This window comes from Dromiciops gliroides, chromosome 1 (genome assembly GCF_019393635.1).
Source record: "Dromiciops gliroides isolate mDroGli1 chromosome 1, mDroGli1.pri, whole genome shotgun sequence".
In the NCBI taxonomy this organism is placed as follows: Eukaryota; Metazoa; Chordata; class Mammalia; order Microbiotheria; family Microbiotheriidae; genus Dromiciops; species Dromiciops gliroides.
This window is the reverse complement of record NC_057861.1, coordinates 422,585,604-422,729,782: the sequence shown is the minus strand read 5'-3', so window position 1 is coordinate 422,729,782 and position 144,179 is coordinate 422,585,604. Positions and strand designations below refer to the sequence as shown.

The 144,179-nt window shown below is 39.4% G+C and overlaps 1 protein-coding gene across 2 annotated transcripts; it reads right to left on the bottom strand.

Annotated features, from left to right (window-relative positions):
* Nucleotides 1–33,664: 33,664 nt before the first annotated feature.
* Nucleotides 33,665–132,893, bottom strand: MTMR12 (myotubularin related protein 12). 2 transcript variants are annotated; one of them, XM_043973579.1, is made up of 17 exons: nucleotides 132,646–132,893; nucleotides 85,851–85,911; nucleotides 76,608–76,747; nucleotides 75,182–75,254; nucleotides 73,161–73,291; nucleotides 71,130–71,223; nucleotides 66,561–66,690; nucleotides 58,907–58,982; nucleotides 57,838–57,944; nucleotides 57,330–57,454; nucleotides 54,875–54,940; nucleotides 54,655–54,733; nucleotides 51,219–51,289; nucleotides 45,619–45,791; nucleotides 44,245–44,412; nucleotides 43,158–43,319; nucleotides 33,665–36,730 (listed from the first exon to the last, which is right to left on the bottom strand). In XM_043973579.1, the coding sequence occupies exons 1-17, from the start codon at nucleotides 132,721–132,723 to the stop codon at nucleotides 36,164–36,166; spliced, it is 2,301 nt and encodes a 766-aa protein (XP_043829514.1). In that variant the 5' UTR covers nucleotides 132,724–132,893; the 3' UTR covers nucleotides 33,665–36,163. The 2 variants fall into 2 exon arrangements, with proteins under 2 accessions (XP_043829514.1, XP_043829508.1); XM_043973573.1 differs by lacking the exon at nucleotides 54,875–54,940 and having other exon boundaries at nucleotides 132,646–132,742.
* Nucleotides 132,894–144,179: the final 11,286 nt, after the last annotated feature.

The window sequence follows — 144,179 nt, the reverse complement described above, 5'->3', positions numbered from 1 at the left end:
GTTCAGATTTGAACTCAGGTCCTCCTGAATCCAGGGCTGTTGCCACCTATGCAGCTATATTTTAAGAGCTTTATCATTTTTCTTTTTCTATTTTTTTTGCTTAATTGGGAGGGTAGCAGTAGGGCCAGATTAATTTTTTAAATGTTTGTTCACTGAAAAAATGAAAATAATAAACTATTTTAAAAGAGATTCTAAAAAAAAAAAAAAAAAGAGATTCTACTATCATCTAATTACCTGACTCTTTTCCTAAGGAAGACTAAGGCTGCAGGTGATGCCGGAGAAGTCCCCGTTGTTAACAAAGGCAAGAACCTCTCTTCCACCTGCCTGCTCCCTCCCTCAGTAGCCTCCAGCTACAAACTGGGCTAAAGTCAGCTATCTCTCTCTTTCTCTCTCTCTTTTTTACAAGGCAATTGGGGTTAAGTGACTTGCCAAGGGTCACACACCTAATAAGTACTAAGTGTCTCAGGCCGAATTTGAACTCAGGTCCTCCTGAATCCAGGGCAGGTGCTCTATGCACTGCACCAGCTAGCTGCCCCAAGTCAGCTATCTCTTGATTTGCTCTCTCATAAGATTACTGTGAAGACCTGAATAACAACTTTTTTTTTTTTTTTTTACTGAGATTAGAAGATGGATGTGGGACTCCACCTGCTTGCTGTTTACCTGTGAGAACTTTCTCTGGACCAGGTCTATGGTCCAGATATGGGCTCCTATCACCAAATTCTTTCCTGACCTTGCAGAGTTGCCTGTTCTTTCCTTTGACTATGACCAGGGTAGTCTCCTAAATCAAATTTTTTTTTTGCCATCTCTGGAATCTCTTCATGAGGGAGTCTGGTCCACCAGGATTTTGCCCCTGGCCCCTGTACTTGGCCTTTAGTTTTGTTTCCTCAGAACCCAAGGACAATGCCTTCTTTCTCCTGCCTGTCCTGCTTCTCCTCCCTAAGGGGTCTCAGTTGCTTATTTCTGGGACTGGGCAAGGCCTGGGCAGCAGGAATCTGAGGAACGGAGGCAGGAGTGGACAAAGAGACAGGAGGTGGAAGGGGAAATTGGGAGAACTACAGCTGCCTGCCCCTCTCCCTCCTGTCACTCAATCTAAATGCCCCACCCCAGTCATGATCTGCTGAGATTCTTTGGTTGTTGCCTATAATAAAGTTTAAAAAATAAAATGAAATAAAGGGCATAGTTTCCAAACCTAAGAGAATAAAATAAGTAACAACTAACAGTTGCAACATAAAAGCATTACCTCTGAAATCCTTGTAACATCGTCATACTGAAGTACTGACTCCACTTGTGCATGTTAGGAAGCTTCTCACACCCTAGATCATGCCTTCTCCACCCTACCTCTTCCTGGCTTCTCCTCTCTAGTGGCTGACCCCCTGCTCTGCAAACCTGTACCATCTCAGCCTCCTCCTTTACTACCTTATCAGACTAGAACTTGAACTTTCTTCTTGTTCATACCCCTCTTTCCCCTTCTGATGCTCTATTGCATTTGCATAGATCACAGCTGTCTTGTTGAGTCATTTTCAGTTGTTTCTGACTCTTCATGACCCCATTTGGGGTTTTCTTGGCAAGATACTGGAGTGGTTTAGCATTTCCTCCTCCAGCTCACTTTACAGATGAGGAAACTGAAAGCAAACAGGGTTAAGTGACTTGCTAGGAAGTGTCTGAGGCCAGATTTTAATTCATGTCCTTCTGAAGTGCTCTATCCACTGTGCCACCTAGCTGCCCTGAGGTCATGGCTATTAAAATAGAAATAAATCTTTCACAATTAATGTAACTGAATTTTAACTGAGCTGAATTGAATAAAAATGCTATGAATCAATTTTCCTGTATCTTTATGAGTTTATTTATCCCACCTCTAAGCACAAATGTTCTCCCAGTGATGCTTTACTGGTTAATTACAAATTATAGAAACCATAATATCTGAAGAATAAATGTTGAAGTCCAAAAATCAATGGAGAAGTGCTTGGTGGATATGAATAAATATATATGTATATATACATACACACATACATACATATATTTAAAGCTTACATATAATAGAAATAAAAATATGTAAATATACATATACACATGCGCACGCGCACACACACACACACACACACACACACATATAAACAACGCCCTATCCTAAACTCTCTGAAATGGGTCTAGGTGCCTCTCATCACTGAGCTACTGCCCTTCCCTTCATCTCACTCTTCACTTGGGGCAACAGAAGCAATGGTTGCTGGGAGTGGAAGGTAGAGGTCCAGTGTGACAGTCTAGCCTCTTCTCCCACTCACCCTGGGAATTCTTCTATCTGTCTTCTAGGTCACCTTTGCTGGGTACATCATCTTCCAGACACCCCCAGCAAAGAGGCATTAGCAGGTGCTTGTAGGTAGACCCTTTGCTTTCCTACATCATTGCAACAGTGATTTCTCCTTTTGTCATGGCAACCACATACTCCTGAGTCTTCTTGTGACCACCTCAAGTTTCTCTGAAGTCTTCATACTTTTTCTCACCATCCCACGGCTTGCCAAGGCACTTAACCAGTAAACACTGGTTAACCCCGCCCCCCAGTTACATATATGTCTGTCTGACATAAAAGACTATGGGATAGTTAAGCAACGATGAGTTCAAGTGGTAGAACATTACAAGAGAAGTCAATAAAGTGACAATAAGACAAAGAAAGTAGTTGAGCTGTGAGAACGGGAAAGGAGAAGCTTAATGTCCGTCTAAGAAGGGCACTGCCTTCCTCACACTCTGAAGTTGCCTTCTGAAAGGGGTGAGAGTGCAGGTTTCTGGGCTGGTATTTCTAATTTGATACTTACATTATCTGTGTAGAATTAACTATGTTAACTGGCAAGACAGTGATCAAAAGAACCTAGAAAAATTTCATTGTGACAGATCTGCTTAACTCTGGGGAGTGGTTTCCTGAATGGTTTTCCCCTTATGTCTGTGATTACTCTGTGTGTGTGTGTGTGTGTGTGTGTGTGTGTGTAACTGGGGGAATTTTGTGCATCCAGCTATGTGGTAATCTTCCGGAGACTAAATTACAAAGTACACTGAAGGATTAGGCCTAGATGTTTCTCTGACAAGATCAATGACAACTGTGTCATTAACAATATATTCTGAACCCTTCCTTGTTGCCTAGGGAATGTTTGTGTCAAAGGGAGTGGGACCTTGACAATCTACCAGAGTTCTTAGGAGTATGAATTACAAGAAATACTAATTTTACTTCTTCAATTAGCAAAAAACAGCACAAAAATAAATAGAAAAAAATTAATGTTGGTGGGAGTGAAAATTCTGGAAAGCAATATGACTGGTGAAACATGCTTCTTGTCTATAAGCAAAGAGTTGGTAGGCAATGGATGAGTGAGATATGTACTTTCAGACATGGCCTGTGTTTTGATTTATTTTCCTTGACTGCGTTTATTTGTTATAAGGCAGGGTCCTAGTGAGAGGAAAAGTCATTGTGAAAATATAATGATATAAAAGCAGCATTACTAAAACATTTTATTTTTAAAATGAAAGCAATCTGGCAATATAAAAGTAGAGTATGAGATTTATCAAACCTTTTGTCCCATTACTGATATGTTATCCTAAATATATAATTAAATTTTTTTTTAGTGGGCTAATGGGGGTTAAGTGACTTGCCCAGGGTCACACAGCTAGTAAGTGTCAAGTGTCTGAGGCTGGATTTGAACTCAGGTCCTCCTGAATCCAGGGCCGGTGCTTTATCCATTGCACCATCTAGATGCCCTAATTAATTTTTAAAAAGGAACTATCTGTACAAAATTTTTCATTGTTGTTTAGTCATGTGTGACTCTTTGGGTTTTCTTGGCAAAGATATTGGAGTGGTTTGCCATTTCCTTCTCCAGCTCACTTTACAGATAAAGAAACTGAGGCAAACAGGGTGAAGTGACTTGCCCAAGGTCACACAGCTAGTAAGGGTCAAGTGTCTGAGGCCAGATTTGAACACAGGTCCTCCTGAATCCAGGGCCCGTGCTTCATCCACTGTGCCACCTAGCTTCCCCTAGTGGCTTTATTTTTAATAGTGAAAAGCTGGATAGAACCTATATGTTCAACAATTATGGAATGACTGAATTATGGTATTTATATTAATGTAACCAAATAATTTAGCACCAGAAATAGCTCATATTTACATAAGGTTTTAATGTTTACCATGACCAAGTCATTCATTCTCTTTAAGCCTCAGGCCATTTTCTAATACTATAAAAATATATGATCATGATCTCCAGCAGTGGAGAGATCTTATGATCTGTACTCTGAAATTACAGATCCATGATGTATTAGTAGGTTAAGATTTACAAAGGCTTTTCCTCACAACAGACTTGGAGGGAAGGTAGTGCAAGCATTATTAGCTCCATTTTACAGAGGACCAGACTGAGACTAAGGAAGTTTCAGTGACTTCCTCTAGTCACCATGCTAGTGAGTGGGGATTCAAATCTAAGTCTCTTAATTCCAGTTCTAGTACACTACACCACATCAAATATGAATAAAAGGAACCATAGAAAGACATGTGAAGTCATACAAAGTGAGATTAGTCCTGCATACAAACAGTATATAGATTTACAATGACTTTTTAAAAAAAAGTTTTATAATTAGACAATCAAATTTGGAAAGGGCCATAAGCACATATTTTTTTTGGGGGGGGTGGGGGCAATAAGGGTTAAGTGACTTTCCCAGGGTCACACAGGTAGTAAATGGCAAGTGTCTGAGGCTGAATTTAAACTCCGGTTTTCCTGAATCCAGGGCTGGTGTTTTATCATAAGCAAAATTTTTGTTGTTGTCTTTAAAAACGTGTAATTTCTTTTTTCACCTAGATTTGGAATGAGAGGATTGGGATTTGAATCCCAGTGTTTTTACTTTCTAACTGTACAAGCAAAGTCAACTTACTTAACTCTTCTGTACCTTTGCTTACTCATCTGCAAAAAGATGGCTCCATTAGATGATGACCTTCAAGGTCCCTTCTAGCTTTGATCACATGAAAACATTATAAGCAAAATGTAAAAGTTCAAATTTTAGGATTTTAGCAGAGATTTGTCTCATTTGTTTTGATTATTTGTTATAGGCATTTTTGTGAGTGTTTAATAATAGTAATAGTAATAGTAATAAATAATAATAATAATACTTTTTAAAATTATTGAGTGACAGGAAAAAGATCCCCAAAATTATTCATGAAATTTAAAACAATTGTATCTAACTTGTATGAATGCATTCAAGAATTCAGTTTCATTTCAACCTACTCTATGAAATCTTCCAGTGATGTAATTAAGTATGAAAGGGAAAGTTAGTTGATAGTAAGTACTTTAAGGGATCAATAGCTGGATTCCTGGTAAAAAGGAAAAGGCATTCCAGTAAATATCCTGTGTATATTTCTTGGCAAAGTTGTCATTAGTAAAAAGTAAATGAAAAAAGTAAATATGCTCAATCTTTATCTGATGACCATCTCCTATTATTCATCTCAGGAACGTAACAATGCAGCAAGTACTTATTAATATCCTACTCTGTGTCTGTCTGTATATAAGATGTTATACTAAATGATAAGAATAGAACAATGAAAAGCAGCACAGACTCTATCCTCAAGGAACTTACACTGAGACACAAATAAGTAGGTAACAGAATAGGATGTGATGGGGGAAAGGAGAGATCTAGGTAGAATGCTATAAGAAAACTGGAAGATGGTGAAGTCACTTTCAGCTAGGGAGATCAAGAAAATTTTTGAGAGTGGGAAATGTAAGAGGTGGACCTTAAAAGCAAGGGATTTCAATAGATAGCAGCAGGGGAGGAGTGCCTTTCAGAAGTAGGACCCAAACTGCATAAGTACACTGAGGTGGGAGAAGTTAAGACCAGGAAACAATTAGTAGTTCAATTTGGCTAGAACCTAGGATACATAAAGGGCTTAGGAACAAAAGTAGAAGTTAGATCATGCTAGGCCTTGAATGCCAGGCTAGAAATTCTGCATTTTACCTTACAGACAACTGAAGGTTTTTTGGGGATTAGGTTAGAGGCAAACACTGGGAAGATTAATTTGACAGCTGTGTGAAGGACAAAGCGGGGTGGAAAATGAAGGTAGAGAAACAAGTTAGGCGTCTTGATTGGGTAAGATTGTTTTGGCACCAACAGAGCTATGATTGTCACAACACACTTCATAATGTCTAATTTGTAGACTTTTCCTAATGTATATTAGAATCACTTTGCTATTTAAAACTGTTGTACTGGTGCTGTTCTTTTCAATCATATAATTGAACTAACAAAGAGAAAGAATGTACACATGCATATAGACATCTATGTGTAACTATAATGGTAAGTGAGTTCATGTTTTCCCTAACATTAGGATGGCTGAGAAGCAGATGAGGGAGAATAGTCGCATGAGAGAGGGGATTTCAAAAACCTCTGAACCTTAGTGTGAAAGAAAAGACAACACTAGTGTTTTTTGCAATAGCAAGAGCAAAGAACATTCACATAAAAGTCATGCTAAATCATCATCTTCCTAATGTAGTCTAGGAGGATCTGCCTTCTCTTCTTATCTCCACAGATATCTTCTGGGCAAAGGAAGTAACTCACAAAAAGGCTGGTGGGGAAAAAAATTCTGAAGTTTTGGACAGGGGATAAAGCTTGCCTCCCCTCCCCCCCCCCATTAAGTGGGAACAGGAATTACTCAGTAGGTTAAAAGGGTCCTGGCTATTTTTTAAACATTTTTAGTCATTTCAGTCATGTCTTTTTGACCCTATTCGGGGTTTTCTTGGCTGAGATATCGAAGTAGTTTGCCATTTCCTTCTCTAGCTCATTTGGCAGATGTGGAAACTGAGGCAAATAGGGTTAAGTGACTTGTCCAGGCTCACATAACTACTAAATGTCTGAGGCCAGATTTGATCCCAGGAAGATGAGTCTTCCTGACTCCAGGCCCAGCATTCTATCTACTGTACTACTTTGCTGTCCTAGCTATACTAGCTATACTTTTCATCCTAAGTATACTTTTCATTTTTTCAAGTGACTTTCCTCTTCTCTTGAACTGCAGACATTCAGAGGGAACATGGCAGTGCTGAGAAGCAGAATGAATTATGAGCTAGATCAGGGACATAGGAGCAACCATGACCTAGAAGAGCAGAAGAAGCATGAAACAACTAATATCATTCCACATTAGCTGAGCATCTCTAGCAACTATGCATCTTGATCTGGTAGGGAATTTTTTTTCCTATTTTCCTTTAACCTGTTTTACTAAAACAACAATGTTAGAATGTACCTTACTTTTTTTTTCAAAGAGCTGCAGATGTGCCCATTCAGGAAATAAAGAGCAAATATGATGACAGGAATCTATAGTGATTTGGATTTTAATTTCATGCTGTTCAAACAACAGGAGCATAACATCCTAAATATCTGACTTGATGGGTGTGTGCTGGAACCAGCTCAGATTGGCTTCTGAGAGCCAATTATTAAATTTCAGCTTGAACATTTACACCTCATAAATCAGCAAACACTACAAATCAGGGCTTGATTTATTGTTTTGTTGATTATCTAGACTTAAGAAAGTCATGGAGAAAATCTTAATAATGCGCATTAAACTTAAAAGTGTGTCTGTGGACATTTTAAAAAATAAAAATACTAAATTTCATATCTTAATATCAGAATTTCATCTCCTAAACTAAAATGGAACCTGGGAGCCAGGGGAAAATTCCTCTATAGGCTTGTTCTGGCTGCTATTTCCATCACTGAGTTCCTCTTGAAGCTTCCTTTTATAGAGGGGTGAAGGCTGACCTTCGTTCTCCCCCTAGTACATACCTATACTTGTACATGCTTCTTTATATATGCAGTTCCCCCCAGTAGAACACAAGTTCCTTGAGGGTAGGAACTGTTTCATTTTTGTCTTTGGAACCTCTTGCAAAAATTGCTTTCTGATTTACAATATTTTCTTTTATTTCTCCATTTATTCACTGTATCAGGAGCCAAAATGACTGTAGAAAAATCTGCTGTAAAAGGAATCAGTTTTCCAGTTATTTTCTGGTCAGATTTTGGTAAGATTTAAAATTTAAAAACCCATATACTGCTTTGGGGCTCTTGCTTTATGACTTCTAGTATCAATCTGTTTCATATCAGGAAGACACTGAGAACAAGACTATTAGGTGCAGGGTATTGAACTTCGGAGCTCCCTCAAGGCCAGATTGCTGAGGTATTAAACTTCCAGGTTGGCTTGGCAGGCAGCTAAGAGCTGAGTTTCAGCCTCTTCAGTAACCATCATGCATTGGGTGTTGTTAATTGCCATGGGCTAGGAAAGGAGATGATGAGAGCTGCATTATATGATGAGCCGAGGTTCCATTCAGTACACAGTCCATGCATTCACCCCTTTCTGTGTGACTAAGAATGTTTGACAGCCCTTATGTATAAAAAGGGCTTTGCAAGTACTCAACAAGGAACAGCAACAGGGGAAGCTGGAATTGTGGTGTTCTGACACCAGAGTGGGGTTAAGAATCTAGTAAGGGGGCAGCTAGGTGGTGCAGTGGATAAAGCACCGGTCATGGATTCAGGAGTACCTGAGTTCAAATCCGGCCTCAGACACTTTGACACTTAATAGCAAGTCACTTAACCCCCATTGCCCTGCAAAAGAAAAAGAAAAAGAAAAAAAAAGAATCTATTGAGGACTGAGACTAGCTCGTGGCAAGGAGTACAGTTGAGGTGGAGACAGAACAGGAGCAAGCAAGTAGCAATGTTGCTCTGACCCTGGGGAGGCGGATTGGTGATCTAACATGAACTGAGGTGGGGGCCTGTACCCATGTAACAACATGGATCAGAGTCACAGAGCTGTAGTAGCTAAGGCTTAAAACTGTATACTGGTCAATAAGAAGAGTGATTCTACAGCTCTGTCACTATGAATCTGAAGAGCCTTTCAGCTAGTTGATAGGGGTAGGGGTTAGCAGCAATTTACTAGAAGCTCCAATTAGGAGTAAGACTTCAGTTGTCTAGGCCAGACCCAAACCTGGGTCTGGAGCTTGTAAAATTCAGGTCAAGAAGATAGTAAACAGACCTCCCCCTAGTTCAAATTACTTAGGCTACACTGAAAGCTTGTAGTACCTAGGCTCTGACCACCATGAATAACAGTAAGCAGTAGCTAGAAAAATAGCAACAGAACCTCAGGAATATGGATCAGGACAAAACGATGCCACAAGATTCCTTCCAGGAATGCATAAAACCTGGCTCTAACACACAGTAAAGCCAGAAGAATGAGTAAACAAAAAGACAATCACAAAAAATAACTCTTATAGAGCCACAGACAACCACGAAACAAACCCAGAAGAAAACAATTTCACAAAATTTATGAGAAAAAAACCAAACAAACAAACAAACCCAAAAAACACAGCTTGGACACCAGGTCCTCTAGAATTTTTAGAAGAAATTAAGCAAAAGGTTTTTTTAAATCATACATAAATGAAATATGATCTTTAGAAGGAAGAACTAAAAAACAAATGAGAACAACAGAGAAAAGACTTGGGAGAATTAGCAGCTTAGTACTGATTTTGCTATAGCCCTTTGGTTTAACTCTGTGTAAATCTGTGTTTTTTTCTTAATAGCATTTTTTTCCAATTACATGTAAAGATAGTTTTGGTTTTTTTTTTGCAGGGCAATGGGGGTTAAGTGACTTGCCCAAGGTCACACAGCTAGTAAGTGTCAAGTGTCTGAGACTGGATTTGAACTCAGGAACTCCTGAATCCAGGGCCGGTGCTTTATCCACTGCGCCACCTAGCCGCCCCGTAAAGATAGTTTTTAACATTCACTTTTGTAAGATTTTGAGTTCCAAATTTTTCTCCCTCCCTCCCCTTCCCTTCCCCCTCCCTAAGAGAGCAACAATCTAATATAGGTTTGTAACGATTGGAATGATGCCACCTGCTGGAGAGTTACTGTAGGAAAGCTCCGCCATGAGAAGAAGGCATCTGAGGGCAAATCATGCAGCTTTCCTTCGTGTCAGGAAGTGATATTTGCTCATGGGTACTGTCAATCAAGGCTACCAGCCAATTAGCTTGGAGATGTGTGTGCATGTGGATGGGATGTTACCAGTTTCACAGGAGGTTTATGGGATGAAGGAGGTGTGGCTCACTCTTTTTCATGAGGACTCTCTTGGAGAGTGGAGCTAAAATGCACTCTCCCTTTGATAGATAGATGAATCGAGGTCTTTCTCTCTCTCTTCACCAAATTCTTATTCTCCTTAATAAATTCTTAAAAATCTAAACTCTTGCTAAAGCTTATAATTTATTGGTGACCACTCATTATATATTTTAGACAGACTAACTAGAATTTTAGTCCCTTACAGGTTATATATATACAATCATGTTAAACATATTTCCACATTAGTCATGTTGTGAAAGAAGAATCAGAACAAAAGGCAAAAACCACAAGAAAGGAGAAACAAAAAAATAACAAAGTAAAAATAGTGTGCTTCGATCTGCATCTAGACTCTAAAGTTTTTGTTTTTTTTTTCTGGATGTGGAGAGCATTTTTCATCATGAATCCTTTGGAGTTGTCTTGGATCATTGTATTGCTGAGAAGAGGTAAGTCTATCACAGTTCGTCATCACACAATGTTGCTATTACTGTGTACAATGTTCTTCTGGTTCTGCTCATTTTACTCAGCATTCGTTTGTGTAAATCTTTCCAAGATTTTCTGAAATTTGTCTGCTCATCGTTTCTTATAGCACAGTAGTATTCCATTACATTCATATACCACACCTTGTTCAGCCATTACCAATCTACATGTTTCTAATAGCATGTTGTTGGATTTGAATAATAGAGTCTAGTCTCTCATCTGTTCCATTCAATTCAATTAAATAAACATTTATTAAGTGTCTATTATGTGCCTGGCACTGTGCTAAACACCGTGAATACAAATAAGAAAAAGAAAGATAGTCCCTGCCTTCAAGGAGCTTACAATCTAATGGGGGAAAACTCTACACCAAAGGAAGATGGAAAGCAGGAGTTGGGGAACTTCAAGGAGAGGCTGGTACAGGGGCATATTGTTCCATGGAGTTCAAACTAACCACAGCTACAGATGGAAAGAGGAGAGAGAACTGAAAGTCCTGATCCTGCCCTCCATAAAGGAGAACTTTGAGAAGAGCTTAGTGTTCTAAGCTCTAGCCCTCCAATCAGAGAGAAGAGACTGGCAGAGTTGGGAAAGTATTGAGTACCCAAGGTTTAATTAATCAGAATGATGAGATTTCAGGTAATCAGCTTATCCTGGGAGGGACATCTTGTTCCATGGAGTTCAAACCAAGAAGAACTGTGGAGCAAAGTGGAGTGTGCTAACTTCTTCCATTTCATAGGTACATTATCCCATTTGTGTTAATGATGGAGGAAGCAAAAAGGGGTTAACAGATAAACTGAGGCTTGTGTCTTTATTAATAGTACCCAAAAGGGTTTGTGTTCTTACAGTAACCAAGAGGGTTTGTCCCTATCAACAATCACCATCAACAGAGACTGTAACTAAGAACCATTAACCATTAATAGCCATTAATATTCCTAGATGACAGGGCACCTAGAAACCAGCTCTTAAGTGAAGAGATATCATAAACACAGAGACCCTCTGGCTCTGACAAGTTTAAGCATGTCTTTAGGAACATGTGCAGAGAACATCAAATATTTCCTTTGGTTCACCTTATGATGTTTAAACCTCCAAAATACACCCCTAGTGAGAAAGGCACCCACCTTGGAGGATGTCTTAGGACCCAATGAAGAGATAACTTACATTTTTCACTATAAATATAACCATTTTCAACCTCCTATTCGAGAAACAGGGTGCTCTCTCTGCGGTCATCACAGTATTTTATTTTATTTTAATTTATTTATTTATTTTGCAGGGCAATGGGGGTTAAGTGACTTGCCCAGGGTCACACAACTAGTGAGTGTCAAGTGTCTGAGGCTGGATTTATACTCAGGTCCTCCTGAATCCAGGGCTGGTACTCTCTCCACTGCGCCACCTAGCTGCCCCCATCACAATATTTTAATAAAACTTGGGAAACTGAGTCACTGAGTCTTGTAATTCTTTGGGATGCCTCGCGATCAATTTGATCAATTAAATCCATCCCCCACTACATTTCCAGATATCATTGTTAATTTGGAAATTTTCCTACATTCTTTCCTTATATAATTTTCCTCTCTTTATTCCTGCTCCTATTTTCAAAAAGAGGAAGATAATAAAAGAGGATGTGTTTAATACTAGTAAGCCATGTTTCTGCTCTACTGCCCCTCTGTTTTTCCCCTTGTTCAGAACCATATCATGTTTTTACCCTGTATATATATGTATAAATCCCTTCTTCATGATTCCACCTCCAAATCTGGAATTTGTTTTGCTTATAACAACTCCCTACTTTTTAAATTTTTACTCTCAACAACCTCTGGTGTCTTCCTGTTTCCCTATGGAGTTTATATTTTATGTTTTCTATACCAAACTCTCTCTCTCTCTCTCTCTCTCTCTCTCTCTCTCTCTCTCTCTCTCTCTCCACTTTTCCCACCTTTTCTTCCATATTTGTACAGTCTTCTACTCAAGTACCCTGATTATGTAAAATAGTAAGTTCTACCCCTTTTCTCTTTGACAAAAATAGCATTCCTTCCATGGTTTTGCTCATGGTCTTCCCTGCCCCATTCTGATATCTATCAAGATATCCCTTCCCACACACAAACTTGACATGGGTTAGTCTAGCTTTTCCTTTGCCAGCACTTGATTGGTTTGTAGGTGGACAAGGATACAGATCCCTGTTAGCCTCTGATCACATTGACCTGGCTTCCTGGTCACCTAAGGACATAAAAGGCCCACTCATATAGAGTCGGAGTACCCCAGATTTGTCTCAAGACCACATAAGTCACCATACCACCCCTTTTCACCAAATGTGTTTCCATATAGTGAAGGGCAGGGAGGGGGAGAGGCCTGAGCTGAGTGCTACTGTAGCTTTGTTGAATGACTTTTCTATATCAGGGCTAAGTAAATCTACTTTTGTTGATTTTGGATGACCTATGAATGATTTATCTTATCCCAACATCAAACATTAACAGGGTGCTAGCCTGAGTCAGGCTTGCTCCTAACACCCCGTTTCCAGTCTTCTTTACCTACTCATGTCCTGTCATCCTTCAAGGTTCAAGTAATTTCCACTTATTCCACAAAGCTTTTTCCTAATTATTCTACCCCACAGAGATCTCTTCCTTTGCCGACTCCCTATATCATATATATATAATATCACTCATACAGCACTTTATCATACACTGCCTCACAGTGATAAATTTCTTGGAAAATAAGACTATTTTCTGCTTTTCTTCATCTAACAATCCCACAAAAGGCACCCCAGCATTTAACACAATTGAGAGGTTAACAAGTACTCTAGAAGTAATTGTTGAATTGAATTGCATGTAATAGCAGTGAAAGTTCTAAAGGGGAACTCAAACATTTAAAAACCACAGCTTTACTATGTTATCTCTCTTGAATAGCAAGACTTGCTTCTGTCTACCTTGTGAATACTCATGAAAGAAGGACACGAATATGGACAAATATGTTGCTTAACACTAACTTTGACCTCATTGTTTGCATAGCATCCACTACTAAAATTTTCAACTGATATTTGAAGTTTCCCAGGTCTCAAAAGAATTAGAAAATGACTCTTGGTATTATATTTGTGTTAATTGTCTAAATATTTTGGATTTTAGACTTTTATTGGTGATAATTAGTGAAATATTTTTTCCTGCTCTGTTATTTCTCTTTTAAGTCTATCTTCACTGATATTATTCATACAAAAGCCTCCTAATTTTATGGAATGAAATTTTTCCCACTTTCATGATTTCCTTTATCCCCTGTTGGTTTAATATAACTTGGATAAGGAGGAAAATGATTAGGGAGTATTTTAAAAAACTTTTTTTTAGTTTATCAAGAAATATTAAGAAATTCATATTTTTCTGGACTCAAGACCCTTTCTAGACCTCTTTCTGTTTGAAAGAGTGAGGAAGGCTAAGAACAAAATGCTTTTCTTAGGGAAATAAATTCAGAGTGGAAAGCAAACCTTGAACAAAAAGGTGTCTCTTGTTTTTTTCTAAAATGGAACTGCATACTTCCTCAGGTTAGCTCTCTGAGCAAGGCAAGTCCAGCCAGCTCTTCACACTCTAGGATTTTGCATTGTCCAATCAGATTTCAGGAAAAACAGAACTTTTTTTTTTTAATTGTAGCCAAGCAGAACTTATAGCAAAGCTTCTCAGATTGGCTCTCCAGAAAATGCAAACAAACCCAGCCAACTTTTCACTCCACCCTCTGCTGTGTTGTCAATCACCTCTTATATATATATATATATATATATATATATATATATATATATATATATATATATATATATATATATATATATATATATTTAAATTTTTTTTGGTGAGGCAATTGGGGTTAAATGACTTGCCCAGGGTCACACAGCCAGTAAGTGTTAAGTGTCTGAGGCCACATTTGAACTCAGGTCCTTCTGACTCCAGGGCCTGTGCTCTATACACTATGCCACCTAGTTGCCCCTCTTATATTTATAACAAAGCAGCTGCAAAGACTGAATTTTTACTTCTGTATTTTCTCTTTCAATCCAGAGAAGAGCCAGCAGAGAACAACCAGGTACCTCTGAGAGGCATTTTCCTAAACCAGTAGTGTCAAACTCAAATAGAAATGGGTGCCACTAAACCATACACATCACTTCAGGCCACATATTGACTTAGAAAACCACATGTTAACATCGTCTATATTCTATTACATTTTACATTTTAAAAAATATTTCTTTATTACTTATTCATCTGGCTTAGGCCAGATGGGAGTGTTTGACACCTCTTTCTTGAACTATGGATGGTTGCTGAAGGGCAATACCTGAAAATATGGCAGAGTTCCACTCTCCTTCAGTCCTAAATCACCCAACCTTTTCTTCAGCCAATCTGTTGTGGAAATGCAGTGGGACCCCAAGAAACCTAAAGATCCCAACCCTCAAGGCCAAGGAAAAAACAGCTCTGTTTCCTAACTCAGGAATAAGGTGTGGCCAAGCATGACCCTGGTAAGCTGATAAGCAATATTGGAGGTCTTCAAGGTGATATGCAGGATATGGATGGATGCTGCTTATCTTACTGACACCCCATTATTCAAAGATCCCTTCACAGCTATCTTGCCCTTCCCTTCCCTTTATTTTGTAAAGAGAGAAAAGACCAGGCCTTCTCTTACTCCAGGGGAGAACAGCTTTCCATAGTGATCTGTCCTCGGGCCATGTATTTCTCTCTCCTAATAAATCTCTTTTTATTTTACAAGATTCATGATGAGCCTCTGAGAGAAAATGGGTAGTTGTCTCCTCTCAATGAGGATATAACAGTCAATCATACTCCTCCTGACCCGTTTTTAGGACAAAGGTCTCAGATTCCCTCTTCCCTCTCTGGCTAACAAAATCACATGGTTCAAGGAGCCCTGGTCTCAATAAGGTCCGCTCCTGAGTTGTGTCCATATAAGGAAGAATAAGGTCCACTCCTGAATTATGCCCATATAAGGAAGAAGTGATTAGGGTTGGGAATACTGGGTTCTGATTAGCTAGTTTTTACAAATAGATTGTAACCCTTGAGTAATTGGACCAATGATGAAAAAGCGGAGGATCCATTCACATTAGGGACTAGGGTTTAAAAGGGGGCCTGCAAACACCCTTTCTTTGCACCTACTAGCTGCACACTAGGGTGCCTCCTCATGAGAAGGAAATAAAAGAGCCCGTGTCACATTGCTGCTGAGTTCCTGAGAATTATTGAGAATAGGATTGTTTTCCCTCACAGCCTCCAATTTTTTGGGTGAGCTAGTCCCCCAGAACCAGTTCTCAAGTTCCCCTCAACAAATCTGAAAAGCAATATTCCTCTTCCAAACAGCTTCTTCTTTGACGACTATTGCTGTTAGTGTCTTTTTTGGGGGGGGGGGCAATGAGGGTTAAGTGATTTGCCCAGGGTTACACCGCTAGTAAGTGCCAAGTGTCTAAACTCAAATTTGAACTCAGGTCCTCCTGAATCCAGGGCTGGTGCTTTATCTACTGCACCACCTTGCTGCCCTGCTAGTGTCTTCTAAAATCCTCTCCTGTTATCTTCATAACCCCTTGATTTTCTACTGTTTCTAAAGGCACAAATCATAGCCTCTTTATGTTCAGTGATTCATCCCTCTCTTAAGAGGTAAAACTCATGAAATTGAACTTTCTGTTAGTTACAAAATTAATGTTCCTTAATCTTCCCATAGTCTCCAGTCATATAATATAATTACATATAATTCATCACTTTGTGAGTTTTAACCTTTCAGGTTCTAAAAACAGTCACATGCAAATGAGCTAAAGGACCATAATGCCCTTCAGATGGAGTCATTTCTCTGCCTTAAGTCCTATATCTGGTCCTCTTGTATCTGTTTTCACATTTTAAAAAATAAATGTTTACTGATTTCTTTTTAATTGCTTAGATTTCCCCTTTACCCCTTCCCTTTTTCTTCCCAGAGAATCATTCTGATGCAGGGATGGATTTAATTGATGAAACTGATCATGAGGCATCCCAAAGAATTACAAGACTCTGTGACTCAGTTTCCCAAGTTTTATTAGAATACTGTGAGGCCACAAGGAGACACCAAGGAGAAAAGACTTGAATAGGGAGAGGAAAATAGTTATATTTATAGTGAAAAAAGTAAGTTATCTCTTCATTGGGTCCTAAGACATCCTCCAAGGTGGGTACCTTTCTAACTAGGGGTGTGGTTTGGGGGTTTAAACATCATAAGGTGAACCTAAGGGCATATTTGGTGTTCTCTGCACATGTTCCTAAAGACATGCTTAAACTTGTCAGAGCCAGAGGGTCTCTGTGTTTATGATATCTCTTTACTTAAGATCTGTTTTCTAGGTTTAGTTACTGTTTTCTGTCATCTAGGAATATTAATAGTTAATGGTCCCTGGTTACCTTCCCTAGGCTTCTGTTGATATTGTTGGTTGATAGTAACCCTCTGGTTACTCAGGTCTTAGTTTCTCTGTTAACCCTTCTAGCTACTATTTTTTGTTTTGTTTGTTTGTTTTTGTATTTGTTTTTGTTTTTTGCGGGGCAATGGGGGTTAAGTGACTTGCCCAGGGTCATAGCTAGTAAGTGTCAAGTATCTGAGGCTGGATTTAAACTCAGGTACTCCTGAATCTAGAGCTGGTGCTTTATCCACTCGCCACCTAGCCGCCCCTCTTCTAGCTACTATTGATCAAGTCTTAGTTTATCTGTTAACCCTTTTAGTCTCCTCCATCAATTCCATATAACAAGGAATATTTTTCAAAGCAAAAGTGGTTAAAAAATAATCAGCAAAACCAATAATTTGGAAAAATATGCAATGTTCTACAGCTGTGGGCCTCCTACTTCTTCAAAGGAGGGGATTAAAGCAAAAGAAGGCTGGAAAGATAGGAAAAAGCCAGATTGTGAAGGGCTTTGAAAGTCAGAATAAAATTTACATTTGTTCCTGGAAACAATAGGGACTCACTGGAGGTTATTGAATAGAGTGGTTGTGCTTTAGGAAGATTAATATGACTACTAAGTGGAAGATGGACTCAAGCGGGGAAATACAGAAACACCAGACAATCTCAATAGTGTGGTAAAATTATTAGGATTCGGCTGACTCATTTGGGAGGGGCCACACCTGGCCTGCCCTGAAGTTATGTATGCTACTGAGGTCAGAAGGAGAAGCCTCTCTTCATAGGCAGTTTTTGAAGGACTTCCCCTTTGGGGGGAGGAAAATTAGATGCTCGCTGAGGGGAGGCTGGGTCTCTTCTGGAGCTCTTGCTTTTTTTCCTTCTTCCTCCCTGGTGGTGGCAGGAGCAGGAGCAGCAGCAGCAGCAGCAGCAGCCGCTGAGTCACTCAAGCCTGGTTGTAAGTTGTGCTTTCCATGGAAGCTACAAGCTCCAGGTGGTAAGTTACTCTGTTCTTTTGAATAGACTTAGGTTAGAGCTAGGAGGATTAACCATTTTTCCTTTTCCCTATTTCCTTGTCTTTGATTTTATTAATTTCACTTTTGCTGTTTACTTTATTTTCCCTAATAAAACATCTGGGGAACAGAGGCTGTAAGGCTCCTTTCTTTCTTTTTTTTTTTTTTGGTGAGGCAATTGGGGTTAAGTGACTTGCCCAGGGTCACACAGCTAGTAAGTGTCAAGTGTCTGAGGCTGCATTTGAACTCAGGTCCTCCTGAATCCAGGGCCAGTGCTCTATCCACTGTGCCACCTAGCTGCCCCTAAGGATCCTTTCTTATTGGTCTGGGAGAAATATCTAAAAAGTCAGTTTCTGAGGGGAGGGAGGGACCTAGAGGTCCCTCATTATCTCTGGGACCCCAATATTTAGGTGAGCCACCCAATTAACTCTTCATATATTAAAATTGGCCCCCACAATAACCTAGGTGTGAGGCGATGGGGGCCTGCACCAGGGTCGTAGCTGTGTTAGAGGAGAGAATACAAAAAATGATTTAAAAAAAAAAGGTAGCATTGAAAGAACATGACCATTAGTAGAAATGGGGGAGTAAGGCAGAGTTAGGAATTCAGGATGACATCTAGGTTGCCAGCCTGGGTGATTGGGAGGATTGTGATAATTTTGACAGTAATTAGGGAAGCTGTGAAGAAGAGAGGGTTTTGGATAAAAGTTAATGAGCTCGCTTCTGGACATGCTGACTTTAAAATGTCTATGAAACATTTAGTTTGGGATTTCCAAAACATCATTCTTTCTGAAAAAGATGTCAGTTATGTGTTCAAAGATATTTTCCAGTAGTTAGTCTTAGTTGGACATAGGAGGCCGAAGGTCAGAAGAGAGATGAAGGCTAGACAAATAGATCTGAAAATCACCTACACAGAGATGACAATTCAACCCACACTGAGATCACCAGGTGAAATCATTAATAGGGAGAAGAGAAGAGGTCCTAGGACAGAGCTTTGGCGAATGCCTATTGGTAGCAAGCATGACCTCAGTGAAGATCAAGCAAAGGAGACTGAGGAGAAAAGGTCGGCTGCATAAGAGGAAACTGATGGTACCAAAAAGAAAAATAAAGATATTAGGAAAAAAGAGTGAAGATGGTGAATTCAATTTGGGACACGGCGTGAATGTGTGGTGGTGGTGGTAGGAAAGAAATGTATAGATTGTTAAGAGTAGTTAAAGCCTGTAGTGGCCTGGATCCAGGCCTATTAGGCTGCCACTACAAGACCTTAGAGATCATCTAGTCTAATTCCTTCATTTTACAGATTTTGTGTAATTGAAGCCCAGAGTGGGGAAGTGATTGACTTAAGTCACAGAATCTTTAAGTGGAAGACCGGGGACTCAAACACAGGTCTTCTGAGTCTAAATCTAGTGCTCTCTCTAATAATAATAATAATAATAATAATTTTTATTGATATAGTTTATCACATTGACTAAATTTCCCCTTGTATCCTTTTCAGAAAGTCATTCTATATAACAAAGACTTTTATTTTAAAAAGGGGAAGAAAAGGAAAAGAAAATCAGCAAAACTCATCAATATATTGATAAACATGCCAGTTAGGGAGCTCTGAGTTACATGCAGATTTTCAGTACTGTGCTCACAAAGGTTTAACAACTGGCTCCCCCCCCAAAAGGTATGTCTGCATATATGAATATACACATATTTATTATAAATTTTACTAATATATAGGATGAGAATTTACAAATAATAATGAAATGTGTAATACTCTTTATGGTAATGTTCAGAGTCATTTGATTTTCAAAGAATGCTTTTGTTGATTTGTATCCATAGCCAACCTACAGTTGTAATTCAACCATGATTTGACAAATAGATTTTCATCCCAATCTGCTAACTCTTTTCTCAATAAGTTTATAATCATTAAATCTGCTGTTATCTACTGGTTTATTTGTTTGTTTGTTTTGACAAGGAAATTGGGGTTGTGACTTGCTCAGGGTCACACAAGTAGTGTCAAGTGTTTGAGACTGGATTTGAACTCCGGCCCTCCTGACTCCAGGAGTAGTTCTCTATCCACTGCACCAACCTGTTATCTACTGTTAAACTATTTCTCACCCTAATACAAATTATATTTACTGAACTGAAGCTTCTTTCAGCTTCAGCACTACTGATTTTGATTATGCTATCTTTTTTAGCTTTTTGTATAGTTGCACAGATTGGAACAGTGTTTGATTCTACGTTATTATATACAAAATCCTGAAAATTGAGGAAATCAATTTCATGTTTTAAAATTTCATTTAAATGATACATTTTCACTAGGTATTTATATGAAGTTAATTCTTCATAAAGCCAAATAAATGGTTTTAATAAATAAAAATAATTAAAAATGCTTTCAGCATTGGTTTTTCTTTTTTATTTGCAGAACAATAAGGGTTAAGTGACTTGCCCAGGGTTACACAGCTAGTAAGTGTCAAGTGTCTGAGGTCAGATTTGAACACAGGTAGTCCTGAATCCAGGGCCAGTGCTTTATCTCCTGCACCACCTAGCTGCCCCCTAGCATTGTTTCTTTTTGACAAAAGATGTTATTTAATGTGTTTAATGATATTCTCTAACAACATTAAGAGGAAGAGAAATAAATTTATTACTTTTATTAAATGGAATGTTGTTGTTGTTTTTTTCTTTGCAGGGGGATGAAGGTTAAGTGACTTGCCCAGGGTCACACAGCTAGTGTCAAGTATCTGAGGCTGGATTTGATAGCAGGTCCTCCTGAATCCAGGGCCCGTGCTTTATCCACTGTGCCACCAGCTGCCCCTCAAATGGAATGTTTTTTTTAACTTAACTGACAATTAAATTTCAACTTCAGATTCATACTTTCCAGTACTAATTGCTAAATTTTCTAAAGCTCTTATGGCATATTTGATTAATTTTTAAACTTTATGAAGGTTAGTTGATCATGTCTGCAATGAAATTTAAAGTAATGAAAATTCTTCAAGAATGTCATTCTATATAACCTATATCAGATTCCTTGCTGTCTTGGAGAGGGGGGAGGGAGAAAAATTCGGAACTAGAAATCTTATAAAAACAAATGTTGAAAACTATCTCTACATGCAACTAGAAAATAATAAAATACTTTTATTATTTTAAAAAAGAATGTCAATCATTTAAGCAAGAACTTGGAATAAATTAATGTTACTTAATCTCTTTGCCAAACTACAATAAAAAGGATGAAAAAAGTGCACATAAAATACAGGATATGTGTAATAACAGCTTGCTACATGCTGGCCATCTCAGTCCCAAGACTCAACCAATTTTAATCATAAGTTCAGATTCTAGCACAGTTTGATTTTTTCTTTTTCTTTCTTTCTTTTTTTTTTTTTTAGTGAGGCAATTGGGGTTAAGTGACTTGCCCAGAGTCACACAGCTAGCAAGTGTTAAGTGTCTGAGGCTGCATTTGAACTCAGGTACTCCTGACTCCAGGGCCGGTGCTCTATCCACTGCACCACCTAGCTGCCCCACAGTTTGATTTTTTAAAATAATATTGGTGAAAAATAGAATAGATTTTGTAGAATATGTTCTAAGATGTTAGTTTGAGACTAATTTCTTCCACTTTTCTCAAAAGTCATTATCCAGATTTCTAGCATATTCTTCTTTATCTAGTCTGGTCCGTTGGTCTACTTTAGTATTTTTGTTTGTTTGTTTGTTTTTGTTTTGTTTTTTGTGGGGCAATAAGGGTTAAGTCACTTGCCCAGGGTCACACAGCTAGTAAGTGTCAAGTGTCTGAGGTCATATTTGAACTCAGGTCCTCCTGAATCCAGGACTGGTGCTTTATCCACTGCGTCACCTAGCTGTCCCATCTACTTCAGTTTTTAACCAATACCAGATGTTTTTGATTACGTCTGCTTTACAATATAGCTTCAGATGTGGAAGTATTATTTCCCCATCATTCCTATTCTAAAAAATTTCCATTTGTGTTATACACCTTTTGTTTCTCCACATCAATTTTGTTACTATTTTATTGAGTTCTGTAAAGTATCCTTTTGATACATTGATTGATACAGCATTATAACTGTAAATTAATTTTGGTAGGGTAGGAAAGCTCCACCATGAGGAGAAGGCCTCTGAAGGCAAGGCCATGTGGATTTTCTTTGGCGTCAGGAAGTGATGTTTGCTTGTGGGAGGAAGACAGGGCGATGCTGGCGCTCTCTCTTTCGCCAGGACTCTCGTGGAGAGTAGAGCAGAACTATAGCTCCCCAAGATAGATAGATGAATCTAGGTCTTTCTCTCTCTCTTTACCAAATTCTTATTCTCCTTAATATATGTTTAAAAGTCTAAACTCTTGCTAAAGCTTATAATTTATTGGCGACCACTCATTAGATTTTAGATAGTATAGCTAGAATTTTAGCCCCTTACAGTAGGATTGTCATTTTATTTCATTGGCATGGTCCAGCAGGTCATGAATACTAAATATTTCTCCAATTTAAGTTTTTCCTTATTTCTTTAAGGAGCCCTTTGTAATTTTTTTGTATGTTTGGTAGTTTGACACCAAAACATCTCATACAAGTTATTGCTTTAAATTGGATTTATTTTTTTTATTATTGTCTTAAATTTTATGATTACATACAAATAGTTTACTTTAATAAGTTTGCTTTGGAGCCTACAAATTTGTTAAAGCTATTATTATTTCAATTAGTTTCTTTGCTGATTCCCTACATAAACCATCATGTTATCAGCAAAATAAAGATATTTTTATTTACTCTGTCTTGCTCCTTTGTGCTTTATCAAAGCCTTTTTGAAAAATCTTCTAATTGTTTTGGGGTTGTTTTTTATTTTTAATATGTTTAATTATATTGATAATTTTCTTAATGCTGAACCAGTCTTAAATCATGGTAAAAATCTGACAGTCATAATTAATGATTTCTTAGGTGGATTGCTATAGTCTGATAAGATTTTATTTAAATTTCTAAAATTGGTATTCATTGATGATACTGATGAAAATTCTTTGCCTTATCTTTTGATTTAGTTATTAAAATTATATTTGTGTGTTTTCCCCTCAATTTTGAGAATAATTTGTATAGTATTGATATCAGTTGTTCTCTAAAAGTTTGGTGGAATTTACCAGGATCAAGAGTTTTTTTCATTTTTTTGTTTTTTCCCCTAGGTAGTTCTTTTCTATTTAGTTCTATTTTCTTTTCTGAGACTGGATTATTTAAGATCTTGATTTGTTCTTCTATTAGTTTAGGCATTTTATATTTTTGAAGGTATTCCTCTGTAGCAATTTTTTTGAGTTCTCAATGTTGTTAGAATGTAACTGTATATAGTAAGTTCTGATAATTCTTTATATTTCTTCTGCTTTTGTTGTGATTTCACCTTGTTTACTTGATATTTTGTTGATTTGATTTTTCTGCCTTCTTTTTTTTTTTTTTTTTTTTTTTTTGCAGGGCAATGGGGGTTAAGTGACTTGCCCAGGGTCACACAGCTAGTAAGTGTCAAGTGTCTGAGGCCGGATTTGAACTCAGGTACTCCTGAATCCAGGGCCTGTGCTTTATCCACTGAGCCACCTAGCCGCCCCCCTGCCTTCTTTTTAATAAGGTTGGCTAAAGGTTTACTAATTTTGTTAGCCTTTTCAAAGAACAATCTTTTTTTAAAAACAAATTTGGGGCAGCTAGGTGGCGCAGTGGATAAAGCACTGGCCCTGGAGTCAGGAGGACTTGAGTTCAGTTCCGGCCTCAGACACTTAACACTTACTATCTGTGTGACCCTAGGCAAGTCACTTAACCCCAATTGCTTCACAGAAAAACAAAAAAACAAACAAACAAAAAAACAGGGCAGCTAGGTGATGCAGTAGATAAAGCACGAGCCCTGGATTCAGGAGGACTTGATTCAAATCTGGCCTCAGACACTTGCCACTTTCTAGCTGTGTAACCCTGGGCAAGTCACTTAACCCTCATTGCCTTACCAAAAAACCCAAACCAAACCAAAACCAAAACCAAAACAAAAAACAAATTTAATGTTATTAGATTCTCTCTGTCTCTCTGTCTCCAGTTATGCCTCACTAAGAAGTATTAATTCCTGTAGGAGTTTGTGAAAAGAGAACTATTACTTCATTGATAGACATTTTCCTGTCTCCCTGATCATGTGTTCCAGTTCTATACCGTGTCCTCCTCCACAATAATTTTCTTTCCCATTTGCCGTGGAATCTGCTCTTTGAGTCCATTCCTTCCCATAGTTCTGGATGCTCCCAGGAGCTTTGACTTCCCTTTTCCTGAGACAGGATATTGGCCATAGAGGTACAGTACACTCTCAGGTATAGTGGTCTCTCTGGGCACCCCAAATTCTTGCAAATTATTTCTATTGGAATAACAATAACTAGCATTTATATAAGCTTTGTGAAGTATTTCACAAAGCTCATTTTATTCTTACAACAACTTTGAGTGGTAGGTGCTATTATTATCCCCCTTTTACAGGTGAGGAAGCTGAGGCAGAGAGAGGTTAATTTGCTTGCCCAGGATAACACAGCTAGTATGTATTTCAATCCAGATTTTCAAGTCAGGTCTGATTCTAAGTCCAGCACTCTTTTCCATTGCACCACTTAGTTGCCTAAGGTCCCCTATCTTCCTTCTCCTCTGTTATGGGTCCTCCAGTTTTATAGTTTAATCTGATTCAACTGTAAGCTATGGGGTGAGGTTGTAAGGTTTTAGTATGATGTTTCAGGCCTGATTCTCACCTTTCCTATTTCTTAAAGTTCCATGTTCATCTTTATCCCTTTCCGTACTTTTAGAAAGAAATCTTTTAATAGTTCCTTTGTTATTTCCTTAAAAACTCTTGTGATCAATAAATATTCGTTAAGCACCTACTATATGATCCAGGCATTGTGGTAAGCCCTGGGGATACCAAAAGAGGCAAACAATAGCCCCTGTCCTCAAGGAGTTTACAATCTCATGGGGCATATATCATGGAAACAAATCTCTACAAAGCAAGATATATACAAGATAAATTACAAATAATTAAAAGAGGGAAGGCACTGGAATTAAGAAGGGTTAGGGAAAGTTTCCTGTAGAAGTTGGGATTTAAGTTGGGGCTTAAAGGAAGCCAGGAAAAATGTCCACTGTCAAGAGACAATTTTATTCATGAAACAGCCAGGAGTCCAGTGCTGATTAGATTTCTTTCTTTCTTTCTTTCTTTCTTTCTTTCTTTCTTTCTTTCTTTCTTTCTTTCTTTCTTTCTTTCTTTCTTTCTTTCTTTCTTTCTTTCTTTCTTTCTTTCTTTCTTTCTTTCTTTCTTTCTTCCTTCCTTCCTTCCTTCCTTCCTTCCTTCCTTCCTTCCTTCCTTCCTTCCTTCCTTCCTTCCTTCCTAGCAATGAGGGTTAAGTAACTCGCTCAGTGTCACACAGCTAGTAAGTGTCAAGTGTCTGAGGCTGGATTTGAACTCAGGTCCTCCTGAATCCAGGACCAGTGCTTTATCCAATGTGCCACCTAGCTGCCCCAATTTCTTTCTTTTTCTAATTTGTTTTCCTTTTAATAGGCTCTAGAGAGGTGGTAATTTATTGTATTACATATGCTTTCTTTGGCAGTTGTATTTATTTACTTTTGTGTTTCTGTTGTTTGAGGTGTTTGAAAATCAAAAAATCTGACCATAACGGGGGGAGATTGTAGGAATGCTTCAAATGCCTCTCTTTGATCAAGTGTCCATCTTTTTTCAGTGATTATTGGGTTCAGGTATGTGGCAAAGTCTACAGTAGCAGCAGGGACATTCCTGATTGAATGCCAGAGCAAAACCAAAGGCTCAGGCTGCCCACCCTGAGTGCACACCTTAGTGATCACCTGAGTGCTCAGCTTGTCATGTCACCTGCTTCACACAATCCTATTTTGAGAAGTTTTGGAGAGTTAGTGAGGACTGGAGAAAAGGTCTAGTCCTCCATATTGTAGATCACGTGACCAGAAGTTCATGACTCAGAAATATGTGCTTAGTTACATTTTAATGGAAGAATATTATCTTCACCCATGGATTTTTATCACTTTGTTTGTTTGTTTTTTTAGTGAGGCAATTGGGGTTAAGTGACTTGCCCAGGGTCACACAGCTAGTAAGCATCAAGGGTCTGAGGCCAGATTTGAACTCAGGTCCTCCTGAATCCAGGGCCGGTGCTCTATCCACTGCACCACCTAACTGCCCCCTATCACTTTTTGTTACCCAAAAATTCTTTCCCCCTGCTCCTTTTGGCCACTATTCACTTATGAAATGGGCAGGATCTTCCTTTTTCTTTACATAAATTAATTTTCTACCCCTTTCAGCAGCCAAACCTTTCCCAAAGAAAAGGAACAGTCGATTTGACCAATGTATTTTTTCTGTTTTGTTATTTTTGGATTGAGTACCAGAGAGTTCTGATAATTACTACTTTGTAGTATGGTATCATGGTTAGAGGGCTGGCCGAGGAGTCAGGAAGACTTGGGTTCAGTTCAGATTTCTGACCCATACTAGCTGTGTGACCACGGGTGGAGTCGCTTATATGCTCAGTGACTGAAGGAATTCTCTGAGTTACAGGGGAGGTGACAGCCTGCATCAGTGGAAGTAGTTTTCATACCAGGAATTCCACACACTGATGAAATCACAAACCTCCTCTTTTCCTCCCCCATATGATTTGAGATCTAAAAGAGCAAAGCCCTATCCTCCTCCTTAGTATTTTTCATAATAACCTCTGATAGTCTTACTTTTCATGACCTCAAATGGATTTTATTACTTTTTCTAATTATCTTGGTAGGTTAATTCCCAGATATTCAATGCATTTGGCTGCTTTAAAAATGGAATTTCTTTACTTCTCTCCTCTTGGGCTTTTTTTTTTTTTTTTGGTGAGGCAATTGGGGTTAAGTGACTTGCCCAGGGTCACACAGCTAGTAAGTGTTAAGTGTCTGAGGCTGGATCTGAACTCAGGTACTCCTGACTCTAGGGCCGGTGCTTTATTCACTGCACCACCCAGCTGCCCCTTGGGTTTTGTTAATACAGAAAAGAGCTCTGATGATTTTTGTTGGTTTAGTTGGATTCTGTGGCCCTTTTTATGATGTGTATAAGGATATCTGCTCCTTAGAATTTCACAGCTGAAAATTAAAAATATTGCTTACTCCAAAGGGTGATAAAGCTGTGCATACCCTTTGACCCAGCAATACCTCTTTTGGGTCTTTTTCCCAAAGAAATCATGGAAAGGGGAAAGGGACCCACATGTACAAAAATATTTATAGCTGCTCTTTACGTGGTGGCAAGGAATTGGAAGTTGAGGGGGTGCCCATCAATTGGGAAATGGCTGGACAAGTTGTGGTATATGAATACAATGGAATACTATTGTGCTGTAAGAAATGATGAGCAGGAGGAGTTCAGAGAAACCTGGAGGGTCTTGCGTGGGCTGATGATGAGTGAGATGAGCAGAACCAGAAGAACATTGTACACAGTATCATCAACATTGAGTGTTGACCTACTGTGATGGACTATATTCTTCTCACCAATGCAATGGTATAGAAGAGTTCCAGGGAACTCGTGATAGAAGAGGATCTCCAAATCCAAGGAAAAAAAAAAAAAGAACTGTGGAGTATAGATGCTGAATGAACCATACTATTTCTTTTGTTTTGGGTGGTGTTGTTTTTTTTCTATTTTGAGGTTTTTCATCATTGCTCTGATTTTTTCTCTTATAACATGACTAATGCAGAAATAGGATTAATGTTATTATGTATATATATATATATATATATATAAAACCTATATCAGATTACCTGCTGTCTAGGGGAGGGGGGAGGGAGGGAGAAAAATCTGAAATTGGAAAGGTTGTATAAACAAAAGTTGAGAACTATCTTTACATGTAACGGAAAAAAAATACTTTATTAATTAAAAAAAAAAAAGAACTGTGGAGTATAGATGCTGAATGAACCATACTATTTCTTTTGTTTTGGGTGCTGTTGTTTTTTTTCTATTTTGAGGTTTTTCATCATTGCTCTGATTTTTTCTCTTATAACAGAACTAATGCAGAAATAGGATTAATGTTATTATGTGTGTATATATATGTATATATATATGTATGTGTATGTATGTATATATATATATATATATATATAACCTATATCAGATTACCTGCTGTCGAGGGGAGGGAGGGGAGGGAGGGAGAAAAATCTGAAATTGTAAAGCTTGTATAAACAAAAGTTGAGAACTATCTTTATATATAATGGAAAAAAATAAAATACTTTATTAATTTAAAAAATACTGCTTACTAGAAAGTAGATACATATACACATATACACATTTATAATATGTCTGCATAAAAATATATATATAAACAGATACACGTCCATATACATATCATATACATATACAGACATATCTGTATAAACTTATGTGTATTAAAGTCATAATTAAGGCCTTTTCCAAAGTGTAGATCAGGAAGCCAAGCCACCAGATAATACTTGGATCCTCACCAACTCCTGAAAAAAAAAAAGTGGAGGTAGCAATTATGATTTCACATAGAAAAGAGGCAAAAACCCCCAAAACAACAAAAAAGAGGGCACATCTCTAACATATACGAGATGGGGTTTGGATCTATTAGAGGAGCTATATCACCACACCAATCTGGATGCAGATTTGGAGGAGTACAGTGTCTCCTTTCATCTCTAGCCCATCTCTGGCCTTGGTCAGCTCTAGAATATTCATGGATAAATTTTGTTTGAACATTAAACTTTCATGTATGGGTATTCTCTTTTTCTCTTCTCCAGGGTGGATGTTGAGTTGTTAGCCACTCATTTGAAGAGATGTTTGTGACCTAATATAGGAACTGAAATAGGTGGGGGAAATTGATTAGGTCTTCCATTCTAAAAGTGCTTTGATTCACTTCAACAATCCTCATTAAAACTGCTGCAGTGAATGACCCTAATTCACCTGCCACTTATCAGAAGATGTCTCAAATTTTTTTTTTTTTTTAGTGAGGCAACTGGGGTTAAGTGACTTGCCCAGGGTCACACAGCTAGTAAGTGTTAAGTGTCTGAGGCCGGATTTGAACTCAGGTACTCCTGACTCCAGGGCTGGTGCTCTATCCTCTGCGCCACCTAGCTGCCCCGATGTCTCAATTTTTAAAGTTAGTTTTTCTTGGTCTTTATGTAAATCACCATATCATCTACAAAAGAGTTAATTTTATCTTCTCTTTACCTGTGCTTGGGTCCTCAGTTTCCTTTTTTGGCTGTATTAAAATAACTCCCATTTCTAGCATTTTGTTACATGACAATGGAGATGGTAGACATCTTTGCTTTATATCTGATTTAAACAGAAAAGCTTTCAGTGTTTCTCTCTTATAAATAAAGCTAGCTATTGGACTTGTGATCCTTTCAATGACATTAAAGTTTTTATTCCTATGCTTCTTGGTGTTTAACAAAACATTAACAAGTGTCGTATTTTGTTGAATGTTGTTTTTGCATTTCAATCTATTATCCTAAGATCAAACAGATCTAGAATTGGAAGGGACCTTAGAAGCCACGTATTCCAACACCTCTTATTTTACAGGTAAGGAACAGGAGGCGCACAGAGGTTAAATGACTTGCCTAGTCACACAGGCAGTATCAGTATTTAATGTCATTGAACTCCATTTTTCTGATTTCACTTTTCTTGTTGTTTAGTCATTTCAGTTGTGTTCTTGGCAAAGATACTGGAATGGTTTGACTTTTCCTTTTCCAGTTAATTTTAAAGATGAAGAAACTGAGGCAAAGAGGGTTAGGTGATTTGCCCAGGGTCACACAGCTAGTAAGTGTGTCTAATGTCAGATTCGAACTCATGAAGATAAGTCTTGCTGATTCTAAGCCCAGTGTTCTATTCACTGCATTATCTAGCTGCCTCCTGCCTCCAGAGTCAGTGCTATTATCTTTACTAATGTTAAACCATCCTTGCCTTTCTGGCCCAACGTAGTAAATAATTTAAGAAGTATATTGCTGTAGTCTTTTTTAGTAAACATCTGATAATTTTTGCACTGATATTTGGGGGTTATTCACAAAATAATATTTCACATCTAGACCAAAGACATTGAAATTGAATAGATATTGATCTATTGTTTTCTATTTCCCCAGTTTCCCTTGATTATCAAAATTATTTGTCTCAAAGTGACTATGGCAGTGTTCTCTCTATTAACTGTGAACGGTTTCTGTTTACGTGTTTGGTAAGAGTTGTAAAGGCATTTGGATTGAGACTTTTTTTTCCCTTTGGGAGTTAACATTGATGATTTTGTAAGACAGCATGACTGTCATGTAAGACTTAAATGATAAAATTAGCTTTTAGATTATACTCCCTATCATAATGTGGGGTTGTTCTCAACCCGATTATTCTTACAACCATTATAAATGTTTAATGTATTATAAAAATCTCACGATATGGATCTGGAAAAGGGAGTGGCTATAAAAATTATGGGAAAAGAGAAATCTGATTTATAACCATCATTGATGAATTGGTAGCTTTTTATCCTTCTATAGTGAACTCCATTAAAGGAAGGCTTGGATAACTGAAATGAACAGGGAATCAGAAACCAGTCAACAAACTTGAACATCACTATGCCTTGTTTAATAGCAGCCCTAATGGTCTAATGAGCCTCACAATGCTTTGAAGACTCCCAGGATACTTTATGTTTGATCCTGTAACCAGGTAGGGTCCCTGAAGTTCTCAACTGCCTAGAGGCCTTAAAGGAGATATTATATCATAACTCCATCCATCTAGGCTCAGGTAACAGGGTAAGAATGTCTTTTCTTTTTTTTCTTTTTGGCTGGGCAATGAGGGTTAAGTGACTTGCCCAGGATCACACAGCTAGTGAGTGTCAAGTGTCTGAGGCAAGAATGTCTTTTCTTCTGTACTTGTTAAGTAGCACAATCAGATGAGATTTTAGTTAGCAAAGGAAAAAACAAATCAGTGATATAGAGGTAGTAAATTAGCAGCACTACAGAGTAAAAATCTGTAATTCTTGCTCTAGGTGGAAACTGTTAGGCAGTAGCTTTTAATTTATCCACTCTCATCCCCAACCACACAGATAACAGAGATTAGGGCTTCTTGTATTTGAGTTGCTCATGTAGTACTAGGAACTTTAGCAACCACAACTACACATGATATTTCAAATTTCCTTCTTAATTACTTTGTAGCAATACCTGGGGCCAGCATGCTCAAGAGACATTTTCAAGATCAAAATTGAGGAGACCACTAAAAGTTCTATTTTGCCTCAGATTTTTTGGTAGATGGGGCAACATTAACTTTCCTCAAACCTTTTGTGAAGATAATAGGCAAGTCTCAAAAATTTCTGAATTGGTGGAGGGAGAAGGGAAGATTAACCCAATCTAACCCAAGCCTACATTTATAGAAGCTATTTTCTAAGTTAAGACAATTCATGTTTTGTTAAAGTGTTAGAAAGGTTGTCAAGAAGCATTAAACATCTAAAAATACTTTTTAGACATCTTATAGTACATGTATTTATGTGTTTACATGCTCCATAACTTTGTATCAAAAAGGATCAAGAATGAAATAATAGGATATAAAAAACCTGCCAAAGATCAGATCTACCCAACAGTGGTAAACCAAAGTAATCCACTCAAAAAATCTAAGACAATGTTTTTAAAAGCAGTTTTCTTTTAAAAACTTTTAAAGTTTAAGTGAATTTTCTTTCCCCCCTCAATTACAGGTTTTGTTTTATTTTTGTTTTATTTTTGGTGAGGCAATTGGGGTTAAGTGACTTTCCCAAGGTCACACAGCCAGTAAGTGTTAAGTGTCTGAGGCCGAATTTGAACTCAGGTCCTCCTGAATCCAGGGTCTGTGCTTTATCCACTGCGCCACCTAGATGCCCCTCAATTACATGTAAAAACAATTTTAAACATTCATTTAAAAAATCTGAGTTCCAATTTTCTCCCTACCTCTCCTCTGCTTCCCTGATACAGCAAGCAGGTTATACATGTATAATCATGCAAAACTTATTTCCATATTAGTCATGTTGTGACAGTAAACACAGACCAAAAATTTTAAAAAATTCCATGAAAAAAATAAAGTGAAAAATCTATATTCAGATTCCATCAGTTCTTTCTCTGGAGGGGGAATAGTATTTTTCATGATGAGTCTTTTGAAATTGTCCTGGATCATTGTATTACTGAAAATAAGTTAAAAACTTAAGTGAATTTCTAAAGATTTGCTTGGCGTTATCCATGACTGACTAGGTTGTCACCAGACAAAGGTCCTAATACTTCATTAAGAAAGGGTGATATGGGGGGCAGCTAGGTGGCGCAGTGGATACCAGTCCTGGGTTCAGGAGGACCTGAGTTCAAATCCAGCCTCAGACACTTGACACTTACTAGCTGTGTGACCCTGGGCAAGTCACTTAACCCCAGTTGCCTCACCAAAAAAAAAAAAAAAAAAAAAAAGAAAGGGTGACATGAAGTCTGTTTTAAATTATCAAGGCAAGGGGCAGCTAGGTGGCTCAGTGGATAAAGCACTGGCCCTGGATTCAGGAGTACCTGAGTCCAAATCCAGTCTCAGACACTTAACACTTACTAGCTATGTGACTCTGGGCAAGTCACTTAACCCCAGTTGCCTTACCAAAAAAAAAAAAAAGATCAAGGTAAGCCTTACAAGGGGAAGGGGGAAAAGAAAAAATAAATTACAAAAGGGCACAGCAAAAAGGGTGGGAACCCTAATGCTGCCTCCACTAATGGTTGTTCCCTCAATTATTATGCACTATATAAAATATTACTTATTACAGCCCCTGAAGAATAATAAGGAGTCTGAAGATACTCACTGAATTATCTTTACCCTAGGGATAGATCTATTTACTATTGTACTACAATTGTCAAGAAATGAAAATTGTGGGGGCAACCTCTCCTTCTGATTGGGAACATGACTAACTTCAGGAGGCAGTCACATATGCTTAGCAAGTAAGGTTCAGTGCTTGGTAACAGTCATAAAAAAATACTTATTCTGAATGAGAAAAACACACACAACCACTTTCCACTTAGCAATGGAAGAAAACTTCATTCTTTGTATGTGATTCCCTTCCATCAACATTTCCTCAAATGAAATAAACAGAATGGGAAAAGGAACATAAAAGCAAGAGGGAGAGAGACAGGTGGAGAGCTAATTCCTAGTAAGTAAACCCTTAGCAAGATTTCGTTTTTCAAGCAATAGAGGACCTAAGAGATCATTGAATTCAGCCCCTTTATCTTCAGAGATGAGTAAAATGGGAATGTGGTGGTCAGGGGACTTATCCAAAGTCATATTTGTATATGGGGAGCAGTGTACTAGTAAATGTTAAACAACTATCTCTCTAGGGGAAAAATGTACCCATGATATACTATTAAGTTTAATTTGCATTAACAACATTTTTCTATCACTTTAAGTCTAGATAGTAACAAAATAATAAATCAAGTCCTAATTTGTAGCATTTGACAATTTTTGAGGTGTAAATGTTGTCAACGAAAATTTAACAATTGGCTCTGATAAGAATTGGCTCTAGCATACCTCTGATAGAAGTATTATAATAGAACTCAAATTTGAACCCATATATTTTTTACTCCAACATCAACGGTCTGCCTTTTCTGGTCAAGAAAAGAAGGGAAAAGACAAAGGGTATGACAACATTATTTCAGTGGGGATGAAGGGGTTGGTGTATGTGTACGATTTTCTTTGTTTTTTCTAAGCACCTCATGCTGCAATAAACACAGTACACAATGTATTACACAAAATACAGTGTTATTTTTAAACTGTGCTTTAATTCCTGCAACCAGATTTGATGCAGTGTGATACAAGTATAAACTCTAATTATACATACAATAAAATAAAAAGCAAATTTATACAGATTTTGCCCAACAGCTTATTCCTCAAAAAACCAAAAACCAAAAACCACCACAAGACAGGAATGTTTTAAATTCAATTAAAGCTAGGATGTATTCAGTGTAAAAACTTGGAGGTATAAAGAGAAACTCAGGATATTATATACAGTAAATTAATGTACATTTCTAAACTTGCAGTGCAGCATTTTCAACAAAATTTTAAATGGTTTCACTTTAGCTTTTACAATTAAGCACTTCCCATATTTCAATCTTTAATAAAAAATTGCACAATATATAAATCCATTTGAGACTTCTGTATACAAACACAAGTGATAGAAATATGATTTCAAATATAAATACATAACTGTCATGACCTTACAAGTTACAACAGTTTTAATCTCCTTTTCCTGGACTGCAGTTTTCAAAAGTATATAAAAATATTCCAATGCACATTCAACTACTATTATAATGGTAACAGATATGACTTTAACCCAAGATTTCTGGAGCATAAAGCATCACGAAAAGCATTTTTGGAATGCATGTTTACTAAAAATCCAAGGACTTTATAGGCTACTGTATAAATATTCACTTTATGATATGGTAACAAAAATAGTTAGCTCCATAGTGTATTGGGGGTGAGGAAGGGGATGAGAAAGTGGAGCAGCGTAGAGAGGTTAGTGCTAGTTGAAGAAGGCCCATGTAACTGAAGGGAGCTACAGAACTAGTGTCCTTGTAACAATTGCTATTGAAAGCTTAACACTGTCCTCACTATTAAGACTCATAAGGCAACTGAGACTCAAACTTTTTCATCCTCACTCCCGTTAATCCTATTCTTCCTCTGTCTCAACATCTCTCATCCAAATAGATTCAACCTGGCTCATAAGTTAACATCGAGATGGGAGAACAGACTACAATTTACTGTATGTATATAGATGATTCAGTGCAAACTTAGAAACTCCTCAACATTCTTTGTCATTGTCCTTGAGCAATTAAAAGCTTTTCCGACATCTAACAATTACAAGAGGGTCTATTATTAGATATCAAACATGTACAAATACAAAAGAGAAACGTTAATTAGAAATCTCTTAACAAATGAGATTTTTTTTCTTTCTCATGTAGAATTTGACAGGTCACATTAAGGAGCAAAATAACTGGTCCTTACAAAGTGTATTTTTTGCATAAAAATATATTACTCACACAGCAAATCTAAAAGAGGTGTCAGGCATAAAATCACGTTTCTTCTATGGCTTTTAAAATCACTGAGGTACTATAAGATATTCAGCAACTCTTGATTCCAATGTTCAGATGCTTTCCTAAGTGAAAGCCACATTCAAAAAGGATCATATTACATCAGTCTGCACATGGGACAGACACTAAAGGCTACGGTTTTTTTAATGCTCCAGTAACAGAGGTCTAGAGTCTCAGTGTACACTAAGAGAAACATTAAGCAGTTAGCTTCAAATACTGGGAGGCTCAGATGAAAAACCCAGTCTCTCTAGAAGGAATTGGAGGTTCCTCTAGCGAACTGAAGAAAACCTCAGTCTGACTAGTCGGATTAGCAGCAAGCAACTAGAAATAAGCATATGAAGGCATTGAGAAAGTGGAGGAATGCTAATAAGTGCAGCTTAGATAGCATCTTGAACATAGAAGGTGCTTAATACATTTTGCTAAATGAATAAATGAATGAGGGAATGAGGTCTAGAGAATGACGTACAGCAACTAGCATATGAAAATGGGTTACTAAATCTGCTCTTTTCATCATCTACAAAGCTAAACAATGGAAGGGTGAAAGGAATGGCCAGAAAGTCAATGATCTGGAATTTTCTGTTTTTCAATAGCTGAGACGTAGAGAACAATGAGGTGTTTTGTTTAAACATATACTATAACATCTTCAAATCCCTCCCATTCCCTAAATAAATCTTTTGATCCTTTATACAAATGTATTTTTAGAGGTATCTTAAAATGACACGAAAAAGAAAATTGACTATTCTTACTGACTGGGTAACAGCAATTTTGGCACAGAAAGAATTTTAGCTAAGTGTTAAGACCAAGAATAATTGATCAAGTCCTTTAGCTGTATTCTAGATATGAAAACATTTTCCTTATAGTTACTTTATAAAAATTATACAAAAGGACATGATCCTATTCAAGTGGCAAGTTATAACACCTTGCAGTTAATTAACACTCCTAGAGATAGTTTCAGTTGCATAGTCTTTCAATAACCATGTTAAACAAAATACAAAACAAGGACCGTCCATTTTCCTAACCACTGGGCTAGTGATGACATAGCTGAAATCACAAAAATTCTCTCCATATTAGGCCATACCATGATACATTTCAGTGCCTAGAGACAGAACATCTGACATCCATTACAATCTTCATGGTTCCTCCTTTTCCACAGTTTCTGAGCAACTGAAAAGAAAATTAAGTCACACATCACCTAGATCAACAAACTCATCTTCTTGTTTGGCCAAGTCTTCCTCATCTCCCAAAACCTTCCAACTATTGGTGGGCAAAACTGGCTTGGAAGAATGTCTCTGGAGCAAAGCAAAAGGAAATAAAGAGGACAAGCGAGCAGGCTTCCTTAGTAGTGAAAGGGTATCCAGAGGAGAGGCCATCTGGCTGTTGTGCTTTTCATCAATTTTCTTTTGCAAGCTCTGAACCTCTTCCATCATTTCCAAGACTCTGTTCATAGTGGCCACTGGGCCACCTCCCAGGATCTGGGCTTCTGGAATCCAACGCAGGCAGCGCTGGGCCCAGACTTTAATTTCCGGACCCTCTATGTGAGGGAGCAACAGTCCGTGATAGTCAACAGTTTTGCTGTGCCAGCTATCATAGAATTCTCGAAAACTGTCATGAAGTTCATCAGAAGAATTGATTAGTTTGCTAATTCTCTTGCCCAGGTTTTTGATTAAGTGGTCTGTTTCTTCCCTGAAAAATCCTCTTTTGGGAGATGATTTAGTTTGGGTAAGTGGTAGAGAAAGCTGTCGCTGGTGCTTTAAGAGAGACACAAATACTTTTGTTTAATAAACAGATAATTGATGCCATAGGGTATAAAAAGTAATACTGCAGAAACCTGCTTTAAGAAACATCAAAATTGCCACTTATAGCTAAAAATTATTACGATATAATAGCAGAGAGAAGTTACGCTATATTGTTTAACTTTTATTTGTTATATAAAACAGGATTAGATGCACAGTGGGCTTGTAGATACAATCATTGGGGAAAGGCGGGAGAAAAAATGGTACAGGGGGCCTGCACAGAAACGGGGGGGGGGGGGGAGGAGTGTTGACTTTTCATTCATTCATTCATTCATTCATTCATTCATTCATTCATTCATTCATTCATTCATTCGCAGGGCAATGAGGGTTAAGTGACTTGCTCAGGGTCACACAGCTAGTAAGTGTCAAGTGTCTGAGGTCACATTTGAACTCGGGTCCTCCTGAATCCAGGCCCATGCTTTACCCACTTCAACACCTAGCTGCCCCCAAGGAGGGTTTGACTTGATGAGGTAAATAACTTCATCCTCTTGAACTCAAGTAAAACCAAACAATACTCTTGGCAAGTCAACTGGGAAAGAGGAAAGCCAGAGTGTTGAGCCAGGTGTCTGTGATGGCAGGAAAGAGGGAATCAGGGATTCCCAACACCTGGTTCCCTTTTACTTCTCCCCTACTTACAGAGCTAGTAGTTCTTTAATGAGTGGAATTCTCATGGGGATAAGGTAAAAGGAGCCAGGTCCTGGTTTTAAATTGCAATTAAGATTAAGCACCTATGCAATGCCCTAAATGAATGTATTTTGTGAACTTTTACTATTAAATTAACTGCTCAGTGAATCTTGTTTAAAAAAAGGGGGGATATATATGTGGGGGAAGAGGGGAGAAAGAATGATCTTAGGACCACATCTACAGTACTATGTTTAGTTCTAGTCATGATATTTGAGAAAACATATAATACAGATAAAGTTCACACAAAAGTGACTAGTGTGGAAAACAGTGTTGTCATGTCAGTGTTGAATTTGGAATCTTGAGACCTCCCAGCTGTGCAGTTGTGCAACCTTATGCAAGTGTCTTAACTGATCTGGCCTGAGTTTCCTTATCTGTAAAATGGGATGGTTGGTACAGACAGTCTGAAGTCCCTTCCATCTCTAAGTCTTATCATCATACAGTCCAATGATTAAGTAAGGAAGTGGGGACGTTCACTCTGAAGAGAGGAATTTGGTGGGGGCAATAAGGGAGATATAGTTATCATTTAAAAGGCCATCAATGTAAGAGGGATCATCCTTGTTTCACTTAACTCCAGAGGAAAGAACCAAGATCAATGGGCTGACATTATGAAGAGGTCACTTCGGGTTCCATGTAAAGAAAGAAGAACTAGCACTACCCAGAAGCAGAATGGGCCGCCGCAAGGGGCGGGAGCTTCCCCTCACTGCCTATCTTGAAGCAAAAGCTGAATGACACACTGGTCAGTTACACTGAAGAGGGCCTTCCTATCAAGGGACAGTTTAGACCAGATCTTCTCTGAGGTCCCTTCCAATTTGAAGAGGGGGAGTTTATCTCTGGGCATGTGGTGTAATGGGACCCCTATGGTGTGACAGAAGGAATGACAGGATAGGCCTGAGACCACCCAGAATCTAGTCTTGGTCCTACCACAACTAACTATATCTAGGCCTCAGTCCTGTCATCTGTAAAATGAGGGACTTGGACAAAATGATCTCTAAAATCCCTTCCCCCTCCGGAGTGCCACACTTCTGTTTTTATCTAAATGCCTTAGAATCCTGCTGCCCAATCCCTTTGCCCTATACAACTTGAAAACTCTTATATTTGCTCAAACCTTCCCTCTGGCAAACTTCTAAGTGCCTCAGACACTTGACAGTCACAAGGGTGGTAAAGAGAGCAGTTAGAAAAACCGTATCTGGGTGGAACTGTGAACTAAAATCTGGTTGCAGCCTCATCTGTAATGAGGGGGTCAGATGAGATCATTTCTGAGGACTGGCCTAGCTCCCACATTCAAGGCAACCATGACAAGATGTGTCTCTGCGTGGCCACCAGGGGGTGTAACACACTAAGGAACAGCTGATTTCTGGCAAAATACCAAAGTGACTCAGTGAACAGCATTTTTGTGTGTTTCACTTCCATAGATGGACTGCCTTTAGATCCAATTCTGGGGGTAAGAGTCTAAAACCATGGAAGTACAAGGAGTGCCATGTCCGGTCTATAATATTCTTTGAAAGGCCTGGCAAATAAGATGTTTATAGATGCTTGCTGATTGAATGTGGGTGAAATACTGTACTTGGGGAGTCAGACCTGGGGTTGAATTGTACCTCACACATGTCCCAGCTGTGTGATCCTGGGCTGATCACAATCCCTGAGCCTTGATTTCCTCATTTGTAAAAGATAGCAGTAGCTACAGAACAGACACCCTTCCTCCCCATTCCCCTCAGAATTATTGGAAGGCTCTGTTAAAGGCTAAAATTCTAGCTAGTCTGTCTAAAATATCTAATGAATGGTCGCCAATAAATTATAAGCTTTAGCAAGAGTTAGGCTTTTAAGCATTTATTAAGGAGAATAAGAATTTGGCGAAGAGAGAGAGAAAGGCCTACATTCATCTATCTATTAAAGGGAGAGCACATTTCTAGCTCCGCTCTCCACCAGAGTCCAAAGGAAAGAGCCCTAGTCAGAGCGCCAGGCTCTTCCTCCTTCCCCCCACCAGCAAATGTCACTTCCTGACGCCAAAGAAAAGACTCCTGGTCTTGCCCTTGAAGACCTTCACTTCATGGCGCAACTTTCCTATAGTAAGTCTCCAGTAGGTGGCGTCATTCCAATCATTACAGCTCAAATGAGATAACACATGGAGAGCATTCTGCACATTTTAAAGCATGTGTCAATTATTATGACTAAAAAGGCACTGGAGCCATTTGCATTTTTAGATCTTCAAGTCTAAGCCCAGCCTGGTCCCAACCCTTAGTCCTTATTAAAATAAATCCATATTTTCAGACAGGCCATTGAATGACCTCCTTTCATCAAAGCAAGGACAAGCATGAGAGCCAAGCTCAGCTCCCAGGTTCCCCCCATCTTGGGCTCTACCAGAATTATATTTACAAGAGAAATAACAACAGTGGCACAAATTTTACTAAGGTATTTGTGACCACTGAATTCCATTTCTGAGGCACTCTAGGGAACAATTTCCTGAGATGAAGAAATAGCTATGAATTATTATTTAAATTACTTTTTAACTATAAATCTATGATTCTACTTACTCTTTTGGTGAAGTGTTTCAGTGACTAATATACTAGGACAAAGACACAGTCAAACTGAAATGATTTGGGGAGAAAGACAGAGGAAGGGTACACTCTGTTTAAAGACTTAAATTAGAAAACAGACTTTTGAATGGCTACAAAATTTTGGTACCTGAATATAATGGAATATTATTGTGCTGTAAGAAATAATATAATGAGGGGCAGCTAGGTGGTACAGTAGATAGAGCACTGGCCCTGGAGTCAGGAGGACCTGAGTTCAGATCCGACCTCAGACACTTGATACTTACTAGCTGTGTGACCCTGGGCAAGTCACTTAACCCCAATTGCATCACCCCCCCCCAAAAAAAAAGAAAGAAAGAAAGAGATAATATAATGAATACAGAAAAGCCTGGTAAGACTGTATGAACTAATACAAAATAAACAGAATTAGTAAAACAATATAAATAAAAAGATTATGACAATGAAAAAAAAACAACAAAAACTGTTCCGAGCATCAAAGAACAAAAGAAAGTTCAGTGAAATTATAATGAATAAGTTTGGCCCCCCAAAAGATATGAGAAAGCACTTGCTTCTTTGGATTAAATTAGAGCTAATGTCTGACTTTTTCAATGTTGGGTTTTTTCTTCTTTGTTATAAGGCATGGCCCCCCGGAAGAGGGATACATTTTGGGAATGTAAGTGATATAAAAGCAGCAGAAGTTAAAAGCATATCAGTAAAAATATGTTTAAAGAAAAAGAAAACAGCTTTTTAACATTTATTACTGATTCTAATCTATTGCCTTTCTATCTTTCCATCTGCCTCCCCTTATCAAACCCTACTCTTCATCCATACCATGACCTCTACCCCTCAATTCTTTCTTAGGCCACCTCCCTTTCACGAGCTAATTTCTCTTCTTTTCCCAATCCTGACCCTTGGTAAACCAATTCAAGTCTACACTGTCTTCTTCTTGAGTCCCTAGCCCCCCGTCATTTCACTGATTGCAAAGCCTCAGTCTTGGATCACAACCACTATTACTGCCTTTTCACCTGCATACAGCCTGAACAAAAGTGGAGAAAAATCACAGGAACCATTCTGATTGGATCCACTACAAATCTGTTACACAATGTCAACTGGTCCCTCACTGCTGCTAGGCAATCTTATATACTCACTTTAACAATACATTCATTATTCCATTCTCCACAGCAGCTCTTCTAATGTGCCCATGTCTTCCCTATCCTGAAAAAATCCCTCTAACTATTGTTCTACATCTCTCCTTCCCACTGTGGCTAAACTCCTTGGAAAAAAGGCCACGTACAATAACCAACGCCACTTTCTCTTACTCCTTTCTTGACCTCATCATCCACTGAAAGTGCTCTCTCCAAAGTTGCTAATGCTTCCTTAATTGCCAAATCATCAATGGCCTTTTTCTCAATCTTCACGCTCGACTTCTTTGCAGCCTTTGACATTACTGATAACTCTCCCCACCTTGACCCTCTCTTCTCTAGGTTGGAGGCACATCTATCTCCTGCTTTTCCTCTTAATTATCTGGGCACTCCTTTTTAGGCTTCTTGGCTGGATCCCCATCCAGGTTACATCCTCTAACCATAAGTTTCCTATAAAGGCTTCTGTGCAGGGCCCACTTTCTCCTCTCCCTCTAAACTACTTCATCCGTCCATCTCATTGGCTTCCATGGATGTAATTACTATCTCTATGCTGACAAAGATCAAATTCACCTATCCTGCTCCAAACTCTCTGCTGTCCTCTAATCTCAAATCTCCAGCTGCCTTTCAGACATCTCAAACTAGATACCCAGTAGATGTCTTAAACTCAATTAGTTCAAAACAGAACTTGTCTTTCCCCCTAGATCCTTCTTCCCCAAGCCTAACTTCCCTATTACTGCTGATACCATCTTCCCAGTCCCTCAGGAATACAACCTAATTGTCATCTTGACTCCTTCACTCCCTCTCCACCCCACCCCTGAACCCCCATAATCAAGCTGTTGCCAAGACCTGCTGATTTCACCTTTATATCTCTCTCCTCTGATACTGCCACTGTGCTAGAATAGACCCTCATCACCCCAGGTGTCAACTGCTACAACCGCTTACCTGTGTTTCTGCCAGCCTCAATTCTCTCCTCACTCCAATCCATCCTCTTTTCTTTCTTTCTTTTTTTAAGTGAGGCAATTGGGGTTAAGTGACTTGCCCAGGGTCACACAGCTAGTAATGTTAAGTGTCTGAGGCCAGATTTGAACTCAGGTACTCCTGACTCCAGGGCCGGTGCTCTATCCACTGCACCATCTAGCTGCCCCCCAATCCATCCTCTTTTAACCACTAAAGTGATTTTTCTAAGGAGCAGGTACAACCAGATGTCCCCTAACTCAATAAACTCTAGTGGTTTCCTATTACCTCCAGATCAAATACAAGATCTTCTGTTTGGCATTCAAAGCCCTTCATAACTTCACCTTCTCTTATCTTTCCAGTCTTCTTGCACCTTACTCCCCCCAACACATATTTTTTGATCCAGTGACACTGGCCTCCTGGCTATTCCACAAACAAGACACTCTCTCTCTGCTTTGTCCTCCATGTGTGGAGTGCTCCAATCTCCTCTACTCTAAACTAGTGACCTCCCTGGCTCCTCTGAGTCCCAACTAAAGTCCCACTTTTTATAGGAAGCCTTTCCCAATCTCTCTTAATTCTAGTGCCCTCCATCTGTTACTTGTCTCCTATTCATCCTGTATACAGCTTGTTTGCACACATTTGCTTCATGTTGTTTCTCCCATTAGATTATGAGCTCCTTGAGGGCAGGGACTTAGGGACTTAGTAAAATAGCATCAATTTCATTTTTGTTGCCAAAATAATGCACATACACAATAGATAAGCTTCATCTTAGGAATTATACTTTTAAAATTATAATGACTTCTTGTTGAATATGGGTTTACTTGGCATTGCCTGTCAGGATCCCATCTTTAGTGCCAAAAGACTATGTTTCAAAGTCATTTTGAAACACAGTACAAAGCCTGATCTGCAAAATGCAAATAGTCCTAAAGTTGTCCTTTATAATTAGCTAATCGAAAATGCCTCTGGATGTAAAGTGGTAATGCATATATTAATTATATATAACATAAAAATATGTTATGACATTATACATGGCTGGACAGACAAGAAAGATCAGAAATATAAGTATCTTACTTTAAAATGTGGTGCTCTCCGCTGACTTCTGTCTGGTTTTGGCTTTTCTACATAAAGAGGATTGTTGAGCAAAATCTGAGCCTTAGGTTCAAACTGAACAGACCAATCCCAAACGGTGAGGAGACTCAAAGGATTGCTTTGTGAGTCCTGGCTTTCCTTACCCTGCCAAGACAAGCACATATTATAGTGGTTCCAAGGGTGGGACAGAACATGGCAAAACTCTGAGAAGAAAGAGAATGTTGTAAGAATCACAAGGTTCCCTTTCCAGAAATGATGACTGCCCTGATATTTATTATTCATCTGTCACTTTCATATGTAAGAGAGTTTGTTTTCATTAAGTTATTCACTAAAAACATTTGCTAAAACAGGACAAGTCCTGGATTTCAAGAACTCTGGAGTTTTAACTAAAACGAGTAGGCATGACAGTATTTATACAAGACCACAGTAACCTTGGGGATGAGAAGTAGCTTTCTTACAGTTTATAGAAAAAGAACAGATGGTAGTGGGGGAAAAACCAGGACTTAGAGCCAAGTCAGATTTGGGTTCAAATCCCAGCTCTGATACTTGCTGTGTGACTCTAAAGCAACTCACTTCATTTCTAAGCCTGTTTTCTTGTCTATAAGTTGGGGATAGTATTTTAATTACTTACTTTCACAGGATAGCAAAAAAAAAAGCCTTTTATAAAAATTCTAAAAGTATTATATGAATGTGAGTTGTTATGGGAAAAGTTGACTTTGGCACAAAAAGAGTAACATGCCCAGATTTATGGTCTAAGATTCTAATAGGTAGGCTTTAAAGATACATTTAAGTCTTATGGAATTTATTGTTAAGTGAGATAAAAACCATAAAAAGGGAAAATTAAAGGATAGTTTGAAATTTGTTCCTACTTTCTTAATTTCCACTCAGCTGTTCCAAGCATGGATGTGCTATGCCTTATGATTGATTTCAGAGCAGAACAAGGATAATGACAAAGCTTACCCACACCCCTTTAATACCACCAAGAAGAATAAAGGTCTTTAATGGTACCAAAAAATGGCATGATAAGAACCAGCAAAAAAGACAATAAAATTCTAATAGAGATTCTTACCATGTTAATATCTTTCTGATATGGTGAATTGAAGAAGAAGGTACTAAAAATAGGTATGTACAGGCTATCTGACAAAACAGTCAAGTAAGTCTCTGTGAACTCAAAAGCTGGAGGATGCTGTTGTACCAACTGCCAAACACAGTCTAAGAAAAGCAGGAAAACAGGAACCTAAATGAAAAGAAGACCAAGTTACGTGTAGTACATGCAGACAAATGAGAACTGTCATGAGTCCCCCCAAAATGAGGGCCACTTTTAACATAAGAGGGGTTTAGTATCTTTAAAATTTCAATCAACTAATGCATAATGTATGTAGAGACTTAGGGCCAAAAAGAAACTGAGCCAGGTCTACAAACAGAGATGTAGGCTCTCCAGGAAGACAGCGGACCTTAAAGGCAAGAGGTTTTGTCTCACACTTCTCTAGTAGCTGTGTACAGCACAATGCTACAGGTACTCATAAATATTTTCTGAACTGAATAAGAAAAATCAAAGGCTACAAGCCACACAATTATTGCAAAGTGAAAAAAAGGGTGGGGAGAGGTGAGACTGGTTCACACAATTTTCACCATTCCTTTTCACAGGACTGAATCAGTTGACTACACTGAACGTCAATATTACAGAAAAGTATGATTTCTAGGAGACATATTTTCCAATTTTATTAAGATTCTTAGGTCGCCCAAGGCCTTTCTTCACTGAAGCCTTATTTTGAACTGTGTTCAATGTTATTCCACTGAAATGAGATGGTGATCTGAAGTTAATATTCTGCTTTTTATGTGTAAGACAAACTTTTCTTCATTACTGTTAGATTTTTTTCTGTTTAGACATTATGAATTCTAAATATTTCTTTTTCTTTTTTTGCAGGCAATGGGGGTTAAGTGACTTGCCCAGGGTCACACAGCTAGTAAGTGTCAAGTATCTGAGGCCGGATTTGAACTCAGGTCCTCCTGAATCCAGGGCCAGTGCTTTAACCACTGCGCCATCTAGCTGCCCCCTAAATATTTCTTTTCTGCAAGGAGCAAATAAAAGACTAAAATCAGCAGCTATTTTAAGGTAGGTGTCACCCAATAAAATGAAATTCATTTTGAAAATTCCAAACATGAAGACCATTTCATTGCAAAGCTTGCCTGATGAATACAAAAGACAGGTGCTTCTAGAGGATCTCTTTAATGTTTCTTTCACCAACAAATCACTTTATTAGAATTGTTCAAATTTTTACTGTAACCAGGAAATGAATCAATTCTTTCCTAACATAGGCCAACTCAAAACACTTTTGCCAGTAATGACGTTACATCAGAATTGATGTGCTAAGTAAGTCATACTTTCATCAAGATCCATCCACCTCAACTAAAACCCTGAAATAGTCAGCAAGAAACTTACCTCCTCTTTATCATTCTGGCGTAGATGGTTGCATCGATCCAAGAAACAGTGCCCGCCCATTACCCATTCTTTTTGGATGAGGCTCTGAAAACCAAACCTGGTTCTACAGTATGGGTCCATCATCACTTGTACCAGAGAGGAGATTATGCAGCACAGGTCAGACGCATTCTCCTCTAGGAAAAATCATGACAATGGTACAGAGAGTATAGTACAAAATATTTTAAAATTGCAAAGGATATCTTCATTTGGGGTCACTGAGAGACGCTGGTAGAAAAAACTATTTAGAAGCAGTAGGTGGGAGCAACAAGTAGGCCTAACCTTTCTCCTGACCTTGCAAGTCAGCTTTTTGGCAAATTCATCCTATTCCTATTTTTACAGTGCTTTTCAGAAGCCTTCATAAGCCTGCAATGCCCTTATTTATGAAACCAAGCGATTTATTCCTGATCTACAGCAAAATCTGGCTGTGTTCAAGTAATTCCTAGGCTGTGGACATTCATTTAACCCCACAGTGCTCAAGGCAACTCTCTAAGACTCTAAGTTGGAGAGAAGATGCAAATATGCCTTGGCAGAAGCAGTTTCCTCAATGGGGAGTTTCCTACAGCAATGAAATGACAGGTGTAGACCCTATCCTTGATTTCTGATCTAGCCTACCCTTGTTCCATAGGCTCTTCTAATGACTGCTTTCCTCTCCATCCCTACACTAGACAGCAAGCATCTCCCAGACCTCCATCTTAATCATGTACTTCCCCTTGCTTCCCACTCACATCTACTAAAAGGTTCCTTTTCCCTCTTAACCAAAGGACCAGATGACCAACTCCTGCCCATCAAAGGGAACCAACAGCAGTGTAGCTGGGGATGAAGCTTCCCAAAGAAACACCAAAATATAAACATTTCAAATTCTAGTTTGATATTAGGGTAGGTTAACTTTTCTTGTTAAACTCTGTCCAGTGACTATTATTTCTCTTCTGTTGTACTGACTACCTAATCCAGGTTGACTAATCTCTCTGCCTCAGACTCAAGCAGCATATCCACAACCTTTTCCAAAGCTGTCATCCACAGCCCAATTAACTTCAGTCCTCCCTAGTTCTCAATCAAGTACCTGTTAATAATAAATTTAAGGCTGAAGAGTCTGCAATGTGCTAGGAACTATGCTGGGCACTGGGGATACGAGGAGAAAAATGAAACATGATAAGCTTTCAAGGAGATTGCATTCTATTGAACCTGACCTTCATCTTAATTATGTTTTCCCCTTTGTCTTGACCCATAAATGACTTTACCCTCCCACTGGGACAACAAGACTGAAATCCTGACACCAAAGGGAGCTAAATGGAGCTCATCTACTTCAGAGCCCATTTCATGGTGTCCTTTGGAAGACTTACTCTACTGCAAAAGTCCCCTATGTTCCTAAGCTTTTTAACTAACAGTTCTTCCACTTCTCCTTTAATCAAGACTTGGTTCTTCTCTGGGGGCAGCTAGAAGATAGAGGTCTGGATTTGGAGTCAGGAAGATATGAGTTCAAATTCTATCTCAGGAGTTCATTAGCTAGGTGACCCAAAGAAAAATCACTTAACCTTTCTCAGCCTCAGTTTCTTCATCTGTAAAATGAAGATAATAATAGCAGCTACCTAAAAGGCTTACTTACCATGAGCGTTAAATGAGACAACATGTGTGAAGTATTGTATTAAAAACCTTAAAGCACTAAATGTTAGCCACTATCATCATCATCATCATTAAGCCAACCAGCTACCACCCTCTTGTCTCTGCTAAGTTTCTTTTAAAAACTGTCTAGACTTCACATGTATAATCAATATTAAATTGCTTGCCTTCTCAAAGAGGGGACAGGGATGGGAGGAAGAAAGAGAATTTGGAGCTCACATTTAAAAACAATGAATGTTAAAAAATTCTTACATGTAATTGGTTTGTATACCTATTTTTTGTTTTGTTTTGTTTTAGTGAGGCAATTGGGGTTAAGTGACTTGCCCAGGGTCACACAGATAGTAAGTGTTAAGTGTCTGAGGCTGGATTTGAACTCAGGTACTTCTTTCTGACTCCAGGGCCAGTGCTCTATCCACGGCGCCACCTAGCTGTCCCTCTTATATATAATTGGGAAATATCTAACAAAATAAATGGAATAATATTTTTTAAAAGTTGTTGATGTCAAATTATTCTATTTGGCTTAAACAATGGTTCCCTTACTCTTTTTGCTTCAATATCATGAGATCTGGTTTCCATTTCCACCACTCTACTGAAATTGCTATTTAATCACCAAATCCAATGGCTTCTTTTCAAACTTCCTCCACCTTGACTTTTCCATAGTTTTTACATATTTGAGTGCCCTTCTCCTGGCTTCAGAAATGCCACATTATCTGTTCTTTTCCTACCTTCCATACTTCTGTCTGCTTGTCTTCTTCATGACCCCTTAAATGTGGACAGGGCATTCCTTAAAGGCATGTTCTTGGTGGCCTTCTCTTCCTTAGCATTTTAAGTCACTTGTGTGGCTTCAATCAGCACCTCTATGAAACAACCTTCTCAATCCATTCATCATCTTTGCAGAGCTCTGAGATCACAAGTTCTACTTTTCAAAAATCTAAACCTGGATATCTTACCAGCACCGCAGCACTCATCTGTCCAAAACGGGACTATTTTTACTCCCTAAACTTTGTTCCTCTTTCTGGTTGTCCAGTCCTCTGGGGTGGCAATCTTGGGGTTATTTTTAACTCTTCCTTCTCCTAAACTTTTCAAATCCAATCAGTTATGAAATCCCATTACAGAGATGGAATCACTCTCTTTTGTTAATTTAGCTCCTTCTATCCTATTCCCACAGGCATCAAAACCAATTATAGACCCTCAATTCAACTTCAGGATGGTGGAGTGGATGTACTGCTACTACTTTAGACACTACCTATATCTCTTCATAATTAATTTAACTTCCATCAGTCCTCAGTTTCCTGATATATAAAATAGGGATCATACTTAAAGCACCCTTTCCATGGGGTTGTTGTGAAGACCAACGTATGCAAATTGCTTTGTAAACCTTAAGGTGATATATCAATATTATCTATTATAATTGTTATTGAAATATAGGTCTTCCTGCCCCAACTCTTCTCCAACCAATAAAATTCCTACATATACCTCAGGTTGTGCTACTACTTTACTCAAAAAACTTCAGCTCCCTAATGTCCCTTGAGTAAAGTCTGAGATCCTTTGCTTAGTATAAAGGGCTGTCCAAAGTCTAGCACCATTCTGCTCTTCTAGCTATATCTCATCTCTGGTTTCTAGACACTCTATGCTACAGCCAAACAGGACTACTGTCTATCACCTAATCTTGTCATACCTCCATTCAGCTTATATTGCTCAATGTTGTTCTCTATGTTTGGACTACTTTTTTCCTGTCCCTCTTTTCTTGGTGAACTAGGCTTTGAAGGATGGGTAGGAATTCGAGTGGACCCTTACTTGACTTCCCTCCCAATTTTGATCTCTCTTACTTTGCTTTTCAAGCCTCTAGTATATGCTTTTCACAAAATTGTGTTGTAGAATTGTCGTCTTCTCAGACACAACATCCTACGAAGGCAAGGGCAGACAATGTCTTACCCCAAATGTGTATGTCCTTTAGCATCCATCATAGTATGCTACACAAAACAGGTGCTAATTATGTCTCTACCGAATGGATGCTCCATGAGTGTAAATACCATATTGTCCATTTGTGCATTTGTTTAATGTAGGTGACACAGAACAAAAGAAAGATAAACTATTTCTGAGAAGAAAGAGTTAAAAATGATCCCAACGTGTCCTTCCCAGGAGACTGGGTGAATATATGTACTGTAAACAGAAAGTGATAAATAAAAAAACAGGCATGTTTCTTAGACTTTAAGCACCTAGAGAGCAGGAACTGTGTCAAGAGTCTATACTATTTACTTTGTACAGCAACAATAAGTGGTACTTCAAAAGTTCTTAAAATGTTTAAGAAGATGACTGTGTTGTTATAACTGGAAGTAGTAAGCTCAAGGTAAGATGCCCAAGTCACAGACATTTTTAGCCTGAAAGTAATTACATCTGATCTAAACGATCACATTAAGATTTGAGTCAGTGGGGCAGCTAGGTGGCGCAGGGGATAAAGCACCAGCCCTGGATTCAGGAGGACCTGAGTTCAAATTAGGCCTCAGACACTTGACACTTAACTGGTATGACCCTGGGCAAGTCATTTAACCCTCACTGCCCTGCGCGCACGCGCACACACACACACACACACACACACACACACACACAGAGACACACACACACACCAACAAAAACAAAACAAGACAACAACAATAAAAAAAGATTTGAGTCAAACCTCCTACCGCTTTCCCCCTTCAGGACAAAAGGAAAACAAAAAGAACTGGTAGATTTTATAGGTAAATGGGTTTTGTTGTCTTTCATATTCTGGCAGTGGCCAAACAAGTTGTACTTTTTCAAGTACATGTAAGTCCAGATAGCAAAGCTAAAATTCCTACTCCACTACTTAGCCTAAGCTAATATTCCTTTTAAGTAATATAAAGAAAAGGGGATAGAAGCTAAGATTTCAGTTCAAACAGTGATATCTATTCAAGTGAACTCTTCTTACCAGTGACTTAACATTCCGCATTTGCTAGAGAGTAAATTAAAAGTCCCCATAGAACCCATCCTGATCAAGTCTGACCTGAGGTGCTTTTTGATTTTCCAAGGGCTCTTCGTTACTTAACCTTCTCCCCTGACAAAATTACTATATATATATATATATATATATATATATATATATATATATATATATATATATATATGCAAAATACCTGTCCCTCTTTATGTATGTAGTGATGTTTTCAGTAAGCTATTCTGTTTTTTCCCATTAATTTTTAAGGTCCCTGAAGGGTGAGACCACAAAGATTTTCCATGTAACTTCCTAATGAAGTTGGATACAGCTCTCTGAACACAGCAGAAAAGCTTTGTTAATTTTAGAGAATGAACTGAGTAATTTCAATCCTGTTTATATGAAATACTTAAAGAGAGTATATCCAACTACATTTAGTTGTGTCAGAGATTACTGTAAAGTATGCTTTTTAGAGATGAAACACTACCCACCCCTTTTGCTTTTATTTTATTTGAATTTCCAAGTCCCTCTCCTCAAATATGGCATCTTCAGTCCACTAAGGCAAAGAAGATCACTTATCATCAGAAGCTGCTTAGGGTAACTTTACAAAGGCATGTACGTTTGGGGCTGTACAACTGTATATAGAATGACTAACACAGCTATACATTTTTTCATTTCAACTAAGTTGAAGTAATACTAGGAAATGTAAGGATGTTAATACTTCAAGTTTTGGTATCTAGTTGATAGAAGAAAATATACCTCCTACATTTCAAATACTTCTTTTTCAGGCTGAGAATAAGTCTGTTGCCAAGGGATCGGGAGTAAGACTTTCTTTTTAAAGAGCCACATGAAAATTCCAGGCAGAGAATTTTAGGGCTCCAAGAAAACGGGCAAGAAACACATTCCCACAACTGTCACATAAAATTGGATGACTATCAGACATATCCAAGTAAGGGGGGAAAAGAATGCTTTTTTTCTTCAAACAGAATCTTACCTATGAGAAGAACATTTGCATTTTGTACTTCCAAACATTCAACAACTTCTATTGCTTTTTTCAGACAGCGTCTAAAGAGGGAGACAGGAAAAAGGGATCTTAATACTTATGTGTGGTACTTTCAACAAATGTGCAACAGATATTTTATAAAGGGCACAATATATCATGTTAGCACTAGGAATATGAAGACATAAATGAAGCAATCCCTATCCTGAACCTTCATTCTCCTGGAGAGATAGAAAAGGAACACAGAAACAAAAGAGCCTTGAAAGAGAATTCTAGGAATATTTGGGAGGAGAGAAAATGCTGATCTACTGGGAACAGAAAGGCATGGTCTGAATCATTTTTCAGATTCTTAGATTAACATATCAAGTCCACCTCATAGAACAAAAGAACCAATAAGATATTCGAATTTATGACAAGGAGAGGGATAGAGAAGTGCTCCACCACATATGAAATAATAAATATTTGTTAAATGGAATGTTAAATCTACCTATTAGAATATTCTTCAGTACTTAAAATGATTGATGATTTTATAGGTGTGGGTATTCCCTCTACTGACAAAAATTTCAACTCCTCTTTAGATAGGCATAGTGAGTTGGTATGGTTCAAGAAGGTCACTCACTACCCAAGAGCGCCTCTCTGAATTTAGCTGAGCTAATCCTGGGAAGGCAAATGGTCAGGCTTTTGAACCACACTTAGCTGACACTGTTTCTGAGACACCACCATGTGGCACTGGGGTAGGAATTTAGTGGAGAATAAGAACCTTAACATTTTAAAAAATCCCATGGGATTAAAAATTCCTATGAGCACTTTCTTTTTTTTTCCTAAATTCTTTTTATTTTTTTGCAGGGCAATGGGGATTAAGTGACTTGCCCAAGGTCACACAGCTAGCAAGTATCAAGTGTCTGAAGCTGGATTTGAACTCAGGTACTCCTGAATCCAGGGCTGGTGCTTTATTCACTGTGCCACCTAGCTGCCCCGATCATTTTCTTAAGAGGTATTTCTGAACTACATATTCATACAAAAAACTTATTCCTAGGAAAATGTGAAAATTTAGCATCCTCTCAGAGCTGAATTAACCTCAAGAGCTTAATGCATATTTCTGTTTTTTTCCCCTGAGGTCACTGACTATGTGACCCAAAAAGGTCCCTTCCACATGGTATTCATATAAAGACTTGTTTTATTTGAATCGGTGGCTTCTTTTAATACTAAAACCTCTTTACTCCAAAGTCTTTGGGTATTTTTAGTTTTGAGAACACTTGGTTACATATGGAACAAAATGGTGAGAACTTTGAATTTTTATAAGCACAGGTGGGAGATTACTATTTTGGGATAGAAGGAAGAATCCCTCTTTCCCTGGAAAACTCTTGGAAGCATCATTCCATTGGGACTTTGCTCTGACATATTCACTACTGACTTGCAACAGGCTATGACTATATTAAAAATAGGCTGAGGGGCAGCTAGGTGGCACAGTAGATAGAGCGCCGGCCCTGGATTCAGGAGGACCTGAGTTCAAATCCGGCCTCAGACCCTTGACACTTACTAGCTGTGTGACTCTGGGCAAGTCACTTAAGTCCAACTGCCTTGCCAAAAAACAAAACAAACAAACAAAAAAATAGGCTGAACTGGAGATAAAGGAGATTTCCATCAATTGGGGAATGACCAAATAAATTGTGGCACATGAATATAAGGCCATATTATTGTGTCAAAAGAAATGAACAGGGGGCGGCTAGGTGGTGCAGTGGATAAAGCACTGGCCTTGGATTCAGGAGGACCTGAGTTCAAATCCAGCCTCGGACACTTGACACTTACTAGCTGTGTGACCCTAGGCAAGTCACTTAACCCTCATTGCCCTGCAAAAAAGAAAAGAAAAGAAAAGAAAAAAGAAGAAATGAACAATATGAGGAATTGAGAAGCACAGGAAACTATGTGAACTGATGCAGAGTGAAATAGGAGATTAGAAATGACTACGATAATGTAATTTTTGGAAAAACAACAAAATGTAGTTGAACTCTGGCTAACTATAACAATTAGTTTTAGTTACAGATAGCTAGAGATGAAACCTGTGTCCTTCCTTCTCAGGAAAGAGGTGAGGGGGGTTACAGATGTGGAATGTTGCCTATACCCTAGCTTCTTAAACTGTGGGTCATGACTCCCTATGGGGCCGGGTAACTGAATATGGGGATCGTGAAAAATTTGGCAGCAATAAAAGATTATGTACACCTATTTTATACACCTATATACCTGGGGTTGCATAAAATTTTCTTGGGTTGAAAAGGGGTCATGAGTTGAAAAAGTTTAAGAAGCCTTGACCTATACTGTCAGATTTGGTTGTTGTGAAAGCTGGTCTCAAATAATTTTTCTGTAACAAAGAAGGGTTCAATAGTGGTAAATGTGTGTGCGTGGGATATGTCTGGAGTATTATATAAAGAAATGACTGATGTGAAAACGAAAGGCATAAATAAAACTTAAAAACACAGAACCTTCGGTGAGTCATTTCTTTCTTTTTATTTTTTTCAATTTATTTAACTCAAGTACCAAACAAAATGAGCATTTCTGTATAACACAGAGCAGAATATAAAGGGGGTTAAACATGAAGCCACAAACCTCCATCATGTACAGCTTGCTTTTCCCTTTAAGTATATAACAAATTCAACACAGAGCTTTCTTTCTTTCTTTTTTTTTGGTTGGGTAATGAGGGTTAAGTGACTTGCCCAGGGTCACACAGCTAGTTAATTGTCAAGTGTCTAAGGCCAGATTTGAACTCAGGTCCTCCTGAATCCAGGGTCGGTGTTTTATCCACTGTGCCACCTAGCTGCCCCTACAGAACTTTCAAAGTTAGTCTACTTGTCTGTGATTTCATCCAGCCCTTTTTATGTTCTATTCTTTCTTTCTTTCTTTTTTTTTTTTGACAATCTCCTTTCCATAACTCATCCATCCCTCTCCCCCTTAAAAAACAAAACAAAACAAAAACAAAACCTTTAGAACAAATCTATGGAGACAGGCCAAATAAATGTGCAAATTTACCATTTTGGAAAATGAATTGTTTTATTCTGCATCTTGAGTCCATCACCTCTTTGTTATGAGGAGAATCCTCATTTCTTTCATGATTTAAAAATAAGGCTAGAGCTATTAAGAGGGCAGAGGGAAATTGACTTTATCTAACAGTCTCAGGTTGCTCCCTTTTTGTTTTGCGTGTCTATTTTTGGTTTTTAGAGAGTAAAAAAAGTTCCTTGGGAGAAGGGAATATACCTGTGAATTCTGCATATTCCCAATATGGACACAAGTATTGAATAACAAAATTTCATTAATAACAATATAAAATATTAAAAGATTTAAAAGTTCCTGACTAAAATTCATGTGGTTGAAAAAAATTCAATTGTTATAAATTTAGAAGAATCAAAACCATAATGATTCAAAGTAATCTGAATACCTGATGATGTCCAGCCAGTTACTACTTTCCAATAATGAAAACCATTTCACGTCTGTGTCCCAAAATTCAGAACTGTTGTCTGCAATAGTAGAAAAAAAAAGTTGTATCAATATTAAGTAACATTTAAGAAATCAGTGTTATTTAACAGCCTTATTTGGGATTAAGGAAGAACATTTTCAGGAATTTAGTTTACATTTCAGAATCTAAACATGAAGCTAACCTTGTGAATTCAAATTTTTAGTTAAGGTGGCTTTTGAATTGAGATGCCCTGGAAGAGTAGTGTCTTCTACATTAGACATAGGAGAAATGCAAGAGAAATCTATATTAGTTAAGGAAAAAATACAGGTAGAAAAGAAGCATTAAACTACTATTTTTTCTTAGTCTGAATACACTAACACTTCCCAATTGTAAGGAGTCAGAAACTATTCATTAGAAGAAAATGACAAAGATGTCAATGTTCTGTTGGATGCTTCACTTTTCAGTAAATAAAGCAAGGGGGGGGGGGATTCCATAGTATAGATTTCAATTCAGTTAAAATCTAAAATCCTCAAGTCAATATACAATGCACTGTCCCCTAAAAGTATCTTCAATTTTACGAAAGGCTAATAGATAAAATATTATTTTCCAGTTACATGTAGAGATAGTTTTCAACATTTGTTTTTATAAGATTTTTAGTTCCTTCCCCCTCCCCAAGACAGCAAGCAATCTGATATGGGTGATGTATGTACAATCACATTAAATTATTTTGCATTAGTCATGCATTAGTTGTGAAAGAAGAATCAAAAACAAAACCAAAAAAAAGTAGAAAGAGTATGGTTCCATCTACATCCAGATTCCACAGTTCTTTTTTCTGGATGTGGAGAGCATTTTCCATCATGAGTCCTTTGGAATTATCTTGGATAATAATCGTATTGCTGAGAAGAGTCAAGTCTATCACAGTTGTTCATCCCGCAATGTTGTTGATACTGTGTACAATGTTCTCCTGGTTCTGCTCATCTCACTCAGCATCAGTCCACTTAAGTCTTTCCAGGTTTTTCTGAAATCTGCCTACTTATCATTTCTTACAGCACAATAGTATTTCATTACATTCATATACCACAACTTGTTTAGCCATTCCCCAATTGATGGGCAGCTCCTCAATTTCCAATTCTTTGCCCCCACAAAAAGAGCAGCTATAAATATTTTTGTACACGTGGGTCCTTTTCCCTTTTTATGATCATTTTGGGATATAGACCTAATAGTAGTATTGCTGGGTCAAAGGGTAAGCACAGCTTTATAGCCCTTTGGGCATACTTCTAAATTGCTCTCCAGAATGGCTGGAACAGTTCATAACTCCATACAATGTGTCAGTGTTCCAATTTTTCCACAGCTTCTCCAACATTTATTATTTTCCTTTTTTTGTCATATTAGCCAATCTGATAATGTGAGGTGGTACTTTCAGAATTATTTTAATTTGCATTTCTCTAATCAATAGTGATTTAGAGCATTTTTTCATATGGCAATAGATAGCTTTGATTTCTTCATCTGAAAACTGCCTGTTCATATCCCTTTGACCATTTCTCAATTGGGGAATGACCTGTATTCTTATAAATTGGACTCAGTTCTCTAAATATTTGAGAAATGAGGCCTTTATCAGAGATACTTGCCGTAAAAATTGTGTCCCAGTTTTCTTTCCTTCTAATCTTGCTTGCATTTTAAAATATTTTACTGACATCTTTTGTTCTTACACCAGTCATTTCTCCCCCACCCCCTATTAAATTCACATGTGACAAAGATAAGCAAAAGTAAACAAAAACATCTGATAAATTAACACATAAATTTAGACACAGTAAATTCATGACAGTTAATGCTAAATAAGGGCAAAAATAGCCAGTGAAAAACCTGTATAATCCTGTCCCACTGGAGTTCATCTGGATCACATGGTAAGGAAGCCTACTTGGCTGGGCCTACAGTAAGCATTTGTCAGGGAGAATCAATCAATCAACACATTAAATGCCTACTGTGTACCAGAGCACCGTGTTAAGCCCTTGGGATACAAAATGAGGGAAAAGACAGTCTCTGTTCTCAAGAAGTTTTCAATCCAATGGGGGAGAAAACAAGTACTCATCATTTATTATGTTGCAAAACATCTCATTACTGTGCCACAATTTATTCAGGCAATCTTTCAAAAGTGGTGTGTCAAGATGTCAACCATAACTTTCTGATGACCTCCCCTGCCAACCTTTAAAGGTTGTAGTACCTTTTTACTTTATTAAGTGAATTATTTTATTTTTACAGTTATTCTCACAATCTAATAATAAATAATAATAAATAACTTACATTTTTATTTATTAGATTTATTTAAGGAATTTAAAATATTTCATTATTTAATAATCAATAATGCTATTAAAGAATTTTTATTATTTAATACTTTTGTCTATATTGGAATATACAGAATTTAGATATATTTCCGACTCTCAAAGAACTTTTTTTACTTTATAAAGACCAAAATTGGACCTCTAAAACAGAAGGGGAAGGAAACCTAGAGAACTCTTTTCGATACATCTGTCAATCCTGATGGCAAGAAGCATCTGACTATTACCACAGAGTAAGGAAAAGATGCCATATGTCATGTGACCCAGTTAGTATTTCTTTCCCCATCTGAAAAAAAGTTGTTTTTGTTGTGTACTCCTTACCTATTAGGAATAGCTGTTTAAATTTAGAGTACGAGGCCTGGATTTCCTGTAGGGATATGAAAGTATTTGACAGTTCTTCAGTTTTTAAATTTTCATAAGGTGGCTTGTGGATGGTCTTGTAAATTCTAGATATCAAGAAATATCAAGATATTAGAGGAGGAAACATGTATCAAAGCAATCTACAAGTATTTATAAGTCCCTGTGAGTAAGAGGATATCAGCATGTTGGCAAAAAAGAAAATATTATTGGGTATTCTTGTATATGTCTCTGAAGACTAACAGTAACAAGCATTAGTACTTTTCATAAAAATTAATTTCATAAATATGAATCGAGGTGATTTACAAATATTACAAATTCTAAGTCCCTGTAGTAAAAGGATGTCAGCCAGTTGGAGGAAATCAATGTTTTATCAGCTATCACTATGTCTCTAAAGACTAAGCATTTTTCATTTTTTTAAAAAGTCACTTAGAAGGAAAAAAAAGGAATACGAATGTAAGAAATTACTGACCTATCCAAGAAAGCCTTCTGTACTTGTAAAATGGAGTCATCCTGTTCTTTGGGGAAAGCTGACATTTTCAGAAGAGCACAACCATTATGACAAGACCAACACCAAATCTAGAGAATGAAAAAGAAGATTTTTTTCAGGCATCATGTATACAGCTACCCATCAGGCCAGTCAGACATTCAAACTCACATGGGGCTATTGCTATAATTTCAATGAGACAAAGATTCTTTTTCAGTGAACTAGCAAGCGCAGAATTTATTCATAATATTCTTTTCCCAATAAATTCCCCAAAGGCAGGGGAAATCTGAAAATGAGGGGTGGTTTCTAGAGTCTTGCCTACTTTGACCATTAAATATACTTCGTGCTTGACTGTGGTTTGGAATGTAAGGAAAGCAAGCTCTGCATACCACCCTTTCATGAAAAATATATTACTGAATCTCTAACTACTCCTTTTACACTTACAGAAATAATTTCAGATAACCAAAAATGATTCCTTCTTTAGACTTTACTTGATGGATGTCAGATACATAGGTTGGCATCTTTTCTGCAACTTATAGTTTTTAAGAGTTACTTTGGGGGGCAGCTAGGTGGTGCAGTGGATAAAGCACCAGCCCTGAATTCAGGAGGACCTGAGTTCAAATCCTCAAACACTTGACACTTACTAGCTGTGTGACCCTGGGCAAGTCATTTAACCCTCAAACCAAAACAAAACAAAAGTTACTTTGAGCCCTGAGAGGTTAAGTTACTTGCCAGGGTCACACTTTTAGTATTGTGCCAGAGGCAGCTTTTGCAAGAAGTTTTTGCAGTAAAACTGGGGTACATCCTTGTGAAGACAGTCTCAGGCCAGGATGTGTTAGCCTCCTTTCCTAGAAGCAGCAACATTGCCACCTCTGGGGGATCCCTAAGATATTTCCAGATCCCTGCTAGAATGAGGACAAACTACTTAACTATTAGAAATATAAACCCAGAGCTTTAAATAAGGTATGTAAGTGGCAAATAAAAAATCTATGTTTAATGGCAAATGATATGAGCATTTGGCTTTCACGATGTTTAGGCTTCCACAGTTACTTACTGGTATACCTCGTCCTTGAAAACATGAGATATCCTCTTCAGGCAGAGAAACAGGAACAACAAAGTAGGCTGGCAGTCTATAGGGAAGAAATAATTCATTATACCACCAAAGGCTGATGTTAATTAAATCCAAAAGCTGAAGTTCTGAAACAAAGAAATTCAAGCACATCTTAGGACAAAGGATCATATTTTCTGATTAATGAGAACTACCTCAAATGCCTTCTCTTTCTTTCTCTCAGCATAGAAAGAGCACAGATTGAACAAGAAGTCACAAGGCAAGGATTCTAACCCCACGGATGCCCCAAACTAGCTGTATCATCTTGAAAACCCCGTTACTTCTCTGGTCCTGTTTCTTCATCTGTAAAATGAGAGTCACACACTCTGATGTCCTTTTCAATCCTGAAATTCCATAATATTAGGGAAAGGAAGAAGGACTGGATTTCAGTGGAGGGAGGAACATCCCTCTAACTATGCTGTGTTTGGTATTCAAATCCCTTCTTAACCTGGCCCCCTCCTACCTTTCCAGGCTTCTTAGACTTTACCCCATGACAAATATTCTTCTATTCAGTAACACCGGCCTCCTGGCTGTTCCACAAACAAGACACTTCACCTCTTGGCTCCAGGCATTTTCTCTAGCTGTCCTCATGCCCAGAACACTCTCTCTCTCATAACCAGCCACTGACCTCTCTGGTTTCCTTTAAATCCTAACTAAAATCCCACCTTTTACAGGAAGCCTTCCTTTCCCAACCTTTCTTTTTTTTGTTTGTTTGCTTGTTTTGTGAGGCAATTGGGGTTAAGTGACTTGCCCAGGGTCACACAGCTAGTAAGTGTCTGAGGCCGGATTTGAACTCAGGTACTCCTGACTCCAGGGCCAGTACTCTATCCACTGTGCCACCTAGCTGCCCCCCCTTTCTTAAAGCAAGTGTTAATTACTTTATTATTTCCTATGTGACCTATATACAGTTTGCTTTTTACATACCTGTTTGCTTGTTATCTTCCCCCATTAGATTGCCTCAGTGGCAGGGGCTGTCTTTGCCTGCCTCTTTTTGTATCCCTAGCGCTTAGCACAGTGTCTGGTACATAGTAGGTGCTTAATAAATATTTATGTATTGATTGGTTAGCACATTCTCTTCAACTTATGAACTTAGAGACTTATCTAGAGCAGTGATTAAGAAACTACAGCCTGTGAGTCAAATGTGGTCTGCCGACTGTTTTTGTACAGTGGTGGAGCCAAGGTTTTTACATTAAAGTATTTTTTGGTTGTATTTTACAATGTAAAAACTACTTTTAGTTCACAGGTTTGTACAAAACCAGAAAGGCCTAATCTGATCCTCAGGCAATACTTTGCTGAACCCTGAGAGGTTAAATAACTTGCTCTGGGTCACAAAAATGGCAAGGTATGGTAACAAATTAGATAGATGGGGTGAGGGAATGAGGAGATGAGTACGATGACAAGGTTATAAACATGGGAGAATGGTGGTGCCTCTAACAGAAATAAAGAATGGAGGAAGAGGGGTGGGCTTGGAAGGGAAAGTTCTGTTTTGGGTATGTTGGGTCTGAGATGTTCCAGGGATACTCTGTTTGAAATGGATCCCCAGCAGCTGGTGCTGAGGGATGAGTTCAGAGGAGACAATGGGGCTAGAAATATAGCTATGGAGTCAGAATCATCCTTGACCCATCCCTCTTCCTGGCCTCCTTATCCGGTCAGTTGCCCAGCCTTTCTGACTCTATCTCCATACCTCTAGCCTGCTGACTGCTCCCAAGACAACTCTCCCCTGGACTACTGCAATGGCCCCCTAATCGCTGTCCCCAGCCCAAGTCTCCATCCTTCCCACTCCATCCTTCATACAGCTGCTGCATTAATAACTCCAAAAACTCGGACCAGACCACGTCACTCCCCTATTAAAAAACAAACAAACCAAACCAAGCCAAACCCTGTGGAAGTTTACAGTTATACCTCAGGCTGCTGTTAGGACTTGCTTAACCTTGCTTAGGGCAGCTAGGTGGAGCGCTGGATAGAGCACTGGGCCGGAGTCAGGAAGACTCATCTTCCTGAGTTTAAATCCAGGCATAGATAATTACTAGCTTTGTGAGCTTGGCTAAGTCACTAAACTCAGTTTCCTCATCTGTAAAGTAAGCTGGAGAAAGAAATGGCAAACCACTCCAATATCTCTGCCAAGAAAACCCAAAACGGGATCATGGAGAGTTGGAAGCAACTGAACAGCAACAACGATCTTGCTCTAGAAAACCTTTCTAGATTTGTCCTGTTACTCCCCGTTTATAAGCTTTATGTTCCAGGGAAAGTGACTTAATAGCTATTTCCCAAACTCAACATTCCATCTCCTGTCTCTGCTCCTCTGCCCAGGCTGTACCTGGACTGCACTCCCTCCCATACCTCTGACTCTTAAGACCTGTTTGTTTTCCTCAAGGCTTAGTTCAGGTGTCACCTCTTCTGGGTGGGTTCTCCCATTACATCCATTACAGTTAGGAGCTCAAATGTAGACAGCATTTTATGGCTCATGAAACTCTTTTTATCATCTCATTGATCCTATTAACAACCCTGTAAGGCAGGTGCTATTATTCTCCGCTTTCAAAGATGAGGAAATTGGGGCTGATAGGAAGTGATTGCTGATGATTCCAAAGACAAGTCTCCCGAACTGCCACTTTTAGGATTCCATTCATTATGACACGCTATAAGCGTCAACGCGCTCCTTCTTACTTCTTACTTTACCTTGTACTGAGTTACATGAGCACATACACAGAATGTTACTTCATTTGAGAGACTTTCATTTTTGTCGTTGCATCCCCAGCACCTACTATACTGTCTTTTTTTTTTTTTAAACAGGGCAATAGGGTTAAGTGACTTGCCCAGGGTCACACACCTAGTAAGTGTCAAGTGTCTGAGGCCGGATTTGAACTCAGGAACTCCTGAATCCAGGACCGGTGCTTTATCCACTGCGCCACCTAGCTGCTCCCTACTATACTGTCTTAAGAGGGGCAACATGAGTAACAGATTGAGAGTCAGCCTCAGAACCTGGCAGACCTGGATTCAAGTCCCATTTCTGACACACACTGGTTGTGTGATCCTGGAAAAGTCATTTTACCTCTGAACGGTCTAAGCAATTCTCTAGAACAATAAATTGCCAAGAAGATGATGATCTGATTGGTAGAAAGAGTTTTCTCATGTAGGAAGTTCTTGTGCCAATGAAACTGGAGGTTCAGTCCCTGTCCCCATACCCTAAAATAGGGGCCTGAAGTACCAACCTCACAGGGCTGCTATGAAGATTAAATGACACAATATATATATATATATATATGTAAAGCACTCTGAAAACTTAATCTGTTATGAACACTTCGGCTATTATCCCACAGATTAAATAATATAATTCTACTGAACTAAGTTCCTTTCTTAATGGTACAGACACGGGAGGACAAGCAATCTGAGCATGTTGCCTTCTGGGCAGTGGAGGCAGCTGTAGCTACCACATGAATAAGGAAAGTTAATGCAGCAAACAGCTTATGATAGGGGTCTATCAATAATATGAAATAAACCGTATCAGCAAATCCAGCCAGCCCACCATATTTAAGAAGGAACTTCTGGAGACAAGCATCACTTTTACTGAGGGCACAGTCCCTCTATAAATAGCACAGGGAAAAGTGACATCTTGTCCCCAACCAAGAAATTTAGTTTTCACAATCCTAGAATTCAAGGACCTTATAAGTAGTAGATCCCTTTATCCCTATCAATATTCCTACTGTACAGCAAATGCGTCAATTAGTCCCAAACATTCAATTTTCGGAGATATATTTAAACAAGGTAAACCTATCCTGTGCTGAATTCTAAAAGTGTCTCATATAAAATTATAAAGTAGATTTAAACGAAACCAGGCATGAAGACCCAGGTCTCAGAAGCAAGCCTGGCTAACAACAAAGCAGCTCTTTGCTTCTTCCTCTTAAAAAGCCCCTTTCTTCAAAAGGAGAAACTAAAATTACCCAGTGGCATGAAGAAAAACGTAACCATGAAGTAAGCAGGGAGAATTCCATTCCCAGCAGAGAGTAGGCTCTTTGTTAAGTGCCAACACCTGCACTGTTCACTTATTGGCAAGCTCACTATGGGAGATCTCCAACAGAAACTTTTCAAAATTTCCCTTCGAGCTTCTACCTGAAGTTAGAAAAGTCAGAAAAGATCTGGCATCCGGAGGAATAAAACAGGATATATGCAAAGAAAACAACACCAAAAAAATACTGTTTTCATTTCAGGGATTCCAGATTTATAAGTCGTCTCTGTCTATAGGAAATTCTATACACTAAGGTGTTACTGGTAGGAATTTGGGGCTTACTAGGATAGTGTGAGGACCTCATGTGCCCTTTTGTTGTGCTGGGGCTGATTTGCTAGAAATCAGAAGCTATGGCATTCTAGGTGGTCAGATTTGTGACTATAAGTAAATATATCATTTTTTAGTCAATGACAGAAGTTCTCCCTAGGGTGTTATCTGTTTTGGGAAAGAGTTCCAAGGTATAAATTTGTCAAGTTATAACAACCTTGTTTAGCTGTTGGGGGATGTTAAGGGCTAAAATTCTAGCTAGTCTGTCTAAAATATCTAATGAATGGTCGCCAATAAATTATAAGCTTCAACAAGAGTTAGACTTTTAAGCACTTATTAAGGAGAATAAGAATTTGGTAAAGAGAGAGAGAAAGGCCTAGATTTCTATCTATTAAAGGGAGAGTGCATTTCTAGCTCCCTTCTCTGCCAGAGTCCTCAGGAAAGGAGCGAGACAGAGTACCCAGCTCTTCCTTCTTCCTCCCACTAGCAAACGTCACTTCCTGACGCCAAAGAAAAGACGCATGTTCTTGCCCTCAAAGACCTTCCTTTCATGGTGGAACTTTTCTACAGTAAGTCTCCAGCAGGTGGCATCATTCCAATCATTACAGGGAAAAAATGAGATCATACCTGTAAAACACTTCTGCAAACATTAAAGTGCCACTTTAAATATTAGCTGCTATGAGCTGATTGATGCACACGGAACATCAACACAACTGTTCACATCAGTGACCTCCCTAGCTCAGTATTCTATCTTTGACATGAGTACCTAAGGACAATTTGTCGTTCCCTCCCCCATAGTACTTTATTTTTTCCCAATTATATGTAAAGATAGTTTTCAACATTCATTTTTGTAAGATTTTGAGTCCCAAATTTTTTTTCCTCCCTCCCTTTTCTCCCCCCTCCCCAAGATGGCAAGCAATCTGATATAGGTTATATAGTGCAACCATGTTAAACATATTTCCACATTAGTCATGTTGTGAGAGAACAAAAGGAAAAAAAACACAAAAAAGAAAAGGCAAAAAACAAGTGAAAATTGTATGCCTCAATCTTCATTCAGACTCCATAGTTCTTTCTCTGGATGTGTAGAGCATTTTCCATAATGAGTCCTTTGGAATTGTTTTGGATCTATTGCCAAGAAGAGCTAAGTCTATCATAGGTGATGATCATACAATGTGCCTGTTACTGTGTCTAATATTCTCTTGGTTCTGCTCACTTCACTCAGCATCAGTTCATGTAAAACTTTCCAGGTTTTTATGAAACCTGACTGCTCATTATTTCTTATAGCACAATAGTATTCCATTACATTCATATACCACAACTTGTTAAGCCACTCCCCAAACTGATGAGTATTCCCTCAATTTCCAATTGTTTGCCACCACAAAAACAGCAGCTATAAATATTTTTGTACATGTAGGGTCCTTTCCCCTTTTCTATGATCCCTATGGGACATAAACTTAGTGCTCTTTGTGCATAGTTCCAAATTGCTCTCCAGAATGGCTGGATCATTTCACAACTCCACCAACAATGCATTAGTGTTCCAATTTTCCCACATCTCCAACATTTATCATTTTCCTAAGGACAATTTGTGACAACATATGACATACATCTCAACAGGTGAATAACTCACTATGAATTCCTTCTATTTATCTAATAACCTATGGCTTTAAAAATAGTTTTGAATGTTAAGTAGAATGTTCTTGTAGTAGCTATCAAACTGGGCATGAAGATTCTAATACAGGATAGATGTCCTTTAGGAATAATAGTAGCTGTAGTAGTAGCAGCTAACATTTCTATAGCACTTTAAGCTGTGATCTCATTTGATCCTTGCAAGAACTCTATGAAGTAGGTGCTATTATTGTTGTGACCATTTTATAGATGAGGAAATCGAGGCTGAGAGAGATTAAATGACTCACCTAGGGTCACAGAGCTAGTAAATAAATGTGTAAGGCTGGGTTTAACGAACACACCCAAAAGTCTGTACCTAATTAATAAATGAGCACACAATGTTTTAAAAAAATGGCCAAGGGAAAGCTGATACAAGCAGGGTAGCCTTTAGAAGTCTAGTTATTTGGGCAATCTGTCTAGACAACTGAGAACTTATTTTAAGTCACTACACAGTGGTTCTTAACTTTTTTTAATGAAATAGACCCCTCCAACAGTGTGGTGAAACCTATAGATTCCTTAGAATAAGGTTTTAAATGCATAAAATAAAATATACAGGATTTAAAAGGAAACCAACTACATTAATAAAAGTTAGCACCTATATATTGCTCTAAAGTTTACAGAGTGCTTTATAAATACATCATTTTTATTCCCCAACAACCCTGGGAAGTGGGTGCTATTATTATCCCTACTTTACAAATGAGGAAACTGAGACACAGAGAGGTTAAGTGACTGCCCAGAGTCACACAGTTAGTGTTTGAGACTAGATTTGAATTCAGGACTTCCTGATTCCAACCACAATATTCTAACCACTGGACAACCTAGCTGCCTCTTACTATAGAAATATTAAGAAAACCAGTTCATAGACACTAGATTAAGAATTCATGCTATAGAGGGACCCTTTGCTTGGCATATCTATCCAAGTGACATGGGACCCAAGTCTTAAGCAATAATAATTTGATGATTTAACAGATTTCCTTTACTGCTTTTACTCTTGGTAGACTTCAATAGTTCCCTTAAAGATTTGTGTCTGGCCAAATGAAGAACAAACATGAGGAAAATCCCCTTTTGTTAGCATTTACTTGCTAGAATAAAGTCATGTTCCTTGCCAATTCAATGAAGAAAAGTTACTTTGAAAATTTTACCATCAAGCTACTCAACTGAAGAGGTTTTAGAGCATGAGACAGGGCTGAAAACAAAGAGGTGTGTTAGGTTCAGACTTCACTGAACACATTCATGCCTCCCTCTAGAAAAGGTCATGGTTCAGGCCGGCAGCTGACTATAAAACTTTGAATATTGAAATATAGTATCTACTGATTAACAGATTTACTTGTTGGGGAAAACTCTGAGCAGAGAGAGACTATTTAACTGACCTCAAAGCACTGTAAAATGCTCCAATGATGATAGGGATTTAGGAGACACTGTTAGTAGGGCCCTGAAGACCCTTTTTCAAATGAGCATCAAGGATTAAGTTTTTAAAAAGTGTTGAACTCCTAGAAACAAAAAAGACTTGGGGGAGGAGCACAGACATCTGTGGTCAGAATTCCCATTCCAAGGTAAAAGAAACTGTACACTTCAATTTTGCTTAGCATAGTTTCAAAGTCTAAACAATAACACCTTTTGGCATGTTTAAGGTTTCTTTTAAAAAGCACAATATTAAAACCTTACTTTTCACAGACTTTATAGCCTTCATTGGCACTCACTGCTTTGTATTTTATGTTTCCTTTCGTTCGCTCCAGCTCCCAATGCCAGTCTTTAATCATGTCAAACATCACAGTTTGGTGTGGGGGGCCTGTGGCTAACAAAACAAAAATACAGGCATTACAATGAGATTTTCATGAAGCATTGATATTGCAATCATATGGAAGGGAGATCTCAGATTCAAGTTATTTTCATGTGCCCAAATCAACCAAACTTAATACACTTAACTTTTGCAAAACCATTTATTTCTTACTCCTAATCTTAGCCTGAAGGGCAGTACTGGGTGATAAGAGGTATGACCAAGGGATCTGGGAGACCCGGATTCAAGTAGTACATGTGTGTACAAGCAGTGCACACAAAGCTGTGTGACCAAGAGAAAGTCATTTACTCTCTTAGTGGTCCAGGCAACTTTCCAAGGCTCTAAATTACAAAGAAGCTGCATTGATGAAAGCAATTTTCATTCCAAGAAGTTAGTTCCTATTCCAATGAAGAAGTCAGGTCCAAATCAAAATAGCAAAAAATTTATCCTATTTTCTTCATTAACAAATGACTGTCATTTTACATGACGCAAAAAGATATTTTGATTGCTATTTTTCACAAAGCCCCACACCCAGCTACATTTTTAGCCAGACTGTACAATAATTTAGCTCCTCAGAGAGCCATTAAATACTGGAAGAAAGACTTGTCAGACACGCTAAAACAATAAATGAATTTTTTAGTCTTATAACAATGTACAGAAAGACACAAGGTTGATTTTGGCAAAGTGTCAAATTTTTCAGAGCAAACCACCCTTTTTATTTGAAGATAGCCACGAAAAGAGAAATTTCTTGTTTAGCAGCTATAGTAGTCACACAATAGTATGTGTCATTCCCCTGGAAGTGAAATCAAAATTCCTAAGGATGGCTAAGGAGAAAGCTGTGACTCGGATACTGAAGCAACAGATGATCATCTCTTTCTGCCTCACCTGATGCCTCTCCCTTTTGTGAATTGTGAGAAAGGAACTACAAGGGAGAGAAGTATCTGGCTATGACCACATACAGGTGAGGACACTTGCCAAGACAGTCTCAGATGTTTTATTCAAACTACAGTGAGCCATTTGGTTCTAATGTCTATCACTGCATATCTGAAAATAAAGAGGCTACTGAAGACTGACTAACTGATAAAATCTGTGCCCTATACTTTGAACAGCCCCAGGTCATAAGTACAAAGAGAAGGACCACAGAATAATATGTATCAAGCCCTCCAACCAAAAAATCAAACCCTTCTTGGTGACTTAAATTGAATAAAGACACCCGTTTCCTTCTGTTACCCAGCTAGTAAAGTGAAACTTACAAAAGGTCTCAAAGACTATGTCACTCAAGTTCCATAGTTAAGTTTCCAGAGTTGCAGGCAAGTCCTTCAAAGAAAGTATGCTGATAGTAATGTACAACCTATATCAAATTACTTGCTTCCCTTGGGAGGGGGGAGGGAAGAGAGGTGGAAAAAAATTTGGAACTCAATCTTTACATATAACTGAGAAAAATTAAGAATTAAAATTAAAAAAAGAAAGTATGACCAGGCTTTTAAGGGAGTCTCAATGAAAAACATTAATGAATTATTAGGGCAAATGATGGTTGCAACAAATTGTCCATACCACAGGCATCAAACTCACAGTCAGCATGTGGCAAGGAGTGCAAGGAACCAGATTTAAATGTGATTGTGAAAATAAATAAAACTGGGGGCAGCTAGGTGGCACAGTGAATAAAAAGCACTGGCTCTGGATTCAGGAGGACCTGAGTTCAAATCCAGCTTCAGACAATTGACACTTACTAGCTGTGTGACCCTGGATAAGTCACTCAACCCTCATTGCCCCCACCTAAACAAACAAACAAATAAATAAGTAAATAAGCAAATAAGCAAATAAATAAATAAATAAATAAAACAAACTACGGAACATCACAGATAATGGTTTGGGTTTTTTCCCCAGATAATGTTAATTTGAAGTTTTCTAAATCAATAAGGACAGGGATCTGTTTCTATTTGAGTTTGACACCAATGGTACAGACTACAAAATTCTCATCTCTTCAAATTCCTACACATTTGATCTCTAACTTAAAATTGGTCAAATTAATTGCTAAATTTAACATCCATTTGTAAAAAATTCCTCAATGAGAATGGTGAATGAGGGGGGAGGAGGAGGGGCACATAAACTGTTTGAGAAAATTCTGGTCCTTCCAAGCTGAGGGACTTAAGTTAGTACAGATGAATAAAACGGGCAGGGTCAATTGGGGTAAGGTTCTGGGCATGCTGATCAACATATGTTAGGGTGGAGAGAAAGTTAAAAACTGGCTAGGCGAGAAATATTCACAGATTGTGTCCAAATTCCAGGAATCAAGAGAGAAAGCTAAAATAAAGCCAAGAAGGGCATAGAATTAATTCGAATACAACATAATTTTTCAACCAGCAAAATTTTCAACTAATTACAATAATTGAGAAGGAATTAGTATTTCCCATGTAACTATTTTCATATTAGAACAAACTGTGTTCCACACATCTACATTATAATATTAAATAGCATTTTTAAGAATAAGTCTGAAGCACTCTGTAATCCTCAAGTGTTTTCTGAAACAAAAACAAATTAAAAGATATTCAGCACAGTTTTAGTGGATGTATACAAGTGAGCTAGAGGCAGCTCACACCACCCTGCAAGGGTCAATTATTAAATTTTCAGTGTGAGCATTTATATCTCAGAAAAATCAGCACATGCTACAAATCAAGGCTTGATGTGTGGTTTTGTTGACTATATAGACTTAAGAAAGCAATGGAGAAAATGTTAATAATGCAGGATAAACTTTAAAGTGTGTTACAGAAAGTTTTCCTCTAGAGAGCTGGTTGTTAAACATTAATGTGTGTGTATGTATATTTTGGGTTCAGTCCTGCAATTTTATCAGTGACTTGCAATTGTTCTGCAACTTACAGGGATTTCATTAGAAATGTATGGAATATATAAGGAATATCTCTATCAAAGCATGTTGACACCTTGAAGAGACAGAGCCAGGTTCACCGAGTAAGTATATGTCAGAGGTGGGACCTGAATCTAGGTCATCCTGATGGAAATTTATAATTTAATTCTCTGAAAATTGGCTATAGCACACAGAATACATGTGACAGCTGTCTGGCACCCAGAACATCCGACTAATCAGACTACCTCATGACCCAAGCACACCACAAGAGCATAAACCACTGCATTCTAGAAGTGCCTTGGGAAACTCGACATCATCCCATATGCCATTTCTTGACTTATGTCTGAAAGCCTATGGGGCCACCAAAGAGCAATGCAGCTCAGGACAAGGAAAGCCTGGCAAACAGGCTGACTCGGTGCCAAACTGAGAAAAGAAAAGAGGTGGAGGCTTAGAAGTGCTTGCCCTCTCCATCACTTGGAGCAAGTGCTCAAAGCATGTGCTCCCATGAAAGTCCCAGGCTGCCAGGCTTAGTCACGGCTCCTTATTCTGCTGACCACAACACCAGCAACAAAATAAGCTCATTGCCCTCAAGAGAACTCGACTCCAGTGAGCAGAACACTTGTCAGCTCTGATTTCCAAAAGTTCTTTCTTGTTTTGGATCCCTTCTTCAGAATCTAGTACAAGGGTTTTTAACCTAGGGCCCATGACCTTCTTTTCTCTAAAAAACCACTGTGATAACTCTACTTCCATATACTGGTTTCCTTTATAATCCTATGCATTCTATTTTGTACATTTTAAATGTTAATCTGAGAAGGGCTTCACCAGGCTTTCAAAGGGGTCATGACACAAAAAAGTTAATTAAGTACCAGTGTATTATGGTCAACTTTTAGTAATTAGGTGTTCTTTTACACCAAGTCTGTTTTTTATGTGCCTGTATTTACCGTTCTAATTATTGCTCTAAGTATTCATAATTTTTAGCATGTAATACATTTTCTAGAACTTTCTAAATCAAGACATTTAAAAAGTCTAGAAAATTTGGAAGTGTCTGTTTCAATCTGTACTTTTCTATATTCTAAGTGCACAGAGCTATAATTTACAGTCTAATTTTTTTAAGAGTCAACCAACCCAGGGGCAGCTAGGTGGTGCAGTGAATAAAGCACCTGCCCTGGATTCAGGAGGACCTGAGTCCAAATCCGGCCTTAGACACCTGGCATTTACTAGCTATGTGACCCTGGGCAAGTCACTTAACCCTCATTGCCTCAAGGAAAAAAAGAGTTAACCAACCCATTGAAAAGTTAAATGTTAGAGTTTAATCATAGAAAACCTGAGGACAAAAATTTACTTTCTTTTGCCTTAAGCAACTTACTAAAACCAAAATGGAGACAGAAACCAAAGCAAGACGAGAAGAGAGAGTGAGCGAAAGAGCGAGAGCGAGAGAGAGAGAGAGAGCATGAGCGCATAAATAAAACAACTATAATTTTGAGACTTATTTCCCTTCCTGATTCACTTCTAATTCCATTTGGAACATTAGAAGAATGCTCACCCTCAAAAAAAAAAAAAAAGAAGAAAACAAAAAAGGAAAGAAATCACATACCTGTACTGTTTTGTTTAGCACTTGCATAGGAAAACAGAAACAATCGCTTAAGTAGTTTAGGAACCTGGGTATGATGAATTATGCCACTGACAATCTAGGAAAAAAGTAGCCACCATCAAGTTATTAACTATTAAAAGACCTAAACATAGTTAAATTTTGTCCAGGCCTATCTCAGAGAAGAAAAAGCTCATAGTTTTTGACTACGATTAGAAATACACTCTGGGGAAGACAGCCCGTGGCCTCTCTAATAGCTGAGTTAGCCACATAACTTTAAGAACCATTGGTAAGTGGTCAGATTGCCAAATACAAAGGCAAAAGTTTTTTAAACAGTTTTTTCCCCCTTAAAAACGGAATTTAAGTGCCAAACAAATGATTAATAAAATCTTAAATACAATCCTGGACTCCAGACTTTATATTCTGAAAAAAAATATGTTTAATTTTTAAAAAGCAACTTTTTTTGGTTCTGTGTCTCCATCTTTTTCTGCCTCTGTACATATGAAAGTAGCATGGAATAATAAGAGCCATGGCTCTGGAGTCAAGCAGTAAACATTTATTAAGTCCCTACTATATACCAGACACTGAACTATATGCTAGGAATACAAAGATCAGTTGCTGCTCTCAAGGAACTCATGGTCTAATGGAGGAGACAATATGCAAACAATGATGAAATAACAAGTTACGTGTAACAGATTAACTGGAAATGCTGTATGGAGAGAAGGCAACAGAATTAAGGGTGCCAGGTTCAGATTTTATTCTGACACTACCCAAGTCACTTTAGACAATAACAAAAGTAACAATCGCTAGCAATCTTATATTGCTTTGCTTCAATTATCACACGATCCTCCCAACAACCTTGTGAGGTAAGTGCTGTTATTGTTCCTATTTTACAGATGAGAAAGGCAAAAGGAAGTGAAATGACTTTCCCCAAGGTCAAATCGACCCATCTTACTGCCTGTTAGGAAAGCAGGTTGGTGGGGCAGCTAGATGGTGCAGTGTATAGAGCACCGGCCCTGGAGTCAGGAGTACCTGAGTTCAAATCAGGCCTCAGACACTTAACACTTATTAGCTGTGTGACCCTGGGCAAGTCACTTAACCCAATTGCCTCACTTTAAAAAAAAAAAAAAGGAAAGCACGTTGAAACTACTTACTGCAGTGATGTTTTGGGGCTCCCTGGGGATTTCCAGTATTTAAATTACCCTATCCTCTCACTTAGTGTGGATAACAGAACTGACTATAGAAGTTAGTCTGAGGTTAAGATGAATCTATCTAAACTCAGGCATTATACTATGAAGCAAACAACTAAAGAGCTGGGACAACAAATGGATATTATTTGCCATAGACAGAAAGCAAACAAACTGAATTCCCATCAGATTTATACTGAAGTGTTTAATGTGAGATAAAAAGTCTCATTTTGTTAGGCAAAAGTGCAGGAACTGTGATGAAAGTAAAATGGTCCCATTCATTTTTTGAAGTCACCCACTTATGTCACATCACTTTTCTCTGTCCCCGAGCAATTAAAGTTTACTCAGTCTCCAAAAACTTCCCTCATTGAACCTATAGTTCTCTCTTTACCTCAACACTTCCATTTTTGCTTTTCCTTAAATGTCAAGGTCACACATAGACCATTAGTTGGCTGGGAAGTCAACAGTTAAGGGGTAAAGATTGCTGCAGGCCTTTTCTCTATAGTCAACCCCACCTGCAATGCCCCTGACTGCCTTTACAGAGGACTACTCTGGCTTACCATTCTTCTGTTTGGTAAAGGATTGGAAAACAAGACGTGAAATGAATGAAGACCCTCAGAAGGCAACAGTATATTCTCTGAAAATACACAGGCTGGCTTAATTGTATTTTGAGTACAGCCCAAATGCAGTAATACATCACTGAATCATATTTTTTAAAAGCTGTCAGCACAAATTAATCCGCCCCCCCCCCCCACCTTTTGCGATATAAGCAAAACCCCCACCCCCACCCAGGATTCCAAGGGGGAAATCTAAAATGAAAACATTTCCTCAAGCAGATGCAAATAGTTACCCTTTTAACTTCCTCTTCCTTTGTGTACCTCAGGCAGAAGTGAAATACTCGGAGGTCTTTGCAGTGGATGATGAGCGTTTCAGGGTATTTCTTCAGTTGTCCAAACAATGGTTTTTTTTTCTCATCAAACACTACAGAAAAAAAAAAAAATCCAAGTCAGCAGATGAGATGAGAAAAGAAAGTTGGGTTACAAAGGTACAAGGTTGATAAGCTAATGTTTAAAGAATCAAGGTTGTTTTTAACTTCCTGGAACATCTTAAAAAGTGAGAGTAGGGGGCAGCTAGGTGGCACAGTGGATAAAGCACCAGCCTTGGAGTCAGGAGGACCTGAGTTCAAATCTGGCCTCAGACACTTGACACTTACTAAGTGTGACCCTGGGCAAGTCACTTAACCCTCACTGCCCTGCAAAAAACAAAACACAAACAACAACAACAAAAAAGTGGGAGTAAAAACAGTGCTTGTTGTCTAAGAAGACCCCACTGAACAAGAGTTCCATTCATGTCCCAGTCTCTGAGCAGTTGTGTTTTTTCTTTTTGCTGGCTATAACACCAGCAATGAAATAGGCAGATTACTCTCAGGAGGAGTAAACTTCACTGATTTGAAAAAACCAGGATCCTAAAACTAAAAATCATTAAACAAAGAGATCACTAGGCAAAAATCTTCTGTTAGAGGGACCATGGTTCTAGAGCAAAGGGAATGTATAAAGAATACTATTATTTCATTTTTGTTCAGTAGTTTCAGTTGTGTCCAACTCTCAGTGACCCTATTTTGAGGTTTTCTTGGCAAAGATACTGGAGTGGTTTACCATTTCCTTCTCCAGCTTATTTTACAGAAAAGGAACTGAGGCAAACAGGGTTAAGTGACTTACCGAGAGTCACACAGCTAATAAGTGTCTTAGGTGAGATTTGAACTCAAGAAGATGAGTCTTCCTTGACTCTGGGACTGGCACTCTATCCACTATGGCGCCACCTAGCTGCCCTTGATTTTTTTATGGGAAAGTTAAGTGGTGCAGTAGATAGAGTGGCAGGCCTGGAGTCAGGAAGACCTGAGTTCAAATCTGGCATCAGACACCTACTAGATGTATGATCTTGGGCAAGTTACTTAACTCTGTTTGCCTTGGTTTCCCCATCTGTCAAATGAGCTGGAGAAGGAAATGGCATACCATTCTAGTATCTTTTGCCAAGAAAACCCCAAATAGGGTTACGAAGAGTCAGGCATGACTGAACAACACCAACAAAAAGCTTTTTTTTATGGGCACATACATAAATACTGTGTTGCACTTCTTTCATTATAACACTTGGTACCTAGGATAGCACTAGAATCACAGTAAATGTTTGATAAATTCCACAGCGGGTTAAATTCTGAGTAAGATCCATATTGTGAACAGCAGGAAGAAAGAAAGTCTAAGGCTGCCTAGGCAAATTCTCCATGACACTGGGAAATGATGCATCAATTCAGGGCATGGTGGATTTAGAATTAAGTACCCTTTGCTCCTCAGTTATAGATAGAGACAGAGAGGCAGTATTAGTGACACTGACAGGTCACTGGACTTGGACTTAAAACAATCCGGGTTCCAATCCTGTCTCAGACACAAACCAGTCGTGTGCCTCTGTGCCAGTCACTTCAACTCTCTACCTCTGCTTCATCATTTTTTTTTGTAAGGCAATTGAGGTTAAGTGACTTGCCCAGGGTCACACAGCTAGTAAGTATGTAAAATGTCTGAGACCAGATTTGAACTCAGGTCCTCCTGAATCCAGGGCCAGTGCTCTATCCACTGTGCCACCTAGCTGCCCCTGCTTCATCATTTTTAAAATGAGTGGGGTGGACTAGATGGCCAAAGAGGTCCTCTCCAGCTCTAAATCTATGATCCTCTGACAGTTCTGATGAGATTAACCTTTGATGGGCACCCTAAAATAGCCAAGGATGTTATTGAACATAGAGTTGATACTGCTTTCTCGACAGATTTTCAAGATCTGCTTGTGTGTGATATCTTAAAACTCTATTGTAAAACACACACTTACCTCCATAAATTTGGTCCACACAGTGCAATGTAATATCATTTTCTCCTATCACCTTATTCTTAAATTGAGGCTCCTTAAAAAAAACAAAACAACAAACCGACATGAACAACAAATAAGTCAAAGTCCTTAAATGTAAAGGATTGAGAAATGTACAGGTTAGGCAGACTGAGTCAGTATCCTCCTCTTACAAATTCCGAGAATTACCGGGAAAAGTGACCACACCTCTGGGTAAGACATTTATGTAGATAATGGCACAGATAGCAAGTAGAAGAACCTTACGCTATCCTAACACCCACAGTTAACCTCATGCTCCTGGGTTGTTCCAAATAAGGAAGCACAGGGCCAAATCACAACCACTCTATTTAGTGGGAAGGAAAACAGGTTAACATCTTTCCTCTATAAATTCTAGAAGTCAGAGAAACCCTATTCACTTATAAAAATGAGCAAACCCAAAAGGAGAAAAGACCAAATAATCCAGGCTTCTGGCAAATGCAGTGGAAATGGAAGACTCTTAATGAGAGGACACGGTAGAGATCACATCTTCACTAACACCATGACCCTGCTATTTAAAACTTGAGTTTGGCAAAGATCAAGTTCAAAACGGGAGCCGGGAAGTGATCTCTGCTCTATACCTCTGCTCTATACTATGAATTGGCCACATTTTCCTTTCTATGTAGTGTTCATTTATTTACGTCATTGACTAAGAGTGCCAAGTCCATCTCCTATCTCCCCTAGTGCCTAGCATGTAGTATTCTAGAGACACTTGTAAGTTTGGATGGAGGCATTCTCTTGTTAGTGTGAGCACTTTACCTACCAGCAAAGATAAGAGCACCCCCATGCCGCATACAATGGTCCTTATACATACTGTTCAACAGATCAATGATACAATGACATGATATGCTGGAGGCCTTCCTGAGACTTTGACTATCTTCATGTACATCTGACCAACACTGAGGTTGCCCACCTTTATCTTTCACTCTCACTACACATCCGACCCAGCTTCTTTTCTTTTCATATACATTCAGGAGAATAGCTTTTTTTTGCACCATATTTCATACCAAAGGTATTATTAGTGACAGGATTAGCCAGACCTGACAAATGCAAGCCAGCTTATAAATGATACTGGTAGAGAGTTTCAAAGGATCCTGCTACTAAAAGGAATGATCTGAGGGTAGAAACTGTTATGGTTTTGTTTTTGTTTTTTACCTTTCTTTGCATGCCCCATATTCAAAGTAAAAGCTGAATAAATACTTTTTGACTCATCAGTGAAAATAGGAGAAAAAAAGAAATTCCTTATGTGTATTTATATGACACAGACAGAGACAGAGGGAGGGCATGGGAATATATGGATGTATATATGTAAACTAGAAGTTGGAAGACTCTTTAAGAGGCTAGTGCAATAGTTTAGGTAATAGTATCCTCATACATTATCATCCAATGTAGATACATCTCCGAGGAAGGCAATCTTGAAGTCTGTGCAAACGAGTTTCCCACAGATTCCATGCTGACCTGAATCGTCCTGGATACATTTAAGCACCGTGCTGGCTTCACAAAGCAGTTGTTCACCTAATTAAGAAACAAAATAAGTACATGAATTTTCCATGAATAGTATAAAAAATTAAAGGCTTACAGACTTACCTTAGCTAAAAACAAAAACATACCCTCACATACTGTGTGTCTACTAACCCTTAAATCTTTTTAGTGGATTGGAATGGGATGAAAAAATTTAGTGACAGACTGAATTATAGCACAAATAATCAAGCACTAAGATAAGCAAAGTCAAAATGGTCCAACAGATCTATGATGGACATTTTCCTGAATAAACCTTAAAGAGATATGGAAGTTTCTAAGGAGATGGTCCAGTTCATCAGGCCTATACCATCAAGAAAACATGGTAGCAACACTGTCTGTAACTTATTTTAGGCTAGAAAGATATCCCACAAAATGTCTCCCCAGGGGGGCTGAGAGAGTGAGATCTTGCTAATGTTTATATAATCTCCATTCTCCAACCAGTTTTATAGGCACACTTCCTGGCTCCTCGGTTGCCAGGCTGGCCACTGGCTAGCAGAGGTGTGAGGCAGGGCAGCTTCTTGCAAAATCATCATGATTGCTTGGAGTTTGGCTCCAAGGGCAAGGAGCAAAGCACATACTCAGAGTACAGAGGTAGGGGCAGTCAGCTCCCAAGAAGAAGAAAAGCTTATGATTTCTGGAAGTTCCTCATAAATGGTAGGAAAAAGGAATGTCACATGGTGAAAGACTGGATATACAGTCTAATGAAGAAGGGGAGGAAACTATTTCCTCTAAAAAAGCAACTCCCTTACAATACACTCTCTGCCACCCCCAAAGAAACACATATAAAAGGGACGAAGGGAAGAAAATAAAACATCCCCTTTATAAATTTCTTGTAGTGACAAATTTTAGATGCCTTGGGATTGGCAAGACGACATAGGCCAGCATTAATTTATCTTCCATCTTTAAGAGGTTAAATAATTGCTTCTGGTGTAAAGCATAAGGCAACACAGGAGGTGTTTATCCATTGAAGGTTCATCCAATGGTTCAATCTCTGGAGACAATAGTGTTTGGGGGAAATGCACACACATAAAAAACAGTTAAGTAAGTAATTTATTCAGTGTTTTAAATAGCTCCAGGAAAGGCTCTTTAGTTAAGCTAAAAGAAGACTTGGGTTTTTTTTTTAAAGGCTTCTTGTTATTTAAACTCCCCGAAAAAGCGTTTTTTAAAGTAAGTTTTTCAGCTATACTCCTCCCCCAAACAGGATACCATCCTCAGGCTGAAACACTTTAAACGAAAAATTAGTATAAGGCAGCTAAAAGGAGGTTTTAAAATTTTTATAATACAAAGCCAGCAGAAGGACATACTATTTTGAAGCACAGCATATACAGCTACAGGTTGCATATTAATTTGTGTGTACAAAGATAAAATTCTTTCCAAAGAGGGGGAGCCTGGCCTAGTCTACAGAGTGTTGGCTTTAGAACACACACACACTGGCTGTGTGACTCTCTGGGCAAGTCCCCGGAGACAACTCTCTCAGACTCAGAGTTGCAGATCTGCAATGATAGAAGTGAGTTTCCTATACCAATAAAAGGACAAGTCCAGACCAAACAAAAGAAAAAGAATTTTTCAGATTCCAAGTTGTCTAAGAGCACTCCTAGAGGCCTAGTGAAATGTGCTACAGACTTATGGCTTTCTGTTACTTCCTGGCTGGACTTGAGTCGATTTAACTTTGTGGTGAACAGGAGAAATTGCTAGGAATGGTGAGGTCAAGTTGACCAAGGGAGGTTCCACACATAGTAGAGGCAGCTGTTTGTGTCCCAAAGTGCCAGGCCTGGAGTCAGGAAGACCTGAATCCAACTCCAGCCTTACTTACTAGCTGTGTGACCATGGCCAAGTCACGTAACCTCTCCTCTCGGCCTCAGTTTCCTCAACTATAAGACAAAAATAATAACAGCACCTACCTCCCAAGGCTGTTGTAAAGCACTTAGCATAGTGTCTGGCATGGAGTAGGCATCATAAAAATGCCAGTAATTAGTATAGATCAAATGGTGGCCCAAGTGATGGCTGAAGTTCCTTTCTCCACAACAAATCTTCTAAAGACTCGAAGATTACCTTCTATCTCCTCTGTATATATGTGCCAGGTTATTAACATGTTTTTCCACCATCAGAATGTGAGCTTCTTGAGGGAAGGGATCATGTTTTTACCTTTCTTTGTATTCCCAGCACTTAGCAGAGTGTCCGCAATAGAGCAAGCACTTAATAAATGCCTGTTTTTTGATTGGGAATCTAAATACCTGCTCCAAGAAGTACATCAGTCACAGACGTAGGGGCAGGTTGTTGTGGGCAGGTGGTTGTTCCTTACCATGCTCTCAGGGGAGAAGAATGAGGAACAGGTGATGTCATTACATTTATGACTCTTTACAGAAACATTCCCACTAATGCAAGGTAACAAGTTCTTCTTGGTTCTGAACAGGCAGGAAAACAAATTACTCCAGTTGCAGAACCATTTCCTTTATCTTGTCCTAATGCACTTAATATTACAAAGTCTTGTCTATGATGGAAATGGAATGAACTGATTAGCCCCCCAAAACGGGCCCTGCTTGGGTCCAGATGCCTGGGGCAATCACAGCAGTTATGTATTCAGTTTTCAAACCAGCTCCAGAAAAAGCTATAGGTGGAAGACTTATGAAAAAGGCTGCCAGTCCTTTAAAATCCTAGCAAGAAAAAAAAAATCTTCAAAATTTTTTTTCAGCTAAGCTTCCCCCAAGAACAGATCAGCCTGCGATCCAAAACACTTGAGATGTAGGTATCTTGACTAGGCTCTCAGAGAGCCCTGGAATACAGCTGTGCCAGGGCCCACCTGACTGCCTGGCTGAGACAGGATCCTTCCTATCTCCTGGCTAGGCCCCTGGAGGCCCCCAGGATACAACACAGCCATGTCTTACTGGACAGACAGTACATTTATAAAGTGCCAAGCCGCTAAAAAAAGAAGGCAAAGATAGTCCCTGCCCTCAAGGAGCTCACAATTTAATGGGGGAGACTGTACAAACAACCTCTAAGAGGACAAACCGGTCATCTTCTACAGAAGGAAGGCAACGGAATTAAGAGGTATTGGTAAAGGCTTCTTTTTGTAGAGGTCAGGATTTTAGTTAGGGTTTGAAGGAAGCCAGGAGTCAGGCCATCTTGTTCAAGGAACACCAAGCAGGTGAGCGTTACTGGACTGCAGGGTATGTGGGGGGAAGGGAGCAGGGGTGTTAAGGTATAAGTACACTGGAAAAGGGGGCAGAACACAACACCTCCTGCAACCCTACTAGGTTCCCAGGGTCACAAGATTCCTAGGTGGGGCCCCCAGGACACAAAGAGGGGGGGGCTAGGTAACAGGATTGACTGGATGTGCTGAGAAATAGATGGCCCAACTCTGGAGGAAACCTAAAACCTTTTTATCACCTTCTTCCATTATCGACTGTCCTCCCACCCAGGGATAGTCTAGGCTCATTCTCCAATAGTTAGCATGGTCCTATTGGGTGATACTGAATCCCCAACCATTGATGAACAAATCTCTGTCCCAAACCCAGCAGCCTGCTCCCTTAATCCCATCCACCTCAACCCCATCCTTATTGATGTCCCCACTCCAGGCCTGTCAGGCTTCTCCCACTGGGCCACCTGGATCTTTGGCTCTGATTAATTTTATTTTTGCAGTGCAATGAGGGTTAAGTGACTTGCCCAAGATCACACAGCTAGTAAGTGTCAAGTGTCTGAGGCCGAATTTGAACTCAGATCCTTCTGAATCCAAGGCTGGGGCTTTATCCACTGCACCACCTGGCTGCCCCACTCTGGCTCAGATTTTAAAACAGTCTTTCACTTCAGCCACCTTCCTCTCTTGCTCCTTCTATTCTCTGGCACTAATCACCCCAGGCTGACTCACCCTACTCCATGATGCCCATGCATCCCTGGTCATCCTTTTTAACACTGGATTTGTCTTCTCTCATCCCCCTGACTCACTACTTCCAGTAGGAGAGTTGTAATATTCCTTGCTTTCTCTAACTCTCCCTATTGCCACCACTCAGCAACCTCCTCTTTGGCATTCATTCTATCCAACTTTATCGCTCAATCCAGATATAAGAACCTCGAAGGAGACACCGAAGGCACATGTGTGAGGCAAATCAAACCTTCAACATCACCTAGTCATCACCTGGGCCACCATCTGATCTCAGACCCCAATGAAAATAGCCTAGAACCCTGAACCCAAGAGCCTTGAGAATAGCAGTGCTCCCAACCACCAATGAGCGAAGCTATCACTGAGGAGAAAAGAATCCACCCTTCCTCATCACCCTCACCACCGACTGTAGACCAATCCCCAAACCCCTGGAATGGTAGGACCCTCACTCTTGCTTCCAGCCCAACCTCTGCATTGTTCATCATACATCCCTACAGAGACGACCTGGCAACTGCTTCTGTGTGTGTTGTAGCCTTGCCTCTTCAGCATCTACAACTCCTGATGCAGAGGCAAACAAATCTCCCATCACAAAGTCCCTGGCAACATCAAGTGGTTCAATATCAGAAACAGATGATGATTTTATCAGAAGAAATGGCATTAAAGAAGAGGTATTACCACCTCCTTTGCCACAGTACTCTGAGGACAATGGGATCTTTCCACTTGATTTGCAGTTGATACCTCTCCCCATTAGAATGGGAACTCCCTGAGAGTAAGGATAGTCTCACATTTCTCTGTGAACCAGCAGTACTTTTTTTGTGGGGCAATGAGGGTTAAGTGACTTGCCCAGGGTCACATAGCTAGTAAGTGTCAAGTGTCTCAGGCTGGATTTGAACTCAGGTCCTCCTGAATCCAGGGCTGGTGCTTTATCTACTGCGCCACCTAGCTGCCCCAACCAGCAGTACTTTGTACATAATTAAACATTTGGGTGTTTGTTTTTTTTTCACTCATTCATTTTGCTGACCATTATCTACCAATCCCCAAGACACTTTCCCTCCTTTCTTTTTTTTTTTAAAATTGTGTGTGTGTGTGTGTGTGTGTGTGTGTGTGTGTGGCAATTGGGGTTAAGTGACTTGCCCAGGGTCACACAGCTAGTAAGTGTCAAGTGTCTCAGGCTGGATTTGAACTCAGGTCCTCCTGAATCCAGAGCTGGTGCTTTATCCACTGCGCCACCTAGCTGCCCCCCTCCTTCCTTAATGAGTTCAGTGTCTGGCTCATCATTTCCTCTCCACCCCAACTCCTGCTCTCATACGTAGGAAGTTCAACATACACATTCATGTTCTCTCACCCTGACTTCTAGTTCTTCAAACAATTCAACTACCATGACTTGTTTCTTCATTTCACCTGAGCTAAACACAGGGAAACTCAGCTTTCAAAGTGATCTTCCTAAAGATATCTATGTCTCTCTGTCTCCCCCCCGCCCACTGTCCCAACCCCCCCCCCCAAAAGTCCAGTATCTCCCTATCACTTCTAGGATCAAATAGAACATCTCTCTGTTTCATTTTTAAAGCCTTTCATAAAGGTTAGGGCCCTCTCCTACCTTTCCAATATTTTTACACATTACTCCACCTCCTGACTTTAGGAATTTTCACTAACCCCCTCCATGGCTGTAGTTTTCTCCCTCCTTGTCCCCATTACCTGGCTTTCTTCAAAGCTCACTTAAAATCCCACCTCCTGCAATGAGCCTTTCCCCTTAATGATGCTAGTGTCTTCCATCTGTTGATGATTTCCAATTCATTTTTCACACAGCTTATCTGTATACAGTTTCTGCATGTCATCTCCCTCAATGGACTGTGAGCTCCTTGAGGGGAGGAACTGTTTTTGCCTTTCTTTGTATCCTCAGCATTTAACACAGTGCCTGGCACAAATAATAAATACTCAATGATTTGAACTGCTGACTTGAAGAATTTCTTATATCAATGAAATCGCAGCTCCAATCCCTATCCCACTCCTAATGTGTTTTTTTTTTAAAGATTTATTAAAGCCCTATTTTATTTATTTATTTATTTGTTGGGCAATGAGGGTTCAGTGACTTGCCCAGGGTCACACAGCTAGTAAGTGTCAAGTATCTGAGGCTGGATTTGAACTCAGGTCCTCCTGAATCCACAGCCAGTGCTTTATCCACTGCTCCACCTAACTGCCCCCCACTCCTAATCTTTTATCAGTTCACCTCTTCTGAGGCTTTATTACTCCTAAATCTATTCTTTGTCTGAAGAACGACTTTCTGTTTTGTTTTGGGTTTGTTTGTTTGGTTTTTTGAACCATGACTTTCAATCCCTCTATGAGTCCATGCTTTCCCAGGCCATCACTGCTGCTCTAGCTAACCTCTCCTCCCTTCCCAATCTTGACACCCGGGTGAATCAATTCAACTCTGTATTATCCTTTATTCTCAAATTCTAGCTCTGATGTTCCACTGAGGCTCATACGCTGCCAAACTCCCAGCCTGCATTACTCCCACCACCTACCTCCTTTGCTCCTACTTGCATTTTGCTGAACAGAGCACAAGTCACAAAACCATCCTTTACAAATTTATATTATCTATCCTAACTGAGCCCTCATTATAGCAAAGCAATTCTACTCCTACCTGACTCTATCCCACTCATCACAACAGCTGCTCAAACCTTCTGCTTTCTCTTTAAGCCTTCCACACACACTCCTTGGCTGAGGAGCTCACTTGCTAGTTCACTGAAAAAACTGAGGTCATTTGACTGGAGGTTCTTGCCTCACATCTCCTTGAAAGGTCACCCCCCAGCTCCTCCTTTACTCCAGTCTCTGATGATGACGTGGCTCTTCTCTTTACTTGGGATAACACCTCCTCATGTACCCTGACTCTATCCCATCTCGTCTCCAAGAAACTGACCCCGCTACTATACTCTTCTTTCCTTCTTTCTTTTTTCCTTGCTGCTTTTAAGCACACCTAAGTCTCCCCTTCTCTTTAAAAACAAACCTCACTCGCTCCTACCATCCCGGACCACCTTTCATCCTATAGCTCCTTCTCTCTTTCTCAGATAAACTTGAAAAAGTCATCTGTACTTGGTACTCCCACTTACTAAGCTCTCAACTCTTTTCTAGACCCACTGCAATCTGGCTTCTGAATCATCATTCAACTGAAAATACTCTCTTCTAATTGCTCAAACCAGGGGCCTCCTCCTCAATCCTTACCTTTTTTTTACCACCTGCAACATTTGGTCCTGCTGACCACCTTCTCCCCCTGAATCTCTCCCCTTGCTAGGTCTTTACACCATTGTACTCGCTTGGCTTTCCTCCTACTGTCTGACAACTCACTGAACTCTTCTGATGGATCTTCCATGTCATACCCACTAACTCTAAGTGTCCTTCAAGGCTCTGACCTGGCCCTCTTCTCCTTTCTCTCTATACTGTCGTTCCTGATGATGTCATCAGTTAGCAGGGGTTCAATTACCACCTCTATGCATATGAGTCTCAGATTCATAGAGGCAGCCCTTCTTTCTCCCGACCTCTAGTTTTGCATCACCAAATGCTTACAGGACATTTCAAATGTAATATATCCAAAAAAGAAATTCTCATTTCCCCTCCTGCCTCTCTATTCCCAGATTCTCTACTGCTGTTGAGGGCACTACCAATTCCCTGGCTACCAAGCTTCATCACCTCATTTGCATTCTTGATTCCTTACCCTCACTCATCCCACAAATCCAATCAGCTGCCAAACCTTGCTTCTACCTTTACAGCATCTCTGGTATACAACTACCCTCCACTTTACTCAGGTAGTTACTATCCTGTATCAGGCCTTCATCAGCTCTTGCCTAAATGATTGATTGCAATAATCTTCTAACTGGCCTTCTTACCTCAAATTTTGCCCCATATCAGTCTATCCTCCACAGCATCACCAAAGTGCCTAAAGTGTAGATCTGATGAACATACCTTCCCCTCTCCTCTGGCCCCACCAACACCAAAGGCTCCCTATTACTATACTTTTTTTTTTTGGTGAGGCAATTGGGGTTAAGTGACTTGCCCAGGGTTACACAGCTAGTAAGTGTCAAGGGTCTGAGGCCAGATTTGAACTCAGGTCCTCCTGAATTCAGGGTCAGTGCTCTATCCACTGCACCACCCAGCTGCCCAGTACTATACTTCTAGGATAAAACAGAAACACATTTGTCATTTAAAGTTCTTCCTATCCTAGTCTCTTTCTATCCTCCAGTCTTTTTCCACACTACTCCCTACCACACACTCTATGGTCCAGACATACTGGCTTACTTGCTGTTCATCACACATTACAATCCATTCCTCTGCCTTTATGCCTTCATGCTTACTCTCCCTCATGCCTAGCACTTTTTCCTCTCACCTTCTGCCTCTTAGAACCCCTTGCTTCCTTCCTTTGAGACTTGGATCAAAGCCCACCTTGTGCACGAGGTCTCCCTGTCCCTCTACCCTCTGCTGCTAGGATCTGTAAGGTTACCTTGTATCTATTCTGTATATAACTTGTGGTTTTTACTTATATGTATATATGTGTTTGTTATAATATCATCTATTTTATATATATACATATACACACACACACATATATATATATATGAATGTATTTATATGTCCCTATATATGTCTATGATGTTTCTCCTAATAGAATGTAAACTTCTTGGGCCTAGCAAAGAAAGTGTTTGATAAATTCAAGATTGATTGGCAAGCATTTAAATGCTACTGGATATATCAATTGTCCCATGTTAAGTAGTTCAGGCAGAGAAATAAGGATGAGGAAATACTAGAATGGAAGTTAGGAAGACATTAGACTGTGACGGGCAAAGTACTCTACACTAGGTAAGGGGTTAGAGGGCAATGGGTGTTTTGTTTAGCTCAAGTTATATGTCACGAAAGAAAAGGATGGCAAGCTGGGGCTCCTGTAGCAAAAAAAAAAAAAAGCCCGCTAAGATACATATAATGAGAAAGCAGGGCTGGTTGGAGGAGAAGCAAGAGGCTGCCATCTTGGCACACAAAGCATACGTGTAGATCCAGGTATGCAGTTAAGTGAATCAGCTACTTCTGCAATTCAGCTCTGCATCCTCATTCAAGCTAAAAGCCGTTGTTGAAGACAAAGGAATATATATATATATATATAGTAACATGAGAAATGAGGTAATTTATTTGTTGACCAAGTTGCACATGGTATACAATTTTAACAGGGCCTGTTACCTGGTAACAAGTGAAGATTTACTTCCTTTTCTGTTGCTTCCTTTTCATTTGTGTGTATTTCCTAGAAAGAAGAGAGGGGGGGAAAAAGTCATTAAAATACATTTTTTTTTTTCAAGTTTGAAAAGAATAACACGAAGCAGAGCTGTCAAGATACTGTACAGGGGGCAGCTAGGTGGCGCAGTGGATAGAGCACTGGCCCTAGATTCAGGAGGACCTGAGTTCAAATCCGGCCTCAGACCCTTGACACTTACTAGTTGTGGGACCCTGGGCAAGTCACTTAACCCCAATTGCCTCACAAAAAACCCCCCAAAACAAAACAAAACAAAAAAAAGATACTGTACACAACATGGCAAATAACATATTGCACTACTCCATTGCTTTGTTCATTAGGCTATGGTAATTTCAGTTGATAAGTGTCAGACAAAAGACTGAAAAACCTAAACCTGCCCCAATGTATTAAAACTATTTATTTTGAACTGAAAAATTTTTAACATCTATCTCTCTACAATATTGTGAGTTTAATAAATATAAATGCAAAATTTCTTAAGAAAGGCATCATACCAAAACAAAAAAGAAGGCCTGTTATTCAGGAGCCCCTATGTTCAAATCCGGCCTCAGACACTTTACACTAGCTGTGTGACCTTGGGCAAGTCACTTAACACTCACTGGCCCACCCAGAAAGAAAGGAAGGAAGGAAGGAAGGAAGGAAGGAAGGAAGGAAGGAAGGAAGGAAGGAAGGAAGGAGGGAAGGAAGGCAGGCGGGCATCAAACTTAAACCCCAAAATCCAAGGTTTTAGAACAAAAACATTTGACAAAAATTGCAAAACAGTACAGCAGAAACTAGGTATAGACTAACCTCTCACATTGTATACTAAAATAAGGTCAAAATGGGTACATGATTTACACATAAAGGGTGATGGTGATACCATAAGCAAATTAAGAGAGCATGGAAAAGTTTATCTGTCAGATTTATGGACAGAGAAAGAATTTAGGACCAAAGAAGATATAGAGAGCAATACAAAATGTAAAATACATAATTTTGATTATATAAAATTAAAAAGCTTTTGCACAAACAAAACTAATGTAACCAAGATTATAAGGAAAGCAGAAAACTAGGAAAGAATTTTTGATACGAATATCTCTGATAAAGTCCTTATTTCTTAACCATATAGAAAATTGAGTCAAATTTATAAAAATACAAGTCATTCCCCAATTGATAAATGGTCAAAGCTATCTGTAGTCATATGAAAAAATGCTCTAAATCACTACTGATCAGAGAAATGAATGCAAATTAAAACAACTCTGAGGTATCACCTCACACCCATCAGAGTGGCAAATACAAAAAACCCCGAAAACATCAGATGTTGGAGGGGATGTGGGAAAACTGGGATGCTAATGCATTATTACTGGAGTTGTGAATGGATCCAACCATTCTGGAGAGCAATTTAGAACTATGTCCAAAGAACTGTGAATGACTTACCTATTCTCAGCAATACAATGATCCAAGACAATCCCAAAGGACTAATGATAAAGCATACTATCCACCTCCAAAGAAAGAACTGATATTGATGGAACACAGACTGAAGCATGCTATTTTTCACTCTTTCATTTTTTCTTTTATTCAAGTTTTCTAGTACAAAATGACTAATATGGTCATGTTTTACATAATTACACATGTATAACCCATATTTGATTGCTTAGTGCCTTAGGGAGGGGGGAGAGGGGGAAGGGAAGGAGGGATAGGATTTGGAAGTCAAAACTTTAAATTAAAATGTTTATTTATTTTTTTTAAAGAAAGGCATCAAACCTAACCCAACTAATATGGAATGGTTCTAGATGAAAAATCATTGTTTTGAGTGCATGGTGGGGTAAGGTCTAAGGAATAAAAGGTGCTCTTTGAAAGTAAAAAAAAAAAAACAAACCCAAACAAACATGTCACCAAGAACATGAAAACAAATTAATACAGTAGGGGGAAAGCTGATGTTTCTAAGAGTACATGTGGCCATACCATAACTAATAAATTTACCAATTAATATCTTTTCTCAATGACATCGTCTTAAAAAGTCCTGCCTTTACAGGTCTAGGAGGAACAAAAGGAGCTATTCAAAACTAAAGACAATGACAATGGAGAATATATAATTTTGGAGATGGAAAGGATTTAGAACTCAAAGAGCTCTCTGAGATCATCCAATCTAATATCCTCATTTTGTAGACAAGGAAACACAGTACGTTAGTAGTGAAACTGGGATTAGAACTCGGGTTGTCTCCAGGCTCCTGGTCTAATGTTCTTTGTGCAGTGAAAATAAAAGAACTTGGCAGGGGTATAGGGGGAGTAAACATTAATCTACTCTAGTCTACTATATGTCAGACATCGTGCTAAGGGCTTTTCAAATATCATGTAATTTTATCCTAACAGCAACCCTGGGAAGTGAGTGCTGTTAATTTACAATTTACAATTAGGGGAACCTGAGGCAAAGAGGGAGTGAGTGACTTGCCTAAAATCACACGACCTGTAAATGTCCAGTGGATTTGAATTCAGGTCTTCCTGACTAAAAGCCTAGTGCTCTATCTACTGTCCCACTTAGCTTCCCTCATTAAGAAGGGGAGCAGTAGGGGGCAACTAGGTGGCGCAGTGGATAGAGCACTGACCCTGGAGTCAGGAGGACCTGAGTTCAAATCCATCCTCAGACACTTAACACTTGCTAGCTGTGTGACCCTGGGAAAGTCACTTAACCCCAATTGCCTCACCAAAAAAAAAAAAAAGATTTAAAGAAGGGGAGCAGTAGTCATTTGTACTTCAATACATTATAGCCCTTCAAGGTATAAGGAACATCTTCACTTCAGTAAAGGAAGGACTTCAAGAATTGATAAGAACTTTGTGTAAACATCAGGCATGAATACTAAGAGTGTGTGTTAAGGTAAGCCAAACAGTCTGAGAGTCTGTCTCCTCCTCACAGATCCTTGAAGATGTAACTCTACCAATTGCTTTATTTTTCTTCTCTTTCCTGCATATGCCATGAGCAAACTGGGGCAAAGTTAGAAGAATGGAGGTAAGTCAACAAGGAGGAACCTGTGGTCCATCCTTTATGTATGTGATACAGAAACCATAGATGTTTCTTTTTTCTTTCTTTTCTTTTCTTTTTTTAAGAAACCATAGATGTTTTAAAAAGTACTAGAAAATCATTGGACAAAGAGAAGGTGATTTTCCATAGAACAATAAAGCCCCCTGAAAGAAAGCTGATTTAGTGGAGTTATTAATTTAGCAGGAAATCAGTCATATCCTTTAGCACAAAGGTTACACAGTTGCCTGCTACTCATATTTCATTCTACTTTTGAGAATGAGACAAATGAGCAAAAAGAAAACTGTTGGCAAGGACAAGAAAGTAAATATTGGAGTCACTGCAGTAATCATTCGTCTTTTGAGATTATAGATTTACACTGGTAACAGTCCTAATGGGGGGGGGGGAACCCTACAGCTCAGACTTGATTAGAGTTCCCAGGGGCATTTATTAAGTGCTTACTATGTACAAGTTACTGAGGACACAAAAAGAACCAAAAGACAGTCCCTCCCCTCAAGAAGGTTACAATATAATATGGGAGATGACATGCAAAAAAAAAAAATAGATACAATCGAGCTATATACAGAATAAGTAGTAAATAATTAAGAGAGGAAAAGTACTAGAATTCGGAGGGGTTGGAGAAGGCTTCCTGTAAAAGGTGGGGTTTAAAGGAAACCAGGGAGGTCAGTAATTGGAATAGAGGAGGTAAAGCATTCCAGGCATTGGGGACAGCAAGAAAAAATGCCAGAATCAAGAGATGGAGTGTTCTTTGTGGAACAGCTGGGAGGCCAATGTTACTGGGTCAAGGAGTACACGGTGGAGAGTAAGATGTAAGAAGACTGCAAAAACAGAGGGGGCTTGGCTATGAAAGGTTCTGAATGCCAAACAGGATTCTGTATTTGATCCCGGAGACAAAAGGAAGCCACTAGAGTTTATAGGGTAGGGGGTGATGTGGTTGGACCTATGTTTTAGTGGCTAAAGAGAAGATGGACTGGAGTGAGGAGAGACTTGAGGTAAGGGAAAAATAATAAATTCTGTTTTGAACAAATGGAGCTTAAGATGTCAATGGGACATCCAGTTTGAAGTGTCTGAATGGCAGATTTGAGAATCATCAGCATAGAGATGGTAATTAAATTCATGGGAGCTGATGATATTACCAAGTACAGTAGTATACCAGGGCTTCTTAAACATCTTCTACTTGTGACCCCTTTTTGTCCAAGAAATTTTTATGCGACCCTGGGTATATGGGTATATAAGATAAGTATACACAATCTTTTACTGTTGTCAATTTTTTTGCATCCCCCTTCAGTTATGCAACCCCATGTGGCATCACTTTCCACCATTTAAGAAGCTTTGGATAGAGGGAGAAGAGAAGAGGGTCCAGGACAGAACCCTGAGGGACATCTATGGTTAGAGAGCAGTGTGATCTGGAGGAGGAGCTGGCAAAGGAGACAGAGAAGCAGTGGCCAGATAGTTAAAAGGAGAACCAGGAGGAGACTGGTGTCCTGAAAATCTAGAGTAGAGAGTTATCAAGGAGAGAGTGGTCAACAACAGAAACTGGATTTAAATGTAGATGTTCTGACTTCAAATTCAGGCTTCTTTCTACTTACCATGCTGTCTCAATGCCCCACACCATTATATGCATACCCAGCTAGGTGGCAAAAGGAGTAAGAATGCTACACTTGAGGAGTCAGGAATATATGAGCTCAAATTCTGCCTCAGACATTTATGAGCTATGTAACCTTAGGGAAGTCACTTAACCATGCTCTCAGCCTCAGTTTCCTCACCTGCAAAATGGAGACAATAATAGCACCCATCTCACTGTGAAGATCCAGTGAAATAACAAATGTATAGCACTTGGTAAACCTATATAAACCTATATAAAGTGCTATATAAATACTAATTATCATCATCATTATATTTATTTCTATACTGCATCTTCAGTTCATCAAAGTAACTGTTCCACAAAATTGCCATGATGATGACGGATGATGGTCTCTGTTCAAACAAAAAGTTAGATTAAGTTCATATACTCTGTTTTAAAAGGTAATGAAACATAAAAAATACATTACAGGAAATTAAAATTATTATTAAAGCCAGTTCAAGAACCTGGCACTTGTGAGCCTTTTTACTGTCTGGAAAGCTCAACCCAGGAGAGTTCATTGCCAGAGCTCCAGATTACCTCTCCAATTCAACTCAGCACAATAAGCATGGTTTTATGCATCTACTATGTAAAAGCTGCTGGAGATACAGTCAAAATGGAAAAAAAAAAAGGCTGAAGATAAGCAGAAAGTAAATGTGTTAGAGTGTCTTGGACTGGGAAGTAGCACTTCAGGTGAGATTATGAATTGTCCCCCTTTTTGGACAGGCACGAGCAACCACAACCTTCAGCCTGGCTCGGGTTTGTTTCTATGTATAATTCTTTCCAACTAGTTTACAGTCAATCAACATGCATTTATTAAGCATGTATCATGTGCCATGCACTGGGCTAATTGCTACAGACACAAAGAAAGGCAAAAACAGATCCTTGTCTCAAGAAGCTCAGTCTAATGGGAGGAATAACAGCAACAACTATGTAGAAACTTAAGATGTATAGGGTGGATAGAAGGGTAATCTCAGAGGGAAAGTCACTGAGACCTTAAAAAAGCCAAAGTGTGTGCATTGATAGTGCAGGCCAACTAGATAATACTTTGGTGGGTGGAAAATGCAGAAAGTGATGGTTCCAAACCTTGAATGGCACCAACACTCATCTGAGTAACTGCATCCCACACATATGTTAGATATTGATAAAAACAAAGATCACTAACAAGCCTTTAAACGGACAAGCCTGTCCTAGAAAGCTTTCTAACTCTAAGCAGGAGGCCGGCCCTTCCCCCAAGAACATAACCCAGTTTATATGTAAGAAAATTAAAATACAATAATTTTTCAAAAGGCCAGAAAATAGGAAGGATGGGACTTGTACTCCTGCTCTCCAGATAGCATTAAAGTTATTACTATTCATCATGTGATAGTAACATCCACTCTTCTCAAATTACTCTATCTCTGCCTGAGCAGAAGTAGTTCAAATCAGCAGATATACAGGCAAAAGCTGAAGTGGTCAAGAGGTAGAACAGGACATTTTGTTACATTTTAATCCTGAAGAAATGTTTAATTGAGGCAAAGAGGGTGGTGATATTAAGACTAAATCCTAAGTATTGCTGAAAGGAAAAAAAAAGGGATCTGTACAAATATATTCACTGGAGTTTTATTCACAACAAAAACTGGAAACAACCTAGATGTCCAAAGATTGGAGAACAGCTGAACAAATTGTGACATATGAACATAATACTTGACTTCGCCATAAGAAATAACAAATGTGGAAGACAAAAAGGAACATGGGAGGACTTAAATGAAGTGACCGAGTGAAGAAAACAATCAAAATGCACATCATAATAATCACTAGCCTTATATAGCACTTTAAGTTGTGAAAAGTGCTTTACAAATATTATTTCATAACATCCTAACAACAACCCTGAGATGTAGGTGTTAGTATCTCCATTTTACTAATAAGGAAACTGAGGCAGAGGTTACATGACTTACTCAGGGTCATACAGGTATCAGAGTATCAGAGGCTGGATTTCAACTCACATTTTCCTGACTCCCAGACAAGTGCCCCATCTATTTTTGTAGCCACTAGGCAACTGTTGACTGCAACTATGTAAATAATAGGAGCAGCCAAAAAGTATTTGGGAAAAAACATGGAAATAAAAGTTCAGAAGGAGACCCAGAAACAATCAGGACAATTTCGTTATCACTTTGTTAAAGGTAATATGCAATTTTAAAAAAAAAATCTACTGTTGATACTAAGTTTATGGTCTCATGTAAAATCTGTTTTGTTGACTTCTGTTGTTTGTGTCCACAAAAGTACTACTCACTACTCCGCTGCCTCTTTGAGGCACAAGGATAACCCTGGGTTCTCAAAGACTAAGCCACTGGAACAAACCCTGGCATGGTCTTCCAAACTGGGGGACCACAAGGACATCTTTTGAGGCTGACTAGCTGTGATCACTGTGCAAGCTCAAAGGGACTCAATACCAGGCTGGAGGGTGACAAGATTCCTTTTTTTAAAAATGGGGCAATGAGGGTTAAGTGACTTGCCCAGGGTCACACAGCTAGTAAGTGTCAAGTGTCTGAGGCTGGATTTGAACTCGGGTCCTCCTGAATCCAGGGCTGCTGCTTTAGCCACTATGCCACCTAGCCGCCCCCAAGATTCTTGATCATCTGTAATTTATGGAGAGGGTCTGATCAACTTCAGGGGATTGTCGAACCTTTGGAATACAAATGTTAAGTTCTTATCCAGTTAATGTAACATGGCCCTGAATCTAAGATTTGAAAAAGCACTTTTATAGAAACCATATTGCTCATTCAGTATCACTTAGTCGTAGCTATAAACTAGGTCAGCAAAGAGAGGGGAGGAACCTTGCTAAAGGGACACAATACCTTGGAAAACAATCTATAGCAGCATTAAGTAAGTATTAGCAATTAGAAAATGTCTGAAAGAGCTCAGAGTTCACCCTGGATAAAATCTAGGGTCTCAGTAGAAATGACATATTTTCAAGTTACCAGCTTACTCTAGCCTGAAAACAGACTTTGAAGTTGGTGTCAAGCTGTGGAACAAAGGTATCTGTCAATCAGGAAAAGGAGGGGAACCCAGTAGGTCAGCCAGGAACCATGTACTTCACAAGAGGAAGACTGATCTCAACATCAGGATAAGATAGAAGGGCCATCAAATCCGTGCAGTGGCTAACTTCCTACTGTAATTCTTGCATTCATCAGACTTCCTTCAGTACTGTAGCTGTAGGAAAAACCTGAGTTCATAAGAACAAGACCTTAAGTGCCAAAATGCAGCGTTAAGGAAAATGGTCATCTAGCCAAGAGAAGAATAGTTACACCCAACAAATATTACTTGGCAAAATAAAATAAGACCTCACCTATCTGGAAGTCAACTATCCCTCAACCTCCCCTATCTATGACATAGCTGAGAACCAGGAAGGAAACCAGAGCACTCAGAGCAGCTGACATCATCAATGTCCATGTCTTAAAGCCCAGGTACTTTACTTACATGAACGTTCCTCAGGAAGAATCTATTTGCTATTACACGTAATTCTAACAAGCTTAGCAATATGGTTTACCAGCCAAAAGGGGGAATAAGCATTTATTAAACACCTACCAAGTGCCAGGCACTGTGCTAAAAAGTGCTTTACAAATATTACAACTCTGGGAGGTAGATGCTATTATCACCCTCATTTTACACATCAGGAAACGGAGGCATACAGGGAATGATTTTCAGGGACACACAACTAGTAAGCATCTGAGATGGCATTTGAACTTAAATATTACTGACTCCCGGTTCATCCCTCTATTTACTGTCGCTCCAGCTGCCCCATGTCAAAAAGCATAGCACAAGCAATATGCAACACTCTCCATTTTTCAGAAGAAGTTAGGTTCTCAGGGAAGCCAGGTGGCACAGTGGACAAAGAACCAGCCCTGGATTCAGGAGGATCTGAGTTCAAATCCAACCTCAGACATTTGACACTTACTAGCTGTGTGACCCTGGGCAAGTCACTTAACCCTCATTGCCCTGCAAAAAAAAAAGTTAGGTTTTCTCTGTGAGAAATAGCGAAAAAGAAATGAGAAAGAACACTGTCTATGCTTTAAGTAGTAATTTTGTTGTTTTTTTTTTTGAGGGGCAATTGGGGTTAAGTGACTTGCCCAGGGTCACACAGCTAGTAAGTGTTGTGTCTGAGGCCGGATTTGAACTCAGGTACTCCTGAATCCAGGGCCGGTGCTCTATCCACTGCACCATCTAGCTGCCCCTTTAAGTAGTAATTTTTTAAAAAAGAACTTATTACTCAGGGATGAGTTAGCTATTATAATTGGGTACTGAATTTAGTTCTGAACTTCCCAGAAGCTAACACAAAAAGAGGAAACACTTCTGGTTATGTTGGATACAAATTTATCTCGAGTAACTCTTTGTGGCATAAGGTTACAGGAAGAACTTACTGTATATAAGTATAAGCAACACAGGATTTCTTCCTCCATTCCTAATCTTGACCATGTAGCCAGTCAGTTCAATGACACAGTATCCTACTCTGGAATTCCTGCCCTCCCTTGTCCTGTCCCCGGCTCACGCTCTGACAAACCCAACTCTGGATTATTCCTGCAGACTACTGACTTGCTGATAAATGGGGAGCTGGAGGAAGGCAAACATGTAAACATGTAAAGCTCACTTCATGCCCTACAAATTAATTGATCTAATCTCGACTGCACAATCACGGCAACAAGAAAATCCTTTCTTCCTTAATTGAGTCTCTAAGCCACTGCCCCACTTGATATTCCAAAATTCTCTCCTCTCAAGCTACCCACAGGAAATCATCTCATCCCTATCTTCTCAGCACCCCAATCCTCTACATCTCTAAACTCCTCCACACTCTCCCTCCCGCCTCTCCTGCTTTAACTAGTCTCTGATGAAGATGTAGCCGTTTTCCTCACTAAAGCCAACCCCTTGATCCCATCCCCTCCTGCCTGCTCCACATTTAATTACCTGCCCACCCCCAATCTTAAATCTCCCCCATCTGCTGACTCCTTTGCTGCTGATACAAACACTCTCAGGTCTTCTACCTCCATCTAGAACTCCACACTTGACCAAAACATCCATCCCTTCAGGCTATAATCCTCTAGCTTATTGGCCATGCACAAACTTTAGGAAAAGATCTACTTTCTCTACCCTCCCCTCTTACTGCTCATGCTTTGAAACTTTTGGACCTCACTCCACTGAAACTGCTCTCTTCAAAGTTACTAAACATCTCTCAGCTGCCAAATCCAAAAGCCCTCTGCCAATCCTTATCCTTCTGGACCTCTCCGCAGCCTGTCACTGCTGACCACATGCTTCCTTTGGGTTACTCTCCCTGGTTTTCTATACTGTTCTCTTCCCCTTGGATCACACCTTCCTGGATCCTTATCCACAGCCTGCCCTGCTATTCTTTTTTCTTTAGTGAGGCAATTGGGGTTAAGTGACTTGCCCAGGGTCACACAGCTAGTAAGTGTTAAGTGTCTGAGGTCAAATTTGAACTCAGGTCCTCCTGACTCCAGGACCGGTGCTCTATCCACTGTGCCACCTAGCTGCCCCTGCCCTGCTATTCTTATACTAGGAGGTCAGTCCTCATCTTCCTTGCCTTCCCTTATTTAAGAATAAACTTTGTTTTTAATTATGACTTTGGCAAACCCTATATTCCATGTCAAACTTTAAGAGCTGACTTTGTGCCATACAACCTGATGTTATCTAATCTCAACTGGTATCCCAAGTAGTGTCTGCTTGTTAGTTGTTGTGGTTATTATTTCTGTATATACACTAATGCTCCCAATCAGGCTGCTTTGCTTCAATTCGGGCCTAATGATAGTGCGTGCTGCTGCTAGTTAGCTTTACTTTGCTAGCTGTGCTTTGATTTATGATTAATTGTTGTGTAAGATGGCTACATTCATAGTCTCAAGCTGTACATGTAGTCTGCCCTTTATGTAATTTAGTTAATGAAGTATCCTGTCAGGTAATGCTCTATTTAATGCCAGGCCAACTGTACTGTGTTATCTAAATTATTTGGGGACTTGCTGACGCCCACATGGGCCTGGCAAAATTATAATGATTGGAAGCCTGCCCTCACTAGGCTTCCAATCATTATAATTTTGCCAGGCCCATGTAGGCGCCCGCGAGTGGTGATGACGTGAGGTGCCAGCGCGACCAGTGGGTGGAGCACCATGTGGTTTTCGGAGCCCCAGGCCAGTGTGAGCTGAGGCATAAAAACCTCAAATAACAATTAATTCTTTACATGACTAAGATTATTGTTGCTGCTATATTAATTGGTATTTATATAATGGCTATTGCACCAGTTTTGGCAGTAAGCATTTATTATTAATTAATATCACCTACTATTAAAGTATTGAGTGTGTGTCTCCCTGACTTCCCCAGTAGCCACAGGCTTACAGGCCTAAGCAATGACATACATACCCAATGTATTGAGCCAAGAGGGCAAGCATTGAGAGAGTGAGAGTGAGAGCGAGAGCGAGAGCGAGAGTGAGGTTGGGAGGGAGGGAGGGGGGGAGAGAGGGGGAGGGAGAGAGAGAGAGACAAAGAGACAGAGACAGAGACAGACAGAGAGGCACAGAGGGAAGGAGGAGAGGGCGGGTGGAGAGTTCTAGAAAAAGCAAGCTTCTCCTGGCCCAGTCTTTTTATCTTCTTTTGGTAGAGGAGGGTCACTATACATTGATCTAAGCTAATTGGTTAGCATCATTCAGCTCCATTGATTGACATGAATTGAGGTGTGGTCTTAGAGAGTATAAGTTCCTGCTCTAGGTATGTCTTTCTTCTCCTAGCTAATCAAAAGAATCAATCTGCATTCCTTTGGTTAAGGTAAACCCATTCCAGGCAGGTTTCTGGTGTGAGGGGGAGAGAGCAGCAAAAACTAATGTCTGGGTTTCTCCTAGAAATCCATTATTAATTATTTTCTCACAGTATGTACTAGGCAGCTAGGTGACTGAATGGAGACAGTGCTGGATTTAGGGTCATAAAGAGCCAAGTTAAAATCCTACCTCAGACACTTATTAGCTGTGTGATACTGGGCAAGTCACTTAACCTCTCTGTGCCTCAGTTTTCTCATTTGCAAAATGAGGACAAAAACAGCATTTACCTCTCAGGGTGTTGTGAGGATCAAACAAGATAATTTTTGCAAAGTATTTTGTCAACTTTAAAGCACTATAGGAATGCTGGCTATTATCATTAATCCACATTTATTTTCTTCTAGTTTTCAATAGCACAGTAGGAGAGTTCATTGGGACCCCAGAAAAACCACCCTTTAAGTTTTTAAAGCACTAGTATTTGTGTTAATGCTGAATATATATTTCAAGATTTCGGTAACTACAAAAAGTTTCTGCTCCAGGAGAACTAAGTGACATCCTCATTCCGGGTGGGCTTGGGGCAGTCCCCAAAGGAAGTCTCTGTGATGCTGAATCCATGAGGCAGATATGGATCTCGAAGGGCAGAAAGACGTTTGAGAGAGAAGGAAAGAGGTCAGGTGCAAAATGTGAATGGCAGATGGGAGAACTTCTTGGTACCTCAGGTACCCCCACATGCCTGAGGTTCCAGAGCTTCCTGTGAGCCATTTAAAAGTTCTGGTCTCTCTCACCTCATCTCTCCTAAATGACACTTCTCTCCTTCTCTGCAGTCTCCAGTCACAAGCTCAGAGGTCCCTCAGACAAGCAGGTATTATATCCCTTCATATATGTGCACTATCACAGGGCTGTCCTTCAAGGATCCGCCCCTACCTGCCAGGGCAGGGACATGACACTCCTATCCAGGGTGTCTTAAAAAGTTTGGTGCATTTTAAGCTCACAGGGCTTGAGAAAGCTACCAAAACTTAAAGCTGCCAAAAGACTATAGGGACAGGGGCAGCTAGGTGGCGAACGAAGTGGATAGAGCACCGGCCCTGGAGTCAGGAGTACCTGGGTTCAAATCCGGCCTCAGACACTTGACACTTACTAGCTGTGTGACCCTGGGCAAGTCCCTTAACCCCAATTGCCTCACTTAAAAAAAAAAAAAAGACTATGGGGACATCCTGTATGTCAGGCACTGTGTAAGGCACCAGGTCTTCAGAGACAAAAAGGAAAAGTCTCTGCCTTCATGGGGCTTACATCCAAGGGGGAGGGGGAGGAGGAGGGGGAAGAGGAAGAAGACAACAGGTACACAGATAAATAGAAACGACAAAGTATTTCGGAAAAGGGGCCCCAACAGCGGGGGCTACCAGGAAAGTCTCTTGAAGCTCGAGATTCTGAGGGGTAGCTGTGAGGAAGGAAAACACTCCAGGAGTGTGGAACAGCCTGCACCCAGGAAAGGAGGCAGGACGGATGGTTTGTTTACAGAACAGCACAGTAGGCTCATCTGGCTGCCACATGGAGAAAGCAAGGCTGAATGATGGGAAATCAGCCTAGAAAGGTAGGCTGAAGCCAGACTCTGAAGGACTTGAAATGTCAAGCAGAGGAGCCTTCATTTTATTCTAGAGACAACAGGGAACCCCTGTAGCTTTTTGGGCAGCAAAGTGACACTACAAGGTTTGTGTGCTTAGGAATATCAATTTGACAGCTGTATGGAATATGGATTGGAGAGGAGAAAAACTGAAATATGGAAGACTAGTTAGGTGGCTAGGCTATTGAATGAAAAGGGATGCCATTAGTTCTTTAAACCTCACAAGTTATCTGTGGAACTGGAGAGACCCTTTCCAATACTGATTGAAATGTATCCAATACCTGAGAATTAACCTACCAAGATATGCATAAGACCTAAACAGTGACAGATATAAAGTAATTTTTAACACAAAGTAATAATAAATAATTGGATGGGGGCAGCTAGGTGGGGCAGTGGATAGAGCACCAGCCCTGGAGTCAGGAGGACCTGTGTTCAAATATGACCTCAGACACTTGACACTTACTAGCTGTGTGACCCTGGGCAAGTCACTTAACCCCAACTGCCTCACAAAACAAAGAAATCAATAATTGGATGTGCCAATGCACAGTTAAATTAAACTAATATACAATAAAAATACCATTTAATTTACAGATTTAAGATCAAAATTTATAATGGAAAAACAAACAGGCAAGAGTAACCAGGGAGAATTGTAAAAATAATAATTTTTAAAAGAATTTTTAAAAGGGACTTGCTTTTATGGTATTTCAATTTATCCTATAAAGCAATAACTATCAAAACTATCTGGTTTAAACATAGAATAACTAGTATAATAGAATAAAAAATCCAAAATTATAACCAGGGACATACAAAAAGGTTTTAATCTTCAGTTTAACAAAATACTAAACAATATGGAATGGAATTCAATAAAAATCCTTGAGACAACAGGATAGTAAAATGGTAAATGAATCAATTATCCAAATACTTTAAGAACTGGGAGGAAAAGGAATGACATTTATTTTATTTTATTTATTTATTTTTTAGTGAGGTAATTAGGGTTAAGTGACTTGCCCAGGGTCACTTGTAGTAAGTGTTAAGTGTCTGAGGCCGGATTTGAACTCAGGTCCTCCTGAATCCAGGGCCAGTGCTTTATCCACTGCGCCACCTAGCTGCCCCGATTTATTTTAATTATAGAAAGAAAAGTCTTAGCCAATAAAAGAAATTATTGGAGACAAGATATTTAAAAAAGAAATCTTCCCAATCGAGCCTATAGTGGAGAGCCTCATTAACTCTCCACCCTCTGGCTAGCAAGCTCCTATTCCCCCCCCCCCCCAATAGAGTCTGTCTGACAATTCTCTTCCCCTGCTACTAACCCCACTCCTACCCCCTCAGTCATGCATACCTCAGCCCCGCCATTCTGTCCTCTTTCATTCCTTTCCTGAAACTTCCATTCTAGCATTAACCAATTTCCTTTCATCTTCCTCTCTCCATTAAAAAAAAAAAATTTTTTTCTCCACAGAAGCCCAGCTCCTTTTTCTGTACCACCAGAAGCCACTGTACCCCTAATCACCTTTCTCCAGCTCTGGGACTTCTTTCATGTTTGTTGTTGTTCAGTTTTGTTCGACTCTTTGTGACCCCATTTGGGGTTTTCTTGACAAAGATACTGGAGGGGTTTGCCATTTCCTTCTCCAGCTCATTTTGCAGGTGAGGAAACTGAGGCAAGCAGGATTAAGTGACTTGCCCAGGGTCACTCAGCTAGTGTCAGAGGTTGGATTCCTAACCCTAGGCCCAGTGCTTTACACATTGTGCCACCTAGCCAGCCTACTTCTTTCTTTTATGTGTCTCCTGACAAACAGGGCCAGAGAGAGGAATAAGCACATTCCTAAGTCCTCACTGCCATTTCCAGACTCTGCTACCAATATTCAGGAACCTTTCTCCTTTTCAAAGAATTAAATGGCTCTCAACAGTCTTCCTCCGCTCTATCCCTCCCTGCCTCCCCTTCTGCTTTGGGGCTTCAACACAATGATAATCGATCAAACACCTTGACCTTTCAGTTCATTTACTTTCTTTTTTTGTTTGTTTGTTTTGCAGGGCAATGAGGGTTAAGTGACTTGCCCAGGGTCACACAGCTAGTAAGTATCAATTGTCTGAGGCTGGATTTGAACTCATGTCCTCCTGAATCCAGGGTCGGTGCTTTATCCACTGCGCCACTTAGCTGCCCCTGTTCATCTACTTTCTCAGCGCCAGTAACCTAGCTCAATCACACACAGGAATGTAAGTGAACCCCGTGGGGAGAGAGGCTGTTGTCTTTGCATCCCCAGTGTTTACCATAAGTTCTAGCACATTCCAGGCACTCAATAAATGCTTGTTAAATTTCATTTTTTTTTTACATATAAGGTATTTTATTTTTTCCGTTACATGTAAAGATAGTTCTCAACTTTTGTTTATACAAGCTTTACAATTTCAGATTTTTCTCCCTCCCTCCCCTCCCTTCCCCCCTCCCCTAGACAGCAGGTAATCTGATATAGGTTATATCTATATATCTATATATCATATCCATACATATAGATAGATAGATAGATACACACACATATATATACACACATAATAACATTAATCCTATTTCTGTATTAATCCTGTTACAAGAGAAAAAATCAGAGCAGTGATGCAAAACCTCAAAATAGAAAAAAAAAAACCAACAGCACCCAAAACAAAAGAAATAGTATGGTTCAATCAGCATCTATACTCCACAGTTCTTTTTTTTTTTTCTTGGATTTGGAGATCCTCTTCTATCATGAGTTCCCTGGAACTCTTCTGTACCACTGCATTGGTGAGAAGAATATAGTCCATCACAGTAGGTCAACACTCAATGTTGATGATACTGTGTACAATGTTCTTCTGGTTCTGCTCATCTCACTCATCATCAGCTCACGTAAGACCCTCCATGTTTCTCTGAACTCCTGCTGCTCATCATTTCTTACAGCACAATAGTATTCCATTGTATTCATATACCACAACTTGTCCAGCCCAATTGATGGGCACCCCCTCAACTTCCAATTCCTTGCTACCACATAAAGAGCAGCTATATTTTTGTATATGTGGGTCCCTTTCCCCCTTCCATGATTTCTTTGGGAAAAAGACCTAAAAGTGGAATTGCTGGGTCAAAGGGTATGCACAGCTTTATCACCCTTTGGGCATAATTCCAAATTGCTCTCCAGAATGGCCGGATCAGTTCACAGCTCCACCAACAATGCACTAGTGTTCCAATTTTCCCACAGCTTCTCCAACATTTATTATCTTCCTTTTTTGTCATTTTAGCCAATCTGATAGGTGTCAGGTGGTACCTCAGAGTTGTTTTAATTTGCATCTCTCTAATCACTAGAGATTTAGAGCATTTTTTCATATGGGAATAGATAGCTTTGGTTTCTTCATCAGAAAACTGCCTGTTCATATCCTTTGACCATTTCTCAATTGGGGAATGACTTGGATTCTTATAAATTTGATTTAATTCCCTATATATTTTAGAGATGAGGCCTTTATTAAATTTCATTTAATAGACATATTCTTGATCTCATCCCTCATAACTGTTCTAGATCCAGGGTTCAGAGAACTGAAATTCTTCTCTTTGATCATAAACTCCCATTCTTTCAATTCTCCTGCTTCATGCCTGTTCTTCATAACAAATAGGACCACATGTCCTTTACTTAACTAGTCTACCACCTTTGCTCTATCTTTACTTTCCTCCCTTCAGAGTCTTGACTATATGCTTAACAAGACTGACTACAGCTTGTTTTCTCTCTTTTAATTCCTACCCTATCACCACTAAAGCCTTGTTGAACCCCTAGCCCGAGTTATCCCCAACATCTACCTTTTCTCCATCTACTTATGTATTACACTGCTCATGCTACACAAGCCATATAACTGTATCAACTGACCTAATTTCAACTGGACCTCTCCTACTACATTGTTCTCCTTTATTTCTTCCTTGACTGAGTCTCAGTTGCACTGCTCATAATGGATGTTGTAATTCTCCTCTTTTTTCCCTTAAGCCACCTATAGTATCCCTTCCTAAGAGGCAGAATGGTACTGAAGACAGGGCACTGGATTTGGAATCATGAAGACCCTGGTAGGAACCTTGCTCCTGACACTTAACTTACTGTGGGACCCTGCACAAATCACGTGACCTTTGTTACTTCATCTGTAAGAGGGGTGGTCAATGGCCTCTAGGGTCCCTTCTAATTCTTAATCTATGATCCTATGATCTTGCCTCCTACTCTGAAGAAACTCAAAGCTACCTTTCTTCTACCTTACTTCAAAACCCTCTTACATCATCCCCCATCCTCTCCTTTACTCATGTCTCAGAAAGATGTGGCCCTTCTCCTTGCCTGAGCTAATTCCCCTATTTGCGCCTTTAATCCCCTCCTCTGTCATCTTTTCTAGGAACTTTCTTCCCAATTATGTTCTCTCATTTTCAATCTTTTTTGTACTGTAGCTCTTTCCCCATAGCCTAAAAATACTTATCTTTCCCATTCTTTAAGTCTTTACTTGATTTTGCCATCACCTCTAGGTATCTTCTTATTACTCTTTCCCCTTTTTACTCCTTATCTCCATTTCTACATCGTTCACTTCTCAATCCATTACAATCAGGCTAAAATGACCTCATGGTTACCAAGCATCCTGCTGACCACAGAAGACTGTGTGTCTTTCACACTCTTTTCTGGTTCTCCTCCTACCTGACTGGTCCTTCTCTGGGTCCTTTGCTGAACCATCATCGCTTGTCTCCTACCTGTGACTGACTCTTTCTCTCAAAGGATCTACTTTGGACCTTTTCTCTATATATACTATTTCTCTGTGATCACATCAGCTCCCACAAGTTCAGTCATTATCTCTATTCAGATGACTTTCTGTTGAATTCCAGTTTTACATCATCTGCCCACTCCCTGGATGCATCAGTAACATCTCAAAATCATCATATCCAAAAGAGAACTAAAACTAGGAATTTTTACACATGAGGCACAGACTGTTACGTAAGGTACCCTGAGAACGAGCACAAAGACCTTCAGTCACCCACACAAAGCATGGTGTGGAGGAAGGGACCAAATGAAGATTACATGGTAGCTTGTTACCTAATTATACTCACTAAGGAATAGAGTCCATCTCTTACAAGGATCCTTCAATGAAGGGCATGGGGAGGGAGGGTATAATATTTTCCTCCACCTATCACCACCATGATACTGGGATCTATTTCCCCTTCTTCAAGCTGATGGTGAGTGAGGCCTGACGAGATAAGAAGTTAGCAGGATCAGAGGTAAGCAGTTACTTTCATGGAGGGGTGATGGCAGAAGGGAATACATTGTCATGGATGCACATATTTTACTTGTCACCCCCAAAGTGACATCTCCTCCTTCCCTCTCTTGGGAGACCTATAGCAGGGGGAAATGGGATAAACCAAGAGGCAGAATGGGAAGGAAACTATAGAAACATGAAGTGAAATTCGTATCTTGTGCCCCATCAGAGTAAGATGCTGAGGGTACTACTGTTCAGCTGGGAGAGGGGAAAGAGGTGCCCCACACATGGGTCCCAGACTCTCCTTAAGTGTATAATGCTCAGGGTCTTGGGGCCACAGCAGGATACTGGGAAAAAGAAATGCCTTTCATCAACTTTCCCAGAACCTAGTAGAGAAGTGAGGGCTCAAGGTAGTGCTGGCACACAACAAATGAATGATGTTTCCCTCCCATATGTGGACCTACAGCCATTCTCTCCATGCCTGGTAGGATGAGCTGGCACCTTCAAGTTCAGTGGAGTCTGGAGAAAAGCTTCAGTTGTTCTTGTTCTGCCCAGACTACAGCTCTGAAAATGAGAATTGTTATTCTCTCCCCTTGACCTGCTCCTCCTCTAAAACTTCCCTACTCTTGCAGAGGAAACCACTTTCTTTTCAGTTACCAGGTTCATCATCTCAAAATTATCCCAGACTCCTTCATCTTTTTAAACCTCTGTATCCGAATGAGTTACCAAGCCTCCTTGATTACATCTCTATGATACTCTCAAATCCCCTGCCTTCTTTTTCCTTACAAGATTAGCCCTGATGGTCTCTTGCCTGGACTATAGGCTCCTAAGTACATTTCCCTGCTTCTAGGACCTCTCCTCTCCAGTTCTTTGTTCACAGTTGCCAAAAATAATCTTAAAATAAAAGTAGGACCATTGGACTGCCCTGATCAAAAAGCTTCAGGGGTTCTCTGTTGCCTTGAAAAAAAATACAAACAATTTGGCATTTAAAGTCCCTCAAAATCTGGCTTCAGGTGACCTTCCCAGGCTTATTTCATATTGCTTCCCTTTCATGTACTGTATTATCTAGCCAAATTGGCCCATAGAACTGCCTTCTGCCTTCTGTCTCCATGTCTTTGCCCAGGTTTTTCCCATGCCTGAAATATACTTCACACTCACCCACCTCTATATCTTCAGAACTCTCACCTCAGATACCACCTCCCATTAGACACCATGAAAAATGTCATCAAATATGCTGAATACCAAATATGCTACATCTGTGTCACTTTCCTGATTTCGTAACCCTAACCAAAAAAATGAAACAGGCTTAACTTAATATTATTTGTTCTTGAGGAACACATGAAAACGTCTAGTGCTCAATATTTCTTTTCTTAGGTGTTAATAAACTATTCATTTAACAACCCTTTGTGGAATTGTCAGTCGGTCAACAAGCATTTATTAAGCACCCACTATGAGCCAGGTGCTGTGGTAAGCCTTTTTGGGGCTACAAAGAAAGGGGAAAAACAATCCTAAACTTCAAACCTAAAGAAAAACCCTTACAAGCAGTCACTGTCAAAGGAGTCTACAGTTTAATGGGGGAGACAATATGCGGGCCATTGTGTTCTAACAAGATACAAATAACAGCTAAACTGGGAATAATATCAGAAAGTACTAAGATTAAAGTGAACTGGGAAGGGTTTCCTGCAGAAGGTGGGATTTAGCCAAGATGTAAAGGAAAATTGGGAAATCTAGGAGGCAGAGATGAAAAGGAAGATAGTTCTAAACTTGTGGGATAGCCAGTAAAAAATGCCCAGAATCAAGAGGTAGAGAGAGGGAGAGAGGGGGAGAGAGAGGGGGAGAGAGAGAGAGAGAGAGAGAGAGAGAGAGAGAGAGAGAAGCCAGTGTCATTGACTCACAGAGTACAAGGTGGGGAGTTAGGTATAAGAAGACTGGAAAGGTAGGGAAAGGCCATGTTTGAAAGACCTGAAAACACAAAGGATTTTCTATTTGATGGTAGAGGTCATTGGGAGTCACTGGACTTTACTGAGTAGGTGTCCTTTATGAAGATCAATTTGACAGGTGAGTAGAGGATAGAATGGAATGGGGAGAGACCTAAGGTAGAGAGATCAACCATCAACCTATTGATATGGTCCATGAAAGATCTCCATGTGAGATCATGGTCTTCCCTGCACCTGTGTGTCATAGGAGATTAGTTACCAAGGTAGAAATGACAGGATTTGATAAAAGAATGAATGGGGATCAGGGTAAGAGTGAGGAGTCAAGAATGACCCTTGGGTTTACAGGCTAGGTGACCAGGAGGGTGGTAGTACCCTGGACAGTAACAGGGAAGTTAGAAAGAGGGGATAGCTGAAGGGGAGTGGACCAGGGGAAAATGATGAATCAGCATGCTGAGTGAAATAAGAACAACTAGGAGAACAATTCATACTATAACAAGGCTGTAAAAAACAATTTTGATCAATGCAAAGGCCAATTATAATTCCAGAGAACTAATGATGAAGTATGTTACCCACCTCTTGATAGAAAGGTTATGGAAGCAGGGTGCAGAATGAGACTTTTTTTGGCCATGGCCAGTGAAGGAATTTGTTTTCCTTGACTATAAATATTTGATAAAAGGATTTTGTTTTTCTTTCTTCCAATTGTAGGGTAAGTGGGAGACAAAGAAAATTGAGTTCTGTTGATTCAAAGAAAAAAAAAGAATTCTTTCAGTGTTTGATGTGAAGATCAGAACTCTATAGGTTCAATAACAACCAAAATAAAGGCTATAGTTTCCATGCTTGACCTCCTTCCCTTTTCTGAAAATCAGGGAGAGAGAGAGAGACAGACAGACAGACAGACAGACAGACACACACACACACACACACAAGAGAAAATCAGCACAATTTTCTTAAAATTTTTTAAGTGAGGCAATTGGGGTTAAGTGACTTGCCCAGGGTCACACAGCTAGTAAGTGTCAAGTGTCTGAAGCCAGATTTGAACTCAGGTCCTCCTGAATCCAGGACCTGTGCTCTATCTACTGTGCCACCTAACTGCCCCAACAATTTCCTTTTCCTTTTCTTTTTTTATAAAGTTGACAACTCTCAAACGACAATCTTTAAATACACAAAAGGTACATAAAATCATAAAGCTTCCCTTTTATAATTATAAAAATATGTAAAATGACTAACAAACATTAACCTCATCTGATTTATTTACTGCCCTCAACCATCCATAATTTCCTATACATTTTAAATTTCTGTTACCATTATTTATGATCACAATCAGCACATCTACTGTCTGATTCTGGACTGCTGCCATCAAACTCCCAATTGATCTCCCTAGCTCACATGTCTACTCACTTCATTCCAGGAAGCTTAGTGCAAAGTGGACAGAATGCTGGACGTGGATTCAAAAACTGCTTTAGATGCTTGCTGGCTGTGACTTGGGCAAGTCATTTAACCTTTCCTAACTTCAGTTTCCTCATCTGCATAATGAGGGCAGTTCTGTAGTTCACTACAGATTTTCCCAGGGGGACTTTTGGCTTAAGAGTATTATATTTTTAGTATAATGCTCACAACAGACAATTGTGAGAGAGGTTATGCCTTTTAACTCATCTTTTGAATGTATTTGTTAATGTCAGAACACAGAAATGTTTTTAATATTTTAAAAGGAATTTAAGTAAGTCATTTTGTAAAAACAACTAGTAATAATAGCAGCAGCAGCAGCACCTACTTCATAAGGTTGTGGGGAAGAACAAATAAGATAACACATATAAGCTACAGTATAAACCTTAGAGTGCAGCATAAATATTATTAATATAACCATCTCAGCTGGTTAGAGCATTGAGAAATCACAAAAGTGCAGATTCTGATCACACAGCCAGTGTGTATAAGAGGTAGGGCTTGAGGGGCGGCTAGGTGGCACAGTGGATAAAGCACCGGCCCTGGATTCAGGAGTTCCTGAGTTCAAATCCGACCTCAGACACTTAACACTTACTAGCTGTGTGACCCTGGGCAAGTCACTTAACCCCATTGCCCCATTAAAAAAAAAAAAAGAAAGAAAGAAAGAAAAAAAAAGAGGTAGGGCTTGAGATAGATGAAGCCAACCTTCTATGCACTGTGGAACACTGTCCCTCAGATCTTTTGGGGGGGGGGGAGGTGAGAGCCAAAAGTATATTTTACTGGATTTGACTTGGGGGGGGGAGAGAGAAAAGACAGTCAGTCTCCAGTGTTTACAATATGGGATATCTAGTGGACTGTTCCCAATCAAAATAAACTTTTAGAAGTAGAGAAAGAGTAAAAAAAGAAAAAGTAAAAATAAGATTAAACAAAAAAGTTCTCATATAGCAAAAAAAATTACAAGGCCTAACAAAGGCTTCTGCATAAATTTAAAAGGGTAAATGTTAACACGAACCCTGGGATACTAAGGAAGCTGTTTTTCCCAGGAGAGAATACTTCCTAAGGGTCTGGGTGACAAGCCAAATCCTCATACCAGAAAGTTATATGAAGAATGCCTTAAGCTAAGGCCCTAGACTTTTCCATTATCTATCCAACCAAGAAGAAAAGAGGAAGATGAGAAAGGCTGAAATACAGTAGTAGGTTCAGCTAATCCCATTTTGGTCACCTGTAAAACCTAAACAGATGGCCTCAGGCAAGAATTAATATAGTTTAATGAAAATATTTAAACTTTTAAAAATCCAAAAATCTCAATTTTCAAGAGAGAAGTATGAGGACCAAAGGAGATATTCTGTTTTAAATTAAAGTCTGGTCTTACCCTTGTCTTTCTCACTTCCTCTGTGTCTGTGGATGGTATACAAAGATATAGCATAGTCACTGAGTAAATGTTAATGAAATTATTGTGTAAATATTTTTCTTTTGTTCTTTGTCTCTCAATTATTCCTGATTTTCAGCCACCTTTCTTTATACTTTTTCTTTTCCCTTGTCCATTTTAACTCCCCATAACAGAAAATACATATATTGTGTTATATTTACCGAAACCCCTGTGTTCTTAGTTAGAAAGCAGAAATGGATCTTGAACCCAGGTCTTCCTGATTCTCTATTCCCTACATCATACTATCTTTCATTTTATTTATATATTAAACTTTTATTCCCCCCACCCACCCCAACTAACAAGCATCTTTTCCCTTTCCTCCCCATTGGAAAAGAAAAAGGAAAAAAAAAACCCTCTTGCAACAAATATGCATAGTCAAACAAAATAAATTCCTGCACTGGCTATGTCCAAAAATATGTCTCATTCTACATCTTGATTCAGTAACTCTGTCAAGAGGTGGATGGAAAAATAAATAAATAAATAAATAAAAAGAAAAAAAAAAAGAAAAAAATTAGGGGCAGCTAGGTGGCGCAGTGGATAAAGCACTGGCCCTGGATTCAGGAGTACCTGAGTTCAAATCCGATTTCAGACACTTGACACTTACTAGCTGTGTGACCCTGGGCAAGTCACTTTACCCCCATTGCCCTGCAAAAAAAAACAAAAAGAGGTGGATGGCATGGTGCAACAGTGGAAGCATGGTTGGCTGTGACATTAATCAAAATTCTTAAGTCTTCCAAAGTTGGTTGTTCACAGTGTTGGTGCCTTTCTATAAACTGTTCTTTTGGTTCTGCTCACTTCACTATCATCTATCAGTTCATACGAGTTTTATCCAGTTTCTCTGAAACAGCCACTTTTATCATTTCTTACTGCACAATAGTATTCCACTACATTCATCCACCATCATTTGTCCAGTCGTTCCTTTGATAGGCACCCCCTTAAGGTTTTTGTATTTATGAGTCAAATTCCTCTTTGTTTAATGTTCTGGGATATAAGCCTTTATTCCCCTCCTTTGCTAGTGTTGGAGGATGATGTAGTACTTGTCAACTTAAACCTCAATCCCATCTCCTCCAGGCACTTGCCCCTTCACCTATCTCCTCTCTCTTCCTAATTTTGAACATTTCTTCATGTTAGCTGCCATGCTGCCTTAAAACATGCAAAGCCGGGGCAGCTAGGTGGCGCAGTGGATAAAAGCACTGGCCTTGGATTCAGGAGGACCTGAGTTCAAATCCAGCCTCAGACACTTGACACTTAAGTAGCTGTGTGACCCTGGGCAAGTCACTTAACCCCAATTGCCCTGAAAAAAACAACAAAAACAAAAAAAAACAAAACAAAAATAAAACATGCAAAGCCTCTTTATTATTAGAAAAGCCCTTACTTTATCCTATCATCCCTTTATAAAATTGGTATTATTCTATACCAATCTCCTCTTTTCACAGCCAAACTACTAGAAGGAATTATTTACACTGGCTGTCTCCACTTTCTCGTCTCTAACTAACTCACTTCTCAAACCCTTACAATCTGGCTCCTATTCCCCCCACTCACTCCAATGTCACTAGCCCAATGTCCCTCTTTATTGCTAAATTCAAAGGCTTTGTCCAAGTCTTCGTCTTCCTTGAATTTGCTGTTGCTCTGTGATGTTCTCAACCACATCCTCCTGCTGGAGACTTCTTCTTGGGCTCTGAAGGCAAAGCTTTGTCATGGTTCTCTTCCTACCTGTCTAACCAATCCTTTTCAGTTTTCTCTGCAGGTTCATCATCCATATCCCACTTGCTATAGTCTCTCCTTCTCCTCTCCACTCTCTTGGAGATACAATCAACTATCATCTCTAAGCAGACGACTTCCAAATACAGCTCTCATCTCTCCTGAGCTCCCTATGTCTACTGGATATCTTTATCTTTATGTGGCTGTCCCACAGGTATCTCAAAACCAACATGGTGCCATGTCTGGTCATTCTATTTCCTTAAAATCTTTCAAATCCATTACCTCTCTACTCATACCACAATCGCCCCAACCATGCCTTCATCGCTTCTCATTTGGACTCATTCAAGTCTGCCAATTAATCTCCCCTCTCTAATGTATTCTCAACACAAGAGCCAAACTGATTTTTTCTAAAACACACCTCTGACCAAGTCACTCTTTTGAGTAAAAAGCTGCAGTGCCTCCTTATATTATATTGTCTTTACAATAAAACACAAATTCCTTTGCTTGTCACTTGAAGCCCTTCGTAATCTGGCTCCCAAAAGATTTCACACTTCTGTCTTTTACATATGGCATGCTCCAGCCAAACTGGACATGACACATCCCATTCCCTAACTTCAAACCTTGGCACAAATTGTCCCCTATTCATAAAATGCTCTCCCTTTTCATCTGTCTTTCGGAACTCTCAGTCCCCTTCAAATCTTGGCTCAAGTGCCAGGTCCTCCAAGAGGCCTTTCCTGCTTCCCCAAGTTGTTAGTGTCCCTGATTACTTTTATTTGTGTCCTTAGCAACTAGCCCAGTGACTTCCAGAGAGTGGGTATTGATAAATGTTACCTTGCAAAATGAGAAACAGGGTTAGAATAAGCATTACGGAATCTTCTACCAGGAAAGAAGTTTTGAAGAAACATGACAAACTATGAAAGGTTGCCCCTTATTCAGTATCAACCAAGCAAGCTGGAAATCATGATGTCTGTTAAGCAAGCCTTCCAGGAAGTTCAGGAATGGAACAGCTGTTAACTGGAATATTACCAAGCTTTCCCCAACCCATTCAACATGTTCAATAAAGCAGTAGCTGCCACACCACTGCCTAGAAATCAATGGCTTTGCAAACATCTCCTATATTCCAGCTCTAAAGAGAAAAGCTCAGGCTCTCCCATTAACCCACAGCTTTTTTCTGCAACGCTACCTGTTAAGTTTCCTCATCAGCAAATGGGTGGAAATCCTACTGCCACAACTGAGTAATCGACAGCTAAAATACTGCTTTCACACGCCCCTCCGAATCAACTGCCGTGTTCAATGTGTAGACAAGGTTAGGAAGGCTGTTGCAGTGCTTTAATACTGAGCCTAACAGGTTTTACTGATTGCAAAACATCTAATCCAGTGTTTCCTTATTATTCCCAAATCTTAAAAGTAAAAGCACTGAAAAGCAATTCATTTGCCAATTAGACATTTTTGCCCAATATATCAGTTATATAGCTGTCCTATATATGTTAAATGTATTACCATTTATGGCTATAGTGGGGTACAGTCAAAAGTTTGCTATTTTAGCCCAAGACAATAGTAAATGCTGCTCTGAGGCCAGAGGATGTCCTGATTTTTCACGCCAGGAAACTGTTATCAAACTTCCCCAATCCAAGTGGCTCAAATTCAGTTAGGATAGGAGCACGAATACCAGGTCTTCTAATTTCCCCAAGCTTAATTCTTTATAGATGAAAAATGGGACTTGGGCAGTTTACCACTGTGTTAAATTTGAATTATGTGGAAAAAGAAATCCCAAAGCTTTACTTGGTGTGGAAAAAAAGTTTTTATAACAGCAGTTTGGTGTTTCATGGATAGGGTTTTATATGATACCCAGTGTTTCACACAATTTCCTTTTCCATTTTTTCCAATGAAATATTTCATGGGTATATTTTTATTATTTTATTTTACTTATAGTTGTACTGAAACTGAACTATGAAAGTTCACCAGGCCTTGAGCAAGCTTAGGACTCCAAGACAATACACCAGTTAGGACTTATAGACTAAGTCTGTTCAACAATACAAAGGTTACAGGCAACGTGGTGCCAGGGGAAGTGTTGAGGTTAGAGTCAAAGGACCTGAGTATGAATCCTAGCTCATCACACAGTATTGTTCATATGACCTTGGACAAATCACTTAACCTCTCTTGGCCTCAGTTTCCTTATCTGTAAATGGAAGGGAGTGAATTTAGATCACTTTTGAGGTTCCTTCCAGTTCTAAATTTATAACCCTAAAAAACAGTCATCTGTGCAAACAATAATCCAAATCTTATCAAAACTACATAAATATATAGATAAATATATTATCAGTAAATATATAGATATATAGATAAATATATAAATATATAGATAAATTTGGAGGACTAGAATGAAAATAAGATGTGAAACTAGTGGACTTCTTCTCAAACTGAATGCTTGGCTCTTAATAACAGACTTCCTCTCCTGCCTCCTTGCAACATCAAGGTAACCCTGGCTTCTTAAGGCTGAGCCAGCAGGACACAAGCTTTGACACATTTTATCAAGCTAAGACAGGTGGGGCAGGCTGCTCAAGACTCAGGCTAAGGGGGCAGCTAGGTGGTGCAGTGGATAAAGCACCAGCCCTGGATTCAAGAGGACCTGAGTTCAAATCCAGCCTCAGACACTGGACACTAACTAGCTGTGTGACCCTGGACAAATAACTTAACCCTCGTTGCCCAGCAAAAAAATAAACAAATAAATTAAACTAAATTTAAAAAAAAAGACTCAGGATAAGTACTCTGTGGCTGGTCACAACAACTTATGAAACAAAGAAAAATCTTCCAGTAAAAATATATCAAATGTAACAGAAGGACATTAAGGGCACAGGTCTACTCCTGTAGTATCACTTCCATGTAATTTTCCAAACCATGCTAGCTGTACTCCAGCCATCTTCCTAAATACCCTCCTACTGAAACCTGAAATCTGCTTCTGGGACCCTGGGCTCTGAGGTAAAGCCTGTCTTATTTGCTTTTGTCTTCCCAGTCCTTAGCACAGTGTCTGGCACATATTAAATACTTAAAAAATGTGTTTTCATTCATTCATGAACAAGTGACATTTTTACCTGACCATTCATGAAATAGTAACCCTACAAGGTTTCAATGGAATGCAGCATTCACAAGCACTATAAACTCAATTATCTAGAGGTAAATTATTTACTTTCTTTAAAAATACTCCTTCTAGTCAAACTGCACTGGCTTTCTCATCACACTTCAAATCTCAGGATTACTGGGGGGTTTTTACAACTAGGTCTATACATACAAACTTACAATCTTTTAGTAACATTACTAGAAGAATCTGAGACACAGGGTTATGCTGATCTGTATCCAATTATCTGCCAAGCGTCTGATTAATTGTCTGTATTCCTTTTATTCAGGTTAGCTTTCAACAAATAAATTCAAAGAGTGGGTTGCTCTCAGGTAAGACCATCCTTGCTCTCAAAGATCTTAAAATTGATTAGGAATGGGGGGTTGGTGGTAAGAAAATATAAAACAGGTGGGCAGCTAGGTGGTGCAGTGGATAGAGCACCGGCCCTGGAGTCAGGAGTACCTGAGTTCAAATCCAGCCTCAGACACTTAACACTTACTAGCTGTGTGACCCTGGGCAAGTCACTTAACCCCAACTGCCTCACTAAAAAAGAAAGAAAGAAAGAAAGAAAATATAAAATAATATTAATACAAGTCATACTGATAAGTAAATAGACGAGGTCCAGAGCAGCATGAGATTCAATATGAGAAAGATGGTTGGGGGAGGGAAAATGAGGCAGGAGTTTGAGGAAATAGAACATGATTTGGACCTAAAAGGAAGACAAAGATTTTAATAGGCAGAGAAATATTTTCCTGAAAAGGAGGAAAAACTATTCCTAAGACTATAAGTTTTGAGCTAGAACAGTCCCTGTAAGAGGTCATCTAATACAGTCCTGTCCTTTTACAGATGAAGAACTGAGACCCACATAAGCTAAACAACTTGCCCAAGAACACACAGGTTAAAATAAGTGGCAGAGGGGCAGCTAGGTGGCGCAGTGGATAAAGCACCGGCCCTGGAGTCAGGAGTACCTGAGTTCAAATCCGGCCTCAGACACTTAACACTAGCTGTATGACCCTGGGCAAGTCACTTAACCCCAATTGCCTCACTAAAAAAAAAAAAGTCTAAAAAAAAAAATAAATAAGTGGCAGAACAAGATTCTCTTTTCAGGATATTACGGTATCCCTGAATAAAGTCAGAAAAGGGAAGGATAATACTGGAGAACCCCAGGTAATTCTGTTTGGCTGGATCACAGATTGCAAAAGGGAAATCAAAATGCAATCAGGATGGAAAGATAGGCTTGGAATCAGATTGTTGACAGCTCTTGAACACCGGGCTAATTCTGTGTCAATAAGGAATAGAGAACCACTAAAGGGCTTCGAGTTGAGAAATGACAAAGTGAGACGTATAACAGAAAGCAGGAACATGAAGGAAGTACTGGAAGGAGAGAGAGTAAAGACAGAAATACTTGTTATTAACAGCAGCCTAAAACAAGAGGCAATGAAAGCTATGAGTGTTAGGAGATAGTACTGTGTGATTTTAAAAAATCACAAATGGTTAGTTTCAGAGGAAACTGGAGAGACCTTTGTGAAATGATGCAGAGCAAAGTCAGCAGAACTCTGAGAACAGCTTAAACAAAGATAAGAGTATAGTGAAAAACAGCTTTAAGAAGGTCTACAACTGGAGGCAGCTAGGTGGCACAATGGATAAAGCACAGGCCCTGGATTCAGGAGGACCTGAGTTTAAAATCCGACTTCAGACACTTGATACTTACTAGCTGTGTGACCCTGGGCAAGTCATTTAACCCCATTGCTCTGCCCCCCCCCCAAATTTTTTTTTAAAAAGAAACTCTACAACTAAGAACAACCTAATAATAAAGCACATGTCCAGTGAGGTGAGGAGTAGGAGAATGAACAGATTAATTTTTAAAATGCTTATCCGTTAAAAAGTAAAAATAATAAACTTTTTAAATCATAAAAGTATTTTATTATTTTCTAGTTACATGTAGAGATAGTTTCCAACATTCGTTTTTATAAGATTTCTAGTTCCAAATTTTTCTCTCTTCTTCCCTTCCCTCTCCCCTCCCCAAGACAGCAAGCAATCTGATATAGGTCATATATGTACAATAACATTAAACATATTTCTGCATTAGTTATGTTGTGAAGGAAGAATCAGAACAAAAGGAGAAAGCCTCAAAAAACCAAAAAAGTAGAAACAGTATGGTTCAATCTGCATCTAGATTCCACAGTTCTTTTTTCTGGATGTGGAGAGCATTTTCCATCATGAGTCCTTTGGAATTATGGTGGATCACTGTATTGCTGAGAAAAGTTAAGTCTATCACAGTTAGTTGATCATCACACAATGTTGTTGATACTGTATACAATGTTCTGCTAATCTCACTCAGGATCAGTTCATGTAAGTCAAAAATAATAAATCTTTTTTTAAAAAATGAGGCAATAAGGGCTTGAACTGGGTCAGTGAGTACAAAAGAGGAGCGATCCAAGAGATGTTTCAAAGGCAGAAGACAGCAATTGATTAAATGTCAGTGTAGGGCAATTGAGGAAGAATTTAAAATGACAAACTTTAAGCCTGAATTACTAAACTAGCAGAACCAACAGAAATAGAGAAGTTGGGAGGACCAAGGCGTGGGGTTTTTTTTGGGGGGGGAGGGATTGGGGGAGAAGGGAGGAAAAGTAGAAGAGATGAGTTCAATTTTGGATATGTTGAGTTTGAGGCTATAGTAGGGCACGCTATATACAAGAGACAATTAGAGACATAGTAATGAAAAGTGTGTGTGTGTGTGTATCTTTATATCCAAATATATCTGATCTGGTAATCATTTGCACAAGTGATGCTGAAGTCATCGGAGAAAACAAGGCCAACAAAAGAGGGAGTTTTGAGAGATTAATGAGAAGAACTAAGTTATTCACATGTCATCTCCTCCACTAGACCAGGGCTTCTTAAACTTTTCCACTTGCAACCCCTTTTCACCTGAGAAATTTTTATATGCAACCATGGATATATAGGTATATAAAATAGGTATGCATAACCTTTCACTGTTGCAAAATTTTTGGAGACCCCTCCACAGTCAGACCCATAGTTTAAGAAGCGAGGCACTAGACTATAGCAGAGCCTTGGGAAGTTGTGATGAATAAGCGTTGCAGTACCAAGATGAGTAACTAAGGGAAGAGAGCAGAAAGCAGGTCTTGATAAAAGAAGATTCAGGAGTCTTAAAGACTGATACTCTCTTCTTCTTCTTTTTTTTTTTGGTGGGGCAATGAGGGTTAAGTGACTTGCCCAGGATCACATGGCTAGTAAGTGTCAAGTGTTTGAGGCTGGATTTGAACTCAGTGCTTTATCCACTGTGCCACCTAGCTGCCTCTGATACTCTCTTCTAAAAGTAGTCCTTGAAATTTAATATAACCCTATGGTACAAAATCAGTATTAAAGAGTCTTTTGGGGGGGGGTGAGGCAATTGGGGTTAAGTGACTTGCCCAGGATCACACAGCTAGTAAGTGTTAAGTGTCTGAGGCCGAATTTGAACTCAGGTCCTGAATCCAGGGCCGGTGCTCTATCCACTGCACAACCTAGGTGCCCCAAAACATTTGTTTTTATAAGATTACTAGTTCCAAATTTTTCTACCTCTCCCTTCCCCAAGATGGCAATCTGATATAGGTTATATATGTACAATAACATTAAACATATTTCTGTATTAGTTATGTTGTGAAAGAAAAATCAGAACAAAAGGGAAAAACCTCAAAAAACAACAACAAAAAAAGTAGAAACAGTATGGTTCAATCTGCATCTAGATCCTAGTTCCTTTTTCTGGGTGTAGAGAGCATTTTTCATTATGAGTTCTTTGGAATCATGTTGGATCATATATCCTAAAAGAAGCTTTTTTGGAAAGAATAAATGATATAGTAAGGAAAATAGAATCTTATTTACATTAAAATGGTTTGCTGGTCTTTTTTTTAATAGTCAAATTTAAAAATCTTCAAAGGTGAGTTAATGGAACAAAAAAGACTAAGGGTTGCATAGAAATGCTCCACTAATTTTAATTTTTAAGTGACTAGAACTGTATAAACAGGAGGGAAGGAATTTCTAGGAGACAGTCAAGGCTATAACTCCTTTTGAGGACAAACAATTAGATGCACTTCCCAAGTGTCTAGACTCTGAGATCATGACCAGTTGTCTGTGAAGCCTGACCACATATCTCCTCTACACACTGTCTTGGCAATGTAAAGGAAAGATTACTCCTATGACCAATTAAAAGAACAGTACCAGACACCTGGGAAGCAGATACACAGAACTGAGATAACCAGTAATCAGATGTCTGGTCAAAAGACATGTTCCAGTTTTCTGAAAGTAAGCAAATCACACAAAGTCCCAGCCCCAGTTCCTAATCTTTAAATCTCTTGATTTCTCTACTCTTTCATTACACAAAATTAGTACTTGTTTCCAGTCATTTTCTTAGACCTCTAAGTGTTTTAGTCCTACTCACTAAGAACAAGTTAGATTGACCCCTACCACTTTCTTTTAAAAACACCACATAACAATTAAACAACCACCATACTGTCTATACCATCGTTGCTAAAAAGTCCTTATTTATAATGAACAATCTAAGTTCACAATTTTGAACTTAGTCTCTCTTCTGCTGACTTAAGAGTTGGGGGGGGGGGAGAAGGGAAACAGCGGCTCAACAAGAGCTACAACAAAACTCCTTCCTATGCTTAGACAGTTCATCTTTTATTCAACTGCAATGAAACCCTCATTCATACTTGTATTAGCAAGAAAAGAACACAAATTCAAATTTGAACATGTTGCATGTGAGGTGAGAGTCATATAAGGTATAATACCGTATACCTCTACTTTGGTCTAAACCCTCCACTAGCAGTAGAAGGACATCTAAAGAAGAGGCCTTCAGATAAGCAAAAACACAATACTGGGTCTCATCCAGAGCTTAGTAGGCTAAAACTGGTAAAAACTGACCAGAAAATTTACAGAAGCTCTTAAGGAAATTATATTTCAGGAAAGTGTAAGGAGGGTGATTCCACTGCTGGTACATTCTATCCCCTCTTCTGAATGTCTTTCCACTTTAAATACTTAGCCTTTATGTAAATAACTCTATACAATTGTAATTGCCTATGTTTATGTATTTGTCACTTGGGCTCAGTAACAGAAGCCCAAACAACTGCATTTCTCTAGTTTCCCTTCACACAATAGGGATTCAAATGTTAACTAGCAACGAAGGGCCAGGTAAGCCAAAGAAAAAATTTCTCCAAGGACAATGGTAATGTAAAGAGAAAGTCATTGAGGAGGCTATAATTTCAGCACAGGCAAGAAAAGGCTGGGGGTGGGTACAGGGGAGCAAATCCTACTTTTGGAACACAGAACTGCCAAACAATGTTGTCTCAACCCAGGATCCTCTGTGAGATAAAGACATAAGTGCTTCCGGTTGCCAAGTGACTGATCCACAGTTAACTGGGCCCTAGATTTTCTTCTTTAAGTACTGCTGTCCATAACACTGTGTACTGGTCCAAAGGGAGAAGTGGTTTTCATAACAGTTTGGAACATACAGGAAGAACATATTAGTAATTAAGATTAAAGGGAAGGGGGGAAGATGGTGTGCCAAAAGAGACAGAGAAATAAATTATTTATCATGAGTCCAGCAACAATTCACAAATTTCACTTGAGAGGTTAAAGGAGAGAAACAATTCCTCTATTTGAAGATAAGATTAAGTACATATGTTCTTCACCTAGTAAGAAACTGAGACACATCAAGACCTAAAACTGGTTGCCTTCAGGGTAAGCAAAGGGATTTTAGGGTGTTTAAAAGAAAATTCCTTATAAGTCCTAGAAGCAAGGATGAGAAAAAGGGTTGGCAAGCAATTTCATTTTTGCCAGAGTTCACTCTTTAGATGAGTGGGTGTTGTGGTCAGGGTTGACCTTAATTAAAACTGAAATCGACAAGATTTGCTGCCTTCTTTCCATATCCAGGGCCTCCTTATTCCACTGAGAAGAATGAATGAATATTTGGCATGCTGCCTCTGAAATGTTACAGACCCCTCTTCTGTAAGATGAATGTTGCATTTAATTGAAGCAATATAAATAAAATTTCAGAATAAGCACTATTAAAGAAATTAAGAGGGAAGGCTTTTACAAATAAAATTATATGAAAAACACGTTCTCCAAGAATTTATTTTATTTTTTAAAACTTTCCTCAAATATCAATGAATCACTGAACTGATGTAATCAGGCAACTGGATGTAAAAGTTGGTCTCCATAAAAAAGATCATTTAAAAAGGGGTGTGGTGAAGAGGAAAAAGCCCACAGAATGAAATGTTACCAAAATGCCAGAGGTCAGCCATTAATTAAAAAAAAAATTCGTTCATTAGTTTGGAATTCTAAATATGTTCAACATATTTCCATGTGTATGACAGAATAGAGAAAAGAGGAAAAGGAAATGAAAGTGACAAAAACATGGCATCCCTTTTTATTTATAACTCACCTAGGAAAAAAAATCTCAATATAAGATTATATAATTAAAAACCAAATAGCTATGATCAAGTTGAAGATATATGAATAACTACCTGGATTCTGAAGGTTTGTTTCAAACTTCCTACAGTTTCTCCTCTTAAAGCAGAGCTTGAAGTAATAAATGTTTGCTGAACTATGTTCTCCAACTTCTATATAGATAACAAAAGTTTCCTAATATTCCTCTTCCCTCTTTCCATTCAAATGGTCACATGACTGGGGACTGACTGTTAAGAACCACAGCAATTTCCTCCCTTACATCTCCAAGATCTCTCTTTTTTTCTTGGTATTATTTTATTTTATTTTCCAATTATATGTAAAGACTGTTTTCAACATTCATTTTTGTAAGATTTTGAGTTCCAAATTTTTCTCCCTTCCTCCTTTCCCTCCCCTCTCCCAAAGACAGCAAAGCAATCTGATATAGATTTATACACACACACACACACACACAAAATCATGTTATACATATTTCCATATTAGTCATGCTGTAAAAGAAGAATCAGAACAAAAGGGAAAAATCACAACAAATAAAGTGAAAATAGTATACTTTGAGCCAAAATCCCTTCAAAGGCAATCTTGTCCCCCCCCCAATGCTATTTCACAGAATAGATGTACCCCAATAGTTAGAAAATGGGGTTCAGTTTGGTTTTTTTCTTAATGTTTGTTTGAATCTGTAAAAAACAAAAATAAATCCTTTGTGCATCCTGTTAAATTTTTTCTTGGTTCTCTAATTGTTCATACACAGCTAGCTCAGTTGGTTGGAACTAATGAGGCCAAGGTTTCAAGGTTCATTCTGTGTACCAGCTGGTTACCTTCACTACAGTCACAGGCTGTAACCCTAACAACTAGTTAATCACAAAAAATGTACTTCAATGGTTACAAGGGGACTGCACGAGAACCTGGCAATAGCTTGGGGGCAAATTCGCCTTCCCTATTGGAAAAAAATAACTTTCAAATTATGCTCCACTCATCAGGCTTGTGGAGGCTCTCTCTCAGCTGTAGTCTGGGTCATTTGGAAAAATTTTGTAGAAACTAAGATGGAGATGGCTGACCCCTTTCTCTAATTTAATTGAAACACTGATTAAGTATCTATAACAAGTAAGGGACTATGATAAGGAAGGTATAAAGATGAAGTAAAACAATGTCTTCCCTCAAGGAGCTTACAATACGAACAGAGGAATTCACAAGGAATCCTAAAAAAGCAAAGTACTTTGGTCTTCCCAAACCACTCATACACTTGGGGTTCCACTTTTATCATGGGTATTGGTGCACATATTACACCCCTTACTAAAAAATACTCTCTATGAGGGTTGGTGCCATCTCTAATTGGAGGAGGTTTTGCAGAAGTTCGTTGAATTATATCAGCGTCATGTGAATTCAGTTTTCAGTATTTCCTAGTTTCATCAAGGACAAATCAGGCCAAACTAGATTTATTTCTTTTTCTGACAGAAGTTACTACACTGGTTGGAGAAAAGGTCCTAACCTGCCCTTGCAGAAGATTACTTAGCTAGAAATTCCCTATGCCATTGAAATCACAGGCCCAATCCCAATCTCTGAGCTACTAGATTTGTAGATTAGGAAAATCATGTAAACATAATACAGTGTGTCCCAAAAGTCTTAATGAGTTTTTAAGCTTTAATAATTTCAGCAGTATAAACGCTACAAACTTACAAAAAAGTTTCAAAGGTTTAATTATTTAAAATTTTAAAATATTGATATTTCCTATTAAAATTCAATGTAACATCCATCTTGTCAATGTTCGAACTTTGTAAAAACTTTCACCATCTGCTGCTTGATGACTGGAAGAATCGCATTTGTAATCCTAGCCTTAATATCATCCAAAGAACACAGATGCATACACAGCAGTTTTGACATGATTCCACAAGAAAAACTCTAACGGATACAGATGAGGTGACTGAGATGGCCAAGATCTACTCCACTGATCCACTTGTTTGAGAGAGTGTTATTCATAAACTCTTTGTTCAAATTAAGATGAACAATTTATTATTCAAGAAATAAATTTAAGTGTAAATAAAATAAACATAAAATAAATTTAAATAATCCAACCTTCAAATTATTTGGGGGGTAAATTTGTAGAATTTATACTTCTGATGTTATAAAAGTTTTGAACTGTATTAAGACTTCTGGGACACGAAGTATACCTGTATTTCTACAAACCATTTGAGGAAGTTTCTCACGAAAGCCTTACAGATAAGATAGAAAGTGGCAGTCTAGGAGACGGGTGGCTTCAGAACTGGTGGGACAACTGGGCCCAAAGAGTAGTCATTAATGAGTCAAATGGTATTTTAGAAAGAGAGATCTAATTGATGTGCCCCAATTGGTGAGACCTGAGCTATTCAACCTTCTTCTTTTTTGAAATCAATGCCACAGAAAAAGACAAAGACCTTACTTTGTATCAGATTTGTAGAGTACACAGAGCTGAAAGGGGGAGGGCTAATGCACTGGACAACAGGGCCAGGATCCAAAAAGACACTGACAGGCTGGTGAGAATTATGGGTTGAATGAATATAAATAATATGGGGAAACTTAGGAGGTATATAAATGTAAAGATCTATGCCTAGGGTTCAAAACAATCTACAAGCTAATACAGGATGGAGGAGGTATAGCAAGGCTAATGTTTTTATAAAAAGGACCTGGGAGTTTAGTAGACAACAAACTCAATAAATCAAGAAAGCTAATACATCTTTTGGGCTGTGTCTTGAGAAGCACAGCATCCAGAACCAGGGTGATGGTCCCACTCTACTATGATTGGGTCAAACCACATCTGGTGAGAGCGTTTAGTGCTAGGTGACATATTTCAAGAAGGATACTGATAAGCTGGAGAGTGTCCAGAAATTAATGACCAAGATGGTGAAAGGGCTAGAGACCAAGGCATACAGGGGTTAGCTGGAGGAACCAGGCATTCCTGGCTTGTAGAAGATATAGGGTGTGGGCAGGGAGAGAGACATCCATGATAAGCTGTCTTTGGGTATCCGAAGGGATGTCAAAAGGATTAGCTTTGTTCTATTTTGCCACAGAAATCAAAGCTAGAAACACAAGATAGAAGTAATAGGTGGGTATATTTTAGCTCAATGTAAAGAAAAATTTCCTAACAATTCAACCTGTCCAAAAGCATAATGGACTACCTCATAAAGTAATGGGTTGCCCCCTCACTATATGTTGTCAAGCAGAGCCCACATAACAATGTGTCCAGCATATGGTAGAAGGGAGTCCTCCTCAGTTTGGGGTTAGACTAGATAATTTATAAAAGAAAAAGCAATTTAACCCCAGTAATATTATTATTTTTATTTAAGGCCCTAAAAACTCAGCTTCCATGATTATAGGATCATGGTTTTAGAGAGAAGAGAAGGAAATAAGCATGATATTATATAAGGCTTACTATGCCAAGCACTGTCCTAAGCACCTATGAATATTACCTCACTGGAGATCTAGAAAAGGCCCCTAAAGGTTTTCAAGTCCAAAGCAATACAACGGGCTCAAATGCTTATATATTAAGTTTACAGAATTTCATTATTTATATAACTGTTTGTCATTATATGAGCTTATTGATATAGGAAGTATGACAGCATAAACTCTCCCCAAAATGCTAAAAGCTGGCGATGGGCAGTCAGTATTAAAAAACCTAGATTTCTGGGATAATTCCCTCATCTCCAAAATACCATCTGAGTATGTAAATCTTCCAAATGCATAATCCGTTTCAGTATGCAAAAGAAAGTGCAGAATTGCAAGATAAGTTGCAGATCTGTCATGCCAAAAATTCTGATGCTGGCTGCAATTTTACCAGAGGGAATGCACAGGAGCTAAATAAGGAGAAAGAGAGCAGAAGAAAAGCCTCAGACTCAGTTCACTTCTGCAACAGCTCTCTAGTTTATTCAGACTTTAGGAAGTATTTACAAAGGCTATTCAGCCTTATGACATCTTCCACTGCTGTCTACACAGGAAAAACTTATGTAGCACTGTACTTAACCCAGAGAGATGCTCCAGGAACCACATGCAGAAGCATGAAAAAGCAGAAGCTCTAGGGAGATCATCAAGCAAAAGCCGCAAATAAGAAAGTGATCCTTTGGATAGAGACTTTCATCTTGAACTTAAATGGAAATCATTACTGATAACTATTGATACTCTTAAAGTATTAAAAAAAAAGACGTTAGATTAGTACAAAAACAATATTGTATTGGGAGAAAAATGAAGATAACTACTTTGGGGTTATATTACTTTAACTCCTGCCCCCTTCTTAATAGTACTTTATTTTTTAAAAATTACATGTAAATATAGTTTCCACATTCATTTTTGAATTGAGTTCCAATTTTTTCTCCTCCCCCAAGACAGCAGGCAATATAAGTTATACAATACAATCATGTTAAACATATTTCCATATTAGTCATATTGTGAAAGAAGCATCAGAACAAAAGGAAAAAGCCATGAGAAAGAAAAAACAAAAAAAGGAAAAATAGTATGCTTAGATCTGCATTCAGACTCCATGGTTCTTTTCTTGGATGTGGAAAACATCATGAGTCTTTTGAAATTGTCTTGGATCACTTTTACTTTTTAAATGTACATATACTATTCCAATCATGGACTCACCCTCAGTGTAATCCTCACCTCCTCATTCCCATTCACCCCCTATATCCTATCTGTTGCAAAATTTTGTTTCTACCTTAATAACACTTCTTGTATAGTTCCCCTTCTCTCCACAACCCCAGATGTTACTCTAGTATGGACGATCATTACCTCTTGCCTGACCCACTACAACAGCCTCAATGTTCTCTGGCTTCTTTCCATCTTTCACTTAGCTGCCAAGGTGATTTTCCCTAAAACTCTGGTCTGACCATGTCGCTCAACTTTGAGACAAGCTGTTACCTTCAGAATCAAATCTAAAGTCCTCTTCTTGGATTTAAAGCCCCCTTATCAGACAATCCATCTTCCACCCTCATACCTCTGCACCAATTGGCCCTAATGCCTAGAATACTCAACCCCATTCCTTTGGCCTTTTTTTTAAGCTTCTCTGGCTTTCAAGATCAGGTCAAATCCCAACATCTGCAGGCCTTTCCTGGCGCTCCTCTCTCCTAATGTCTTCCCCCTGAGATTACATTGTACCTAATCTTTACATAGTTTGTATATACAGCGTTTTTTGCATATGAATGTGATGGAATATTATTGTGCTTGAAGAAGTGACAGATATGAGGAATTCAGAGAAACTGAGGATGACTTGTATGAGCTGCAGCAGAGTGAAACCAGGAAAGCAACAAGATGACTACAAAACCCAAAGAAAAACAACAGCAAAAGGCTTCAAAACTGCAATCAAGAGAAGCACCGACTGCCACTACAGAAAACTGATGGCAAAGCACACCACTCAGAGAGGTGGTGAACAAGGGGACATAGACAGTGTTCACCGTGGCCATTTAGTCTGGTAAGCCATGCTTGTAAACAGGTTTCTGTTTCTACCACTTGACTTAAAACTTGTCTCTAGGGGGCAGCTAGATGGCGCAATGGATAAAGCACCAGCCCTGGATTCCGGAGGACCTGAGTTCAAATCCAACCTCGGATATTTGACACTTACTAGCTGTGTGACCCTGGGCAAGTCACTTAACCCTCATTGCCTCGCCAAAAAAAAAAAAATTTTTTCTCTAAGGATACTGATAGTTTTTTCATTGTTATATTCAGTGACCTTTTCTCAATACTCACCTTTCTGAACTCTGTCATAACCAACAATGCTGTCCACTCCCTCCTGCATGCTCTCCTGTATCTTAGTTTGTATGACATTGCTTTGCCAGGCTTCTTTTCATACTTGTTGGGTCAATACTCAAATACCTTTGCTGGGGCATCAGCCATGTTTCCCTTCCCATGAATGAGTTGTACCCCATGATAGCCCTAGGGTCCTGGGTCCTCCCTTTTTTCTTTCTTGATGATCCTGTCAGTTCCCATGAATTTACCAGTCTCTATGTTGGTGACTCCCCAAAATAGATATCTAGTCCTTATCTCTCTCATGAGTTCCTGTCCAGCTTTTCCAAATGTCTGCTGCACATCTCCAGCAGATGTCCCACAGGCATCTCAAACACAACATTTCCAAAACAGATCTCATTATCTTCCCCTCTAAATCCACCCTTCCTCTTCCTCTTCTAACTTCCCTATTTTTGTGGAGAACATCAACATTCTCCCAGTCACTCTGGTTTGCAAACTAGGAGTCATTCTTTACTCTTTCACTACACCCCATTATCTTATCAATTCCTAACTGTTGTCAAGTTCACCTTATCAGAATCTCTTGAAATTACCCCCTTCTCTCTATTCAACTCACATCCAGGTTCTCACAATATTTTACCTGCGCTACTATAAAAGCCTCCCAAATGGCTTCTTTGCCTTTAGTCTCTCCCCTCTATAAACCACTCTCCACGCAGCTGCCAAATTGATATTCCTGAAGCACAAATGAACATGCTTCTCCCTGGTTCAGAAAGCTTCAGGAGCTCACTATTGCCTCCAGGAAAAATATTAAACTTTCTCTAGCACTTAAATCTCATGATAATTTGGCTCCATACTATCTTCCCATGCTGATTCTATATTATTCTTTCTCATGTACTCTGTGCTCCAGCCAAACTGGCCAACTCACCAACAAGCCAGCCTAAGGGAGAGATGGACGACATGTGTCAGACAACTCAAACCACCAATACCACCAACTAACACTTCTCAGACTCTGATTTCAATATTCCAGAATCCTGAACCCAAGAGCCATGAGATTAGCAATGCCTCTCAAATGACTGAACCTGCTTCTGACTCTCGAGTCTTCAAGGAGGGGAGCAGTCACTGTAGAGAAGTCACACCGATCACCTCCTCCACTACCAATTGCTTACAAATTATGTAAGTCAAAGAGTGGCAGAGCACCCCCCTAACCACTAGTCTTGCTTCCAGCTTGGCCCCTTCAGCCATCATCCTAGGAATCAGCCCCTGTGGAAATGAGACAAGGCAACTCCTTCTGTAGGTGCTACCACAGCACCTCTTCAGCAACCATAGCTACTGAAGAGGGGGAAAAGAAAGTTCCCATGACCGAAGACCCTGGCATGGTCAGGAGGCTCAACCTCAGTAATATCTATAATTTTATCAGTAGATATGTTCTATATATGACATTATATATTTAGTGTACATATACACACACATAGATGTATGTATATGTGTGTACACATATAGACACAAATAAAAAATTTTATCAGTATAAATTATACATTATCATCTGCTCTATTATTGCCCCTAAGAACAATGGGACCTACCCCTCTGACTTATATCTGCCCTCTCTTACATGTGAATTATTTCCCATTAGAATGGGAGCTCTTTTGTGTGTGTGAGGCAATTGGGGTTAAGTGACTTGCCCAGCTAGTAAGTGTTAAGTGTCTGAGGTCAGATTTGAACTCAGGTCCTCCTGACTCCAGGGCCAGTACTCTATCCACTGTGCCACCTAGCTGCCCTAGAATGGGAGCTTCTTGATAGCAAGGAATGTCTTGTTTTTCTCTTTGGATCCTGCAACTTAGAACAGTGCCTGCACATTGTAAGTGACTAGTAAATAGATTTCATTTATTCATACTTGCTGTCCCTCACATACATCCCATCTCCTGGTTCCATGCCTTGGTTCCCTATGCCTGGCATACTTTACCTTCTAGAGACTGTTAGTGAGAGGGAGCTGTTGGTTTTCAACAAAATATCAAAAAAATAGTTCCCATGGCATCCTATTGGTTCATAGGTATTTTAAGCCTCTATTTTCACCAATTAATGCGCATTAAGGATGTGCACAGATATGGCATGGTGTCATCCTATGATTAGATAAAAGTTTTGGTCCCAGGGGCAGGACTACAAACTGAAAGGAATCTCTTTGCAGGATTAGTACATTCACAATATTACACAGAGTAAGAGCTGAAAGAGAAAACTTTTACTCAGATAAAGGAATTTGTAAAGCCAAGGTCACATAAGTAGTACCTGGCAGATAATGGCCTTGTGATTACAAACCAGGATATCACTGGGCAGTGACGATGATGTTTTAAAAAGATGGACAATAAAGCATTAAAAAGGGGCAGCTAGGTGGTGAAGTGGATAACTCACCGGCCTTGGATTCAGAAGGACCTGAGTTCAAATCCAGCCTCAGACACTTACCACTTACTAGCTGTGTGGCCCTGGGCAAGTCACTTAACCCCAATTGCCTCACCCAAAAATAAATAAAATAAAATAAAGCATTAAAAAAACCCCAGAGAACAGGCCATTTTAATATTATTGTTCTACTCTACTAGCCTTTTTTCTGCTCCATGCCCTCAACATCGAGGGCAGGTGTATATTCTTGTTAAGCAGCATTATAAACTCCTTAGAGGAAAGATTCTGTCTTATCTATCCCCCAGGAACCTAGCACATGATCTCTCCCTCTCCCTCCCTCCCTCCCTCCCTTCCTCCCTCCTTCTCCCTTCCCCCCTCCTCCCTCTCTCTCATTCAATTGAAGGCATGGCTTTACCCCTTTGGCTACACACTCATCCAACTACCTTAGCATCCAACTAAGATAAGCATTAACATCCTAGCTCCCAAATACTCCCTTCAGGGGCAGCTAGGTGGCGCAGTGGATAGAGCACCGGCCCTGGAGTCAGGAGTACCTGAGTTCAAATCCTGCCTCAGACACTTAACACTTACTAGTGTGTGACCCTGGGCAAGTCACTTAACCCCAATTGTCTCACCAAAAAAAAAATACTCCCATCAATGTTCCTTTCCTCAGTTATGATGTTCTGTGCTATGGTACAGAAAAAAAGTTTAAAGAAGGGAATATAAAGCCTACTCTCATAACTCATATTCTAAGCTCTTGGGTTTTTTTCAGGCGGCCACCCAGGCACCAATTCTTCCAACACATAAACCATCTGTTTCCCACTTTTCTGAACAACTGATTTTCTACTGAGGGGGAATTTGCTACTAAAAATGACTGAAGGCTCTAAATCACAGTTCGGGATTTAAAAACTTTTATATCCATTAATATGGGACAAGAAGACCTCTTGGGCTACTGACTCTAAGCCTTTTAAACAGCCAGTCATTTAAGTATGGCCAAATCTTGTTAAAAGGACAAAAACCAAATTCCATCCCACCTGACTAGGTCCAATGCCAATAGTGTCAGGGCAAAAGAAAAACAAACTCAATATGAAAAGCATCTTCTTCAAGCATTCTGGTCAGTTCAGTGAGTCTACTTTTATTAACATATGGTTCTTAAAAACCAAATGCACAACTTCAGAAACAGTGTGGTGGTAGAGAAAGTCACTGGACATGAAGAAAGGAGAAAACCGGGTTTAAATTCAGCTTTGACACTTAGTATATTTATGATCAAATCACTTAGGTTGTCTTAAGCTACTAATTTCCCTTATCTGAAAATGGGGGCAACATCTACAGCACCTCCCTCATTCTGTTGTTGCTAGGCTCAAAAAAGAATCCTGTAAAATATTTTAACCTTAACTTTAAACATCCAATATGACAGCAGTACCACCAATTTCCAGCTCTATGATCTTTTTAGGCAAGTCACAACCTCACTGGACTTTAGTTTCTTTATCTGCAAAATTAGAGTGTATTGGACTATTTCCAAGATACCTTTCAGTATGATATTCTGTGAAAAGGCTAAGTGTAGTTACTGAAAAGCACCTTCTGAGGTCTCAAATTATTTCTGCACTAATAGCAAGTATCTTTAAATCGAAAGATGCCAATGTTGTTCTGGCACCTCTGAGCTACTAGAACCTTCTCATCCCCCAGTTTCCCAACTGATAAAAAGTAATGCATATTTGAAGGGATAATGATAGAAAAAAGCACAAGGCCACTAATGTAAGAGCTTTCAGAAAAATACTTTGAAGCAGTTCTTATATTACTAAGCAATTTAAGGTCCTTGGCAGACAAACTATTGCCATCCTCAGAGCCACACAAGCTTTATCTGAATCTCATCTGAATTTCTGATAGCGTGACCAATAAAAAGGACTTAAAAATGGAAGAGAGGCCACAATTTTGACTGAATTATCACCACTGACATTTCTTTAGTTTAAAAGGTACTGGGGGCGGGGGGGGGGGGGAGTTTGCTAGGTAGTTTACTACTATCATCTAAATTATTTTGGTCCAGGAAAAACAAGTCATCTGAAACAAATTGGGAGTGGGGGAAAGTTATTAGCTCTGGTGTATTCTTGTGCTTAACTACTCCCCTTTCCTAAACTTCTCCCAAGGGAAAAAAAAATTAGCCTGTGGGCAGAGTTAATACAAACCCAATTAATGAAAAGGAGTGCACATATACCTGGACGGTTCAGGGATTCCTGGTCTCTGCTACATTTCTCAGTGGACTTTACAATCGAACTTTTGACTTTTCTTGAGTAGCAAATTAAAAGACCAACAACTGCTCTTTGAAGAGCACTTAACCAAAAATAGAAGCGGAGAAAAACCAAAACTATTTTACTTATATATCAGAGTGTCTTTGTTCAAAGTTTGAGAGGATGCTGACCCATTCTAAGTGTTTACGGAGGAAGTGGTTGTTTTTAATTTCAAAAAATAAGATCTAAAAATAAGACTTTTTTTTTAGCTATTCTACACGCCACCTAACAACATAAAGTATTCAATGTACCTTAAGAAAACTATACATATTAAATTTCTGGTCTTGCTTGGGGCTAGAAGTGAGGCCCCTGGCAAGACCATACCTATCCAATCATACAATGCCACTCTAACATTCAAGCTGCTTTCATGTGACTCCAGATCACTCAAATAGAATTCATGTGTGTAGTGCTACTTCAGCTACATGGGAGGAATAACAGAATGGGTCGTGAATAACAAAGAGAGAATCGAGGACAGGAAACTTCACAAATCTAAAGCAAGACTGCAACTACTAGAATTTGTCTTTGAGGTTCAATATAGTAAGGATGCATGGTTACAATAGTGAAAGAGTCCCCCATTTACAGACCCCAAACCATCCACATCTTTGCATGCAAGAGATGCAGTGGTCAAAAACAAAAAAACTCGTATGAAACCTAATTTAGCTAGAAGCTGGTCCTTAGACAATAGACCATTCAACCAAGGGAGGAACATGAATTAAGTATCTGATGTGTGCAAGGTACTTTTTGCTGGGCTGTGGAGATACAAAGATGCTCTCTTAGAGCCAACTGTTTGTTCACCAAGGGCTGAGGGGTGGGAGGCAGGCATAATAATTTCAAGCATTTATATAGCACACTAAGATTTGCAAGGTCCTCTATCTCCTTTGATCCTCAAAACAACCCTAAGAGGAAGTACTATTATTATCCCTATTTCAAAGACAAGGGAGCCTAGAGACGCTAAGTGACTTGCCTAAGGTCACAGGGCTGGGAATTATCTGAGGCAGGATGTGAAGTAGGGTCTTTCCTATTCGTAGGTGAGTAGGGCAAGTACACTGATAGTCCATCTCCTGGGCAGTGCCTGATTCAAAACCTATTCACCTTGGCAAAACCTATCAGAGTGTGAGCTCCACGGGATTGGCCTTCAAGAACCTAGGGTCACTTCCAAAGTCTCTCTGGTTCGTTTCCTGTATAATGAAACCCTGGATTATGCCTATGCTCTCTAGAAATGGGACTTTTTATAAAACTTGTGCTTTGAGAGGGGCAAACAAGAAAAGAAATGAATGGATGTTTTAGGAGATAAATGATTGGGGAAGGGTGTGAACTGTGAGGCAACAAGCATTTATTAAGCCCTTACAGCGTAGCAGGGAATATAAAGAAGGCAAAAACAGGATAGAGAAAGGCACACAGCAAGGGATGGCCAAGGGGACCAGGCGAAGCTAGGCCATAGCAAGAGGCTCGTTCTACAGACAGGGCAGGCGGCGGGGAGTTAATCCTCCACAACACACTTGAAACTGAAAACACCGGAGCTTGAAGTGAAGTGTGCCAGGTCTAAGAAACTCTGGAGGCAACGTAGAAACGCCCCAAAGTGCGGGCAGACTCCGTGCCCTAACAGGGGCAGAAAGCACGGGCCACCCGTGTCCTCCTCCTCCTCAGGAGCCAGGCACTCAGTGAACGAGCAGAAAGGTCCTAGGCCACAGTCACCGCTCCCGGCCGCAGGGCCGCCCTCTCCCGCCGGGGGCTCGGGTCGAGCCCGAGCTCCTCCAGCCCGACACCTGCGGCCCCGCACCGACGCCCCCTCCTCACCCCGGGAGCCCGCCCGCATTCCGGCTCCGAGGCGCCGCGCCCCGGGACGCCTCGGCTGGCAGGGAGCGTCTCCAGGCTCCCGCACCCCCGCCCTCCCCAAACGCGAGCGAAGGGGAGAAGGTGGCGGAGGGACCGCTCCGCTCCCGGCGCCCCCCGCCCCACCCCGCGCAGGGGCGCCCTCTGCCCGGGCCCGGCCGCTCACCTCGGGGCGCACGTAGGATACGAAGGAGGGCTTGGGGGCTTTGGAGCCGCCGCCGCCGCCCACTCCTTTCCCCAGCATCTCACCGCCCTCGGGAGCTGGGCCCCGCGAGGGAAGCAGCAGCAGCAACAGCAGCGGCGGCTCGTCCCCGGAGCTCCGGCTTCTCCAGCAGCGACGGCCACCAGCACCAAGCAGCGGCGCTGGCGGCGGCTCCGCCCATCCCCAGGGCCCCGGCGCCTGTATCCGGCTCCCGCGGCTGACTCCGTTCACCCCGCCCACCGAGCTGTGGGCTCGCCCACCACCCGGCTACGCCCACTCCCTCCCCCGCTTTAGGAACCCGTCCCAAGCGCAGAGACCAAAGACCACGCCCCATCCCTGAGAGCCACGCCCCTTTTGGAGAGATCCAGCTTTCCAGATAGGGTCTGTCTTGCCTCCTTCCGACAGTCCCTCCCTCAGAACCATCTCTGGTTGGTTAGAAACCTCTTCTCTTTTTGAACGCCTACTTTAGTGAGCTTGAAGAGATGTCTCCACGGACCAATCATCGAGCTATACTCTTTGAGGCCTCTTCTGATTAGCCAACTTTCGGTCTCCAAGCGGGCGTTCGCTAAGTTGTAGCTAGCTCCTTTTCTGCTGAATTCCGGCTCCACTCTGCTGCTGCTTTTGCTTCTTTTACTGCTTTTTGGCGTTTGCTGCTGCTGCTGCTTTTGCTGCTCTTTGGTATTTGCTGCTGCTGCTGGGTACTGCAGCTGCTTCCCGTTTTTTTCAAGTAGGGTGCAAAGTAAGTTTCGCAATGAATGCCAAAGATAGGGGGAGCCGCCAGGTGTGCATGTGTGTATTGCCTTGTATTCAGTATACTTAATTTTTGTGCTGTAAATAGCCCATACCGTAGTGGTAGCAGTAGTAGTGTTCTAACGAAGCAAGCATTCCTCCACTTTATGGATTATATTCATGATGGTTAGGTTATTTTTTAAAAATCTTTTATTTTACTTTATTTTTCAATTAACAAACTTCCCATCCCCGTCCCATTTTGCCCCCATTAAAAAGACAAGGAAAGGGGCAGCTAGGTGGCGCAGTAGTAAAGCACCGGCCCTGGAGTCAGGAAGACCTGAGTTCAAATCCGCCCTCAGACACTTAACACTAGCTGTGTGACCCTGGGCAAGTCACTTAACCTCAATTGCCTCAAATCCCGCCCCCCCAAAAAAAAAGACAAGGAAAGGGAGGAAACCCTTTGTAACAAACATGTATAGCCAAGCAAAACAAATTCCCATATTTCCACGACTTGAATCCATCTTGTTTCTTGAATTCTGCATCTTGAATCAAAGTATCACTTTGTCAGGATGTAGGTCACACGCATCATCCATCACCTGTCCTTTAAAATTTTGGTTGATCATTGCATTGCTTAGAGTTCTTAAGTCTATTAAAGTTTTGTCTCTGTGTAATTTGTTTTCCTTTGGGTTTTTTTTTCACATTCTCATATAAGTTTTTTTCCAGGTTTCTCTGAAACTATCCCTCTTGGTCATTTCTTACGGCACAATACTATTCATTATGTCCCATATTCCATTATAATTCAGATTCTGCCTTAGACATTTACTACCTGCTAGACTGATTAAAATGGAGGTTGTTGTAAAGACCAAATGAGATAACAGGTGAATGTTTGCAAACTTTAAAGCATTATAATAAATTTGAACTACATTACATTAATGGACAGCCCCCTAATCTCCACTTCTTTATTACTAAATGGGTAGTTAATTTAGACAAAAAAAAAAAAGACTGGAAAGCAGACATGGTTGTAAATCACTTAAAGCCCATCAAATGCTACCTTCTTCATAATTGCTTAATTCAGTAAAAGCACCTCCCTCCCTCCACTGCACATAGCTCTTAAGTTTTGTGCCTCTGATGCATTTATCATACAATATTGCTTATTATAGTTACTGCATTTCTTTTTTTTTTTTTTTTGGTGGGTCAATTGGGGTTAAGTGACTTGCCCAGGGTCACACAGCTAGTAAGTGTCAAGTATCTGAGGCTGGATTTGAACTCAGGTCCTCCTGAATCCAGGGCCAATACTTTTTCCACTGCACCACCTAGCTGCCCCTAGTTACTGCATTTCTGATGCATCCCCCTCCTAGTCTAGTATAAATTCCACTAGATATGACTATATTTTATCTAGTTTCTTTTATTTATACCAACACTTAGCACAATGCCATTCACACAGTAGGTGATTTAAAATTTGTGGAATGAATGAATGAATGAATCACTTAAAGATCAGTATTAAGTTGAACTGTTTTATTCACAACAGTTGGCATTTAAATTAAATACCTTCAAAGATGCCAGGTACTTTGCTAACCTATGGGGGAAAAAAGGAAAGGTAAAAATGGGTTCCTGCACTCGAGGAACTCATAATCCATGCTGATCCTAGTTGACTTCTCTCTTTTAAAAAATTCAGTCTTTCTAATGCAGATATGATGAATGTGATTGTACATAGATAACCTATATAAGATTGCTTGCTGTCTTGGGGATGGGGGAGAGAAGGCAGGGAAAGAGATAAATTTGGAACTAGAAATCTTATAAAAACAAATGTTAAAAACTATCTCTACATGTAACTGGACAATAATAAAATAATTTTTTGATTTAAGAAGAAAAAAATTCAGTATTTAATGTTTTCTGTTTATAAAGGGTATGACATGCCCCCCCAGGATCTCCTAACCAGAAGGAAAACAAAAAAGGAAAAAAAACACCACTATTTCCAGTTAGTACTGTTTATGTCTGTCTCTTTTTTTTTTCCTACCAGAAAAATTGTGTGTGTATGTGGGGGAGGGATAAGAATAAAATCTCCCCCCCCCCTTAAAGTTGTCCTGGTTTGGAGGTGACCTTGAGTTCTCAAAAATCCAGCCTAGGAGTGGCTCTGAGAGTTCCTGCCAAACAGAAACAACTCCAGCACATCCTGACAAGAGACTGTGACTAGCCTAACGAGTTTGGAGAGGCTTGGCACTCAGTTGACCACAGGATGATGAGTTTTACAATTACAGAGAGGAACATTCAACAGGATTTATTTTAGTGATGAAATCATTAAAAAATGTTTTTGAAAATTGAAATAAGTAACAACATATCATTGTAATATACTTTATACCTTTCAAAGTGCTAGCATAATCATTATTTTGTTTATAGAATAACTCTGTGATATAGATAGGGCAGGTATTTTACCCATTTTATGAATAAAAAAATTGAAATAGGTTACAGGTGAAAATCACATGTTTACTCTGAGGAGGAGTTAGGGTTAAAACATTTTCATAGTACAGTTCTACCATAGGATAGCTATCCCATTTAAACCTTGTGAAGGTCAGTCCTTTATAATGGTAACCAAGACAGGCTCATAACTTATTTATCTTTCCAAATAAATTAGCACTGTGTGCCATATGGTAGGCCCTAATATATGTTGAACTGATTCAACATCCATTTATGGCAAGGTTGGGTCAATGGTTATGGAACTCTTAGCATATCAACCACAGCCAAAATAACAAAACTACAGTCTGGTGGATAGAGTGCTGGGCCTGGAGTCAGGAAGACTCATCTTTCGGAGTTAGGAAGACTCATCTTTCGGAGTTCAAATCCGGCCTGGACACTGACTAGCTATGTGACCCTGGGCAAATCACTTAACCCTGTTTACCTCAGTTTCTTCATCTGTAAAATGAGAGGGAGAAGGAAATGGCAAACCACTGCAGTATATTAGCCAAGAAAACCACAAATGGGGTCACGAAGAGTTGCACATGACTGAACAAATGCATAACAGCTATGTTGTTTTTTGGTTTTGTTTTGTTTTCAGGGCAATGGGAGTTAAGTGACTTGCCCAGGGTCACACAGCTAGTAAGCGTCAAGTGTCTGAGGCCGGATTTGAACTCAGGTACTCCTGAATCCAGGGCCAGTGCTTTCTCCACTGTTCCACCTAGCTGCCCATGTACAACAACTATGAAGAAAATCTTTTTTTTTTGGTGGAGCAATGGGGGTTAAGTGACTTGCCCAAGGTCACACAGCTAGTAAGTATCAAGTGTCTGAGGCTGGATTTGAACTCAGGTCCTCCTGAATCCAGGGCCAGTGCTTTATCCACTGCGCCACCTAGCTGCCCCCTATGAAGAAAATCTTGAAGAACACACTGATACAACTAGAAAGTTAACAAATCCAGCACCATTATTATATGGAAGTTGAGGAAATCAAAGCTTAGAGTATAATAAAAATTTTCATTTATATAGTATGTTTTAAATCAATGAGCAATATTGGACTGAAATTCTGCCAGCCTTGGAATCAAGAATACTGTAAGGAGAGGCATCATGGTATAGTGGAAAAAACGTTGAATTTGGAGTTACTTAAAATCCCAGCTCGATCCCTTTTATCTATGTGACCTTGGACAAGTCATATGACTTTTCTGAGCCTCAGTTTTATCATCTTTAAAATGAAGGATGTACTAGATAATAATAAAGAGCTAATATTTATATAGGACCTACTATGTCCTAGGTATTGGGCTTTACATTATTATCTCATTTGATCCTCACAACAACCCTGTGAAGTAGCTGTTCTTATTACCCCCGGTTTATAGATGAGGAAACTGAGACAAACAGAGGTTGTGATTTGCCAGGGGTCATATAGCTAGTATAGGGTTGAGACTGAATTTGAAATCTCATCTTGATGTCAGGCTCAGAGCTCTGTGCATTAGGGTGCCACCTAGTTGCCTAGATGTATCTTAAAGATAACCTGTATCCTATATTTCAGCTCCAACTTTATGATTCTATGATAAAGCTTGACACATACTAGCTTTGAACAATGGAAGTCTCTTGGTCTATCAGTACACTAGGTATCTCTTTAAGACTGAGTTGCGGGGGCAGCTAGGTGGCGCAGTAGATAAAGCACCTGCCCTGGATTCAGGAGGATCGGAGTTCAAGTCCAGATCTAGACGCTTGACATTAGCTGTGTGACCCTGGGCAAGTCACTTAACCCTCATTACCCTGTGCAAAAAACAAACAAACAAACAAACAAAACCGAACCAAAACAAAAAAAGACTGAGTTGCAGACAATCTTTGTAACCCCATGCATCACAGTAAGCTAGGCCTTTCTATCCTTCACTATCTCCCAAAGTCAATCCAAGCTTATGTTTATTGCTTCTGACACTATCCATCTCAGCCTCTGCCATCCCCTTTTCCTTTTATCTTCAATCTTTTCCAACATCAGGGCTTTTACTAATGAGTCCTGTCTTCTCATTGTGTGGTCAAATAATATAAGCTTCTGCTTCAGTATTTGAGCTTCCAGAGAATAGTCTGAGTTGATTTCTTTAAGTATTGACCCTCCTTTCTATCCAAAGAACTCTCAGAAGTCTTCTTCAGTAGCACAATTCAAAAGTGCCAATTCTAAGCAGCTAAGTTGTGCTTATAGTCCAAGTTTCACAGCCAGACATTACTACTGGAAAAACTGTAGCTTTGACTATATAGACCTTTATCAGCAAGAGGATGTCTGCTTTTTAGTATGCTGTCTGGATTTGCCATTGTTTTCCTTCCAAGGTTGTTATTGAATTTGTTCAGTGGTGTCCAGTTCTCTGTGGCCCCATTTGGGTTTTTCCTTACAAAGATACTAGAGTGGTTTGCCATTTCCTTCTCTGGTGGATCACCTTTTGTCAGAACTCTACACTGTGACCTGTCCATCTTGGGTAACCTAACGTGGCACCACACATAGTTTCAATGAGCTACACAAGCTTTTCCATCAAGACAAGGCTTATATTATGAAATAATAGAATAGGAAATATATGTTTCATATATATAAAATGTTAAAGTAATATATCTGTGTGTATATGTACATATACATATAACTTTACAAACGTCAGGCAGTCAACAAATATTTATTTTAAAAATATTTTCCTTTTCCCCAATTACACATAAAGACAATTTTTAACATTCATTAAAAGAAATTGAGTTCCAAATTTTCTCTCTCCCTCCATCACCTCTCCCTTCCCTGAGACAATAAGCAATTTTATATAGGTTATACATGCTCAGTCATGCAAAGCATATTACCATATTAGTCATAAATTAAATATTTGTCAAGTTTTTATCAAGGACTTTCATTGTATACCAGACTCGGTGGCGAATGGTAAGGATATAAAGAAAAGCAAACACTGTCCCTGACCTCCAGGAGCACACAGTTGATCGGGGAAAACAAAGTGCAAACCACTAACTATCTCTAGCTTTATATGTATGGATAGGTATCGTTATCTATCTATGCATAAAAGTATCTCTGTTTTGCTCTCCATATATTTGTATAGATATCTATATCTATCTATATATAGAGATATTTTGTGTGTAATAGAAGCCTTTCCTATGTATATGTGTCTATATACATTCCCTGGTCTCTCCTCCTTCCCCCACCCCTGGGATGAACCAGGAAAGGCCTCAAACAGAAACAAAGCACTTTGCCCATAACAATCTTCTGAGATAGATAGGTATTGCAGGTGACATCCTTATTTTGCACATAAGAAAACTATGTCACTGGACCAAGGCCACACAACTTGTATGAGAACTAAGACCACGGCCATCATCTTGGTCTCCTTGTTCTCATTCCCACTTATTCTCCTATATTACTTTGCCCTACCCTCCATGCCAAAATACATTAGTCAACCAGGGATTGAAGGAATTTAAGGCCAAATTTTATGCTTCTGTAGACAGATCTAATTCTAGATTAGTGGTCTCAAAAGTGAGCCTAAGGATACTTCTGGCCTGACCCCAATGTGTTCTAGGATTAACCAAGTGGAGTGGAGGAATGTGAGTCATGCTCCAGCCTTAGTGAGATAGTGGATTGTGGCACTTGTCTCTAACATCACCATAAGAATCCTTATTCCCCACAGTTCCTCAATCCATCTCGTCCCATCCTTATGTCTCTCCAGAGCTGGGCATCTGACCCTCAGAGAAGTTATCTTCTACCTGTTCCCCAGGCACTATAAACATACCCACCCACTGCCCCTCAGATCACATCTGCTGTAGGAGGTATCCCTTAGAGGGTGGGCCTGTACCTGAGAGCACTGTATGGTAAGAACCCGGTTTTCCTCTTTGTGGGTGGGACAGAGCGAGTCACATTGTGGATGGCTCCTGCTCTGCATCAAAGAGCTCATTACATCTTTTCCCTCCCAAACCCATACTTGCTCAAAAGTTCTCTATTCCTACTGAGGGTGACACCATCCTTCCAGTCCCCAGGTTCTTCCCCTCAGTATCCTATTCAATTCCTTACCCTGTCTTACCTCACATCACAATTCAGTAACCAAGTTTCATCATTTGCACCTCTACATCTCTCACATCTTTCCTTTTCTCTCTACTCACACTGCTTTCCACCTAGTTCAGGCCTTTATCATTTTTCGTCCGGACTATTGCAGTAGTTTCCTAGATGGTCACATTGCCTCTGGTCTCTTCTCCAACCCTCCCTCCATTGGGCTGCTAAAGTGATTTTCCTGAAATCTAGGTCACACTCTGTCATCCCCCTACTTGTTAAATTCCAGTGGCTTCCTGTTGTCTCTAGAATCAAATATTACTTCATCATTATCTCATCTTTTTTTTTTTTTTTTTTTTTGCAGGGCAGTGAGGGTTAAGTGACTTTTCCAGGGTCACACAGCTAGTGTCAAGTGTCTGAGGTCACATTTGAACTCAGGTCCTCTTGAATCCAGGGCCGGTGCTTTATCCACTGTGCCACCTAACTACCCCCATCTCATCACTTTTAAATTTATATTTTTTGTGTACATAATTATTAGAAAACTATATGCTTAGAATTAATAAGTAAATATACACATATTGGAAGTATATGTTCAAAATTACTCTTACAAATAGGAATATGTAGTCAGAAAAGTTTGCAGAATACTGATCTAGACTGTTCAATGGCACTTATTTTAGGAAAATGTATAGAGAACTAGCGAAATTAGGGTATTAGAATGAAAATGTGACCTTATCCTTTTCTTAGGATACCATCAGAATATCCATTCTTGTTTCCCTTTTGTGTTAGTCAGCTCCCTTGGAGAATTTTCCTGTTATGTCAAGATCAAAGAATTCATCTATTAATAAACACTGCTGGTGGCTTTGAGATTGGGAAAATTTTAATTTGCACACAATAATAGTTTGGGAGAGATTTGCAGTCACTGAATCTTTTTGATGCTGTTCTAGGGTTTTCTTTGTGAAGTATAAACACCACAAAAGGAAGACTATAAAGACAGTCTTCACTCCCATTGGAACAAGTTACCAACCTAAGGCAGTACAGTATTCCATTTCTTCTCACAGTTAACAAATCTAAAAGGCAATAGTGGCTATTCAGATCGGGAGACACCTTATTTCTGATGCCCATTTCTTTGGCTACCCTCCCAAACTAATGAATTCTGGTGAGTTTTTATAGGTTTCTTACCAGGATCTAGAAGGACCAAGCATTGGGGAAAGGGAACAAGGAGTCTAGACCTGGGAACTGAGGCTAACTAATGCTAGTGGGGGAGATGGGGGGGGGAGGAAGGGAAGACTCCTAGGGAACTGACAAGTTGACATTCAAATTCCCCTCTGGGAATTTCTCTGGGGAAAAAAGGCTTTGGGCCTTTATTGCTGGTCTTACTATTGAAGATAAACTCAAGGGGCTTCATCTATGAGTGGGGAGACTATTACAACACCAGACTCCAATTCTTTGCATTAGAGCATTGAAATGGGTGAATTATTAGTAATATTTTTTGTACAATATGTATAGAAAGTTCCAAAGGCTTAAAAGAGTGATAGATTTTTTTTGTTTTGTTTTTGCGGGGAAACAAGGATTAAGTGACTTGCCCAGGATCACACAGCTAATAAGTGTCAAGTGTCTGAGTTGGATTTGAACTCAGGACCTCCTGACTCCAGGACCAGTGCTTTATCCACTGTACCACCTAGCTGCCTGAGTGATAGTTTTACTAAACTGATTCTCATAGCTGACTTTCTAGGTGGGGAAAAAAACCTGATGGGCCTTACCTGCTTTTTATATGATTTGTAACATATTTTCCCATGATATCTTAGTATTCTTTTCCTAAGGGGTAGGTTCAAGGAAACACATCCACACACACACAGTTCACATCAAAGCTTCTTAAACTATGGGTTGTGACTCCATATGGGGTTGCATAACTGAATGTGGGGTTCATGAAAAATTTGGCAACAGTAAGATGTTATGTATATCTATTTTATATGCCTATATACCCAGGTTGCCTACCCAGGCAAAATGTGGTCTTGAGTGAAAAAAATTTAAGAAGCTCTGGTCTACATTACTTAAAACTGTTTAATAATGGAAAGGATTTCATCAAATGAAGATAAAGGGTGAGGTTCAGTATAAAATTATAGGTGTGAATAACAGGAAGAGGAAAAGTGCAGAGATCATGTGTATGTTCTGGAGACGGTATTACAATTTGGCTGCAGCCTGATTGGAGAAAAGTAGTATTGGAAACGAAAATAAAGTCAATGAAACACCAGAAGAAGAAGAAGAAGAAGAAGAAGAAGAAGAAGAAGAAGAAGAAGAAGAAGAAGAAGAAGAAGAAGAAGAAGAAGAAGAAGAAGAAGAAGAAAGAAGAAGAAGAAAGTAGAAGGAAGTCCAGACAAGCAGAGCACTTTTGTTACTCTTGTATTAAATTTAATATTGAAATACTCACATATGAGCTCATAAATTTGGGAGTTTCCTCAGATGACGGAATGCAGACCATCCCTACCTGTTCATCTTGTATGCCTTTTGCACATCTCTTCTCAAACATTCACTAGGGTTGGCTATCCAGTGTGTCAGAGGACTCTGTTTCCTCATGGACTCTAGAGGATCCCAACGTTGCCTTCCAGCCATTATAAGGGGGCAGACGATCTTGTCCTAATTATGCCAATTGTAGGGTGCCATACGCCCCAACAGAATACTGAGATACCAAAGAAGGAGGGGCTCTTACCGACTTGATTATTAGTAGGTTTTATTAGGTTGATTGGGTTGTTTAAGGGAGTTTACTCACAAGAGGCCAGTTGTCCTGGGTGGCAGCAGGACAGAGTAATATCATGGATCCCTGCACCAACCCCAGGCCAGGTCAGGTATTATATAGAAACAGAACAAAGAAGGCATAGTGCTGGGATGGCCCAGAATCACCTGCAAGTTTTTCCATGGGTTGTTTGGAGCTCCTTTTACTGTTTACACTTACTCAACATAAACTTACGAACTCTAAGCAATAATGCTATGCAGCCACCATCAGTTATTGCTCAGTTTAGGTTCTCTCAGTACATTCATTTGAGGGACAATTCTCTATCCAGTCTTCAACATTTATCTCCTCTCAACATTTTGAGAGACTGTTTTATCCCACATGGGTTTATCAGTTTTCTTTACGCAAATATTCTTTTTCTGCCTCTCTAGCAACAAAACTGTTAATGGCAGTACCTTACACTAAGAAGCCTGGTTTCTATAGTTCTGTGGCAGAATCACAGAGACGAGACAGTATGGTAGATATTACAGCAGTTAACGTTTTGTTGTCTCTGCTACATAATGATATCTTAGATGGGTTTTTCTTCTTGGTGTGAGATTCAGTTCAACAAACATTCATTAAAGCATCTACTATGTGTAAGGCACTGTGCTAGCTCTGGTGATACATAAATGAATACATAAATGAAAAAAAAATCCCCTCACTCAAAGAGGTGACATTCTAATGAGGATAAGGAATTTAATGTATATATAAGTAAACTTAGAACACTAAAAACTGAAGGCAAGAACTCCAACAACCAGATTGGGAGAGCCAAGGAAGCCCTCAAGGATGGGGTTGTATCAGAGGACATCTCTGCACACTTAACTCAAGAAACACAACCCAGTGAAACAATAAAGACCAAACTTTGGTTGACTGCTGGGCAGTTTTGCCCCAATAGCAGAATATACATATACTTGTCACTTAAGTGGAGACAGAGTCAGCCCTTGCTTTAGGTGGGTTAGGCGGCTATTGGAGACTGATATAAAGGACCGGTCAATATACCAATTGTACAAAATATCCCCTGTTGGTTTCCTCTCCTACCTGACCTAACTTTCCTCCCATTAAAGGCTTCTGACATACAACTAACAAATAAAGGTAGTCAGTATATCCAGAAAGCCACTATTAAAATGCAAACCCTCCCATCAGTGGAATAGATTATGTGTACCACTTATAGCAACATGAAGTAAATGAAGATAGTGACATCGTATTTAATAAACCCAAAGACCAAAGCTGCTGGGGTCAGGATTCACTACTTGAAGGAGGAAGGGTATAAACATTTGTATGGAGACCAGGCACTGTGCTAAGCACTTTTTACAATTATTATCCCATTTGGTCCCCACAACTCTGCAGGCTGGATGCTATTATTGCCATTTTACAGTTGATTTGCCCGAGGCAGCAGAGGTTAAGTGACTTGCCCAGGGCCACACAATTAGTAAGTGTCTGAAGTCAGATCTGAACTCAAATCTTACCCATTTCAGGCCCAGACTTCTTTCCACTATGTTACCTAACTACCCATTTGATAAAAAAAGAAAACAAAAAA

Coding starts and splice junctions, on each gene's coding strand:
- MTMR12 (XM_043973579.1), bottom strand. CDS start 132,723: ATGCTGGGGAAAGGAGTGGGCGGCGGCGGCGGCTCCAAAGCCCCCAAG. Junction 75,255..76,607: donor TATCTACATTGGATGATAAT/GTATGAGGATAC, acceptor GTTTTTTTTAAG/GAGCCTCAATTTAAGAATAA. Junction 71,224..73,160: donor AGGAAGAGGAAGTTAAAAGG/GTAACTATTTGC, acceptor CTTTTTTCCTAG/ATTGTCAGTGGCATAATTCA.